The 116,376-nt window shown below is 47.5% G+C and overlaps 28 protein-coding genes across 55 annotated transcripts; 17 read left to right on the top strand and 11 right to left on the bottom strand.

The window, feature by feature from the left end:
• Positions 1 to 7,266: 7,266 nt before the first annotated feature.
• LOC111080854 lies at positions 7,267 to 7,751 on the bottom strand. Its single transcript, XM_022376699.2, has 2 exons — positions 7,641 to 7,751; positions 7,267 to 7,579 (listed from the first exon to the last, which is right to left on the bottom strand). Exons 1-2 carry the CDS (start codon positions 7,708 to 7,710, stop codon positions 7,428 to 7,430), a joined length of 222 nt encoding a protein of 73 aa, XP_022232391.2. The 5' UTR covers positions 7,711 to 7,751; the 3' UTR covers positions 7,267 to 7,427.
• Positions 7,752 to 8,905: 1,154 nt separating this feature from the next.
• On the bottom strand, positions 8,906 to 9,429 carry LOC111078599 (bomanin Bicipital 1). The gene is made up of 2 exons (XM_022373384.2): positions 9,320 to 9,429; positions 8,906 to 9,258 (listed from the first exon to the last, which is right to left on the bottom strand). Exons 1-2 carry the CDS (start codon positions 9,375 to 9,377, stop codon positions 8,981 to 8,983), a joined length of 336 nt encoding a protein of 111 aa, XP_022229076.1. The 5' UTR covers positions 9,378 to 9,429; the 3' UTR covers positions 8,906 to 8,980.
• A 97-nt stretch (positions 9,430 to 9,526) lies between these two features.
• LOC111080856 lies at positions 9,527 to 10,189 on the bottom strand. The gene is made up of 2 exons (XM_022376700.2): positions 10,079 to 10,189; positions 9,527 to 10,011 (listed from the first exon to the last, which is right to left on the bottom strand). Exons 1-2 carry the CDS (start codon positions 10,134 to 10,136, stop codon positions 9,620 to 9,622), a joined length of 450 nt encoding a protein of 149 aa, XP_022232392.1. The 5' UTR covers positions 10,137 to 10,189; the 3' UTR covers positions 9,527 to 9,619.
• Positions 10,190 to 10,663: 474 nt separating this feature from the next.
• On the top strand, positions 10,664 to 11,123 carry LOC111080858 (bomanin Short 2). Its single transcript, XM_022376702.2, has 2 exons — positions 10,664 to 10,798; positions 10,865 to 11,123. Exons 1-2 carry the CDS (start codon positions 10,741 to 10,743, stop codon positions 10,942 to 10,944), a joined length of 138 nt encoding a protein of 45 aa, XP_022232394.1. The 5' UTR covers positions 10,664 to 10,740; the 3' UTR covers positions 10,945 to 11,123.
• A 2,547-nt stretch (positions 11,124 to 13,670) lies between these two features.
• LOC111080852 (bomanin Short 3-like) lies at positions 13,671 to 14,072 on the top strand. Its single transcript, XM_022376697.2, has 2 exons — positions 13,671 to 13,798; positions 13,862 to 14,072. The coding sequence occupies exons 1-2, from the start codon at positions 13,744 to 13,746 to the stop codon at positions 13,927 to 13,929; spliced, it is 123 nt and encodes a 40-aa protein (XP_022232389.1). The 5' UTR covers positions 13,671 to 13,743; the 3' UTR covers positions 13,930 to 14,072.
• A 912-nt stretch (positions 14,073 to 14,984) lies between these two features.
• Positions 14,985 to 15,369, top strand: LOC111080859 (bomanin-836). The gene is made up of 2 exons (XM_022376704.1): positions 14,985 to 15,096; positions 15,160 to 15,369. The coding sequence occupies exons 1-2, from the start codon at positions 15,033 to 15,035 to the stop codon at positions 15,321 to 15,323; spliced, it is 228 nt and encodes a 75-aa protein (XP_022232396.1). The 5' UTR covers positions 14,985 to 15,032; the 3' UTR covers positions 15,324 to 15,369.
• An 831-nt stretch (positions 15,370 to 16,200) lies between these two features.
• Positions 16,201 to 16,551, top strand: LOC111078604 (bomanin-065-like). Its single transcript, XM_022373412.1, has 2 exons — positions 16,201 to 16,311; positions 16,397 to 16,551. Exons 1-2 carry the CDS (start codon positions 16,260 to 16,262, stop codon positions 16,465 to 16,467), a joined length of 123 nt encoding a protein of 40 aa, XP_022229104.1. The 5' UTR covers positions 16,201 to 16,259; the 3' UTR covers positions 16,468 to 16,551.
• Positions 16,548 to 16,857, bottom strand: LOC111080860 (bomanin-068). The gene is made up of 2 exons (XM_022376705.2): positions 16,750 to 16,857; positions 16,548 to 16,684 (listed from the first exon to the last, which is right to left on the bottom strand). Exons 1-2 carry the CDS (start codon positions 16,799 to 16,801, stop codon positions 16,614 to 16,616), a joined length of 123 nt encoding a protein of 40 aa, XP_022232397.1. The 5' UTR covers positions 16,802 to 16,857; the 3' UTR covers positions 16,548 to 16,613.
• A 4,049-nt stretch (positions 16,858 to 20,906) lies between these two features.
• LOC111080851 (chitinase-like protein Idgf5) lies at positions 20,907 to 22,551 on the top strand. The gene is made up of 3 exons (XM_022376696.2): positions 20,907 to 21,089; positions 21,184 to 21,744; positions 21,805 to 22,551. Exons 1-3 carry the CDS (start codon positions 20,963 to 20,965, stop codon positions 22,446 to 22,448), a joined length of 1,332 nt encoding a protein of 443 aa, XP_022232388.1. The 5' UTR covers positions 20,907 to 20,962; the 3' UTR covers positions 22,449 to 22,551.
• Positions 22,552 to 24,705: 2,154 nt separating this feature from the next.
• On the bottom strand, positions 24,706 to 25,616 carry LOC111080853 (glutathione S-transferase 1). Its single transcript, XM_022376698.2, has one exon. The coding sequence runs from the start codon at positions 25,519 to 25,521 to the stop codon at positions 24,799 to 24,801; it is 723 nt and encodes a 240-aa protein (XP_022232390.2). The 5' UTR covers positions 25,522 to 25,616; the 3' UTR covers positions 24,706 to 24,798.
• Positions 25,617 to 26,580: 964 nt separating this feature from the next.
• LOC111078621 (glutathione S-transferase 1-like) lies at positions 26,581 to 27,338 on the top strand. The gene has a single exon (XM_022373431.2). The coding sequence runs from the start codon at positions 26,634 to 26,636 to the stop codon at positions 27,300 to 27,302; it is 669 nt and encodes a 222-aa protein (XP_022229123.2). The 5' UTR covers positions 26,581 to 26,633; the 3' UTR covers positions 27,303 to 27,338.
• A 1,549-nt stretch (positions 27,339 to 28,887) lies between these two features.
• On the top strand, positions 28,888 to 29,645 carry LOC111078620 (glutathione S-transferase 1). Its single transcript, XM_022373429.2, has one exon. It carries the CDS (start codon positions 28,934 to 28,936, stop codon positions 29,594 to 29,596), a length of 663 nt encoding a protein of 220 aa, XP_022229121.2. The 5' UTR covers positions 28,888 to 28,933; the 3' UTR covers positions 29,597 to 29,645.
• A 748-nt stretch (positions 29,646 to 30,393) lies between these two features.
• On the top strand, positions 30,394 to 31,157 carry LOC111078622 (glutathione S-transferase 1). Its single transcript, XM_022373432.2, has one exon. The coding sequence runs from the start codon at positions 30,421 to 30,423 to the stop codon at positions 31,084 to 31,086; it is 666 nt and encodes a 221-aa protein (XP_022229124.1). The 5' UTR covers positions 30,394 to 30,420; the 3' UTR covers positions 31,087 to 31,157.
• A 106-nt stretch (positions 31,158 to 31,263) lies between these two features.
• Positions 31,264 to 32,012, top strand: LOC111078623 (glutathione S-transferase 1-like). The gene has a single exon (XM_022373433.2). It carries the CDS (start codon positions 31,297 to 31,299, stop codon positions 31,957 to 31,959), a length of 663 nt encoding a protein of 220 aa, XP_022229125.1. The 5' UTR covers positions 31,264 to 31,296; the 3' UTR covers positions 31,960 to 32,012.
• Positions 32,013 to 32,657: 645 nt separating this feature from the next.
• LOC111078616 (glutathione S-transferase 1-like) lies at positions 32,658 to 33,433 on the top strand. The gene has a single exon (XM_022373426.2). It carries the CDS (start codon positions 32,697 to 32,699, stop codon positions 33,363 to 33,365), a length of 669 nt encoding a protein of 222 aa, XP_022229118.1. The 5' UTR covers positions 32,658 to 32,696; the 3' UTR covers positions 33,366 to 33,433.
• Positions 33,434 to 34,208: 775 nt separating this feature from the next.
• LOC111078618 (glutathione S-transferase 1) lies at positions 34,209 to 35,318 on the top strand. Its single transcript, XM_022373427.2, has one exon. It carries the CDS (start codon positions 34,260 to 34,262, stop codon positions 34,923 to 34,925), a length of 666 nt encoding a protein of 221 aa, XP_022229119.2. The 5' UTR covers positions 34,209 to 34,259; the 3' UTR covers positions 34,926 to 35,318.
• On the bottom strand, positions 35,013 to 36,396 carry LOC111078615 (protein immune deficiency). Its single transcript, XM_022373425.2, has 2 exons — positions 35,626 to 36,396; positions 35,013 to 35,560 (listed from the first exon to the last, which is right to left on the bottom strand). The coding sequence occupies exons 1-2, from the start codon at positions 36,277 to 36,279 to the stop codon at positions 35,399 to 35,401; spliced, it is 816 nt and encodes a 271-aa protein (XP_022229117.1). The 5' UTR covers positions 36,280 to 36,396; the 3' UTR covers positions 35,013 to 35,398.
• Positions 36,397 to 36,682: 286 nt separating this feature from the next.
• Positions 36,683 to 45,309, top strand: LOC111078600 (vigilin). 2 transcript variants are annotated; one of them, XM_022373386.2, is made up of 6 exons: positions 36,683 to 36,760; positions 37,971 to 38,043; positions 39,683 to 39,773; positions 39,838 to 40,094; positions 40,185 to 43,421; positions 43,504 to 45,309. In XM_022373386.2, the coding sequence occupies exons 3-6, from the start codon at positions 39,734 to 39,736 to the stop codon at positions 43,915 to 43,917; spliced, it is 3,948 nt and encodes a 1,315-aa protein (XP_022229078.2). In that variant the 5' UTR covers positions 36,683 to 36,760; positions 37,971 to 38,043; positions 39,683 to 39,733; the 3' UTR covers positions 43,918 to 45,309. The 2 variants fall into 2 exon arrangements, with proteins under 2 accessions (XP_022229078.2, XP_022229079.2); XM_022373387.2 differs by lacking the exon at positions 36,683 to 36,760 and having other exon boundaries at positions 37,968 to 38,043.
• A 627-nt stretch (positions 45,310 to 45,936) lies between these two features.
• LOC111078603 (tumor protein D52) lies at positions 45,937 to 50,253 on the top strand. 15 transcript variants are annotated; one of them, XM_022373398.2, is made up of 8 exons: positions 45,937 to 46,055; positions 47,544 to 47,546; positions 47,995 to 48,033; positions 48,148 to 48,272; positions 48,333 to 48,493; positions 48,620 to 48,679; positions 48,899 to 49,103; positions 49,386 to 49,973. In XM_022373398.2, exons 1-8 carry the CDS (start codon positions 46,046 to 46,048, stop codon positions 49,491 to 49,493), a joined length of 711 nt encoding a protein of 236 aa, XP_022229090.2. In that variant the 5' UTR covers positions 45,937 to 46,045; the 3' UTR covers positions 49,494 to 49,973. The 15 variants fall into 15 exon arrangements, with proteins under 15 accessions (XP_022229090.2, XP_022229099.2, XP_022229093.2 ...); XM_022373407.2 differs by lacking the exon at positions 48,620 to 48,679 and having other exon boundaries at positions 48,899 to 49,061; XM_022373401.2 differs by lacking the exon at positions 47,995 to 48,033 and having other exon boundaries at positions 45,938 to 46,055.
• A 101-nt stretch (positions 50,254 to 50,354) lies between these two features.
• LOC111078601 (GPI ethanolamine phosphate transferase 3) lies at positions 50,355 to 54,348 on the top strand. The gene is made up of 6 exons (XM_022373388.2): positions 50,355 to 50,792; positions 50,860 to 51,503; positions 51,575 to 51,758; positions 51,838 to 53,446; positions 53,525 to 53,985; positions 54,052 to 54,348. The coding sequence occupies exons 1-6, from the start codon at positions 50,646 to 50,648 to the stop codon at positions 54,250 to 54,252; spliced, it is 3,246 nt and encodes a 1,081-aa protein (XP_022229080.2). The 5' UTR covers positions 50,355 to 50,645; the 3' UTR covers positions 54,253 to 54,348.
• LOC111078602 (TRPL translocation defect protein 14) lies at positions 54,344 to 63,448 on the bottom strand. Of its 6 annotated transcripts, none has more exons than XM_022373391.2 (12): positions 63,119 to 63,443; positions 62,575 to 63,007; positions 61,467 to 61,534; positions 61,182 to 61,219; positions 60,733 to 60,770; positions 59,690 to 59,821; positions 56,605 to 56,733; positions 56,397 to 56,533; positions 55,925 to 56,138; positions 55,532 to 55,862; positions 55,279 to 55,463; positions 54,344 to 54,995 (listed from the first exon to the last, which is right to left on the bottom strand). In XM_022373391.2, the coding sequence occupies exons 2-12, from the start codon at positions 62,834 to 62,836 to the stop codon at positions 54,940 to 54,942; spliced, it is 1,590 nt and encodes a 529-aa protein (XP_022229083.1). In that variant the 5' UTR covers positions 62,837 to 63,007; positions 63,119 to 63,443; the 3' UTR covers positions 54,344 to 54,939. The 6 variants fall into 6 exon arrangements, with proteins under 6 accessions (XP_022229083.1, XP_022229085.1, XP_022229081.1 ...); XM_022373389.2 differs by lacking the exon at positions 54,344 to 54,995 and having other exon boundaries at positions 55,006 to 55,463; positions 63,119 to 63,151; positions 63,226 to 63,444; XM_022373393.2 differs by lacking the exon at positions 59,690 to 59,821 and having other exon boundaries at positions 63,119 to 63,442.
• Positions 63,449 to 65,185: 1,737 nt separating this feature from the next.
• On the top strand, positions 65,186 to 69,322 carry LOC111078624 (kelch domain-containing protein 10 homolog). Its single transcript, XM_041594289.1, has 3 exons — positions 65,186 to 66,353; positions 67,498 to 68,055; positions 68,126 to 69,322. Exons 1-3 carry the CDS (start codon positions 65,550 to 65,552, stop codon positions 68,552 to 68,554), a joined length of 1,791 nt encoding a protein of 596 aa, XP_041450223.1. The 5' UTR covers positions 65,186 to 65,549; the 3' UTR covers positions 68,555 to 69,322.
• A 2,475-nt stretch (positions 69,323 to 71,797) lies between these two features.
• LOC111078608 (pre-mRNA-processing factor 19) lies at positions 71,798 to 75,694 on the top strand. Its single transcript, XM_022373415.2, has 3 exons — positions 71,798 to 71,928; positions 71,998 to 73,351; positions 75,401 to 75,694. Exons 1-3 carry the CDS (start codon positions 71,910 to 71,912, stop codon positions 75,543 to 75,545), a joined length of 1,518 nt encoding a protein of 505 aa, XP_022229107.1. The 5' UTR covers positions 71,798 to 71,909; the 3' UTR covers positions 75,546 to 75,694.
• Positions 73,405 to 75,634, bottom strand: LOC111078609. The gene is made up of 7 exons (XM_022373417.2): positions 75,227 to 75,634; positions 75,090 to 75,166; positions 74,920 to 75,029; positions 74,216 to 74,849; positions 74,009 to 74,142; positions 73,700 to 73,940; positions 73,405 to 73,633 (listed from the first exon to the last, which is right to left on the bottom strand). Exons 1-7 carry the CDS (start codon positions 75,264 to 75,266, stop codon positions 73,436 to 73,438), a joined length of 1,434 nt encoding a protein of 477 aa, XP_022229109.2. The 5' UTR covers positions 75,267 to 75,634; the 3' UTR covers positions 73,405 to 73,435.
• Positions 75,695 to 76,375, bottom strand: LOC111078611 (ragulator complex protein LAMTOR2 homolog). Its single transcript, XM_022373420.2, has 3 exons — positions 76,224 to 76,375; positions 75,978 to 76,164; positions 75,695 to 75,911 (listed from the first exon to the last, which is right to left on the bottom strand). Exons 1-3 carry the CDS (start codon positions 76,289 to 76,291, stop codon positions 75,789 to 75,791), a joined length of 378 nt encoding a protein of 125 aa, XP_022229112.1. The 5' UTR covers positions 76,292 to 76,375; the 3' UTR covers positions 75,695 to 75,788.
• A 91-nt stretch (positions 76,376 to 76,466) lies between these two features.
• LOC111078610 (mitochondrial ribonuclease P protein 1 homolog) lies at positions 76,467 to 78,140 on the top strand. The gene is made up of 2 exons (XM_022373419.2): positions 76,467 to 76,548; positions 76,617 to 78,140. Exon 2 carries the CDS (start codon positions 76,767 to 76,769, stop codon positions 78,111 to 78,113), a length of 1,347 nt encoding a protein of 448 aa, XP_022229111.2. The 5' UTR covers positions 76,467 to 76,548; positions 76,617 to 76,766; the 3' UTR covers positions 78,114 to 78,140.
• On the bottom strand, positions 78,110 to 79,790 carry LOC111078606 (dynein assembly factor 3, axonemal homolog). Its single transcript, XM_022373414.2, has one exon. The coding sequence runs from the start codon at positions 79,682 to 79,684 to the stop codon at positions 78,134 to 78,136; it is 1,551 nt and encodes a 516-aa protein (XP_022229106.2). The 5' UTR covers positions 79,685 to 79,790; the 3' UTR covers positions 78,110 to 78,133.
• A 1,952-nt stretch (positions 79,791 to 81,742) lies between these two features.
• On the bottom strand, positions 81,743 to 115,949 carry LOC111078619. 8 transcript variants are annotated; one of them, XR_005968087.1, is made up of 20 exons: positions 115,816 to 115,949; positions 114,604 to 114,763; positions 103,281 to 103,884; positions 102,903 to 103,210; positions 102,659 to 102,834; positions 102,455 to 102,599; positions 102,222 to 102,387; positions 97,515 to 98,424; positions 96,959 to 97,431; positions 94,797 to 95,244; positions 94,580 to 94,709; positions 94,283 to 94,394; positions 92,257 to 92,439; positions 90,007 to 90,102; positions 88,847 to 89,930; positions 88,544 to 88,786; positions 88,163 to 88,479; positions 87,798 to 87,876; positions 83,232 to 84,086; positions 81,743 to 82,881 (listed from the first exon to the last, which is right to left on the bottom strand). XR_005968087.1 is itself a non-coding variant. In XM_041594276.1 (19 exons), the coding sequence occupies exons 3-19, from the start codon at positions 103,473 to 103,475 to the stop codon at positions 82,841 to 82,843; spliced, it is 5,106 nt and encodes a 1,701-aa protein (XP_041450210.1). In that variant the 5' UTR covers positions 103,476 to 103,884; positions 114,604 to 114,763; positions 115,816 to 115,949; the 3' UTR covers positions 81,743 to 82,840. The 8 variants fall into 8 exon arrangements, 6 of the variants coding, with proteins under 6 accessions (XP_041450210.1, XP_041450211.1, XP_041450208.1 ...); XR_005968088.1 differs by having other exon boundaries at positions 83,232 to 83,552; XM_041594276.1 differs by lacking the exon at positions 83,232 to 84,086.
• Positions 115,950 to 116,376: the final 427 nt, after the last annotated feature.

Below are 116,376 nucleotides of genomic sequence, written 5' to 3'. Positions count from 1 at the left end.
CTCATGAAATGTTTCACATCGATTGAGCTGTCGGCCCAAGAGGGGGCAGACAGGCACTCAAAATTATGTAATTATGTGCGTTAAAAAGTGTGCAAATAAATAGAATACGAATGTAAATAATGCTATTATTATTTTATGCGCTATTTAAGCAATACGAAGCCTGGGGCGGACCAGAGACCCAAGGACCCAACATGAATAATAAACGGGATATTCGACGACTAGCAAATGGACAAATATTTTTGTGCCAACATATTGTCAGAAAAGTCTGCAGCCCAGACCAGTCCATTCCATCCCCGGAACGGCACGGCTTATGGAGCCGGGCTGGTCATTCGTACTGATCGAAAATGGGTAAAATGAAAATGAAAAGCGTTTCCCCCAGTTGTCAGATCCGTTGGCTGCGATTTTGACAGTTCCCACATCCATTTCCCCGCTCAGCCTCCGCCACGCTTGTTGCAAAATATGATTTCATTGTGCTCAAATTGAATTAAATTTTGGGAGTGTGACGTAGGAGGGAGGTGCAGAACCCAGGACCCAGGACCGAGAGCCCAAACCAAACCAAACACCCGAAACCCACCAGGCCCCGAGAGTCGCAGCTGCCGTGCGACTGTCTCTCCTGCTGTCTCTGTCTGCTCTTGTGCTGTTTTCCTTTCGGTAGCTTTCGGAACGGAAGCGGATATTTTCAACGCGCCATTGTTATTTTTTGAGTGCGGGAAATTGTTCGTCTCATCTCGCATCCCCCCCGGCTCCATGCCGAACGAAAGCAAACGAAGCGAGGGAGCGAACCAAACGTCGCCCTTTTTGCTGGCGCTACTCTCTCCCTGCCCCACTGCCACTCTCACTCTACCCAATGTGTTTGTACGTGTCTGCTTGTGTGTGTGTGTGTGTGTGAGACTCTCATCCGCTTCATGCTTATCATTGTGTTGGGCTTCATCGTCCTTCTGCTTCTCCGCCTCCCCCCTCACACCCTCTTGTCGACAGCTTTGTTTGTGTTGTAAATATAATTTTACGACTCTGCCTCTGTCAGACTCGACTCCGGCTCACTGCTGGTGCTGCTGCTGCTGCTGCTCTGTCAGTCATTGCGTCAGTCTGTCGCTTGTTCGTCCTTTGGGCGGGCTCCTCACTTCCACACTCCCCCCACCCCACTCAGCTACCCAGTCTCCTTTTCCCGTTTGCCCTTCATCAACTGTCGCTGCTTTTTGTCTGTCGCTTTTTCTCCCCCACTTAACATTTTATTAAGCGAAAATGCTTGTGCCGTAAAATGTGCGCTTACATGTTGCCGCCCACGCTTCCAGTCCCTTTCTCCACCATTTCTTTCCGCACGCACCCTTCGAGCAGCACCCTCACCCTCACTCCCACTCCCACTCCCAGTCACCCTTAACCATACCCTTGGGCTGCTCTGCCGCAGTCCTCGTCGTCATTTTCATTTCCTGTGGTCGTATTTATGCTTTTTATTTGAATTGATTTTATTTCGCTGCCTTTTCCGTGTGGCGTGAGCCCGCTTATCCTTGTGCTTGTATCTCTATCTGTGTATCTTCGTCTGTGTGTGTGTGGGTGGGTGTGTGTGCGTTACGTAGTTAATACGTTGATTTCATTTTCATTTTTATGGTCCCCTTGGCCACTTTAATGTTAATGTTAATGTTATGATGATGATGAGGATGTTTAAAACTGAACCCAACTACGAATTACACTCACTGCTGTCACATTTACAAATGCAGCAGTGTGGGTATGTACCTACATTATTTATTCGCAGTTCATCTAATTACATATGATGAGATGGAAATTCTATGTGCTTTGGGTACTTTTTGAATGAAATTCCCCAAGTGCAAAAAATATCAGAATCAGAGTAGAGCAAGTAAAAGCATAAGTCAAAGCACAGCTACAATCCTTTGTACTAGTAAATTATCACCAAGGCATACTCTTATATATGAATTGATTTGAGGAGTCTTTGGTGGAAGTGTGGGGATGTTGCTGGGTGTGCTGGATCATAATGAATTTCCAGGCAATTGATTTTGTCAACAGCACTTAGTTGCTGGGTGGTGGGTAACTAATAATCAAATAATCATAATTATTAGTGATTCTTCTTGGGTTAGTTGGGCACTCACTGGCTGAGAGGGACTCCAGCGGGATTCCATCAGAGATTTGATCCCATGTCTTGGACTTACGCCCAAAATAGTAGCTAACACAGAGGGGGATATTGGAAGCAGTGAGTCCTGCTCATTCTAGGCCCAATTACAATAGCCGAGTTTGCTAACAAGCTGGCTAACTTCTCCTTTAACGGCCAGCAGCAGCTGAAGGCTGACGGCAGCGCGTTAATGGCCTGGCATACGCATGAGACCAACAATTACATGGCACAAAACAGACCGCAAAACGGTGGCAGGGGCAGGAATCTGGAACTTGCCACATCATGACGGGCTTACGGCCAGCAGAGCGACGCTAATTTTGATGGCAACAGAGCAGCAGGAGCAGGTACTGGGCCAGGGGCAGGGGATGATGGCACCACTTAATGTACACAGGAACAGGGATCGAGGGGAACAGCTACCGATTGACGTCGGTGATGTCTGCGTGACACACGACGAACGACTCAAGGACTCGGCAGTGAGGGGTTCCCTGTCCTGCATCTGTGCCTCCACAAATATCCCCTTCAGAAACTATCAAAGTTAGCGGCACTTGAGCGGGAAAAGTTTTTGCCAGTTTTGCATTGTTTTATAATCAACTTGCACATAATTTATATGCACAAGAGTTGCTCCACAGCCCACCGTCTCTGCCATCCTCCCATCTGCCCCCTTCCAGTCTATTTATCTGATAAAAGGGAGCCGCAATGAGCAGAGGTTAACCGAGACACACACACACACACACACACATTGAGAGCTAAAACTAATCTCAACATATTATCTTTCTAGCATTCAGAGTCTGTCTGTGCTGTGCGCTGCGCTGCCTACATTGGGGGTTTTCTTTTCCTTTTGCCAGAGAGAAAGTTTCGAGTGTGGATGGCGGGCGGAGCTGCTGCCTGGACTGTGTGCGGAAAGTTGATGCGATTATGATTTTCAATTTCCAGCAGTCAACGCCGAGAAGCGAGAATGGACATGAGAGGGACCACATAAAGTCCTGCAGCTCCAGGGATAGGGGGGGAAGAGACGGCTCCGGACAGGCCAGGACAGAACAGGACGGAACGGAATGGGACAGAGCAAACACAACCGCAGGGGGCAGAAGCTATAGCGAATATGATAGATGGAGACGAGGAAGGACGAGAGGAGAAACCAACGTCGTCTGCTTGCGGCGCTCAACAATAAATTGAGTTTTGCGAGTCCAAGTCCAAGTCCGAATCCGCGTCCGAGTCCGAGTCAAGCCGATGCTGAAGCTGAAGCTGCCGAAAGGCGGCAGCTGTTCCACTCCCAAACAGTGCCAAACAGTAGCAGCAAATCCCCAGCACAGTTATAACATTTATCGTTTGCAAACTGCCAGCAGCAGAGCAGCATCAGGAGTTCGTTCAGGGCGAAAAGAGAACGAAACCAGAGAGTGTCGAGCGGGTGAGGGCAAGCAACCGAACTACGTGGCATCGACGAGGCACAGTGGTTGAGGGAGTGATTGGCGGATTCTAGGTGGAAGCTAATTGAACTTGTCCAGAGACTCAACGGCCTGATTTGCACAGTCGCTGGCGATGATATTTGGCTATGTGCCGTACCTTCAATTTGCACTATTAATATCACACGTATCAGTAGCAGATACTTTAAATAATTTCGGACTTTTACCTGGAGTAACTACCGATCTTATGAATGGAATTAAGACCAGTTATGAGTCTGCATTCTACCTAGCATTTCACCATATTTTGTTGCATAATATTTCCGATTTCCGGACTTTCTGTATTCTGTCGTGGCGTGGTCCACTCTGGTCCAGGTCCACACTGAGCCTTGAGTCCTTTCAAAACTTTGGTGCAGAAATAAAAACTGACAACAAATATAAATAAAAACACTTTTTTTCCCATATTTGATTTGATTTATACACAAAAAATGTTCACATTTTGTGCATGTGTGTGTTTGGGCCCAATTTCCACACTCCGCGGACTGACTGGTCCAAGCCGGGTCCGGGTCCGAGTCTGGCTGTGGCTCTGGCTCTGGGATCCGTATCCTCGTTTGCCTCGTTTATTTTTCATTCCTGTTCAAATTATATTGTTGACCATCAACAACGGGCCGCTGTCCCTCCTGACCGCGTCCCACCTCCGGGAACAGGGCCTCGCTTTGGTTGTATCGTGTGTAGCCTTTAGTCGTTGATTTTTTCCCAGTTTGTTTGACTGACAGCAACACCAGCAACATACCATCAACATACCAGCAGTTCCAGCCCAGTTTCCAGCCTTTGTGGTTCCCCAGCCCGACCCGGCCAGAGCCCTTGTCTCCCTGCGTGTGCAGCCCCGCGGCGGCATCAACATTAACGCGCTTCGCTGCCGCTCACCCCATAATCCTTTCAATTTTTAAACCATTTTTTATTTCAACCTTTTTGTGTCGGACTGCTTGTCCCCGCCACGCCTGTCCCCGCCTGTCCCCACTGCAGTGGGGAGACCTTTTCATGGAGTCGTTCCTCGACCCTTGGCGCAAATATTTATGAAATAAATACGTTCGCATTCCGTGTGCTCTTTTGATTGACGCCCGTTGACGCTGTCCGACGACCCTGAGGAGGCAGAGCCATCCTAAATCACCCTGAAGCTCAGCTCACCCAGTCACCGGGCATCGTCTAACGACAATGACATGTTTATCCAGGCGGCATACCAAGCCGATCATTTACACCTCTGGATCCCCATTCGCAATTCCATCAATTACAGCATTTAATCAACTCGTTTCGCCAGACTCGGCAGGCAGACCCTGTCCCAGTCTCAGTCCCAGTCCCAGTCCTCGGCCAGCACAGGCCCCCATCGCCTGGGCCTGTCGATGCCCAATACAGGGAGACACACTGCGAGAAACAGTCTGATGAAGAATGTTAATTAATCTACTAATCTACTAATAACAGACTAATACAACAGCTAACCCTCCCTCAACAAACACTTTTTATTCGTCGGATCCACTTTGTTCGTGCTCATCCATCCATACTTAATCGCATTTTCTCCGAGTGCAGCAGCAGCATAATCGAACGATGTTGCGGCAGATGCAGATGAGAGGCAGGGGCAGAGGCAGCTGGTAAGGTAATTACGTAAATGAAATCAGAATCGAGGTAAGCTGCATAATGCAGCCGGAGGATGACGGAGGGGGGCCAGGAAAATTGAATGACCAGTTGATCTGGGTGGAGGTTGATGTGGTTGTGAGGGTGGAGGGATGGGGATGGGGATGAATGCTGTGGGTTGCGTGTGGCCCGAGGGTGTGGCTTGCCAATTGTTTTCGGGCCCCCTCTGCTGAGCTCTGTAGTGTTGGCCACTGGCCGGCACACGATGTGGCTGCATATGGCTGCTCTTGGCTGCCAGTGCGAGTGTGATGGAAGATTGAATATTTCGGGTTTGGCTAAATTTGATTGTATACTCGGCTCACAGTCATCTCTCCCAAGAGAAGTTATATGCCCATCGGGCATAATTGCAATGACAATTCCAGCACTGGGGAGGAATGAACATACATACATACATACACACGTATGTACATGGAACGACCCAGTTCCTATGTTCATTTCTCATCCCCCAGTCAGTTCTTTGGCATTAAAGCTGTGCCGTGGACCGTTGTGCACTGCAAGTTGTGTCCTGTAGTTGGTCTCCTTGAACTAAGGGAGACGCCAAGGCAAACAGTTCAAGATGAAAATAAAAAGCGGAAAAGCGGAAAAACAGAAAACGAAAACAAATTGCAAGCCACTTTTACTCCTCGGAGGACACCGCTCAGTGAGGAGGTGGGGGGCTGGGCTGAATGATGCGATTGAAATGAAATCATTGAAACGCCGACGGAAGAGGCTAACTACTGCTCCTCCCCTTGCTGTGCAACTGTGCGTATGCGCAATGTGACGACAGAAGACGAAACGAAATGAATTTAATTATGAAAAAACGCTTCGCCCTCGATTGAGTACTTACAAAAAATCCAATAAATCATTCGACATCCCAAAGTGGAATTAATCAAATTGCTGCCAGAAGTTTCCCCACTCGTTTGTGAATCGAAAGACAAACAATGAGGAATGAACAAAAGATGGAGCAGAGTCGCCGATGACAAATCTATCAAGTGTCTGCAATGATAATTTTTTCCCTGCTTTATTTGCTGAATCCCTTTCCACCTGAATCGCGTTCTCTCCAATCTCCAATCTCAACCCCAACACAATTTCCGCTGCTTGCAGGATAGAAAGAAATCAAAGGCGAGACACGCTGGAAGGGGGTGGCTGCCTAGGGCGGCCTTTCAATCCATAAAAAAAATCGTTTGCCGGCTACAACTGTCGGGCGAATAAAAATCAAATTTAAAACGTTAAGAAACTCGTCCTTCGACCCGGCTCCGGCTATGGCTACGGGTCTGGGGCTGGGTCTGGGTCTTGGTCTGGCACTGGCACTGGCTCAGTCGTAGTCAAAGACAAGAACAAACGACAGGAAGAGAACAGTGAGCAGGGAACAAAGGGGAAGGAACGGAAGGATCGGGGTTGTTTTTGGGGGGACCTGCCAGGCTTGGGGGTGCGCTCGCACACAACTAAATGTCGCAATTTTACGAGTCAATATAAAGGTGCCTGGGGAGTCATTTACAGGCGCACAGCGGTTTGCCTTTCGTTGGGTTTTCCTTGGTAATAAAATTGTTCGCAAAGGAAAAGGGACGTGGCACGTGGAACGGGGAACGGAGAAGCCAACGGTTTTCCGCATACGCTGCCGAAAGGAAAATGAAAAACACGTGGACGGATAGGGGCTGGGTGAGGTGCGGGGAGGGACGTGAAGGCATGTCCTGGATAAAGCCAAATATGATGGCAATTTTTATGCGTTTTGCTGAAATATTCTACCTATGAGGCATAAACTGGAGCTGGAACATAACCCCGCTCTGGCCCAGAATGATTTACGAGCAAAGCTTGAGTTTTATGACAAATTTACGAGAGCATTTGGGTTTGTCCAATACTATATTATTAATATTGAACAGTGAGCCCACTCTCAAGTGAACAACCTCCCATCGGCAGAGGTACAGGGTACAGGGAGCACAGGGATGTGCCACCAACAACAGTCGAGTGCACTTGTTGGCTACAGATGTCAAATATCGGTTGAAAACCCGCTCTTAGGGTCGCTATTTTGCCCTATTGAGATAGTAGACTAACAGACAAGCAAACAAACAAACAAACAGATTCACATAAATATAAACAATATATTCACTTATCACAAGTCTTACACACAGAGTGCTGAAGATTCAGCCATTCTCCATTACTAATTATATATTAACAATATTCAAAATATGGCAAGACACTCACTAAAGTACACTCTTATATGTATAGGTGCATAGGTAAAGTTATCCTTTGTAGGTAGTTCTGGTCCTGCTCCTCAGTTTTATTGATAATTGTGCCGTGTTTTTGGTGGCTCGGGCCGTACAGCCATTGCAGTTGCCGTGGACAATGATGTCGCCATTCTTGATGGTTATTTTGGGTATCTTTAAGGTAGAGCCTGCAAAGGTTCAACGATTATCAGAAGACTTTCCAATAAATTAACAACTAGTAGAACTTACGTGCATCGCCGCCATTGACCAGAAGGCAGAGCAGCACCAGCATGCAGACCAAGAACGGCATAAGCTTCATTGCGACGTGAAATAAGACGCTAGACTGACGGACACTTTGCCCTGACTGACCATTTTATACAGCTCACAGATATTCGCGTTCGCATGGGTGAGTATCGCAAGATCAGAAAAAAACCTGAGTTTATATAAATCAGTGGATTTTCCCCCCGAGACATACTGGTAGAATAGGTGAAACCCCCTCTGACTTGATAACCTATCCAGTAAAGATGCGGAGACACATACTTGCGTACGCTACGCAGCTTTTAAGCTCTTCTTTAGAGCTTTCGCAAAATTATTTACATTTGTGGATGGATGCTGAACAATTCCAGCATTACCCAAAGTAGAATAACGATAGTAGGGCTACTTACAATACTATTATTAAAATAAAGATATACTCTAACGAGAAGGAACGTGTGAGTCGCTTCTGGGACGCGACTCTACTTATACTATACCGTACTCATTCAGTATATAAATTTTTGAGCTTATTATTTATGTAGAATTTTGAAATATATTTCACATGTTCCATTTATGTTGTATCTATTATCTAAATCTACAATGTATATTCTACATCTCAAATTAAGAGTCTACATCTTCTCCGCTAGGGGGCGCTCGCGCACTGCATAGTAGAGTTGGGTTGCTCATGAGTGAGTGAACAAAAAAGAGCTGTTCATTTCACTAAGTGAACTAAACATATTCACTAAATTTTTGTTCAGTTACACTTGTTATTCAGTTGTTTATTTGTTCAGTGGTTCACTCACATCTTCAGTTTTTCCCTGTTCAAGATTAGTCTGCGATACACAAGACATAAGAAACTTCAGGCGTATGCTCTAGATCTAGGACTCTATGAGTACTAGTCTAGGACTCCCACAATATCACGTGGGATGTCGAGGGATGCGATGAAAGGCATCCACAATTATAGCATCAGACAAGGTCTGAGGTCGTGGTTAATTTTGGTTCGCTCCGAGTTTAGTTTCTGTATATATTTATACCCGTACTCAAAAAAGTGTTAAGGGGTATATTAGATTTGTGGTAAAGGTGGATGTGTGTAACGCAGAGAGAGAACGTTTCCGACCCCATACAGTATATATATTCTTGATCATCAATCAATAGCCGAGTCGAGTCTGTCTGTCCGTCTGTCCGTACCACTACTAAACATTCTAGTTGAGCGATACTAAATGTGTATCCTGATATTTTCCCGAAAAAAACAAATCAAACAATTATATTGGACTTTGCCTTGGGGCCGTTCGTTTATTGTATTTCATATCAGTCGTGGACACATCGATAGAGCAAACTCAGTCCCCGCCCCCGCTGATGCTGCATCCGACACAGTCATCGTTGTGGAGATAGGTGTCACCAGGAACACGGCCACTGTAGCCCTCGGGATAGCGAGTGGCGTCACCTTCAACTCTGGGTCCAGGCCCACCCACAGGACCATAGGCATCGGGGGAGTTTATGTAGACGGAGCCCTGGCCTGGTTTGCCCGACCTGTAGGCCTTGCCGTCGACAACTACAGTCTCGGCGACGGGGGGGCTGCAGTCCCGGCAGCTTCCATTGATGACCACAGTTCCGGCTGAGATGAGCGACAAAGGGATGTCAAGAGGATAGGAAAGGAACGCCGCTCGTCTGCTTACCTGAAACCAGGCACACCAGGACAGCGGCAATAGCAAAGGCGAGGCTCAGATGCATCATTGTGGAGCTGTGTACAAGCGGGATCTACTCGGGGAACGCCAAAGCATATCGCTTTTAAGCATTCTCAATGGCTTTCAGTCGAGGCCCCGCACAGGCATGGGGGAATGAGCCCCCACAAACCAGTTCGATTTACAGACAATTAGTTTGAATGGGTTTTCCACGAAGCGCACAGCTGTCTAGCCTTTATTTAATTATTCAGATCAACTTTTTTGTAGCCATCCCCCTCCCCCTTCCGCAACGGTTCAGCCGCGAATGTTGCAACCGACGCAGTCATTGTTGCGCACAAGGGTTCCTGGATAGCCCCGAGAATCGATGGTAGTCACTCGGCCGTCTCCTGTCCACCCTCCGCCGCTGGCTCCGCCAAGATTGATGTACTGGCCACGCGGCTCCCACTGACGTCTGTGGCGTCTTCCTATGTGCTGAGATCCACCAGCTGTCTGGTGCAATGACCAGTCCCCAGCCGAATCGTCCTCATCTGACACTGGTTGACGGCCCCCTGAAGCTGCCTTTGGCTTGGGCTTGGCCGTCGTCTGGCGTCCATGTCCCCGGGTGGGGCTTGCAGGCTTGCGGGTGGTTGTTGTCGTGCGGTCGTGGTTACAGTCTTTGCACTCGCCCTTGATGGTCACCTTGCCAGCTGCAGAATGGAAGAGATTAGACGCGTCTAGTCGGGGGAGTAGTCACAGCTCCGAACGGACACTGACCTTGGACAAAGGCCAACGTGGCCAAGAGCAGAACAGCCAAGAGCGTTAAGTACTTCATAATGCGCGTGTGCACTGGGCTAGAGCACTGCCCACCCTGCCAGACACGTTTCTTTTATACCCCAATCCCGAACTATCTGTTCATCTTTCAATAATAAATGCATATACATATATAATACAAAGTAAATACATATGCAATGTGAGTATATATTTTATAGAACTGGAATACGTACATACTCGTACGTTCTAGACAAAGCTGATCTCTATTGACTTTTGCTCATTGAGATAAGAAATTTTCAATCCAAAATCCAGTATGTACGAGCATGGGTTCTAGGTATTTGAAATCCGAATACTTGCCGCGCTTACAATATATATTTTCACTGTCGCTCTTGGCTGTGGAAAAACCAGAATCGAATACGCAAAAATAATAGTATTATCATCGGCTTTAGCTGTGTTGCGCTGTGTTTTCCCAAGCGGGTCTCTGTCTGGGGTTATCTGAATGGCCACTGCACCTGAACCGAGTCGAGTCGAGTGGGGCGCACTCGACCCGACGCTAAGCTGACTATATAAGATCGCAGCCGACTGTGAGACAGCATCAGTTGAAGCCAACCAATTCAGCACTAGCCCAGAGCAGATCCAGAAACAGAACCAAAACCACACTCAACATGAAATTCTTCTCAGTCGTCACCGTCTTTGTGCTCGGTCTGCTCGCCCTGGCCAATGGTGAGTTAAGCGCATTTTACTGGCTCTGACGTCTACTATACTATAATGTTTCTCCCCTCTGCCCAGCTGTTCCCCTGTCGCCCGATCCCGGCAATGTGGTCATCAACGGTGACTGCAAGTACTGCAATGTCCATGGAGGAAAGTAGGCACGCCCCGTCCTTGCCCGAAGATCGACCGAAGGCCATAGATCCATAACATACCTCAAACTTAATGCACCATATTTATGCTACCACTTTCTTTAAATGAAGCCTAGAACTTAGAACCAACACAACAGCAAAACAAACAAACAAAACCAACAAATACAAATATATGTGAAACCAAAACAGAACCCATGCCCACATTTCTCGTTCAAAGTTATTTTAAAGATGCGAAATGCAAATGCAACTGCAGTTCTGTTGTGACTGGAATGATTAATCGGATTATGCAAGCGCTGAGGGTACGAGGGAAATAATTTATTTAATTTCCTTTCGCTTCGTTTCGTGTCGGCACATTGCGCATACGCATAGTTGCCACAGCAATGGGTGGTACAGGAGACGGAGTGTGGTGGTGGTGGGTGCGGTAGCGGAGCACCGTATGGACAATGTACATACATACTTATATATTTCAATTATTTCGCTTGTTTCGTATTCTTCTGCATCTGCATACTCCATCCATCCCATACCCTGTGATGTTGACCTCAAACTTGCAACGCAGAGAAAGGAGTATCTCCACGTTCTTAAAGTACAGTAAAGAAGATGACTGTTCACTTTAGTATATGCAAAGTTTATTGTGGTGTGTATTATGCGATACAGCGGCGAAGACGAGAGCACAACGAGTCAATTCTCGTCAGTTAGCATGATTCAAGAAGGGATCAGATTAAAAACGGGTGGAACGCTCTTGTCCTGAAATAGTTCTCTCTCCCTCTCTTTGAAATAGATTTACGTAACATATCCAAATCAACTTGAGCAAAAAAGTACAAGAAAGTTTGTATCTTGATGGATCAAGATAACTGATTTGCTTTATATTTCTAAAATTGTGGCAAGGAGGCAAGGATTCCGTCTGAGCAAAACCAGTCTCGACCTTTGGGACACTACACTACCTGGTAATCATTTTCATTTCATACATACACACAGACATATGTATGGTAAAGGCAGATGCTACTGATCTCAGTATAGTGAGTCATATTTTTTGACAATACTCAGTTTTCGTGCTGATAGCTAAACAAATATCAGCATTGGTGGAGGTGCTGGGAGCATAACAAAGAAAATGTAAAAATAAATACTTAAAACTTATTATAAGAGTTGAGGGGTTGTATTTGTGGTAAAATTCCATGTGCGTAACGAAGAGAAGGAAACGTTTCCAACCCTAGATATCAGAGACTATAAGAGCTAGAGAAACCAAATTTTGTTACCAGACTCATGTGATATCACACTGCTACAAGTGCCGCCACAAAGAACGAAAATCTGTGGCAGCCACAACTTTTAAGATACAATACAACTAAATACTCAACTATCGTAGAGAATTACCATATCTATCAGAATGCCTACTCTGAATCAGATAGGATCATAATTATAGCCAGAAAGAAGAAATTATTTTTAAGTTGCTTCCCCCACCTCCTCCAGCAAGAGACCCGCTTTTCATTCTCTTTCTCGCTCGCACACTCTGCCTCGTTATGTATGCGAGCGCCCGTTAGCGGAGAAGATGTAGGATCTACATACATTTTATATGTATAATATACATTGTAGATGTAGATAACAGATGTAGCAAAAGGATGTAAAATGTTGTAAAATTCTACATAAATCATAAGCTCAAAAATGTATATACTGACTGAGTGCGGGTATAAAAGTAGAGTCGCGTCCACAGAAGCGACTCACACGTTCCTTCTCGTTTTTATTATGATTATAATTATGATGATTGGGTGTAAATTTTGTCAAAAAATATTAATGTTTCGTTGTCATTGTAATTTGTGAACTGCGTAATAAATTTGTGGATGTTAACGAAACCTTTTTTAAGCCTAATCAACACCGGACAAATAATTTAATCTACAAAAAATTAATTTGAACGCGCTACTTTACATGCAATGTTTGCTTTTGCATCTGATTGCAATGAATAATGTGAAAATTCGTATATTTTTTTGTTCCTTATGCCAGTGAAGGCTTTTAAAATAAATAAACTTAAATTTTATCTTTATTTTTGGTGATTTACTTTATTAACTTAAAGCTGATTTTTTTATATGAAGGATGAAATTTAGTTCTTTCGCTGACCGTTACCTAAGACCTCTAGCTTTCAAAAGGTATGAGCCAAAAACAAAACTGTGTACACAACCACACCCTTTCCCTGCATGTATAATTATCCAATCTTTCTTCCTGCACTTCGTCTGTCCTCTTTCCACCTTATAACCAATATTCTCTCCCTCTCTCATTTTCCCCTATTGCGATATTCTTTAAAAACCAACCTGAAATTGGAATATTCAGAGGTGTTTTGTTTGCTTAGTGATTTGTTTTGCTAACTCAGAACACTTACAAGTTTTTTAATTCATCGGAATTTAACAAGTCTTTTTACTGGGAAATACCTCAGTGAGGCGCCAAGTGGAATAAAATCAGAATCAGGTTTGCAATCTCAGCTGAGCTCAGCTCAGCACGTGAATCGAATCTAGCCCCGGCCTATCGCCTCTGCCCGCACTTGTTTACGCTCAATTTCATTGAGAACGTCGCACTGCACTTGGGAATTTGTGTTTGTCTGAGTCGGGGTGGCTCTGGGCAATTCCCGCTTGGAACTGATGCATTGGATTGGAACCTTTTCGTCGAACCCGTCGCTGCGACAGCCCCTGATAAGAGCGATTGGCGTAGGTACCCGTTCCAGCACTGGGGGTATAAAAGCATTGCTGTAAGTTGCATTCGGCATCAGTTGCCTGCCTGCACCCAATCCTTTCGAGTCAACGCCGAACACTCCAAATCCAATCCACAATGAAATTCCTTTCGCTTGCCTTTGTCCTGGGCCTGATGGCGGCTTTGGCTAACGGTGAGTAGAAACAAAAAATTTATAAAATTGTATTTCGATTAAATCAAATGTTTATATTTACAGCCACGCCACTGAACCCCGGAAATGTCATCATCAACGGCGACTGCCGCGTGTGCAATGTGAGGTCTTGAGGAGGTCGCAGACGGAGCATAGGAAGATGGTTCGCTGCAATCGGCTACAATGAGCACAACACACCGCCAGATAATATAATGTCAAATATTCTTAAGCCTTAAACTGAATTCTAATCGAATATAAAAACAATCTAAAACTGAAATTACACTTTTCTATTTTATTGGTTTGAGGAGAATATTTTTGGTGGTTTTTAGATAATTTTAAATTTACAGATCTGTAATTGCTACAAATGAAATATACATATAACACTAATTTACTCGATTACTTAATCAGTTTTTTAAGAGTGCCAGGATACATTCGATTAGTTTCGATTTAGGGAACAGCAAGATGAATCGACGGCAGAAATGCTTCACGCCTCAGAATATCCATAGGAAGCAGAGGAATCTCGGAGGTTAACTACTCTTATTAGACATACAGTTGTATATGCTTCCCTGACCATTGAGCAATTAGTACCGACAGAAAAATTAAAGGTTAATTCTCGTATTTATTAACGATTTCCAATTTAAATTTATTTATGCAGAATTTTTATAACCGTACTCAAAAAGAGTTAAGGGGTATATTAGATTTGTTGCTTGGTTGCTCACTCTGTTGCTTGCTAAATGGTACATGGATAATCTACATGTTAGATGTAGAATATATGTATAATATACATTGTAGATGTAGATAACAGATGTAGCAAAAGAATGTAAAATGTTGTAAAATTCTACATAAATCATAAGCTAAAAAATGTATATAATGACTGAGTACGGGTATAACAGTAGAGTCGCGTCCCCAGAAGCGACTCACACGTTCCTTCTCGTTATAATTTGTTTCAATTTCAATTAATTAAAGTAATATTTTAATACAAAATTGGGTGGGGTTTGTACATATAGGTTGAGTACAGGGTATCTCTTAATCGGAAATGTAGTCGTTAGCTAGGGGACATTTTGATCAACTAGCAATCTTTCTTTATATAAATATGTGCGTATATACATATATATACGTACATACATAAGCTTATACGTATATGTAAATATAGATCAATACTATAGTCAGCTTCAATATAAAAGAACAACGCAATCGCCCGTTTGAAAACAGATTCCGTTCAATCCCCGAACCGAGCATGAAATCGATTGGACTCGCCTCAGCCGTGCTGCTTCTCTGCTGCCTTCTGGCTGTGGTCAACGGTAATTGATATTGCAATGTGATTTCTAGTGGGTTACATCTTTACTTTCTGTGTCTAATTGCAGCCACTCCGGGCAAGGTGTACATTAATGGGAAGTGCATTGATTGCAATCGACCAGATGGCGATGAGTCTATCGTTATTCCCGAGGAAACCAGGGCGGGGGCAGTGTCGTTCGCCCTAACTTCTGGAGCCATGCTGTTTGGAGTTCTATATCATCTTTTGAGCTAGTTTTATGTGTAGTAAAATGAATAAAAATTAAAATAATTGACTGGTAGATAAATGTGTGTACCTTGTATTAGCGGAAATATTAAAAAATTCATAAATATATCAAATGTATTATCTCTTGGAAGCTATATAGTATGTGTATATGTTTTTTGGGAAAAAACACAGTCGCAAGGGGAATACGCTAGGAATCAATCGACAATCGTTCACTGATAAACAAGGCAAGACCCCCAGAATTAAAAAATTCTGAAATTACAATTCGCATTGAATATGAAATTTATATATGGCCAGCAAAGTTACAAATGGTGATAATAAAAGCTAATAAACTTGTGAAAGAACCAAAATAAAAAAAGTGACGTTGTTTTTTAATTATACGGACAGATGTACGACAGGCAGATAGATATAGAACAGTAAGTACATTTATATACCTTTGGTTGAACGAGTGCGAGGTATTAAAATGGATTCTTCTCCATTTAAAAGTCGGTTCCAATAATTGTTATTAGTTTTCTACGCGCTGAATACTCGTAAGTATGCAAAAATCCCTGTCAGAAGTTCGTTGAATTTCACCTTAGCACTGTTAATGTAGTTCCAGATATGCGAATAAAATCAGACAACTGCAATAGAGTAATCCTCTTGCTAGGTTTTATTTTGCATCACTCGATCAGTCGCGGCTGCAGCTGTTCTGTCAAGCCGTGCGACGTACAGCGGCTTATCTACTGGGAAAGTTCAGTCAATTGGGTATTTCCCATTCCATTTGACCGTCAGACGAGTATAGTACATAAAAATATGTGCTATATGTACTATATGTATGTGTCGTGAGCGCATCAGATTTATACTGACTTCACGGGCAATTTCTGTGCTTTCATTGCCATTGCCTATAAAAGCAACCAAACCAGCCGAAGCTCTCACAGTTGAGACTAGAGTATTGCTCTTAATATTAATATGAAGTGGATGTCTATGGTCTTCGTTTTGGGTCTGTTGGCTTTGGCCAGTGGTGAGTTGACAGAGAAGTGAACTTTAAGGACAATCCAATTTGGCCTGAGCAATCCTTAACATGAAGTTCTATTCTATTTCCACAGCATCCCCGCTGACGCCGGGAAACGTTATAATAAACGGAGATTGCCGTAATTGCAATGTGCATGGGGGCTAATGTGGAGATGATGATGATAATGATGTGTGATGCAGTGGATGGAATGGCCAAGCGAATAGCTAAATAAACTGCACCAGAAATTAATTTCATTCGTTTTATTTCATTTTTGCATATTTTGAAAGCTTTTATTCCCGCTGATTCAGGACTTAGTCGCCTCGTATATTGCAAACTTTGCAGTCCCCGTTGATGATCACGTTGCCAGGACTCAGGGGGTTGGCTAGACATGGAAGAAATCCTCACTTAGTGGACTTGACGGTACTCAGTATATAGTCTCCAACTCACCACTAGCCAGGGCCAAAAGACCCAGAACGAAGGCAGTCGACAGCCACTTCATGTTGTAAATGATTCGGGTACTTGGCAGCAACTAATCTGACGATCGCCGAGAACAGGTCTCTTTTATAACCTCATCTGGCGCTACCGATCAACAGTAAATTGCGCATTTTTCGATTTATGTGCATACTCGTAGCTAGTGCAATCTACGTACATATATATGTATGTAAATATGTATGTATGTATATATAGCAACGCGTTCAGATTTGTTTGATTTCCATGAAATGTATCTGAGGCCATTGCGTCGTGATTTGATTCGGATTATATTTTTTATATTACAATATACATTGGCGTTGAGCTCGGAATGATCTATGGAACATATGGCAAATAAATACGTATGCACTTGCTACACGGTGCAGCAAGTAATTATTATAATTTGAACAGAATCATGGAGGTGATAGCCACAGAACTGCAGATGTTGAAAATTAAGTTGAATTTCGGTTTATTTCCCTGCAATATTGAAAATATTTAAAATTTACATTTATCGAAGACTTAGTATTTTAAGCATTGATCAGACTTAATATTAATACTCTAAAATTTTGGTTCAAAAGCAATATCCATATGCCAATAATAAACTGGATTTTAAGCTAAAAAATATTAAACAGTTTTGATTTTAGGAATATTAGCATATATATGTATATGTGTACAGATATTGTGTGTATTAACTGAAATAGGAATATTTTAGTACTCATTAAGGAGCAGGAAACAGCGAAGCTCTAAGCTCCCAAAGCTGCGTAAAACCGAAGCTCAAAGTGGTGTTTCCCCTTTCAAAATAAACATTAACTATTTACGAAAGTTTAGTTCGTTAAACTTTCCAAACTCCTGGGAGGACTCTCTCTCTCTGAGAGCTCAAATTAAACTGGTTTAATGCTGTCTGTGTGAGGGCTGGGTCTGTGGTATGGCATGTGCCTGTGCCTCCGCAGAAGGTACTCGTAAATGAACGTGTCTGCGGTCGAATTAACTTTTCCCGCAAAAGTTCCTTCCTGTCCGTGTGAGTTGGCTCACATTGTTGGCAATTAAGCGAATGATTCACAAAAAGGGAAGACAGCCACGAGGCCGAAGCATCTGATACTCTTGCAGATCTCTATCTACCCGTTATATAGAATACCTAGCTTTCCGATGTTAGTTCGCAAAATCAATTCAATTGCATTAAATCGCCCAGCCAAGGGCTCCCTGCTGAATGCGTTTCGAGTGGTGTTTTGGTGAGTTTAGGGGAGACTGCCAGAGTGGGGAATAGGGAAGCTTTTGGGAGACACAGGAAGGGATTAACTCTCGCATCCAACTCCCAGCTACGCGGGATTATCGAGCTGTGCGTTTGTGTGTTGTTTCCTTGGCCACATTTGTGAGCGTAAAAGGCATAACGGTTAAATGAATCCCACACCGCTCCAGATGCATGTGACTGTCTGTCCACGTGCACGAGCATTATTTGTATGTTTGTATGGACGTACGTTGACACGTGTGCGTTAACAATTTAATTACGTTGCGGTGTGGCAGCACTGGGACAGCTGCCACATGGCACTCGGCAAAGTTGATCACCCGTCAAGAGGGTTTTCAGGTATTAAAGCTGCTCTGGGGCAACATTTAAAGCCTAAGCCATTAGGTGAAGCTTCCCAAAGTACGCACCATACACATGCGTTCATACATATACATACGTACGTATGTATGTACATATGTGGGGACGTGCCCCTTACGTACATTTCCAGTCAGACTCAAGCGGTGTGCAATTAAACCTTACAGCTTATTTGGTAAAACTATCCGGAGTGTGCCCACTTAAAGAGAAGCGTTGAGCGAAAGCTAAAGTCACGAATAGAGAATATTTATATATGTGCTGTATTGGTGGTTTTCTTAGGCGTTTTACGTTTTATGGTTTTACTCTGTTTGCTGTAGTTGATACCTTTGCCGGTCTGTCAATACATCTAACACTGTTCCACTATTCCCCTTGCAGTATTTATAAATTTTAGAAAATGGAAAAAAGGTAAATTATTACAATAATTCGGGTTTTTATGCTTTATTCTGTTCCAAACGTCTATCAAATAATCAAGAGCGTACCATTTATTTCTCGAGGAGGATATGTGTGATGGGAGTCATTATTTATATATATTAATTTCATGGAAATATTTGTGTTAAATTAGAAGTCTTCTGCAATTTTTGTAAACTTCTTCAAGACGTATTCTTTTTATTTTTAATTTCGATCTTCTCCTATACTATGCAAAGTGCTCACAGAGCTCATATGAAGATAAACTTAAATGAAATTACCGCTATCAATTTATAACGTTTAAAGAAATATGTACATATGTCCATGGTAGCACGTCCATAACATTACAGCACACTTGTGAGGCTCAATAGGTCCACTTTAACCTTCTCTGTACAATATGCCCCTTTGATTCCATACAGCCTGGCAAACAAAAATAATACTTAAACTTATTTTGCATGTTCTGGCTTTAATTTGTTTTTATATTTGGTTTTCTTGCTAAGGATATGGGTATGAAATAGCTTTGGGCAATCCTGCCCATTGAACTTGGCCCCTGCTTCCAATGTATTTGGTATTCCAGCATACATTTTATCCATTGGACAGTGCCATGAAGGCTTCGCTCAGCGAGTCTGGGTTTAGTCACGGGAGAGCCACCGTTTCCAACGCCAGGCTGAAAGTCTAGCTATACAGCTGGGCCCCATGGGCTCAGCCTAGGCCCGCTTTTCATTAATGCCAACCGGCTACCATACGACCACAGGCCATTCCACCATTGCTTCCAACAGCGGAGGGACGGGCTGGCCTTGGGCCTCGTCCATCTGGGGTGACCCCAAGGTGGTGTTTTTCTTTTAGTTGCTTGGGTTTCTTGGGAGTGACAAACTAGTTTTGTCCCACTTAGTTTTTGTTGGGGGGAGGCTCACAAAATATGGAGCGTAATGGGGTGTTGTTTTATGCTTAGCCCAGGTTCCTTGTGTGGCGTTGAACCATGTAGTGCGACATAACTGAATATTTGCGTATACCCCTTAAATTATGTCTCAAAAGTGTTCCGGGCTCGGTGGGTTGGTTTTCTTGCAGTGCTATAATGCTTTTGGTTTATAAGCTGCCCTCTCAAACTGATTAGTTGCAAAGATTTGATTTGGCCTCCAAAGCAATAGCTGACCGACCAGAGAGTGCACACCTGTTCCAGCCAGCTGACACCAGCTAAAAGGGAGGGGTTTCTGCTAGTTCTCCCTCGAAAGACCAGAGCTTACCACACACAGGGCTTATTTATGCCACCATTGCTAATCAACAGCGGAGGGACGGGCCATGGACACTCACTCGTCCATGTCTGAGTGGTGACCCCAAGGTGGTGTTGTGTTCTGTTTATGTATGTTGCTCTGGCTACGTCATGGGGAGTGAACAAATCGTCATGTTGTTGCTGTAGTTCTGAACATTAAAGTTTATGTATTTAAGCGTTACGAGCTCGAACAAATATTATTGGAGCCGTTAAATCGGAAGTGTTGTGTTGTGCTGAGCCCATTGCCTTGTGTTGGCGTTGAACCATGGAGGCGACATATCTGATTTGCGTACCCCCTTAAAGTATGCTCTCAAAAGCGCGTTGCTCTCGGATTACTAGTGTTCGAAAGTGTTCGAATAATGTTGAAAGAAACAAATGTGCTCTATAATATTAGCTATATACATACTTGTAGAGTAGATATTATTCTTTATTTCATCGCGTTTTTGGTCTTATCGATTCTTCAAAATTACCCATTAAGGAACTTACAAAATTTCATGGTTTAAGGAGGCGGAAGGAGCGTGTGAAAATCGGGTGAAGATTTGTTTCTGTATTCAGAAGACTTTTACAGTCTATGAGATCTGTCTCTATCGATTCTATTGGTGCTCATCAAGAATATATAAAAATATGTACTTTGTGTGGAAGGAAAAGCCTTCTCGCTGCTTTAAAAATGTATTGTCTATTGTTGGTTCCATCAATTTCATTCCTCGTTACGAGCAGCTGGAAACCAATAAAATCAATTCGAACGATTCTCGGCGAAAATCAAAATCCGGAACACTACCCAGGTACAGCCCCTTATCAGATCAGGTCTGTCGCAGCTTTCCAGCTCTGACGGGGGTTCATCAAAACAAACCGCAGTCCCTGAACAGTTCGCAATAGATCTTCACGCTGAACGGGACGGGACAGAGGCTTGAAAGATCGTCATGCTGCCCCATTGTGTCTTCTACGGAGCGTTGCTGCTGGGCTGCTTTCTGAGCCTGTTGCACGACAGCGTGGCCGAGGTGGGGAAGCTGGTTTGCTTCTACGATGCGGCAAGCTTTGTGCGGGAAGGTGAGTGGGAAGGGGAGGGAACTTCTAATCTTTGCGTGCCAAACAGATCAGAGGCTATCTGTCGCTCCACCTCCGTCTGCTCTTATTCTGGCAGGTCCCTCACAATTGTCGCTCGCTGAACTGGAGCCTGCACTCAGTTTCTGCAACTTTCTGGTCTACGGCTATGCAGGCATCGATGCGGAGAGCCACAAGATCAAGAGTCTCAACCCGGAGCTGAGCTACAATCGCCAGCATTACCGCCAAATAACTGCCCTGCGCCAAAAGTATCCCCACGTTCGGTTCCTCCTCTCGGTGGGTGGAAATCGGGATCTAAGCGCCGAGGGCGTGGCAGACAGCAGCAAGTACTTGAGCTTGCTGGAGCAGCCGGAGCATCGGAGCAGCTTCAGGGCGAGCGTGGAGGCCGAGCTCAGCAACTATGGCTTCGATGGCCTGGACCTGGCCTGGCAGTTCCCCATGAACCGGCCCAAGCTGCAGCAGGGGGTGCTGAAGCGGGCGTGGAGTGCGGTCCGGGGCTGGTTCAGTGCGGCTTCGGTGGACAGCAAAGCGGCGGAGCACAGGGAGCAGTTTGCCACTCTGGTCAGGGAGTTGCGAATCGACTTGCAGCGCAGTGGCAAGCTCTTGACCCTCAGCATGCTGCCCCACGTCGATGCAGAGCGTGAGTACTGAGAGCTTCCTCTGGATCCACTTCCATTGAATTCCATTCCTCCACTCACAGTTTTCATCGACGTTCCCTCGGTGCTCGCGCACGTGGACTTTGTGAACCTGGGAACCTATGACTTCCACACACCGGAACGGGATCCCAAGATCGGCGATCTGCCCGCGCCGCTGTACGCCATGTACGACCGCGATCCCACCCACAACGTGCAGCACCAGGTGCAGTACTGGCTAAACCAGACATCCGGCTCGAATGCGGGCCAACTGCACATCGGCGTCACTAGCTACGGGCGCTCCTGGAACATGACCAGGAACTCCGGCATCACTGGCTATCCGCCCATACCCGCGGCGGAGGGAGCGGCTCCAGCTGGCAAGCAAATCGGAATGCCCGGTTTACTCAGCTGGCCGGAGATCTGTGAGCTGCTCCAGCAGCAGCCCCAGGACAAGGAGGCTCCACAGCTGCGCAAGGTGGGAGATCCAACGAAGCGGTTCGGCATCTATGCCTACCGCTCGGCAGATGAAAATGGCCAAAATGGCTTGTGGGTGGGCTACGAAGATCCCACAACGGCGGCCATCAAGGCAGGCTTTGCCCAGGCTCAAGGACTTGGCGGAGTGGCCTTCCACGACGTGTCCCTCGATGACTTTCGCGGTCAGTGTGCGGGCGAGAAGTATCCGATTCTCAGGAGCATAAAATATCGACTGTAGGTTGTAGACTTGAGAAATCCGTAGCTCGCACTCCGGCATTCATTCGTTTCATTTCGATTGCATCTTTTTGATTATTTTGTGAGTAATAAAAACAATATAAAAGAAAAAGAATAAAGCTCATACTATAAGCCGCTACTCGTTGAGTGTCATTTCAATTCTGGTGGATATATTTAAGGGGAAGGATTCCATTCGCATTCCCGATACCTCCAGCTTAAGTTGCGGGACTTCGACTGGGATAAGGTCGAGTTGTGGCATTTTAAGGGTTTTTTATACCCGTACTCAAAAAAGAGTTAAGGGGTATATTAGATTTGTGGTAAAGGTGGATGTGGGGGTGCGCAGGGAAGGAAACGTTTCCGACCCCATAAAGTATATATATTCTTGATCAGCATCAATAGACGAGTCGATATAGCCATGTCTGTCTGTCCGTCTGTCTGTCTGTCTGTCTGTCCGTCCGTCTGTCTGTCCGTCTCGATGAGCGCCTAGATCTCAGAGACTATAAGAGCTATGGCAACCAAATTTGGTTTCCAGACTCATGTGATATCACATGCTACAAGTGTATTTCAAAATTTCGCCCCGCCCCCTTCCGCACCCACAAAGGGTGAAAATCTGTGGCAGGCACATTTTTAAAGATACGATAAAACTAAAAATGCATTATCGTAGAGAATGACCATATCTACCAGACTGCCGAATCAGATCGGATCATAATTATAGCCAGAATGAAGAAATTAATTTTCAGTTACTTCCTCTGCCCCCTCCTGCCAACGACCCGCTACTCATTCTCTTTCTCGCTCGCACACTCTGCCGCGTTCAGTGCGCGAGCAACCCCTAGCGGAGGAGATGTAGAATCTAAATGGTACATGTATAATCTACATGTTAGATGTAGAATATACATAATATATGTAGATAACAGATGTAGCAAAAATATGTAAAATGTACTGACTGAGTACGGGTATAAGTAGAGTCGCGTCTTTAGAAGCGACTCACACGTTCCTTCTCGTTTTGGTTCTGTTTTCCTCAGATGTTAAGCTACGCAAATCGCAACATTGATGTGCCTTCTTCTGACCACACTTAGAGTGGAATGGGCAGGCAAGGATACGAACCGAACCAACAAAAAGAAGGCCGTAAAAACGCGGAAAGTAAACGCAAAAAGCTTCCCGCCCCGAAAGTGAAGTGGCGGGTGAAGCGTAAAGCAAAGCAAAAATCTCGAATGCCTTGGAAAAGGGGCGGGTGGGGTGGTGGCAGGGCTCTCACGGAAGGGCATGAGCTCGGTCACGGGCAGGGGAAGCGCACGGCCAAAGTAAAAGTTGAAATTAAACCAATTAGTTTCCCGCCACCATCCTCGGCGACGTCGTAGCTGCAATGAGGCGCATAAAACCAGGCGGTATAAGGAGCCACGCAGTAGGTACTCCCCAAGTCCTAGATATGTGCGGACGGAATGGATGTCACGAGCGTTAGTACTGGCACTTATCGTAGTACGAGACATGCGATAAGTACATTAAATTGGTTGAGTTGGAAAATAAATAATTTTTATCAGAATAGAATTTTATTCGTAAGCTGTGATTACTGAATCCTTGTAGGTTCTCGATTGACGAGAAGGAGCGGTGCCAAGGGATCTTGATGCTAAAATTAGTTTTAATTCCCCGAATCGTTTGATTTTCAGACGTGATCTGTTTAAGTAGAAAATTATTATTTACAGCGATTTTACTCCTTGTACTTATCCGGAGTACTTCTCCGGTATTGGGTACATATGTATGTATGGTATGTATGGGGTCCGTGAGCTGCGTGAGTGTGCGAACACAATGCAGGACATTCGCATCGCTAGCTCGGTGCCTGGGAGGTTGCTTGCCTACACCAGGCAGGTAGACGGCGCTGGGCTGCTGATTTTTAAGAGTATTTTAAACGACGGAGCAGTCTATGGAGTAGCTGGGGGCTGGAGTGTAGATAAGAGGCGCAACGAGGGGCTGCCGAGGCGAGGCGGACTCGGCGGATGGCGCCGTCATAAATTAATTATGATTTAACAACTTCAGCATGCACGACACGGCAGGGAAAAGTTTGCGCTTTTCATCCGTGCCCGTACCGTACCGTACCCCAACTCCCTTGCTTCCGTCCGTCCGTCCGTCCGTCTGTCCTTCTTCTCTGTATTTTGTGTCGCTTTGTAGGGGGAAAATTTTGTAATTTTAATGAGCGCAAAAAAGTTTCAAAGTTTTCGACTGTGTTGCCATTGGAACTGCATTTGACAAGGGGCACTGGAAAGGGAGGCAGTAAAGTGGACAGGCGAACTTTATTCGGACTCATGTACAGGTAGGCACAAAGTGTATCAACAATGAGGAGAGCAGTCACTTGCGAGTGGCTACTGCTTGCCGGCTCCGCCCTTGATGTCCTCGAAGGCCTTCTGCCAGAGCTTGTCGAACTGCTTGGGCAGCTTGGCGCGGACCCGTTCCGCGAGCAGGCGGGCGCCACGCAGGTTGTCCTCTTCGTAGTGGGGCAGGGCGGAGAGGCGGGCCAGCCAGGCGGACAGCTTGGGGTACTTGGCGCCGTCCACGGGACAGTAGCTCAGGTGGAGCGTGCTCAGCGTGGCCACCACACTGAAGTCGGCGATTGTCAATTGGCCGCCGGCCAGATAGGGATTCTCGCCGAGAAACTGCTCCAGAAGGGCGTACGCGTCATGGAGATCAGCTATCCTGTCCTTGGGCACTTCGGTGGCGTTCTCCTTGAAAAGGGCCCGCTGCAGCGGCTTGAAGCAGCCGTGGAAGAGCACACCGGTCTCAAAGTGCAGACGCTGATCCACCACCGCCCGCTGCAGCGGTTCCTTGGGGTAGAAGGCATCGTCCTGGGCATACTTGTTCACCAGATAGCCAATGATGGCATGGGAGTCCCAGATGCAGGCCTCGCCATCCTCCAGCATGGGCACCGTGTGCTGCGGGTTCTTGCGCAGCAGTTCCGGCTCCAAGTGCTCCCCGGCCTGCATGTCCAGTCGCCGGAACTCGTGCTCCAGCTGCAGTGCGCGCAGCGTGAGAAGGACAGCCCGCACCGGTGGACTCGTCTCCGTGCCATAGAGGATCAGATGAACCATTTGGGAGAAAATGGGGCTTGCTTGGCAGATTGAGATTCTGAACAGACACTGAGCAACCAACAACGGGCGGAATCAGGGCGGCCACGACCACAGCCAGTGATTAAAATGATTTTAAACTACAGACTAGATAAGATTAGATACCAAGGAAAGAATTTGATACTTATCGCAAAGACGTCATAATGCTGCAAGTTTAAGTTTTGCCTGATTGTTTATTAATGCCACAGATAAGTCGGACCGCGACTAATGCCTCCCTCCCACCGCCACCCGACCCTACTCGACGGCTACCACAATATTTGCTCACCTTTCCACATGATTTATGTGCCCATAATAGGCACAGTGTGCCACAGTTGTACGCCGAACGATGTACTCTCGTACGGGGTGGAACATATAGTAAAATAATTAGTTTTAAGAACTTATTAGTCGGGTAGGGTAGGGACATATTTTTATTTTAATTTTTTTGGATACGTTTGTTTTCTGGTCAAAATAGTTTGCATCGAAAGAGTAGTTAAAAGTCTACAAGAAATATATGAATTGGCGAAAGACAGTCAGAAAGTAGCTTGGATGAAAAGCTTAAGAAGCTTTCAAAGTTGCAAACGAACTTTTCAGCGTTTAAAGCCTATTTAGGCTTTTTCGAACTTTTAAGCTCCGCTGCCTTTAATATGCATACAAACATACATACAAATGTATGTACATACAAACCACATGATTGTGTTAGTGCAAGGCATAGAGAAATGGGAGCTTAGTCAGAGGAGAACAAACAAATAGAAAAATCGAATTATATCATTTTAAACTGATTCTGCAGAATCAGGGGACACATTGTTCATATGTACCTGCCTATGTACATACATATTTTTACATACATTGGAAACAAATCATAACTCTGAAGAAATTGATTTGCTGGGGGAGGGGGACTGCTCTGATATTTGCCAGTATAAACAAATTCGTTATGGCTGCTGAGTAAGAGCTTTATTCATTTTGCCGTGTTTCTGCTCTCTGTTCTCTGTTTAGCTCTGATCGGAGCTTTTCGTAGATACGAGACGCTGGAACAGAGCGTACACAGCGAAAGTCAGATCATTCGCAATTGAAACGTTTGATTCAGTGGTCGCTGCACAATGTCGAATAAATTAGTTCTCTATGGCATAGATATGAGCCCATGTGTGCGGGCTGTCCAGCTAACACTGAAGGCACTGGAGCTGCCGTACGAGTATAAGGAGGTGGACCTGCAGAGCGGGGAACATCTCAGCGAGGAGTTCCTGAAGAAGAACCCCCAGCACACGGTGCCAGTGCTGGATGACGACGGAACCATTATCTGGGACTCGCATGCCATAGTCAGCTACCTAGTGGACAAATATGCAAAGTCTGATGAGCTCTACCCAAAGGACCTGGCCAAGCGGGCCGCCATCAACCAACGTCTGTTCTTCGACGCCAGTGTCCTCTTTCCCTCCCTGGCCAATGTGAGTGGGCCATTCTGGGTGAACGGAGTGAAGGAGGTGCCGCAGGAGAAGCTCGACACCATCCACAGAGGTCTGAAGCTGCTGGAAACCTTCCTGGGCAGCAGCAATTTTCTCGTGGGCGACACGCTGACAGTCGCCGACCTTTGCTGCGGGCCCACAGTGACTTCACTGCCCGCCGCCGTGGATATCGATCCTCTGGAGTATCCCAAGGTGACTGCCTGGCTGGAGCGCCTCAACAAGGTTGCCTACTTTGAGCAGATCAACAAAGCCCCAGCAAAGAACTACTGCGACTTTCTCCGCAGCCAGTGGACCAAGCTGGGGGCCTAAGTATATGCAAACACAAATAAAGTCCAACCGAAACCATTTGTTTATTTAATATACGTATGAATAGGGGCTTACTCAATTGTTTGTTCATTGAAATTAATTTGGCAACGCTTTTCTGGCGGATGCAAAGCTGTTCCCGAAGCCACACAACGCCCTACCTAGTGTCAGTCGCATTTGGCTCTTGAATTCTCGTGTGCCCGGATCGAATAATGGCGAATATTGTACTGTAAGGTATTTAGCCTGGGGCTTGCCCTTCGAGTGCACATTGGGACAGAAAAATGTTGGCATAAATTCAAAAAATTAAGTTAGAGCTATGATTCTAGTGATATATATCAAAACTGAGATAAATTTTGAACCGTTCCGACCTCTTGATATATATATTCTTGATCAGCATCAATAGCCGAGTCGATATAGCCATGTCCGTCTGTCCGTCTCGATGAGCGCCTGGATCTCAGAGCCTATAAGAGGTAGAGAAACCAAATTTGGTTTCCAGACTCATGTGATATCACATGCTACAAGTGTATTTCAAAATTTCGCCCCGCCCCATTCCGCACCCACAAAGGGTGAAAATCTGTGGCAGGCACCATTTTGAAGTTACGATAAATCTAAAAACGCAGTATCGTAGAGAATGCCCATATATACCAGATTGTAGAATCTGAATTAGATCGGATCATAATTATAGCCAGAATGAAGAAATAAATTTTATGTTGGTTCTTCCGCCCCCTCCAGACAGAGACCCGCTACTCGTTCTCTTTCTCGCTCGCACACTCTGCCGCGTTCAGTGCGCGAGCAACCCCTCACGGAGGAGATGTAGAAACTAAATGGTACATGCGTAATCTACATGTTAGATGTAAAATATACATTGTAGATGTAGATAACAGATGTAGCAAACAAATTTAAAATATTTTTTTTTTAATTCTAAAATTCTAAAAAATTATAAGCTCAAAAATGTATATATTGACTGAGTACGGGTATAAGTAGAGTCGCGTCCCCAGAAGCGACTCAAAAGTTCCTTCTCGTTTTTAAATATATCTGGCGTAAGTGCTCCATTCAAAGTATGGTAAAGCGAGCTCAGTTCCCGTCGTTGAAACTCGTTGACTACTTGCCCACCTATACGGAGGATAACTTACGTGACGAGAACAAGTACATTGGCTCGCTGAAAGGATCCTTGACCACCCTGTAAAAGCTGTAAATCAATTAAAAATGAAATTTCGTTTCTTTTAAAATATTGATAAGATTCTACGGTCGGGGGGAATACAGCCGATTATTTAACTTAGTCCAAATCTATCAAAAATAAACATGAGATATGAACTAAAACAAAAACCTGATTGTGTGTTTATTTATGTTCTCGTGCCTTCCATTCGCTGAGCGTCGAATCGAAACCGCAGATTAATCACAAACAAAATGTAGAAAGAGCTTTTGTACTCAACAATATGTCATCATAAAAGAGGGAATTTCAACATGAAAGAGCACATTCCACTCCCCACTCGACTCGACTCGACTCCACTCCCATATAAAGTGCAGAGTCAGCATAGCATTGCAAAGCTCTCTTCTCTCTTCTCTTTCGAGACTATATAAAGGGAAAAGTGCTGGACGAATGAACAACAGTCTCTTATTCAACTCCAAGCAGCAATATGGGAAAACTAACTCTTTACGGCATCGATGGCAGTCCCCCAGTGCGCTCTGTGCTGCTCACCCTGAACGCCTTGGGGCTACCCTTCGAGTACAAGGTGATCAATCTGTTTGGTGGCGAACATCTGAAGCCGGAATTCCTCAAGATGAACCCCCTGCACACCGTCCCCACACTGGACGACGATGGCTTCTACTTGTACGACAGTCACGCCATCAATGCCTACCTCGTGGCCAAGTACGGCAAGGAGGACTCTCTCTACCCCAAGGATCTGCAGCAGCGGGCGATCGTGGATCAGCGTCTGCACTACGACTCCAGTGTAATTGGCAGCACCGCCAGGGCAATCACGTTTCCCCTGATTAGGGAAAACCAAACTGAAATCCCCCAAGCCAAAATCGATGCCCTTGCGGGCGTCTACGAGACGCTGAACCTGTTCCTGAAGAGCTCCGATTACTTGGCTGGAAATAGCCTGACGATTGCCGACTTCAGCGTCATCGCTATCCTGTCAGGCAGTCAGATTTTCCTCGAAGTGGATGCCAGAAAATTCCCCAATCTGGCAGGCTGGCTTCAGCGCATCAAAAAATTGCCCTACTACGAGGAGGCCAACGGATCGAAGGTGTCTCAGTTCATAGAGTTCATCAAGAGCAAGAACTTTACAATTGTCTGAGACCATAGTAATATTTGAATATTTTAACTGCACTTAATAAATTTATACATTATAAAAAGTTATTGCCCTTCACCAGCAAAGGGTGGGATTGCCATCGAACAAACAAATGACTAAAAAATATCAAAATATTGCTGTAAGAGTAAAGAGAAAAAGCTTTTCCAGACTTTAAAGATGCCGAGTCATTAAAGCTCGCCTAGGTCATGAATGAGTCAGTATTTAAATTTAATATTTTGCTGTTTCTCTTTGGGAAGAACTTCTAAATGAACACAACACCGCGACTCACTCTTAAGTTGAGAGCATTTAGCTTCTCTATAAAGCTCCAAGAAACTCTGATACACCTCTCTGTGGTATCTTGCCCTGAGATCTGGTGAACAGCTCGAGCTGGAGGTAATCAATAACATCCCCACAACGTGGATGGCCACCAATTAAAACATATTTATAGAATATCAATGTCTGTCTAGCTTTAATCGCAAGCCGAAGAGGCGCATATCAGAGCTGACCCACTATGGGGTCGTGGTGCGTGGACATTCTGAGGACGACCTGATTGGCATGCAGTGTTTTCCCACACCAGTTGTTGGTTGGTCATGCATTTTTAATCGCAGCTAATTAAGGAACAAATCCAATTTGTTGACAACAACTTTTCCATGCCAACTGACTGGGGTGGAGTGGGTGCAACGGATGCCATGGGTGGCCCGCATGGGTGGCGTGACACGCTGGGCAGAACCTATCAAATATTCATCAGCTGGATGACAGTTCCCACGCCCTGGGGCAGTATATAAGTGATTTTGGACGGGATCTGCCAATCAGTTATCAGCCGTTCGACCATGGGCAAGATTTCGCTGTACGGCTTGGACGCCAGTCCCCCAACACGGGCTTGCCTGCTCACACTGAAGGCCTTGGAGCTGCCCTTTGAGTATGTTTACGTGAATTTGCTTACGAAAGATAACTTCGCCGAGGACTACCTGAAGAAGAATCCCCAGCACACGGTGCCCATGCTGCAGGACGACGATGCCTACCTATGGGACTCGCATGCCATCATGGCCTACCTGGTGGGAAAGTACGCGGAGACCGACGAACTCTACCCCAAGGATCTGCTGCAGCGGGCTGTTGTCGACCAACGAATGCACTTCGAGTCGGGGGTCATCTTCGAGGCTGCCCTGCGTCGCCTCACCAGGCCGGTGCTCTTCTTGGGCGGCAACACCCTGCCGCAGGCCAATGTGGACTACATCAACGAGGTTTACGACTTCCTGGAAACGTTTCTGGAGAACGACTTCGTGGCCGGGGATATCATGACTATTGCCGACTTTAGCATTGTGTCGAGCATCAGCTCGCTCGGCGTCTACCTGGAGCTTGATCCGGCGAAGTATCCCAAGATAGCCGCCTGGCTGGAGCGCCTCAAGGAGCTACCCTACTACGAGGAGGCTAACGGCAGTGGAGCGACCCAGTTCATGCAGCTTATGAAGTCCAAGAACTTCACAGTCGTGCCCTAGAATGAAGTTCGGCGAACCCCAAGCCCGCACAGAGAGCACGCAGTAAGAGTTAAACCCGTAGTTCGAGCACTCCAAAGAGCACCAGAGAACACTTCCTCAGTGCACAAAGCTTTGCAGTACTCATCGAAGCTCTCTCTCCACTCAACAAACTCAGCAAGCGGGGGAATAAGTAGAAAGTGCAACCATTAGCTCCGTTCACTTCGAGGCAGAATGGGAAGGCTGATACTCTATGGCATCGATGCCAGCGCCCCAGTGCGCTCTGTGCTGCTCACCCTGAATGCCCTGGGACTGCCCTTCGAGTACAAAGTGGTCAATCTGATGGCCAAGGAGCAGCTTAAGCCGGAATTCCTCAAGATGAACCCCCTGCACACCGTCCCCACACTGGACGACGATGGCTTCTACTTGTACGACAGTCACGCCATCAATGCCTACCTCGTGGCCAAGTACGGCAAGGAGGACTCTCTCTACCCCAAGGATCTGCAGCAGCGGGCGATCGTGGATCAGCGTCTGCACTACGACTCCAGCGTTGTGGGTCGAACCCTGCGCGCCATAACCTTCCCACTGTTTCGTCTGAACGAGACCCAAATACCCAAGGCCAGGATCGATGCCCTTGAGGACGTGTACACCACTCTGGAGACGTTCCTGACTATCAACGAATACATCGCCGGGAAGCATCTGACTATTGCCGATTTTCACATCATCGCCATCCTGTCCACGATTGAGATATTCCTGCTGGTCGATGCTGCCAAGTATCCAAAGCTGTCCGCCTGGATGCAGCGCATTACCCAACTGCCCTACTACGCCGAAGGCAACGGCAAACGACTGGAGCAGTGTGCGGCCTTTTTCAAGAGCAAGAACTTTACAATTGTCTAAGCCTGTGGTAGCAAAGATTCCTCAATAAATATATTCGCCCAATCCCTCCCCCATATCTAATGGTACTCCGTAGATTTGTATCTGTTAAATACTGATGTATTATGTGCATACGTGTGTACATACATATATAGCAAGTGAAGAGTGCATGGGGTGATAGTCAACGTGGAATTCGCACACCAAATGCACAGCTTTCTAGCCAGAAGGTAATTAAAAACCCAACTGCAGTTTTGCACTCGCCATAAAGTTTCCAATGGATTGCAATTCCATACCTTTTCTGTAACCGGGGGAGAGTCTCCATCGGGTTCAATGTTTGTTCAGACTTACTTCAGAATCGCGGCACAAACAACTGATAATTGCTTATCGCTCTGCTGGTGTTCGATTCGGCTCTTCTTTGGTTTATTTGTAATATTGTGTTCCACTCTCTTTATCTGCTCTTAATTGTGGCATTCTCTTCGGCCACAGATACTCTCTTCTCATAGATACTCGTCGTGTCGTGAGGTGCCTTCACTGTTTGTTTGCATGTATTTGCAAATATTTAATTGCACTTTGACCTCACCTCAGCTATTGTATGCCCTAGAAAAATGGACAGGCGAACTTCCCAATTTCACAATTCTAGGCACTCTTGTGGGTGCGAATTTCTCATCATCTCAGTTGTTTCTCTTCCATAAAGTCTGTATAAAACGGTTGGTTTCCAGCTGTCCGCTGATCATTAGCGAGCCCAGCCCCCCAACGACAATATGGTTAAGTTAACACTGTACGGAGTGGATGCCAGTCCACCAGTGAGAGCTGTGAAGCTGACGCTGGCGGCCTTGAACCTGCCCTACGATTATGTGAATGTCAATCTCGCCGGAAAGGAACAGCTTTCGCCCGAGTATGTGAAGAAGAATCCACAGCACACGGTGCCCACTTTGGAGGAGGACGGCCACTTCATTTGGGACTCGCACGCAATCAATGCTTACCTGGTGTCCAAATATGGCGATAGTGACCGTTTGTACCCCAAGGATCTGCTGCAACGGGCCGTGGTCGATCAGCGTCTACATTTCGAGAGCGGAGTGGTCTTTGCCGATGGCCTGAGGAGCATCACGAAGTCTCTGTTGTTCTTTAATCAGAAAGTATTTCCCAAAGAGCGCTATCAGGCCATTGTCGAGATCTATGACTTTGTGGAGACTTTCCTCAAGGACCAGGACTACATCGCCGGGAATCAGCTGACCATCGCGGACTTTAGCATTGTGTCAAGCATCACCTCGCTGGTGGCCTTTGTGGAGCTCGATCACGCCAAATATGTGAGAACCAGTGCCTGGATCAAGCGGCTGGAACAGCTCCCCTACTACCAGGAAGCCAATGCCAAAGGTGCCCAGGATTTCTTGTCCATTATCAAGCCGACAAACTTGAGCTTCTCGTCCTAATCCATCTCTAAATTGATGTACATATATGCTTCCATATGGAGAGCCCCAATAAATTCCATCAAAAATAATTTAAAAGAAATTATATTGTACGAGTCTCGTATTATCAGACTCCCACTGTACTCAGGCCGAACCATAGATAATGGAAAAAGAGAGAATATTTAAGAGATCTAGAAGCAACTCTCAACCAATTACGAGTAATACATAATTATTGTTCTGTCAACTGCTCCCTTAACAAGTGAACAAAATATAAGTTCCATGTTAGTTGTTTCTGGGCAACCGATTTCCAACGAATCGATAAATACGAATGCTTATCAAGGCGATAAGGGCGAACCAAACAGTTTGAGCGAATCAAGTTTGGAAACAAATAATTCCAAGTTGTGATGTTTTTACCCAGTAGCCGTAGTTTCCAAGGGTATACTATTACAAGCATATGTAACAGAACGGAAGGTAGGGTAGCGTTGTCGATCACATAAAATGTAAAAGTATTCATCAGCATTCATCAGCATTAGCGGAGAGAGAATTGATTAATTCACTTCTATAAATCTGAGCAGCGAATATCTGTTTTATAATCGGAGTACTCGACTGTAGTACGTGTAAATATGTAGGCACGTTCGAGTATGTATCATTATATAAGTATATATAATCTAACGGGTAAAATAAAGCAATCTGGATTACGTAAACTAAATTCACACGAGGCAGGTAGGACGACGACGACTGCCACTGCATCTATGACAAACAATTCAGCCTGAAAAGCTGTTTTGCTAAATTAATTGGAATAATACATACATATGTACATATGTACATAAGCTCGATTGGAGAGCGCTTTGCAAGGTGAGATACTTGGTTTAGTTTCAAATCGACCGTCGCAGCTTGTACACGACACGGCTGGAAATTATGGGAAAACTAGTGCTGTACGGCTTGGACCCGAGTCCACCTGTGAGGGCCTGCAAACTGACGCTGGATGCACTGCAGCTTCAGTACGAATACAAGCTGGTTAATCTACTTGCTGGCGAGCACAAGACCAAGGAGTTTAAGCTGAAGAATCCCCAGCACACGGTGCCCATGCTGGAGGATGATGGAAAATGTATTTGGGAGAGCCACGCCATCTGCGCCTATCTGGTGCGGAAGTACGCCAAGGACGATGTCCTGTACCCCAAGGACTTCTTCAAGCGCGCCGTTGTGGATCAACGCATGCACTTTGAATCTGCTGTACTTTTCCAAAACTGCATCAGGAATATAGCCCTTCCGCTGTTCTACCGCGATGAGACGGAAGTTCCTCGATCCAAGATCGACGCCATCTACGAAGCCTACGACTTTTTGGAGGCCTTCATTGGCGCCGAGCTGTACCTGTGTGGAGCCGGCATAACCATAGCAGATTTTAGTGTGGTATCGTCTGTGTCCAGCTTGGTGGGCCTGGCACCCATCGATCCGAAGCGCTATCCAGGACTTAGCGCTTGGTTAGGCCGAATGGCCGGACGAGACAACTACCGGTCTATCAACGGCAACGGCGCACAGATGTTGATTGACATGTTTAATGCTAAAATCACAAAGATCGTGTGACCTTCAGAGCTGAAAGCTTATCTGCCAAGGTTAAACATGCGACGAGGCACTCACTTAATTATACAATAAATAAGAACGGTTAGTGAATATCGCAGCAATATTCTAAATCCAATTTATGGTGCATACTCGTACATATGTTTGTGGTTATGTGGGCCCTTTTACGACAAAGATATCACATCTTAAAGATAAAGACAAACTGGTTTAGAAATGATTTAGGACAAAGTTCTATGTACTTATTCGAAGGTTTGGATTATTTAAACAATTATTGCACAAGTAGTTGGAGGCCAATAGAGGGCCCTCTCTCGTTTCATGTGGACTGCTGCAGAGAGGAGGCCTTATTGAACATCTTAAAAATGTCAGTAAATAAAGCATTTGAATATTGGCTCTCTCCCAGCTGTTTGGTCGTTGAAAAAGTGCATCGAATAGATCATTTTTGTTTGATGGGGGGAGTGGACTTGGCGTGAGCTATCCAGCTAGCTGTTCTTCTTGCGTTTCTCCAATGCCTTCCAGACCAGTTTCAAGCGCTGCACGCAGTCGCGATGCTGTGACTCCCAAAGCAGTGTCGTGAGTCGTCCGACGGTGGCTACGCCGCTCTCAGAGCTACGTACCCACTGGAGCAGAAGTTGGTAAATCACCTAGAGAACAAAAAAAACCAGAGCGTCGTCAATGACTGGAATTCGCACAGTTTTGGATGTCTCACCTCTTTGATATTGCCGTGCATTTGATGATCAATTATGGCCTGGTCGATCTGGCCCTCGGAATGTCCCAAGTCCCGCATCACCTGCTTCCATCCCTCGCCTAAATGGGTAGCCACTGCGTCCAGCAGCCGCTGATCCGGCTCATCCTGAGACTGCATCATGGCCACAATGCTGACTGTCTTGCGCGTAACATTGGACCGTTTACCATCTGGTGAGACGGCCACCTCGTCTGTTGTGCTTAAACTACTCTTTCGCGAGCTACTGGCACTTAGATTTTGGTTAAAGTTGTACACGGAGCCAAAGTGTAGATTGCTTGCATTTGAGAAGTTCATAACCACCTGTTGCTGTGCGCTGTGTACGTTCATGGTGTTATTCGTGTTGACTGCGCTGAGTTCCCCGCCGGCCCCAGGAATGTTCGCGGACTGCACAACATCCATTGAGTTGTAGTTTGGGTCGGACAGCTCCCGCAGGACCGATTCCGTCAGATCGGCTGAGGCTGTCGGGGTGCTGATAGACAAGGCTCCACTATTGTTGTTATCTGCCTCGCTATCACTGACAGGCGCTGCATCTGCTTCCAGTCGCCCCTCAGGCTGCATGCTTTGTGCCTCCTTGCTACCGCCAAATATGTTGGGCAGCAAGTTCTTAAGCTTTGGCATGTTGCGTCTGTTGTGTTTGCTTTATCGCCAAATGAATGAATAGATAAACTTCCGGAAATTCCACAGATTTGGGGGTGTTTTACCCTTTGTGTTTGGTAGTTAGAGGTGGCAGGCACACAACTATCAGGCTATCGACTATCGAAACTCGCTTTCGTCGTCCCTGGTAAATTGTACTTCCATATGGTACAAGGTGAATACACCTTGTTATTTATTACCAATTAAATATAGCTGAAAACAGTATAACGATGTACCAGATCATACAACGAAACGTACGATGTCCTAGCAGAATTTATAGCGAGATCTACAGCTCTGGGAGCTCTCAGCTTCGACTGGGTGTCCACCTAACGATAAGTGATTACCGATCAACTATCGATAGTCGCATTGTCGACTGTTGGTTTTCTGCGTTCCCGATAGGCTACAGAATGGCATGTTGGCCATCACTATTTGCCACGTTCGCTTCACTCTTCTCTTTTTTTACTTGGTCGGTAATTCCGTGGTCCGGGCGTGTTGCATTTCTAATAGAAAGTCTGGGCGATAGATCTGTGGCCAAAACCCCCAATAACACACAAAATTAGAGTGCAATCTAATGTGCATCTTGAATTGCATAAGTTACAACAAGAAAGTGCATAAATTTACAGTTATGAAGGGCTTGATGGAGCAGGCGGCGGCGGTGACAGCAGCGAAAATTTAGGCCGCGCCGCTCCGCAACACCTTTTTCTTTCACGACTTGGCAACGTGGAGGAGAGGAGGAGTCTGGGCTGCATTTAAATTGGGCGCTTGCCGCTCGCGTTTTCCGTGCCGTGCGGAATTCTTTAAGAGAAAAATTGCTGCAAAAAACAACGTGTTTTTCAATGCTTGATAATGGCCTGGTCGCAGCAACTGGCACGGGCGGCGCTCGCACTCGCGCTCACTCACACAAAAGCACACACCACACCAGCCAGCCAGCAGTCGCAGCGCTGACGATGGTGATGGTGATGGCGACGGCGACGGCGACGGTGGTGGCGGTGACGGAAACGGAGACAGCGTTGTCGTCCACGCACACAGAGTACAAAGCATACATAGTATGAACATATGCATATGTATGCCTGCCTGTACATAGGTACATCTATGTATAATCTGTCCGATTGGAGAGCGCGCGTGCTGTTCCTTGGTGAATGGCACGATTTGAAGCTTTCCGAAATTCGTATTCTTTCCGTTTTGAGTTTGAAGTCAGCACAAAAGTTCAATGGAACCCATTCCATTCCCAATACATCTCAGCGCAGCCTCGCAGCGCCCAGCCCAGCCCCGCCCCACCCAGCCAGATGGTGTATTTTGGGGAGAGGAGTGGGTGGAAGGCTGTAGCTGAAACCTTTCACCTGATTTCGGCTTGTCCGAGCCATACGGCGCCTGCTTCCGCCCACGCGTTCGCCTACGCCTACGCCATTGTGTGCTCCACTTTTGCGCCGACAACAACAATTGTCCAATAAGTGGCCCGCATATTACCCCCAACCCCAACCCCGAACCCCCGCATAACACACAAATCTGTGCACTTTCTTCCTTCCGCCTCTCGCAGCGAAGCGCAACAGACTCTCGATAGAACATGAAACACATGCTCACCCGAGCTCCGTGTAGAGCTTTCAACGCATCCGGCAAATGATGGCGATATGCATCTGCTAATTACTCTGTTCTTTTGATTGTATGTCTTCCAGCAGACACGCCAAGTTATCAAACTGGATTTTGTCAAAGGAGACTAACTAGGCCGGATTTTTTGGATTTTACAGTACAGTAAGTTGAACAACCTTAGCTCCATAACTCCCTCCCTCCCTGAAAACAAAAACCAAAACAACAACAAAAATACAGATCGAAATACCATCGGATTTTATATTAATTTGCATAATTTACCATTTCACATACCACAGTAAATTGTATCTGTGTGTGTGTGTGTGTGTGTGTGGACCAGCTCTTCTGTGGCCAAGAATGCCGAACCAGAAATTAACGGTTGTTCCGTGCTCCAAAAACTGACTACGTCAAGGGTTTTTCAGCACCATCTCCTCCCCAGCCCCAGCGCCAGCCGCATCCCCTCCGCCAAGCGAACGCCGGACCCAGGCCTTGGATGGAAATCACCCAACAAAAGTTCGATATGTGCATACCAATTTTTAAAGCTGAACTTTAGCAGCGCACCGCACTGTGCTTTGTCTTCATTTGTCGACGTCAGCGTCGCTGCAGGCGTTACATGCCTCTGCACATACATAAAAACAAATATACATACAAGTGTATGTGCATACGTATGTATTCGCTTTACCTGTGCCTTGCCTTCTTCTCGAACGGCAACGGCACCAGCAACAGCAGCAGCAGCAGCAATGCTGCTAGAAAGGTGCCAAGGCACCAATACAGACGCGGAGAGCGACACAAAAATGTGCGCATACACTGTCGATCCGATCGCTTGCTTTGTTGTATGTAGTTGCCGGCTATCATCCGGTTTTATATGGCACTGGCCTGGCACTCACTGGCCCCACACTCCCGCTCCGTTGAGTTACTTCGTCAAGCTCTCTTTCTTGCTCTTGCTCTTGCTCTTGCGCTCTCTCCCTCGCTGGTTTCTTCTTTTGACACATTTTTCGAGCACACACAGACATGCATGCGCCACACTACACACGTGTGTGAGTGTGTGTGAGGGGAGCGATAGTGGCAGCCCCACATCTTTGTTGTTCTTCTGGGCGAGAGGAGGAGAATGTAGGCTACGAAACTCGTTGGGCATTGGCTTAGAAAACAGCTCTGTCGAACAAGTGCACGGTCTGGGTCTGCTCCTCGATCTCTCTGGCTTCGGCTTTCAACGGTGGTCCGATCCCAACCTTTCACCCAAGCGGAAAAGCGACTGATAGCAACTTTATTTCTAGATATCTACTGGCGATCGGTAGCACAGGTTGTTCTTATCAGCCATAGTTATCACTGGCTTCCTTTTCACTTTTGCCTGCGTGGCCTGCCTGCCGCTTGGCCGGTCCGTCCAGTTATCGCCAGCGAAACAGAGCCCCCGCGTATATTACTCTTTTACTTTACCATTACGTGGCTCTTGGCAGAGCGCTAAAACCGAATACTGTGCTGCTAGATTTGGTTTATCAACAGCCGGGAACGAACGGGAACCAACCCTCCCCTACTTCGGAAACACTAAACGTTTCCTTATCGGCGACCCACATGCGGGTCGGCGTCGGTCGGCACTTATCAACGAAAGTAATTGAGATTTTGAATCAAGGGGAGAACCAGAGGGGCAGCTGCAAACCAAATCTGAGCAGACCGTCTAAGAATCAGTGTCCTCCGAAATGTAGACTGATTGCGGTGCGATAGATTCCCAGAATAATCCCAACAAAAGCACTTCATTAGCCATTATCTTGAAATGAAAAAAATATTAACAGATTTTCTCTGCTTCCAGTGTTACTGTAACGACTTGGAACGAAAAAGGACTCTTCTCTTTTTTTAAGTAATGCAAGCAGCAGCAGCAGCAGTGATGGAGGAATCCAACGGTAAGGCCAGGGATAGCCCCCCACCAATGGCGAACCCAATGGCTAACCTCTGAACCAATTGCAGCAACCAGCATTGAGCAACAACCGATCGCCCTCATCAACGGCCAAGAGCAGGTGTCCAACGAGCAGCAACCATCCTCGCCCACTTCGGTGGCAACGCCCACCAGCACCAACAGCGGAGGCACTGGCACTGGAAATGCCACGCCCGCCTTTAGCTACGACGACCTATTCCCGGCCCTGCCGGCCAATACTTCGGCGCCACCGCTGTCCGGCCCCTCCAGCTCGTCGCTAGCCCGAGTGACAAGCTCGCAGAAGACGCAGGTAAGTGAATGGATCTCCTGTCGAGGGGATCAGGATTCTGTCGAGAGTCGAGAGCAGATTGACATTTGTCGCATTTGACATTTGACACAGGTGCTGCACGTGCCCTGCGATGAGCGAAAGTCGACGGAGTCCGAGAGATTTGGCGAGGGCGAATCGAAGCGGATTTGCCAGCAAATCACCAAGGAGACCGGCGCCCAGATTGAGATCGTCAGCGGCAAGAACCAGTCGCTCACCTTCCTAATTAAGGGCAAGCAGAGCGAGCTGTTGGACGCCCGGCGCAAGATTCTGATGAGTTTCTCAACGCAGGCCAGCCGCCAGGTGACCGTGCCCCGTGAGCACTACCGCGTGATCCTGGGCAAGGGTGGCCAGCGGCTGCGGGATCTGGAGCGCCTCACCTCGACGCGCATCAATATCCCGAGCCAAGGCGACGAGAGCGAGTTCATCACCATTGCCGGCACGAAGGAGGGCATCGAGAAGGCGGAGCAGGAGATCCGCCAGCTGTCTGCGGAGCAGTACAAGAAGTCGTCGGACCGCACCACGATTCCTAAGATCTACCATCCGTTCATTGTGGGCCCCTACAGCGAGAACTTGAACAAGCTGCAGGAGGAGACGGGCGCCAAGATCAACGTTCCGCCTCAGCAGGTGCAAAAGGACGAGATCATCATCTCGGGCGAGAAGGATGCCGTCGCCGCGGCCAAGGCAAAGGTCGAAGCCATCTACAAGGAGATGGAGAAGAAGTGCTCCACGGTGAGCGTCGAGGTGGCCAAGGCACAGCATCGCTATGTGATCGGTCCCAAGGGCTCAACCATTGCCGAGATCCTGCAACTCACCGGAGTCTCCGTCGAGATGCCGCCGAACGACTCCTCCCTGGAGACGATCACGCTGCGCGGCCCCCAGGTCGCCCTCGGCAATGCCCTCACTGTTGTCTACCAGAAGGCCAACTCGGTCAAGTCTGTGGAAATCAATGCGCCGCACTGGATCCACAAGTACGTGATCGGCCGCAAGGGAGCCAACATGAAGCAGCTGGAGGAGGACTGCCCCAACGTGAACGTGAACTGTCTCGAGGACAAGATCAAGCTCGAAGGCGACCCAGAGAACGTGGACAAGGCTATCTCCTACTTGACCGAGATTATACGCAACTACGAGGAGAACTTCACCTTCGAGGTGATGACGGTAAACCCCTCGTACTACAAGCATATTATCGGCAAGGCCGGATCGAATGTCAACCGGCTCAAGGACGAGCTGAAGGTGAATATCAACATCGAGGAGCGCGAGGGCCAGAACAACATCCGCATCGAGGGGCCCAAGGAGGGCGTGCGGCTGGCGCAGCTTGAATTACAAGAAAAAATCGACAAACTGGAAAATGAAAAGTCAAAGGATGTGATCATCGATCGGCGCCTGCACCGCTCCATCATTGGGGCCAAGGGCGAGAAGATTCGCGAGGTGAAGGACCGCTATCGCCAGGTGACCATCACGATACCCACGCCCCAGGAGAACACGGACATTGTGAAGCTGCGGGGCCCCAAGGAGGATGTGGACAAGTGCCACAAGGATCTCATGAAGTTGGTTAAGGAAATCCAGGAGTCGTCGCACATCATCGAAGTGCCCATCTTCAAGCAGTTCCACAAGTTCGTCATCGGCAAGGGCGGCGCCAACATCAAGAAGATTCGTGACGAGACCCAAACGAAAATCGACCTGCCCGCTGAGGGGGACACCAACGAGGTGATAGTCATCACTGGCAAGAAGGAGAACGTCCTGGAGGCCAAGGAGCGCATCCAGAAGATCCAGAACGAGCTCTCCGACATTGTCAGCGAGGAGGTGCAGATCCCGCCCAAGTACTACAACTCCATCATCGGCACCGGCGGCAAGCTCATCTCCTCCATCATGGAGGAGTGCGGCGGAGTGTCCATTAAGTTTCCCAACAGCGACTCCAAGAGCGACAAGGTCACCATTCGCGGGCCCAAGGACGACGTGGAGAAGGCCAAGGGACAGCTGCTGGAACTTGCCAACGAACGGCAGCTGGCATCCTTCACCGCCGAGGTGCGGGCCAAGCAGCAGCACCACAAGTTCTTGATCGGCAAGAATGGCGCTTCCATTCGCAAGATCCGCGATGCCACGGGCGCACGCATCATCTTCCCGTCGAACGAGGACACGGACAAGGAGGTGATCACCATCATTGGCAAGGAGGATAGTGTGAAGAAGGCCAAGGAGCAGCTGGAGGCGATCATCAAGGAGTGCGACGAGGTCACTGAGGGCGAGGTGGCCGTCGATCCCAAGCACCACAAGCACTTTGTGGCCAAGCGGGGACTCATCCTGCATCGCATAGCGGAGGAAAACGGAGGTGTGATGATCTCCTTCCCCCGCGCCGGCACCAACTCAGACAAGGTGACGCTGAAGGGGGCCAAGGACTGCATCGAGGCGGCCAAGCAGCGGATCGAGGAGATCGTGGCCGACCTCGAGGCTCAGACCACCATTGAGGTGGTCATCCCGCAGCGCCAGCATCGCACGATTATGGGTGCACGCGGCTTCAAGGTGCAGCAGGTGACATCCGAGTTTGATGTTCAAATAAAGTTCCCCGATCGAGATGCCACCGAGCCCGTGGAGGGTCTCACCAATGGCGGAGTGAATGGAGAGGGCGAGGGCCAGGACGGCGAGGCAGGCGAGTCGAGCGCTGTGGATGGAGCAGAGCCGGTGCGGCAGTGTGATGTCATCCGCATCACCGGCCGCATAGACAAGTGCGAGGCCGCAAAGCAGGCGCTGCTCGACCTCATTCCCATCGAGGAAGAGCTGAGTGTTCCTTTCGACCTGCACCGCACCATCATTGGGCCACGCGGCGCCAATGTCCGGCAGTTTATGTCCAAGCACGATGTGCATGTCGAGCTGCCGCCCAGCGAACTCAAGTCGGACATCATCAAGGTCTCGGGCACGCCGGCCCATGTGGCTGAGGCCAAGGAGGCGCTGGAAAAGATGATCGAGGATTTCGAGGCTGATCGGGCCGATCGCGAGCTGCGCTCGTTCGTCCTGCAGCTGGACGTGGACCAGGAGTATCACTCAAAGCTCATTGGTCGCCATGGTGCCGTCATCAACAAGCTGCGTGCTGACCACGACGTCAACATCTCGCTCCCCAAGCGGGACGATCCCAATCAACGCATCATTTCCATCACCGGCTACCAGGCCAAGGCGGAGGCAGCTCGCGATGCCATTCTGGAAATCGTCGGGGATCTCCAGACCCTTTACCGCGAGGTTATCGAAATCGACACGCGCGTCCACTCGCACATCATCGGCCAGCGCGGACGCACTATTCGCAAGATCATTGAAGATTACAAGGTGAGTGTAGGGGCCATCAATGGGAGACCATTAGAAATACCCTAGAAGTACCGTTACCATTCTTACCATATTTGACCTTCAGGTGGATATCAAATTCCCCTCCTCCGACGATGCTCAAAACAATCCCAATGCCGTGACCATCATTGGCAAGGAGGAAGATGTGGAGAACGCCAAGGATGTGCTCCTCAGCATGGCCGAGGACTACGAGCGCGACTACTTGGAGAACTTGCCGCCCTCGCCCCAGCCGCAGACAGTGGGAGCATTCCTCACTGGTGCCGGGGGCAACGCGGCTTCGGGTGCTGGCGGTGGTGGTGGTGGTGGTGCCAACGAGAACGGATTCATCATGAAGGATGCGCCGTGGGAGAAGCAAAAGCAACAAGCCAAGAATCTAACTGCGCCCAACACTCAGTCGCAGGAGGATTTCCCGCACTTTGCTGCGGGCGGGGCTCCAGTCGCGACCACGCCCATCACATCCGTGTGGGGCCCCAAGAACTAACTGGTTCGGGGCAAGCGCGTCCCCAGCAGCAGAAGCAATACTACCCGTTGTGGTGCGTCGGGGACTGGAACTGGAGCGGGCGGAGAGGAGAGGAGAGCAGCGGAACAGCAGAAGTCGTGCGGGCGTCTGGTCTGGTCTGGTCTCGTCTCGTCTCGTTAGTCGAAAACTAGTGTCAAAACGGTATAGGTTGTCTCCTAGGAGCTTTTCTACAACGCAATTTGTGCAGGTTAATTGAAGAAAACAAATGACAAAACAGGAAACTATTTTTGTATAATTTGATACAGAATCATAACACAAGCCCGACCACACACACACACACAAGAACACACACACTCACCCACAATCATAAAATTGCATTTATACAACATAGAATACAAAAATACAAAAAACAGACAGACAGACAGATAGACAAACATCCGACTCAGGCGCCCAAGGTTCTGTTGCCCCATAACCTGCAATGTGTGTTTCGGGGGGCCCCGGCCACTATATGCATATATGTAACACTTAATTGCCACTTTCTTTTATGTAACCATTTTGTTTCATTTTCAACACATAATATTCTATTTAGTTCAAGCCCTAAAGTAAGCAGAAAGCTCAGCAAATGATTTGATTTGTTAATTCAATTGAAAGTGACTAAGCACGGTCAAGAACGAAAATAATTGTAAGCATAAAATGTTAATTATTTACACTCGCCGCTCCTTTTTTGTCTCTTTTCTACATTCTATCTCGTAATTGTTCTGATAATACAATACACAACTCTCGCCTTCCCCCTTCTTTTTTAAAATCGTTGCTTCCCATTTTCTGCAAGCCCGAACTAGTTGTTATATTTTTGTTCGAAAGAGGATGATTTGAACGTTGATTGATTGATTATATTGTAAAAACGTTTTTTACGTTTAGGGCCGGAGTGGAAGTGGGACGAACGACAAACGACGAATAGCTTGAACAACAAAAATATACACTTATTAATTAAATTTACTCTACATATTTTCCACTCGCCTCCCTCCTGCTCCTGCTCCTGGTTCTCCTGTTCCCATAACTCGGCGTTAATGCCTGATACGAACACGAAAAGAACACACAAAACCCCACTCACATTTCAAAATGAATACCAACATTTTAATTTTGTGCAATCTTCTTGATTTATATTAAATTGTTTTCGACCTATGTATGTTTCCCACTTAAATAACTTATGCGAAGCGTGTGCGGTGTGTCCGCGAGAGGAGCACTTTTTAATACCTTGTATCGAGTGTCGGCTGTTTTCTCGACATATGTATACACCCCGTGCATTATTTGACAGTTGAAACACAAAGTATGAGAAAAATTCTAATTTTTTACTTGCTATTCAATAAAACAAAAAACCATATAAAACCAATAAAAAATGTAAACAATCATGTATTTTTAAATCTTTCTTTTCCTTAGTTTTGTTCGTTTCATTCTTTGCTATTTTCTTTTCCGTTTATTTTGGAAAAAAAAACAACACCAAGAAGAACAGACCTGATATTAGAATCCTAAGAATCTAACGTAGAAATAACGTATAAATGTATATATTTTCCTATATTAACGGACGAAAATCAAATGAATCAGAGGAATCGAATGAAATGAATGCAAATGGCCCAGACATTTAGCTGAAAGGCAAAGAACACGATTTTCCAAGCAGTTATTTGTCATTTGAAATAAACAGTTTTAAAAGTTGAGTTGAATTTTTCTATTACATTTCCTTTCTGGAAACAGTTTCGACTAGTGATAAAACTTTTGGAGTATCGATGGCAAACTACAATACATCGACTAGGACATCGATAGTTCTAGTAGATATTTCTAGAAAAAAGAAGTTGTTTTCAACTAAGAATTGATCGCTTACGGTATTTTATAGACTTTTATGGCTATTTCGACGTAATGGTATATTTAATCAATCAACATATGGATATATCCTTATGTTTATCTCTTGGTAGATCTATGAGAAGAATTAACAAACAGTATCGGTATATTTTGAAAATGAGAAGTATATTTCAGTATATTCCTGAAGTCATCGATAACGACCCACGGTCACACTGATTAAGCGTCAAGTGCTTAAAGTTTTTAATAAAAAAGGCTCAAATTAAGAAAACAGGATTAACAAACAGTCATCGCAGCAATGGAGGATCGTAAGTGTGCCACTTTGTTCTCAAACTTTTATCAGTAAGATGCCGTTGCACATTTTTGGTGTGGTGTGGTTCTTGGCTCTTGGTTCTTCTGATTGGGACACCATTGTTTGGGCCACCGCCGCCAATTAGTCGGCGACTTTGACAAAAGTATAGAACTATGATTGAGCCCATTGGAAATTCATGAGTTGGGGCAAACAGGCCTTGGATTTGGCTGTGGCTGTAGCTGAAACTGCCAGGGGCTCCAAGGAAATGCAGGATGAGTCATGTTTCTGTTGGCCTGCAGCGCTGTCACTTGGAGAAAGACTTTCCAGCAGCGACACGCGGAACAGAACTCGTGGGAGTCGTTCCAAATGCCAAAAGAAGAGACGCCGGCGTGTAAACATTTTATTGTATACGTGGCAATGAAATGGGAAATATTCTGTCGTTCCGGAAAAATCAGCGTAGCGTGTGGCAATGGGAGTGGGCGTCGGAGTGGGGGCAGGCGTCGAAAGGTCGGAACTAATTGCAGAAACGCCTCCTCGGATATATTTATATCGTGCTTGCTGGCAGCGGGGCCACTAATCAAGCTGGAGTCTGTTTCAATATTGAACCCCTCGATAATTGACCCATCGCTGCTGCCACTTGTTGATCGATTCAAGCAACAGCACCACTCTGGATGATTGGAACAGAGAGGGGTGGGGGTGTGTAGAGGTTGTGCTGTGGCAACAAACCAGACCTAGCCTCTGCGTGTGTGTATGTGTTGGTGGCAGTGGTTTGTGGCTGCTGTTGCTGTTGTTCCCACTTAGCTTTGTACTCTTTTTCTGCGGCTAGTCTTTCGTGCCGACACGAAACACCACAAGCAGACAAAGCCAGGCCTGGCCTGGCTCCGATGCTACCAATTGTTGATTCGAGCTCAAGAGCTCCGTCTCAGCTCAGTCAATGTTTTGCTGCAGAAGAGTGCGGAACAGCCAGCATAATCCAAAACTAGTTCAATCGCGCGCTGGTCGGGTCGGGGAAAACACCAGAAAACGCTAGCCAGCGTGTATTTATGAGGAGTGGGGCTCAAGATAACTGAAACCTCAGCAGAGAACACAACTGGACGGAGGAAAGCAATAAGAAAATGTGCTTGACGCTTACTTTTGAAATGTGATACACGACACGACACGACTAAATGCTTTGCTTCATCGTGCCACCACTGCCACGTTCGAGATAGAGAAAGTGCTTGTAGGAGATGAAACAGACCACCGCCGATACCGCAGAATGAGCGAGTCCGAGCCCGTTAGCTTGGAGTTCATTGAGGACCCCTACCTGCCGCACCTCGATGAGCTCACCACAACGCCCTCGCTCGATCCGGACCAGGACTCTGCGCTTGGAGCGGACTCGGACTGGTACGAGGAGCCCGAAACCGAGGCCGAAGTATATTTGCGCAACCTCACCCTCGATCAAATCTTTTACGACGTGGACTCGGACTACGCCAACACCCTGGAGCTGCAGGCAGTGGAGACGGAGTTTGTAGGCCCCAAGCTGGCCAATCAAGTGCCCTCGTCATCGATTGCGAAGCGCTTTCGCCTGAGGTTCTTCGCCAGGCGTACAATGCGAGACGTTAAGGTCACGTTCATAGACTTCTCGAAACCGTATCTGGCCAAGATATCGAATAGCGATAACTACAAGCGGTTTCTCAGCATCGGTCAAAGCGGCAGAGGTAATGGGGCGTTTGGCTGGGGCGGGGCTTGGTCTCGGGGGTCTTTGTCTTGCTTCTTTCGCACACTGCCGCCCAACCTATTCCTTCTCTCCCAAACAATCCCGAACCGTGACTAACCTGACTAACTTTTCTGCCTCTCTTCCCCGCTTGCCTTTCACCTGGACAGTTTGTGAGTATAAACTATCCAAAAACGAACTAATCAAACAGAAACTCATGCCTTTCACAATGTATATAAACGAACCAAAATTCGATGCACAGCCTATGACAAAGTCTTTGAGGAGGTGGCTTTCAAAGGAGGTACATAAACACTTCTCGCAGACTACACTTCTATTTGCACATGCCCAGTCAGATCGGAAGCTTAGGTTGATCTCTGAATATTCAAAATAATTAATTCGTTGTGTTCATGAACAGATAACAGCGCCAACCTTTCGGATCCAGCCTCTCCAGCAGCTTCTGTGGCTTCAGCAGAAATTGCCGCCGAGTTTGCTGCGCTCACCACGGAGGAAAAGGAGCAACGACGCGCCGAATGGAGTCAGGTAAAAGGAGAGAGGTGAAGCTGAGGCAGGAGTGTACTTAATACTGATTCCCCATTGCAGGAACTGGCCCGTGTGGAGGAGGAGATCAACACGCTTCGAACTGTTTTGGCCTCGAAGACTCGTCATGCCTCTGATCTCAAACGCAAGCTGGGCATCACCGTCTGGAAGGAGCTCACAGAGGACATGAATCAGGGCGTGAAGAACATCAAAGAGAGCACTGTGTAAGTCTAAGAAGGGAAGAGGACGACAAGAGCCGCCAATTAACCTAAACCGATTTAAAAATTTTAATTTTTAACATTGCTTTTGTTTCGGTACCATGCTAAATGCCAAAACATGTATTTATTTAGTTACCAATCGGTGGAGCAAAGCGTGGGCACTTTTACTAAAGCCGTACACGAGGCACCTCTGTAAGTAATTGTGTTAAAGCCTAAGGCCGACTCGCTTCCGGCTGTGTGGAGTCCCCCACTAACGATGTGTTTCATGCTTCCTTTAACACAATAACATCTCACTCGCCTGTTTGTAACTAAACCCACTCAATTTGTGACTCTGCCTGTAACCGTAATGATATCTGTAATGACTGATCAGTGATCACCCTCTCCACTTCCTTTCTGTTTACTCGTATTCAGGTACCAGCGCACCGAATCGGTGCTGAAGACTACGGGCGAGAAGACCGCTTCGGTGTTCGGGAGCATTACCAGTGGCATTACGTCGAAATTGTCACAAATGAAAAACTCCGAGTCGATGCGTTCTATCGAAGCTTCAGTTGGCTCTGCCTATGAGAACGTTAAAGTAAGCTATGAACACAACAATTTTATGTGCCAACCTCATGCGGTAACTACTATTTTTATATATCTGTCTTTATACATCTCTCATACTCTTTACGCAATCGAATTGGCTCCCTTTCCACACTAACCTAACACTGTTTCGAGGAGTTTTGCATGTCTCTTCTACACGATACGAGTACAGCAGCTCATAGTCACTCACAAACTAAACTTTTACACACTTGGATTGGGACTTCTTCGGGTTGATTTTGCTTGCTTATACAAACATCTCTTTGAGGATTTGCTGCTACATCTTGTTACTACAACTGCTCGGTTTTCTGTTCTCTTGTAGACCAAGGTGACATCCCGCTCGGGGTCGGTTTCCAGTTTCCCAGACGCTATGGATGAGAACAACACATCCTCGGGACTGAACTCACCCACAGACTCACTTACCAAATAGATTCCATGGGAACACCAACAACAAACAGCACGCGTTACAAAATAATAATGGAGAGAAAATATGCTAAAACACACACCATCCACCAACCACTTATCTAACAATTGCGATTGCGATATATTGTGTCTGCGCCTGAATATAACCAGAATTTAACTATTTCTTTCATGTGTGTGTGTGTAGTTCTAGCGCCAAACTGTTTGGCCTGGAAGAGTATACCTACTATTAATATGCATATTTATATCTGTGTGACACTATTGAACTGCATAAATGCTTTCAACTTTAACCGAGTGGAGGAGAACTTGCTGCATTCATATACATACATATACTATACTACCTACCAGAATAAGTGTATGTGTAAAAGACCCAACTAACCCCTTGCATTGAGGATTCGAGGTGAACCTCTTCATTCCCATATTTTCGATTACTCAGTAAACTTTAACAGAAAAACCCTTTAGAAGAAAAAAATATATATATACACATGTATATTTTTGTTTTACATTTTTATTTATTCTCTAGGCTTTTGCTTCCGTGGTTAGGTGGCGAATCGCGTAAGAAGCTAATTAAAATTCGAATAATTATCAGGTCAGAGCTTGAACGCAAAGTAATGAAATAAAACTCGATTGGTAACATTAAGAGAGAACACACACCGTAATGTAAGACACACATGTACGTCTTATTTGTTGCTACTGCTGGTCTAAGATTTGCTATATGTGTATGAAATCTTTAAATAAAAGCAAAATTGTTTGCCCCCATACAAAGCAAACGCCTAAACATTTCTTTCATTTCAAAAACCCCGCCAACTAGTGTGCTGTGATGGCAGCTCTGCCTCATCAGGGCTGCATTATGTCATCAGCTGTTTCGTTGGACAGGGTGGAACGACTCTGAAAAGTTTTTCAGCCAGTTCGGCAGAAAATGACGAATTTTGAATGAAAACAATAACCAAAGAATACGCGTCGTGATGCATAGAACTTGAGTACGGATCGGCTACGTGCGGCTTCAAATTAAAGTGCAATTAATTACATAGTTTAATAGAGTGGAAACTGGTCCCGTCCCCGAAACAGGCCAGGGCATTGTTCTAAATGCCGATTAGCTTCTCTGTACATACATACACATGTACATGCTTAGTCTAGTTAGTCAAATCACTGCGGCGGAAAGATGAACGTCATCTACTTGTTCGTGCTCGTTTGGCTGGCCCTTTTGATATGCAGTGGAGTGTTGTTGTTCTCTCGTGGGTTTCTTCTTGCCCGCGTCTCCAAAACGGAAACTAGTACTTGCCGTCGCCTCTCCACGAACCACAATGATGTGAGTCTTTACGGTTAATCTTTAAATTTCATCCACTCAGACGAGTCTAATGTCGTGTCATTTGCAGGAGTATGTGCTCACGCCCGAGGTTGTGAACGAAATCTTTAAGGATGTCAATGCCTCGTCCAACTTGTGTCTTCCACAAAAGTCAAAAGTCATTATCCTAGTCGTTGATGCGCTTAAATATGAATTTGGCCTTTATAAAAGTAACATCACCGAACCGTTGCCTTATGAGAATAAACTGAGTGCCCTGCAGGAGCTCCTGGACCGCAGTCCGGACCAGTCGCGGCTTATGCGCTTTAAGGCGGACCCACCCACCACCACCCTGCAGCGGCTGAAGGGTCTCACAACCGGCAGCCTGCCCACGTTCATAGATATTGGATCGAACTTTGCGTCGCCCGAGATCAACGAGGACAATGTAATCGATCAGATAGTGAAAAGCGATCTGCCGCTGGTGTTCTTGGGCGACAGTACCTGGACGGATTTGTACCCGCGCCGTTTTAAGCGCGCCTACTCATATCCCAGCTTCGATATATTCGACCTGGATAGCGTTGACAATCAAATAATGAAACACTTGCCCAAGGAGTTGGCTAGCGACGATTGGCAAGTGCTAATTGCCCATTTTCTGGGCGTGGATCATTGCGGACACAAGCACGGACCTCTGCACGAGGAGATGGCTCGCAAGCTAACCGAAATAAATCAGATCATAGGGTAAATACTGAGGACACCATATTCCGGATGGCCGAATAGACGCAAAAGTATCGTTTATATTGCATTTACAGCTCCGTGGTAAATGGCATGGACAACGATACCACGTTGTTGGTGATGGGCGACCATGGCATGACAGCATCCGGGGATCACGGCGGCGACACTGATGACGAAACGAATGCTCTGCTGTTTGCCTACTCCAAGCAGAGCAAGTTCTTTGGCAGCGATTCGGGCTCTGATAGCGAAACACTGCAGCAGGTGAGATAAGACAAGCGCAGACGTGGAGGTAATCTGGCACACGTCACAATGATATGTTAACTGTCCAACTGTGTTCCAGATTGATCTGGTTCCTACACTCGCGGCCATACTGGGCGTGCCCATTCCGTACTCCAACTTGGGGCTGATTAATTTCAACATCGTTCCCGATGTGCCTGTGCCGCACTTGAGCAAGTTCCAAACCCTTCTGCTGCACGCCTGGCAGAACGCTCAGCAAATCTATCGCTACTTCTTCAAGTATGCCATGGAGAACAAACGAACTTTCGACGTTCACGAAATGGACAAGCTGGAAACGGAGTTCATACTGCTCACCCACCGAGTCCAAACCATTTACAATGAGGTCGCCTACAAGTCCTTTGTGCGGGACCTGAACGCCAATTTGCGTGATGTTCTGAGCACATGCCGTGAGATCTGGGTCAAGTTTGAACCGACGCAGATGTCCCAGGGCCTTCTCTTCTGCTTCCTGCCCTTATTCTTTGCATTTCTCCTGATCAATAACTCCCGCCCAGCAGACTTCGCGAAGATGTTCAAGCCCAAGGGAATTTTCTACACGTACCTGCTCAATCTCGCCGCGGGCGTCTTTGGATATCGCTATTACAAGAATTTCTCCTTTAAGTCAGAAGAACACGGCGTGATCTTCTTCACAGCCATCACCAGTACCGTCATATTGGCGTTCTACACCCTGCAGCATTGGACCAACATTGCCAGCAACTGGGCGAATGTCAGACGCTTTGGTCACATGCCCACGCGACTGCTGCTCTTTTCCACCATGGCCGTGTTTTTCTCCAATAGCTTCGTCATTCAGGAGGCGAAGATTTTGTCCTATCTCCTGGGGGCCGTTATTCTTCTGCTATCCTACGAGCTCCTACAGCTCAGTGCCCGCTTCGATTTCAAGAACAAGTTCAAGGCATCCCAGTTCTTGCGCTCTACCGCTCTGAGGCTGATCCTGGCCAGCATATTGGCCATTTGCTTTATACGCTTTGCGTACACGCTTTTCCGCTGTCGCGAGGAGCAGGGCAACTGCACGGACTTTGCCACCAGCAATACCTCGGGATTCTCAATCAAAAAGCCCGGTACGGGAAAAACCTACATACTGGCGGTCGTTATAATTGTGATCTACACGACGCTCACGCGATTGTATCTTCGCTCCTGCGGCAATCTGACGGGGAACTCGCCGAACGTGCTGCTGGCCCGGTATGGACCGACGGTGGCCTCCATTTGCGCTGGCGGCCACGTGCTGCTTGCCAACAGCTCCATCAAGAACATACAACGCACTCACATCGATGCCATGGCCTTGGTGATCTATGGTCTGTTCCTGTTGCAAATCATCGTTCTAAGCTGGGCGCCACTGATGACCTTCGTGCTGCCACCCCGCAACCCCAACATTGTTACCGTCAACGGAAACGGCAGCATTGTACCAGAGATATTCAAAAAAATGAAGCGCATGTATGAGGGCGACGATGCCGAGCGACGCTCCGAAATACCCATTGTCTATGGCCTGGCCACCGTCTACTCCTCCATCACCATTACCTTTGGCGTATTCTTGGCCATGATGATGATTGTTCTGCTGGAGCCGCGTGCCGCCATCGGTCTGGTGGTGTGTGTGGCAGTTGGCGCCATTCTGCTCAGTGTGCAGGGCATCCTACGGTATCGGACTGCCACCAGCTTTGGTGAGTGATTATTTCAGGAAACTTCATTGATTGGATGGGTGGGTCGGTCCCTAAAGCAGTCAATTTTCTTTCTTTCAGAGAGCTGTGTGCAGCCGACGTTTACAGCTTTGGTGGGCTGGTTCCTGCTGGCCCACTTCTGTTTCTTTGCCACCTCGCATCAAACAACGCTGTCGCAGATCGATTGGCGAGCCGCCTTTGTGGGACGCACCAGTGGCATTGGCCAGTCGAACATAGTCTCCGGTGCCTTGGTCATCCTGAACACCTTCTGTGGGCCAATTTTCTTCTTCTGCATGTATGCCCTGTTGAGCACGGGGACCTTTTCGCTCTTCGCGCTTTTCCCAAGTCTCATTCGGAGCTGCAGTAACAGCGGTCGCAGTGGCAGCAAAACTGATGCAGCCGTTGCCATGTCCGATATTGCCAATGAGGCGGTGGGCTTCGATATGACTCGAGGCGAGCTGACTTTGTACGAGTACGAGGATGTCTTTCTCGGCGCCGGCTTCAAGCTGGCCACCCAATTCTTTATGCTGCAGGGTATCAAGGTTGGATCAGATTCTCGTTCTATGAAATGTGGCACTTAATTAAATCTATTCTCTCTCTTCTCTTAGATTTTCTGCGCTATGCTGGCCTGCACCATACATTGCCGGCACCTAATGGTCTGGAAAATCTTTGCCCCGCGATTTATCTACGAGGCCCTGGCCACCTTTGTCAGCCTGCCGGCCCTCATTGTAGGATATGTGCTGCTCCTGCGAATCAATCGCGCAGTGGACACTCTTATAAAGCGCATCAACAAGGCCAAGACGCAATAGGTTCCGCCGCTTTTCGCGTAGCCATTTAATTCTCCCAAATACAATTATTTATTTAGATTGTAATAAACCGATATTAAGGACAACAAAGAGCTTTTGGTGGTCTTGTATGTGTATTTGTAATCGTATTTACTATGTTCTTAAAGCTAAATTTAAAATTATCGTTTCACATTCTCCAAAAGACACAAAAAGTTTAAAATTTATCGCGCATCCACGGATATACGTACAGCGTTTGTAGTAGTTTGTAGTTAGTTATGGCTTACAAAATTAGCACGAGCAAACTTGACAAGAAAATTAAGTACAATTTGTGGTGGTTGGTTTACCACCGATTTGGGTGAAACTGAAAACGAACGTATAAACTATAGACTCGACGACACATACTACGCCTCTGGCTTACAGTTTCTCTTCCTCGGGCTAAGTACGCAAATAAGTAACATTGTGTGTGTTGCTTGCTTATAGAGCATCACCAGCTGACCCTGCCAGGCGATTGAATGCTTCATCTCTGTGGAGAATCCGCGTGAATGCTCTAATCTTTTCGACCTTGCTCGCTCTATCGTGTGAATCACACGTCAGCTCTCTTTGTACATTTTGTTGCCAGGTAGGTCATAGTTGTTGTGGTTGTTGTTTGCTTCTGTCGTGTAATATGCATGTGCAAAAGAGATTCAGGGAGGAACAGGGCAATTTTGAAGTCTACTGGCCATTGAGTACCAACGGCGTGTTAGTGACTCCGTTAGCGGCGCCCTTGGCTACAAAATCAAAAGAAGAAACACAGTCAGGCCGAAATCAAAATCAAAAAAAAAAGCGAACAGTAAATGAAGGGTTCATCAGAAAGACAAAGATGGGCATGCAAGGACTTGTGGCACGACGGTATGTACATTAGTTGGTTATCAAGCATTTGGTTCTGTATTCTTTGGCTGAGCATGATGTTGATAGCGATTGCGATGGCGACAGCTCCTTAGTCGCTGGTTTCGTCGTAGGGATGATACTGCTTCTGCTTCTCTTGTTGCAGTTGTTGCTCTTGCTGCTTACCATGCGTCGCCGTGCGGCAGAACTTCTTGGTGGTGCTCCAGTCCTCCTTCAGTGACAGATTGAACATGGAATAGTCCGGATCGCCGGTAACCTCCTTCACGATGTTCAAGAACTTGGGCATGCAGTTTTTCAGCGCGTCACCAGTGAGCGAAGAATACGTTTCCAGCAGCACCAATCCCTTGCAGCTAAAATTGGGCAAATATATAAGCAACGGATGGGCCGGGGACAGGCAACCTGGATATGTGGCACGTACCGTGGATGTCCGGGCTCCTTGTAAATGTCCAGCTGGAAATATTGGTTGTTGATCAAGAAGCAGCGACGCTTCTTGTAGATGGTGAAGTGAGCATCGTCACGCTGCGCCAGCAGGTTCATGTAGTCGCGATGCGTTAGCTGTGTCTTCACCTCGATGCGAGCCTGGCCATGCACATTGGGTCGCCGCTGCGTATGGATGTAGCTCCAGTGATTCTTCTGTCCGCGCTTGCGCAGGCGTGCCTGCACCTTGGGTCCGCCGGACTGCAGATAATGATGCACCACGTCGAAGTCCTGAAAGGGCGGAAACTCGCTGTCGGGCGGTAGCATGGCGACTGCAATGAAGAACACGCAGTTAGAGAAGATCCCGTGTGGATGTGTAAATCTCATGACATACCCAAATATTTAAGCTTGCGCGATGTGGCCTGCAGACGATCACCGATGTCGATGCCTACCTTCTGGCACACGGACTCGATCAGGCGATTCATCTTGGCCTCGAAGTTGGTGGAGTTGTCGATCACGTCGAAGTAGGGATGTCCCACCCAAGCAGCCGCTGACTTGTAGTCCAGTTCCCGCGCCAGATCAACGCCCTCCGAACGGCAGGCGTGGTCCTGCAACAAATACATTGATCAAAAAATTAGCTTGTGCCCCAACTAATTTCAGACTACTCAAGCCCCAGCCCTTAGCCCCAACTAGAAAGCCTCTGGCGATAGTTATACGCGATAGGTATCATATGTTTAGCCATTAATCTGTTGGGTACCTGATAATGGCGCTTTCTGTTCTACCGTGGTTTTGGGCGTTTGTTTTGGCAAACAAAAGAATTGGTCAAGTGAAAACAGTTCCGCTGGAACCGACCGCTGGTTACTCACCTCCGTAGAGTAGAAGTCCTCGGCCCCGTTGGCGGCCGACACCAAGTGCAAGATTTGGTTGTAGCGGTTGTCGCGCATCTCAACGGGGTTCCACTTGTTGCCCGCCATCATTTTCTCCCACTTGTCCTTCGATATATCTGACGAAATGGGAGGGGAAGCCAAATGTTAATCATCGGCTCCGTGTGTGGTTTCGATTTTATTCACTTACATGCACTTGCGTCCATGACACCGCGATCGCATATAATCAGGCAGTTGCGGGTGCTCGAGTTGCCAAGCTCGAAGTAAGTGTTCTCGATCTGCACCATGGTGCGTATCAGATTCTCCTGAAATTTATAGGCTACAAGGGGGAGGGAAGTTTTACTGCTTGTGCATTGGTCGGTCGTTGGACTCTCGACTCATTTGCAATCGAAGTCGAAACAAATGGAAATCAAACACGAGTAAATACAATTGCAAGCAAATTCGAATAGAAGTTGAGAGACACACGCTGGCTGGGTATCGAATTATGAACAGAAAACTTATTTGATTGGCGCTGATGCTGATTCGATTAAGATGACAATGCTTGATGGACGATGGCCAGTATCCAGTAACTCAAAAAGTTTGTTGACTTTATTTACATTTGTCGGTCGATTTGAAGATGCATGAAACGCTGTTGGGGGGCTTGAATCGATGAAAATAGTGAGCACACTGCAAAACGAAGCCAACCATCGATCCACAATCATCTTTGTGATTTAGATATCTGATATCTTGTTTGTGGAGTAAAGTAGAGTTTTCTGTCACCCAAATTGGCTCGAGTCGAAATATCTCCAACGAATTATGGAATTGCTGGACTAAGATCTTGATTGATGAAAAAGAAATGTATTAAAATGCAATCTCCTATTGATATTGCTAGTAATCCCTTCCCTAATTATAACGATTGCCGAGAGTGACCCTGTGACCCTGATGCTTGTGGGGTATCAGCGAGATAGAGACTGGGAGCCAGTCGAAGCCTCCAAGTGATAAGCACAGCAGAGTCTGTCCTCGACTAAAAACAGTTGCAGTGCGGGGCACAACGACACCTGTTGCGGGGTCACGTGACGTTCCGCGAAAATGCACCGCTTGCCGAGTTATGTTGTTGCTGCGCTCGTAATAGTTGCGCCGCTGCTGCCGCGACAGTAGCATTGAACTTGACTCGGCGCATCGAGTGGCAGGTGAAATTGATCGATTGGGTGTGGTGTGGGACGCCTGCCCGTCCACAGTGTTTTGTTTTGCTTTCTTTTTCCCTGTCCGACTTCTAATTCAATTAGCGATGTGCATATAAGAGGAAAATAACGAAAATACATTAAAATAGTATTTAGCTGGTTGGTTGGTAGGTTGATTGTACACGTATGTACATACACATGTACATATGTAGTATGAATGTTTGTGCGTATTTTTACTCGTAATTTTGACAAAAGGTATGGCGCATCAGGAAATACTATACATCTGTATGATGTATCTGAATGCTATTAGTGTGTATATGTATGTATGTATGTATGTATGTCTGTATTTATTTATGGGAGTGTGTGGAAGCGTGTGTGGGTGTGCCCCGCCAACGTTTAATGAATCCGGAGCAGATATGTACGATATATGTATGTATGTAAATGTATGCAGATGAAGTTCTCGCCGGCACATTTTTAATTACATAATTAGTCTGGCTAATTTGCATAGTTTCAGAGCACAGATTTGACTAATGAAGAAGTTGGATAGGTACGTAAAATCAGAGAATAATAAAGGGCCGGTCAAGGCAAGGGGCAGGGGAAAAACTGAGCAAAACAAAATCATTGAGCAATCAATTCGGGAAATCAATTGACGAGCAGCATGGAGCGATAACGAGTTCAAACGGGAACTTTTTGGCAAGCATCAGAGCGCCAGTGTCCACAGACATACATATGTACTTGTGTATGTATGATATCAGCCTCTATATAAAGCACGCGGCACCAACAACAAGTGACGCTCGGCTGCGAAAAGTGAGCGAGGCAGCGGATGACGGGATCGCGTCAGAAAGCACGTGATGCGACAGAACACTTAAACTGTTTTCGTCTATAATGCACGTATTTAATTAGCCAGTCAATCATACATACATACATGTGTATATACCAGATATACAAATGTTCATAAATAAGTTAAGCCAAAAATGAAATCGAAAAATGTATTTCTTCTGGGAAAATGCCCATGTGGCCATGGCTGACTGGCTGGCCAAATATCGCCACACGAGGGTGTGTCTATACATATTTATGTACATAGTATACATATATACCGATTATAAAGGAAAGACAAAAGTCAATTTCAGTGAATGCTGCTAACAAGGGTTCAGCATTATCCGTCACAGTGAAAGTGAGATGGGAAATACTTGTGGGAAATCCCAATTTCCATTACTGCAGCTGGGGGGATGCAGTCCCAGCTGAAGAGTTCCAGCTATAAAAATAGGCACCAGCACACAGAATTTGGTCAGCAGTTGTGACACTACGACACATCGACTCAGTCGATAAACCCTAGAGATAATTATTGTGGTTTTTTCTAGATTCCAGCTGCCTGCAGTACTTCTTTGTGGAGATTATTCACAACTTTTATAATTGCTTGACTTCTAAAATAAATTATATTGTTACATGTTTCGAGCGTATACTGTTCACATACATATGTACATACATATGTATATCAACATGTGCGGCTAAATTTAAATGCCCCATTTAAATGTGCAGAAATCGTAGAAGCTGGCAAATGGCAGAGGCTCGGCGTGAAATAATATTATTGTGCAGAAATATATGTTTGTTAGATACGCGTATAGAGTGGCACATGGCGTGGGTGGCATAATGATTACAGCTTGTTAGACAGCTGCTGGACAGAGGTGTTAGGAGACCGCACAGAGAGACACACACCGTAAATCAAAGAACTGAAGCCAGAAATAAATGAAAATATATGTATGTATGCAAGTAAGACCAGTAAGTACGTGTATGAAGAATAATGTTTGCATTAGCCAAAATTCATATTCTGTCAACTCATTCGGGACGGACACGCACAGCGGACAGAGATCTGTTCAAGTCTTTGCTGTCGCCAGGAGATAAAGCAGCTCAAGCATACATACATATGTACATATGTACATATATGTATATTGGTACACAAACAAAGGCACAGGCACAGGAACAGGAACAGATTGGATGGACAGCGATAAGGAGGATCTGAACTCCGTTGAACAAAAGACACAAAGCGGGTCGGTTGCTTTAGAGATCAGCGCAAGAAGATTCGATCAGAGGGCCAGCTGATCGGCTCTCACTCACCTTCGCTGCCATTGGGCTTGGAGGCAGCCTTGGCCAAGCAACGCGGACAGGATGCGGTTAGGTCGATGAGACTGTGCTCCGGCGCGGCAAATGGCAGATCTTTGTAAACGAACGTGGTTGGCGTGGGCGGGTCTGCGTGGGTGGTACGCATGTGAGTGGGTGGGGTGGTTTGTTTTTGGGTGAGTGTGTACTAGCATCCATACGCATGTTAGATAGGCCCTAGCTGGACTCTCTACTGGCTACTCATGGCCCCCACCCATGGGTTCAAATATGGTAAGGAATTATGGCAAATCAACCTTCATGTGACCACCCCAGGCAGGCTTTCCATATCTTATCTTGGTACTGTTTTTGGCAATTTAGATACTCGCATTCTTGGGGCACCGGCACGGGGGGTGGGGCCTCCGCCTCCCACCAATTGCAAACTCGTTAAGAACGCAATTGACAAATTGGTCTCGAAATAAAAAGGAATAAGTTGCCAGCGGAATGGAAATTGTCATCAGTCACGCAATTCTCAAGTCAGTTGTCGGAGACAGCTCATCAGGATATCGGGGAAATACTCGGGAAATTCTTGGGCACAAAGGAATTACGTAAGCTTCATCATTGAGACGTGACTTTCATGGCGGCCGCCTTGCTATATATTCGGATATATGTACATACATATACGCAAAAAGATACGAGTATATGCATGTGTGTGTATGTATGTACATATGTAGATATACATACTATCTACCTATAGTATGTGGCATCGTTGGTCGCTGTCGCAGTTGCCTGATTTTAAAAATACATCTAGCATATATAGTACGTATAGTACAGCGCTTTCAAAGGTCTTTTTCTCTTTGTGTGGGTCCCGTCCCGCAAGTAAATATTTTGATTTATTTTAGCTTTCGAGAAACTGCGCTGAAACTGTCGACCTTGACAGTGCACGGCCGAGGAGGAGGACAAGGATGAAGAACTGGAAGATCGGACCCACGAGTGTTAGGAATATGCTTGCAAGTGTGAAACTCCTTTCCTACTCCTTTGTTCGTTGCAAGGCCTCTACTTACCTTCTTTCTCGGTCAGATCAGAGAACTTGACGCCGCCACTAGATATGCAGGAGAGGTGGAGAAACAGAGAGAGAGAGAGAGAGAGAGAAACAAAGAAGGCATTAGCATATTTACATTGGTGGTGGTGCAGGTGGTGATTAAGGTTGCGTCTACTAGGTAAGAGTTTCGAATATGATAGAGATACGACTGTTCAGTCGGAGTATGCAGGATTACGAACTCGACCCGTATCGGTATCGGTGTCGGTATACGTATACATATGTGTCCTCAAATTCTCGGCTGGGCGACCCAGCCTGGAGGCAAGCAAAGCTACTCGGAGCCAAGCTGAGGGTGCAGCTTCCCCAGTTGGTCTCTTTCGCTTTGATTGGCTCTTTTCAACGTTTTAATGTTTGAATCATTCATAGTTTGAGTGGTTGTGTGTGTGAGTGGAGAGAGAGAGAGAGAGCATTTACCTGAGTAACACAGTGGCCGTTTCAGGCACGCGGAACACCTGAAAATATTTAACATGCTCATTGCTTTGTTTCGAGTTTGCGGGGCAATAGGATGGTACGAAAGAATGAGATATAGAGAGTTTTCTTAAGGCGTTCTTTCTTAGTCTGCTGCTGCCCTGCTGCCCCTCTGATTGACCCACCAGGAGTGGGCACTACTTACAGCCGTAACAGCCCGTGGCCACAAAACAAAGCTCAAAAAACGCTAACATAACACTAAGTGCCCCCCGAATACCCCACAACACTCACCTTCCATCCCAGGTTCTCAAAGAACGTGCACAGACGGGACTGGCCCGTTGTCTTGCCGCCACAGGGACCTGAAAGCGTTTAAATGATTATTCAGATGGCAAAGAAATATTGATTCGACCGACCGACCGACTTTGAACAAATATCTCGATTGAGACCCAAATTCCAATTAGAAACGAGAACCAGTGAACAAACAGTTGCTGCTTAGCTGCTGCGGCGGAGAACCGCTCTAATTGTTCCTCAATTGTGCACTTCGCTGGAATGGGGACTGACATTGACTGCAATTACAGAGCTGCACATGCCCCATGGTCATTGCACCGCAGTCTGGTCTCTGGTGCCTGGTCCGTGCATCGATCAGGAATTGATCGGCCGGAAACATTACGGGCAGGCCCCAATGAAAAATAGCCCTCGGCGGGGACTTACGGGGGATTAGTCAATGAAGTGGAATGGAACGGGCGGGCCCTCGTACCCCTGACTCTGAATCAGAGCCTGCCTGAATGGGGCCTGTCGTTTATCAGCTTCTTCCTCAGCCTGTCGCCAAATTACGATTAGTGTGGTGCGGCAGAGGAAGTCAATACCGCCAAATGCGATAATAGACGAGGACAAATATATGTGTATACGAATATTTTTGTGTCTGCTCGCGCAACAGGCAAATAGAAGATAGGCCGCCTCTTCAATACGTCAATACCGTGTGTGTTCTAGCTAATCACAGTCATAACTTCGGCCAAATTAAATGATTAGACCACGCGCGCCCAAGCAACATCATATGAGCGGGGAATAAACAGGTTTGTGCCGCTCTTTTACATTCAAATGTAAATGATGTGCGACTTTAAAATAAAGCCGGTAGCGGCTACCTACTGTGACTGTGGCAGTGGCAGTGGCGATGGGAGCCAAGCATTATCAAACGACCAACGCCGCCAATTGAGGGGAAGCTGCGCGCAGGACAAGCTACCCCTCCACGCAGGCCTGCGACCTTGACATAAATCGGAAACAAATTGCACCTGGGGGTTTGGCAGGAGAGGAGACCAGGCGAATAGACACTTGTAACAGATACAGAAAACGCACACAGCCGAAGAGAAGCACTTTTTCAGTTTACTGGAAGAAAACTCACCGCCAGTTAAAACGATTTTGTACACACGCTTCTCCTTGCTCGACACGGAGCCCATTTTGTTCAGCTTCAGGCTCGGCTTTGGGGACGTGGATTTTTGGCTCTCCACGAGCTCCTGCTGCTCCTGTCCATTCCTGGCTGCCATCGCTGCTGCTGCTGCTGGTGCTAGTGCTGTCGTTGCCAGCAGAGACTGTTGCCCGTTGCTGACTGTCGCTATCGTGGCGAGGGCGGCAGGTGCCATTAGCTGGTCGGCTGCTGTTGCCATCTCGTCTCGTCGGTCCCTGTCAACTCTCGGCGTGGCAGGCGCAACAGCGGTCGTTAGGCTCTCCGTCAGTGTCGGTTTCGTTGTCTGATATACGTGGAAACTCTTCTACGCCGCAAACGGAGCAAATGCACGTGCCTTTTTAAGGTTATGAAGGGTCGTGGCCTACTAAATCTGTGCAATTTATAAAAACATTCAAATGTAATTGGCGACGTCCCCTTTTTCGGCGTTGAGTTATTCATTGGAATTTCAAGAGGTTAGATGGAATAAAGCAACTATTATTACCACGGATTGGGGTTGAAAACTATGACACGCGCGCTGCAATTTTAAACATGCGTGGAGTAAAGTATTGGTTGGACTCGGTCATTCCTTCAGATTGCGCGGGACCTCACCGAAATGCGACGATTCGACTCTTATGATACACCAAACGACCTCGGGGCCAACGTCAGGCGCAATGCTTCGTGCCACATCCGAGTTTATCGCTATCAAAGTCTATTCGATTTATAGTTGATCAGCATTTTGTTATTGAGTTGACACCGCATCCGAATATTACACAAGCGTAAAAAACAATATGAGAAAATGTGTGTCGACGGCGGTCTTTATGGGGACTCTATTTAATATTATATCGATATGTCGAAGAACCCAATGTTTTTTTATATTTATACGATAGTATCGGTATGATATTTCGCCGATGTATACTAGAGGTGGCGAAACATCGATGTTCGCGGACATCAATGTTTTGAATTAAAATTAAAAATAGAAACACATGGTGTATATCTACAATTCGCTTCGAATTTTACGCTTCTAAAAATCTTTATCAGCTGATGACTTAAAGTCAAGAGATAAAATTTAAAAATTTAATGAAAAGTTTTTTTACGAGCTTTCTGTTCTTATTTTCTTGCCCTTTGTGCAAAAAATATGTCGAGAAATTATAACTTTTCAGATATTAGAACCAGCCCAGGAACAAAGTGGTTCTTATATCCGAACTTCGACTGTATTAAAATTGAATATAATAAATTTAACATGGTTTAACTTCCTAAAGCTATGTGGGTCACAATATATATTCAAATTATTAATATGTTTTTACCCACATACCTTTTGAGATATTCGCCATGGAACATCAATGTTTCCAAAAATTTAAAAAACATCTCATTTTAAACTATAAGCATAGTACTCAGACGCGCGAAGTTTTCCGACGATCGAATCAGGGATGATATTCGTATGGAAGCCCCCATTTTATACCCGTACTCAAAAAGAGTTAAGGGGTTTATTATATTTGTGCTAAAAATGGATGTGTGTAACGCAGAGAAGGAAACGTATCCAACCCCATAAAGTATATATGTATGTTCTTGATCAGCATTAATAGCCGAGTCCATATAGCCATGTGTGTCTGTCCGTCCGTCTTGATGAGCGCCTAGATCTCAGAGACTAGAAGGTTGCGGGCCCAACTGCCAAATGGGAACAAAGCAAACGAAAAAGGGTTGTACATTTGGTAGCTGATCTCGATTCCAATTCCCAATTGCAACCTTCATTTTTTTTTTCATTTTTTAGGTTTGGTTAACGAATTTTAGCTCCAAAGTTTATTAAAGTCCCATATCTATCAGAAAAAGTCGGTTTTGGTCCTTGAGGAAAAAAAAGTAGGATCTTGTCGAGTAGTGTTATTTAACCAGAACTGCGTAAAATTGTTTAAGCTTCATAATATTTGTGCGCAAAATGCCCGTTGTTCGACAATGGGCCAAGCATTGTTCAGTTCAGTTGTTCCCTGTTCAAGATTACTCTGCGAGACAAAATTACTTTGCAGATCTTACACTTGGCCTTTTGGTCGTCCAAATGCTCAAAATTATCCCAAATCGAACTAAAACTGCGTTTTAGATACAAATTCTGTTCACTTGCTTAACGGTTAAATTTTGTTGGAACAAGGGGCTCACTGGCTCACGGCAACACTGTTTCTATGACTGTGTGGCAACTTTTCTTACAGCGTCGCGTTTTTGCTTTGAATTTCCAAATTTTAATACAAAACATTAAGTATGTCTCTTAAACGCAAATTAAGTTCGACCATCCTCTCATGACAAGTGCGAGCATAATTAAGACAGAGCGCGGTCTGCTCTGGCTGTGCTACCAAAATCTCTGTGCTATCTCTCTCTTCGCAGCCAAGTTGAGCAAATACAGATCAACTACCAAACTTTAGAGACGGCAAAAGTGCAGTCCTATGTGGAAAAGATTACACAAAAAAAAGGCTAATTTAATCTAAATTCATTTCAGGAATCCCCAGACTACACAGTCGATAGTTGCAAAACTATTTCTACCATCGATTCTATCGATAGTAATATTGATGGTTTACTCTTTTTAAAGCGTAGTTTTCCATGCGCGGAAATTTATTTAATGTAGTCCTAATCAATCTGCAATACAAAATATAATAAAAAATTCGTGTCGTAATAACTTAAACGTACATTTTCCACACAGCACATATGATGTGCCCACTGATGTGTGTGAGTGCGAGTGAGTGAGAGCGTGGAATGTCAAAATGACAGCAACAAAGCAAGCAGTATAGCAAAACCAGCTGTGCGAGGTCGTGGCCCCCTCCCGAAAACAACAATATCCAAATTTGTAAAAATTAGACAATATTTTACGTTCCGTTCTGAAGAAACCCCAAATAAAAACAAAAATTGTGCGGGCCAAAATTGTCTATTATATAATTCAGTTAATTAAGCGTGGTATGCACATGCTACAACCAGCCAGACTCAAGTGCATCACTATATCGACACTGCGTCATACCTGGAGATATTTTCTGTTCGTAGCCAAGCTGCTGCACTACATCTACACGAAAGTCAGTCATCCCCTGCGGCTGCCAACGAATTGGGAGCACAACAACAATATCATGGATCAGGAAATGCCAGAAGACCAAGACATGCCAGAGGAGGGAGGCCATCGGGAGAATATGATCGAAGAGCAACAGGATGACCATATGAATTTGCTGGCACGCTTTCAGGCCGTAGGAGCTATGGAGCCAGACAGTGACATGGATGACGAGGACGACGATGATGTGGATGTGGACTATGGCGATTCGGACTCGGAGCTTGAGGAAATGTACTCAGATGAGTCGAGCAGCTCAAGTGACGAGGAGCAGGACTCAAAAGATATTTCGAAAAGCACCCTCAGCGTGTGCCTATTCCCCGATAAACAGCAGCAGCAGCCAAAGACACTGCGCCAGTACAGCTTCCAGCCACTGCGGCTGGTGAAGTGCGCCTACAAGGACAAGCATTTCGCTGGAGGTTTCCCGCTTGCCCGCAGTGGCCACCGCATCATCGCCTCAAACTCGCATCTGTACTCTCTGGGCGGCTACAATCCGCGGAGCGCTGTCAATGCAGCTCGGCGCGGACGCTGCCTCCTCTTCCAGGAGCTCTGGAGCTACAACTTTGCCACGAATCTCTGGAGGCTGGAGCTGAATGCAGAGAACGCCAGCAACTTGCCTGTGGAGCTGGCCTCCAACGCATTGACCATTCACAATAACGTGTTGATTGTGAGTATTTGTCGAGAGGGGAGGTGTAAGACAAAAATAGATAAATGTCTCTCTGATCTTCTCTGTGTGGGTGTGTGTATGGGAGATTGAAAATGTGCGTGTGTGTGTGAATAGGAAAGCGAAACTGTTAGAGAAACCCCCAGACCCGCAATGTCCGCCCCGTTCCGTGAATTGCAATGAAAACTTGTTTTTCCTAGCAAACGGGCAGAGCCCTATGCAGTCCATCCAATAACGGGCCTCAGCAGATCTCGCAGATCTAACGAAAGTATTTCTGGGTTAAAGAGAGCTCTGCTCTCCGTGCAATACGGATGAATGCCTGGGCCAATGCCACGCCCTGCCCTGCCCTGCCCTCGATGCTCTTCCGCCTCTCCGCTTTGTTTATGCATTCTAAACACTCGAAATGTCAGCCCAAACAAACGGGAATCGCCCGATTCCGAGCGCCAACAACTGCCCCCATGGCCATTGCCGTTGCCACTGCAGCAGTCTCAATGTCTGTCTCTCTCTCCCTCTCTGTCCGCCTCGGTCTCGGCCTATGTGTCTGTCTCCGTCCCTGTCTGTGCGCATGCCATGCGAGTCCAACCCTCTTTCTGTTGTTTTGCTTTCCATTTTAGTTACTACGCAGTTGTTGTTTATGCTGCGGCATGCAACAACTTGTTTTCCAGCTTTTCCCTCCTCCCGAACTCGCGATGAAAAACAAAATCGCTTCCCTGCCCATGCCCGCCACATCCTCCCTCTAATCGCAGCTGAGAGCGCGCGCGCTTTTGTGGGGGACTACTGTGACTGACTGCCTTTGGCATTTTATGCTGGCTCTTGGCTGCAAATGCCCTTTTCCTATACTGTGCACTCCTCAATTAGCAGTAATTTGATGACGAATCATGACCGATACACACAAAATATAATGGAGACGAATGTGTCCGCTTATCTGGGGCGACGCCGCAGAGGCTCAGGCCTCTATTCGGTTCCCTCCCGAGCAGATAAGCAGTGGCTGTCATTGGCTTTGTGGGCTCAATATCTTCTAATTTAATGCATCGCCAGCAATTTCAGGGGCGTGCAAATGCACACACATCACCCACTACTCGCTTCCTAGGTACGAAATGGAGATAAATACATATGTTTCAATTGATCGTTCTATTGCTCTTTGCAGTCTCATGGAGGTACTGGCTATCCATTCGGGGAGTCCTGCTCGAACGATTGCTATGTGTATCGAACGGCTAGTGTTGGGGCGACGCCTGCCGTCGAGCGCCTAAAGGTCACTGGGGATCTGCCAACGGCCCAATACGGTCCAGGTATTGTGATCCACAAGAATTATCTGTACACAATCGGGGGAACGACTGGCTTCGACTATACCTGCGACGTCTACCGCTTGGACCTGCACACAGGAGTGTGGGAGAATGTGTACATTAGTCGGCCGGAGATGCGCGAAGATCCCGAGGGCCGCTACCGTCACGAGGTGATCTACGATGGAAAGCACGTGTTTGTGCTTGGCGGCGGCACTTCACACTCTGTCTACGATCTGCAGCGCATTCCGGCGTACAACTTGGATGCTAACTGCTGGGACTACTTTGACACTTTCCCAGATAGACGGATCGTCGATCTGGCGCAGAACAATAAAGGCTATCCAAAGCCACGCAAGTGCTTCTCGTGTGTGCAACACCAGTCCACCAACGGAGACATCGAAGCCTTCATAACGGGTGGCTTACAGGTGCGTTCAGGGCTTACTGCTTGAAATATATAATATTCATATTTTGCCAACTTTTCACCCCCATGCTTAGGGTGACTTTTCGACATACTTCTCGGACATTTGGAAGCTGAATATGCGCACCAAACAGTGGTTCCTCATTGAGACAAGTCTGCCACGACCCTTGTACTTCCATTCGGCCGCACATTCGGACAACGGCTGCATGTACGTGTTCGGGGGCATCGAGTACAATGACAAGGAGATGCGGCGACGCAACGGCCTCTACAAGATGTGGATGACCGTGCCAAAGCTGAGCGAAATGTGCTGGGATGCCATCACCTACTACAACGATAATCTCGACATCTACGATACCAAGGCGCTTCTGAAGGCTGGCATACCCAAGACATTCACGGATCGCCTGCCGGCGCAAACGAGGAAGAAGACCGAGAAGATCGAACCAGATCCATCCATGCTTATATCTCTTTACTCCCACCCGAAGCGTGCTCGCTCCACAACGCAGTAGGTTCTTGAGACTAAATCAAAAACCTTCTCCCCCCCCCTTCCAAACAGAAAAAAAAAACAAATTTAATAACGAGGAATGGATGACCCTTTGGTGCCGTGCCACCTGGCCTCTTATATACCAACAAAACTTTGCGTTACTATTGTTTAAAGGTTTTGTTTTGATATTGAGCGCGCGCTGTGATCGAATACGAAGGACATTTATAGTTGTACACATGCATACATCATACATTTGTATGTATTTTGATATTTCGTAGACTCGAAAGAAAAGGGCGGGCGGACATGTTTAGCATGTAAATAGGATTGTAATTAAGTTAGCTAGCTGAACAACAATCTGAACAACAACTCCATATAATATACTACAAGCAATTCTAAACACCAGCTTAACAGATCGGATCGTTACAGTACCGCCAGCAGCGCACTCCCCACCACCACCCCCAGCCACACCCACATCCTCAAAAATATATCGAGTGTATTTCTCGACTATGTAATTTCTCTTCACCCGCACAGAGACTTGGCACCCAAAAGAAATTAGTTTTGAAGGCTACACCAAACAATGTCATATAGAGGAGGTCTGCATACATGCACCTCCGATGTATTTTTGTCCAAGTGTACATAATATTTAGCAGTAGTAATATTTAAATAACTTAAGAGAATCCATCAAAACAATATTGCGATATAATGTACCAATGCAAGCATCAGTTTGCTCGGATAATCTTACCCAAGACTAAATTTGGTTGAATCTAAGTTAATAAATACATTTTTAATGCAACACCACCCATCCTTAACATACTAGAATTGTAGCATTCGCATTCTACTCCACCAAAGCCATTAATCATCACGATATTGCGTAGTTGACCCACTTTCTAGTTTCCACGAAATCTCTTAGGGTGCATTCCCTAATGGGATGGGATAGAATGGGTTTGGGGGATTCTCAGAGTCATGCGCAAATGCACCCAAAAAGTAAAGGTATGTTGAAAACTCGGTGGTTGGAAAAACTGTTGCTGACCCCGTCGCAGAACCTGAATGCATAGAACAAAGAGATTTATGCAGTTTTGCTGCGTAATAAGTCCGTGACCCAGTTTATCCATGACGTCATAAGTGAGACGTCCATGACGAAATACGGAAATGTTACGGAGCACGAAGATATGAATTGAATATCAATTAATCTTATATAAGAGTCATATATTTCGATGGGTATTCGTAAAATATGTATTAATAAAAAATTAATCCTTATTAGCTGCCAGTGTGACGACATTGTCATACTTATTATACCTCGCTTTGCGCTATAAGGTATCCTGACGGTTATTTCTAGAAACAATATTAAAAAGAATAGCCATGCTTTGCTTTTGTAAATTTAAATCAAATTCTCAGTTGGCGGCAAAGAGTAGCCACGCCATGCTTATGCTTTTATTTTATTTTTTCCTTTTCTTATTTTATAAGCAATTAATTTAAAAGTAGTGCTTTGTCTTGTAGGATATTTATTTATCTATCTGATAAAATTATGTAATCAGTATTGAGAGTCCTAGCTAGCTAGTAATATTAAATTGAATATTAAAATCGAGGAATATCAACGCATCTGTCAGTATATTTACGGTATATATTGATAATGATATGGTATATGTCGGTATATATATATTTAGCGCACAAAAAATACCGAAATTGTTAGCTCTTTCAAATCGTGGTGGTTTTTTAAAACTTGCTCTCTTTTTCGAGGTGAAGAGAGCGCTTTCGTGGTGGCTTTCCCCTCTATTTCGTGGTGTGAGCCGCATGTTTCATACGGGAACCGTAGCAACACTCTCATAGTTTGAATACACTACTACATTTTTTTCAAGTCACACTTTTCGAATATTAATGACATTTTTTAAAAATTATGGCATGGCGAGGGGGGGGCGGCGGGGGGTTGGGGTTGGCGGGGGGGCAGTTAGGTTTGGTTAACGAAATTAGAAAGTGTTATTTATTGATGATAGGCCGTCTGGCCAAGTAGGCCCACAAAAAAAAAAAAAAAAAAATTTTTTTTTTTCAGTTTGTTGGGGTTGTTTGGATCTGGCCAATATCCAAATAGCCGCTCCCGATCAAAAAGTTACAATGGATTTTTTTGGCTTTGCCCAGAAAACCACCCCAATGTTGCAGAAAATTTCGAACGATTTAATTGGCTGAAAGTTGAAAACGCCAAATGGGCCTTGTTTTGTAACGGATTTTATATCGAGTAGTTTTGGGTACAAAAAGAAAATATTTATTATTGATGATAGGCCGTCTGGCTAATGGACAATTTGGGTTGGTTTATATGGCCAAATGAATGTGGCGGACTCTCAAGATAATTATAAATATACGATTCTCATGAAATAGGCACCAATTTTGTGCAACTTTAACACGAAATGAGCAACAAATCTGAATACCTTGGGAAAATGGATATTATGGACTTGAAATATTGTTTGTAATTTCAGGCTCCAATTAATGCAGAAACTATTCAGTCTATTTTCTAATGATATTAACGAAATTTTGCAGTTCACGGGTACCAATAATAGCTATCAGAACCGGGATAAATGTATTTATAAACCACAAAACATATGCATTAATAGGTAAAAAACATGTCAATCTAGGATCAAATCATTATTAATGTTTCAATGGAGCTTGGAACAACAAATTTAACATCAATTAAAGGAAATAAGGTATACAAAAGTCCATACGCATAGAATAAACTTGGTTAACCAGCAACAATGACGCCACATTTAGTCAACATTTACGTTTTATGCTTTGGCCGTTTTTGTTTGAACCTTTTTATGTAAACAATGCAGTAAAAAGAACTTCTGAAAACTAGCCAATCTAGTAGAAAGTTAATGTATCTATCGGATAAAATGATTTTTTTGGGCTGAGACGGCTAACCAACTCGTAATATTAAACTGAATATCAAACACATGGAATACGATTTCAATCAATAAAATAGATCGTTATCCCATTGTCGACCAGGGGGGCATTTAATATATCCACGAAATTATGTAATTTTAACATATTTTACGCATTACAGGTGAAAGATGTCGGTGGTAATTTTTGTTTTGTAAGTAAAGAGGAGGATGGAGCTACAAGGAGGCTTTACAAACAGTATTATTTTCCGCGGTTTAACAAAGGGTGCTCAACTTTATAAATAGAAGGGTGTTAAGTGGGTTAAGTCTCGTTTGATCGCCGGATTGCCCTGGTTTTTTTATGGTATGGTATTTAAATGGCATTTATTGGTATTTAATGGTATTTATTTTTTGGCCGGATTTGCCGGACAATTTTTGCGCTTGATTTGGAAAAACGTGTAAAAAACGTATATAGCAAAAAAGAAGCCGCTAAACAGCATATAAACACGCATAGCAATGGCTTTGGTTTGCGCACGTAAGTAACTGTACATTTCTAAAGCGACTTTGAGTGGAAACTCACTTTTTCCGTCGTCCGTCCCCCCAGTGACAAACGAAGTCCCCGAGACGCCCGTCGTGTCTCCACTCTCTGGAGCCGTCTTCGAGAAGCGGGTGATTGAAAAGTATTTATTGGAGAATGGCTGCGATCCCATTAGCGGCAAGGAGTTGAAGGCGGAGGATTTAATTGAGCTGAAAACGCCTGCGTTGGTTAAACCCAAGCCGCCCAGTGCCACCAGCATACCGGCTACTCTGAAAACAATGCAGGACGAGTGGGACGCCCTAATGATCCACTCGTTCACACAGCGCCAACAGCTGCAGACAACGCGTCAAGAGTTGTCCCATGCCCTGTACCAACATGACGCCGCCTGCCGCGTAATTGCACGTCTGAACAAGGAAGTGGCCGCTGCTCGGGAGGCTCTGGCCACGCTGAAGCCCCAGGCCGGTGTTATGAATGCACCGACGACGATTCCACAGCCGGCACTGGCCTCTGAAGCTGGCGGGGCCGCAGCACACCCTATGGAGCAGGCTGGCATGAATGCAGAGGTGATACAGAAGCTTCAGGACAAGGCCACAGTGCTCACGCAGGAGCGCAAGAAGCGTGGACGCACTGTGCCTGAGGATCTGGTCTCGCCAGATCAGGTGAAGAGCTTCCTAACGGTGGCCTCCCACCCTGGCCTGCATTCGGCTTCGGTGCCCGGAATCCTGGCCCTCGACATCAATAGTGCCGACCACAGCAAGATCCTGACCGGCGGCAATGACAAGAACGCGACCGTCTTCAACAAGGACACCGAGCAGGTTGTGGCCATCCTCAAGGGGCACACCAAGAAGATCACCAAAGTAATCTACCATCCCAACGAGGACACAGTCATCACCGGCTCCCCCGACATGAATATTCGCATCTGGCACGTTCCCACATCCCAGACGCAGCTACTCCTGCGCTGCCATGACGGACCGGTGACCGGACTCTCGCTACACCCCACTGGCGACTACTTGCTCTCCACATCGTCTGACAAGCACTGGGCCTTCTCGGACATACGCACTGGACGGCTGCTCACAAAGGTTATCGACACGGCCGAGGTTGGCCTGACGACGGCCCAGTTCCATCCTGACGGCTTGATTTTCGGTACGGGCACTGTCGATTCTCAAGTCAAGATCTGGGATCTGAAGGAGCAGAGCAATGTGGCGAACTTCCCCGGCCACACTGGTCCCATTTCGGCCATATCCTTCTCGGAGAACGGCTACTACTTGGCCACCGCAGCGGACGACGCTTGTGTCAAGCTGTGGGATTTGCGCAAGTTGAAGAACTTTAAAACAATCCAACTGGACGATGGCTACGAGGTCAAGGATCTGTGCTTCGACCAGAGCGGCACCTATCTGGCCATTGCCGGAACCGATGTCAGGTGAGTCTTCGTTTCTGTATACCTAACTAATAAGAATAAGTCTGATTCGGGTTTATAGATATTTGCATATTGAAATTGATTGAATTAGAGCTTGTTCTTGGGTCGCTGCTGCAGCTGCAAGCGATGATGCTTCTTAAAGTGCTCCATCCAGTTGTGTAGTCGATTCTGCTTGACCAGTGCCCGTCTCGACATTTCCTTCTCCGAAACCATGCGGCGTCGGACCTGCTGCTCCAAGCTGCGGAGCTTAGTCGGCTCAATGCGGTCCAGCTGGGAGAGTAGCTCCTGTTCCAAGACATCGTTAGACAATGTTAGACATCGTAGGCTTAGGTTGAGGATGATTTGACTTACCATAACATAGGATTGGATCTTCTCCACCTTGGCCAGGGTCGTGTCCTGTTCATCCTCGTACGTTGACTTGGCGGCTGCCAGAGGGGCCTGCATGTCTTCCATTGTGCGCCATTGCTTCGACGACTTATGTGCGGGCTTCGGCGGCTGCATCGACTCCTCCTTCTTTTGTTCAGGCTGCACTTTGTTCTGTATGTGCTTAAGGATTACAGGCACAATGCTGTTGAGCTTTATGTTCAGCTTGCTGGGAGGGAGGAGAATACATTAAATATATTTGAACTGATCTCCGAGACTGCCCGCAGCGCAACTCACTCCTTGCAGTAGCTTTGCTCGTAGTCGCTCAACAACTCGGTGGCACGATGCTGGAGACCAGCCACACGACGTTGCAGGAACTCAGGGTCCTTTAGAAAAACGTTTGCCGTCACCTTGCGCTCGAATGTTTTTCGCTGGAACCCCGATAATTGTAAAGAATATGGTGCAAGAAGACACCTAAAAGAATGCAAACGGGATTCCACTCACGGCTTTGTCGTGGAGTATGCCCACGATGTGATTGAGCAGGGCCAGCTGGGTGAAGCGTCGGTTGTAGTTGGAGACCTTTAGGCGGTTCCTTTCGTAGCCCCGAATCCAAATGTCCGCATCCAAGTGATTGCGCTTGGCGAGGTAAGGTCTGACCACTTTCTCCATGTAGTTCTGCACTTGTTGCACCTGTTCGAGGCCGGCTGGATGTCGCTCGCTAATCTCCATGCAGACGATCTCCTTGGGCATGGTCAGCCTGTCCCTGTCCGGACCCTCCTCTGCCTGCTCATCCACCGTGTCATCGAAGTAGCTGATTAGCTTGAGCAGGTACTGGAAGCGGCCGTAGACTTCCTGCACCTCCATTAGGACACGCTGATGCTCGAGCTTCACCTCGTTAAGTTCGTCGGCAACCTTGTTCTCCTTTAGCATCTTCAGCTTCTGTTGGGCCTCCAACATTTTCTTAAACTCTTCCGCCTCCATTTTCTTGAGCGAATCTTCAGCGAACTTGTGAAAGTCGTCCGACTTCTCGTACAGCCTGTCCTGGTGCTCCTTCTCGCGTTTCCTGTCCAGGAACATCTCCTGCGTGGCATAGTACATGAAGCGGTTGCGCGTGATATCGCGCAGCAGTAAAATGTCTCTAAAGGAATGAACAAGTATTCGATGGCTGCTCGCTTTTTCCCAGCTCCCCCTCCCTCCCATTCACTCACGTTTTCATGCGGAACTTTTTGGCCAATCGCTGCGAACTGGCGTCGGTTATGTAGTCTGGATCGATGGTGGTCACCACGCATGGAGCCCGGGGATTGCCGATTTCGCCGCGCTGTAATGTAACCAAAACGTTAATGCCACTGACTTTCGCAACGTGGTTGTCTGTCCCTACCGCATTGAAGTCATCAATTGACAGATTGATGGGCTTGGGGGCTTCTGGCTCCTTGTGGGTCGGGGGGCGTATGAAATCTGTCCAAGCAAAGCATTTGAATTACACCCTAGCTATCGCTCCCAATACTTCACTGTTACCTTCATATTTGCGATAAACTTTTCTTTTAAATTTTTTCATTTCATTTCATCCGTACCGTCCCGAGCCGTTCTGTTTTTATCTGTGAAACTAGTTTACTTTGTTTTCGGTTGCCATGGCACAGTACTGCCATCGGCTATGGCTACAATATTGATGACATCCGCTTTTCTTTCCAGGGTTTACCTATGCAAGCAGTGGCAGGATCTGAAGATATTCAACGACCACACGGCCCTGGCAACCGGCGTCCGCTTCGGAAAGCATGCACAGTATCTTGCATCCACCAGCATGGACCGCACACTGAAGTTGTATGCCATCGAATAAGCCTGCAGCTGGGGTTGCTGCGACCCAGACGAGCAGATTAGCAACTAAGTCCTAAAGTTCTTTCCAATGTACGAGCATCTAAGCTCTTTTGTGTGTACTTAAAGAACTATTTCAGAAAAATAAACCTGACCCTTCTATCCGAAAGAATACGTGTATTGGCATGTTTAATTACCGACAGTTAGTGTATAAACTTAGAACATATATTCAACGAGACTCCCTCGACTCGGCATGGTCCCGCCTTCCTCACGAGGCCGAAATCATCTTTAGTGGCCGCTCCAAATAGGCGGCCATGGACATGGCCTTTTGCTTGAGTAGTCCCAATCCAACGTGGCTCCTGGCATATAGGCACAGCAGCACACTAGCCACCTGCAAGCAAAGTGATTGAGCTATAGAAGGTCTGAGCACAGAATGTGATTTGTTGGAAACGCTTGCCTGTGTTATGGCCACATGACCGGTCTCGCAATCAATCAGCACAAAGGTCAATCGGTCTTCGCGGAATGCATTCCGTCCATGTTTCTCATAGGCCGCCCAAATATTGCTGGCAATGGCGGCAGTAATGCGAGCATCCTTATCGCCGTAGCCCGAGTAGGCCAAGAGAGCACCCTCCTGGCTGAGCAGACTGTAAGTGCAGACACTGATTACTTTTGACTGCCTTTCAATGATTCGATGATATCTTACAGGGTGTTTTCCACGCCCCCGGTATTCGCCTGGCTGAGAACTTGTGTGAGAGCCTTGGGTTTCAGCATTTTGTGTAGTTTTTTATAATATAAAAGGAAAAAAAACAAAGAAACTGCAATGGCGATCAGCTGTTGTTGGCCGTCCCCTACACGTCACACACCTTGCCACTTTCCTATGCACCTCGTTGTGCTAATACACCGATGTAGAAATTATGTAGAAATTCCATGTATAGGCCCAGTTCCAGTTCCGTTCCGTTTATCGATCCAGTTCAACCAACTTTATTAGTTTTTACTTTTTCCTTATTTTAAAACACAATGCAATACAAGTGAGTGCTTAAAATTAGCCAATCTTTTAGAAATTTGGTTAGTTAATGGGATAAAATTATATTTTCAGTGCACGGATTCCTAGCTAGCTGGTCATACTAAACCGAATATCAAAACCGAGGAATATCATTTCCGACCAGTTCAACTGACACAACTCGACGACGACTAATACAGCTGTTCGAAATTATAAAACAATTTCTGCAAATATTTGGACCGAAAAATGCTGAAAACACTACGGCCATGGAGATTGGCGAGTCACATGCTCAAGGGATGTGCGGTGCCTGCCAGGAGAGCGTCGGATTCATTCAAAACCTTCGGCGGCGAAAATGCGTTTGCCGGCAGTGAAGGGACCCCCAAGAAGTTTGCGAATCCCTTTGCACAGTCCAGTCCAGCGACGAGCGATGGGCCAGCGGAAACCGAGGAGGATCGTGGGAAGAGGAGAAAGGTGCTGCAGCTGGAGGCTGATATTGCGCATCAGGAGGGACGTCGCGTGCCCGCTTTGGACTTTTTCCAGGACCATCACTGGGACCACGTGCTGTCGTTGCCCACAAAATCCGCACGCATTAAATACTACGCCTTTCTGTGGCAGATAAATATGAAAAAGGAGGCGGAGCAGCGAAAGAAAGCACAGCGAGCCGAAGGCACAGAGCGCCGGATCGCCGAGATGCGGAAGGAGCGGGAGGAGAACACCCACATAATCTACGGCCTGGCCCACACCTCGATGTTCCTGCGCATCTACGACACAACGATCAACCACTGGCAAAACAACAGGCTGACGCGGGCAATGCAGTTTGCCCCCAAGATGGTGCTGGACTGCTCCTATGACACGCACATGAACAATCGGGAGGCCTCCTACGCGGCCAAGCAGCTCATGCTGTGCTTCGCCGAGAACCGCCTCAACGACGAGCCCTTCGATCTGCACTACTGCAACGCCCAGTTGGAGGGAAGGTGCATGCAGAGCCTGCAGCGCTACATCCCGACCATGCTCAATCCGGAGTTTCCAATGAATGTGCACAAGCAATGCTTCACTGAGCTTTTTGACAAGCGGAGTCTGGTCTATCTGACGCCGCACTGCCGCGAGGATCTGGTCACATACAACCCGGACGACATATACATAGTTGGCGCCATGGTGGATACGATGAACAACGAGCCCCTGTCGCTGGCCAAGGCGAAGCGGTTGGGTCTGCGCATGGCGCGCCTGCCACTGGACCGATATCTGCAGTGGGGATCTGGTTCCGGAAAATCCCTCACCCTCAACCAAATGATCAACATCATGCTGGACCTGAAGAAAACCGGCAATTGGGACTCTGCGTTGCAGCATGTGCCGCGCAGAAAGGTCGTCGACATGGACACCCAGCGAAGGGCAGAGGATAGTCGAAAGGCTCTTGGGACGCGGGCCAGAAAGCTCAACGTGCGTATCGATCATCTGCTCGACTTCGAGGAGGAGCGCAGGCATACCACGGCCTTTGCCACACCCCCCCAGGTACTGCGTCAACGCAAAGAGGGCATGGAGTTTCAACTGGACACATGGGCAGCGGGAAAGAAGAAAGAGAAAAGGGAGAACTGAATAAACAAAATTTATTGAAATTAAACAAGTTCAGTCATGTTGCTCTCAAGGACCTCTTCTGGCTGGTAGGTCTGACCTGTCTCACTCTTGGATACAGCGTCAGAATCAGCCTCGGCCTCAGCCTTAGGATCATCGTCCTCGTCCTTGTCCTCGTGTGTGTCTGCTGCCTCAGTTTTCTTGTACTTCAGCAGCATATGCTGTGCATTGATGGCCTGGTAATTGATAACACCCTTGAGGCCAGCCTCCTTCATTAGATCCTTGGCCTTGGCCTCGTAGCTCTGCACATTATCCCTGCGCTCCACCGTCATCAGCTTCGTCTCCAAAAGGAACAGGGCCTCGGCACGCAGGCACTGGAAGAACTCTTTGCTCAGGAAGGAGAAGTAGTTGTAGGCAACGAAGGCAATGTCAAAGGTGTTGGTCCAGCGTGCCGCTCCCTGTTGCAGCTGCACCATCTCCATGGGCGACAAATAGTGCACGGTCACATCGGGCACCTGAATCCAGGGTCGATCGTAGCTCACTTGGCCCTCGGCATCGCACTCGTTGTGGGTGAGTAGCGGCGTCATGAGCAACTGAACCGATCCGTAGCGGCGCGATCGAGTGGAATCGTGCTCATAGACGGTATGGGTCTGCAGCTCGTGGAACAGCTCGAGCAGATTGCGCTCGGTCACGTCTGTGGCCCGATAGTCGTTGTCGCCGTGCACGGAGTTGTGCATACGCTCCTCGGCGCTCCGCAGCCCAAAGCCGCAGAAGGGGCCCGTTTGGATGTCGCCCACGTAGCCGCGGTGCAGATAGGTGCGTCCGTTGCGCACCAGCCCCGCAGCGAATGTCTTGTTTGGCTTGCACTGTTCGTACTCGGGGAAAACGAAGGCCACCCCGCACTCCCGCCAGTAGCGGTACTCCTGCGAGCAGATCTGCTGGCCCTCGCGCTCCTTCAGGGTCATGCTCAGGTCCCAGTCGAAGGCGCCGTTGCGGTGGTCGTAGCGAGTGCCCAGCAGGGCACGCGATCGCTGCTCCCAGTAGGTGGCAATGTTGTACTGGTGCCATGGCTGGGGCTGCCAGAAGCTGAAGGCCATCTCGAGGCCGTCGCGCTCCTTGTACTTTAGCCCATCCAAACTGAGCATGGGCGCCAGGCGTCGAAGCTCCTCCTCGTCGGTGACCATTTTGAGCAGTGTGCGAGCCTTGGCTGCCATGTAGTGGTGGGAGCTCGGCCGCATCAACGAGTTCCCGTAGATGTCCATGAAAAGGTGCGCCTTGTAGCCCAAGCTGAAGGACTCTGGCGCCTCCAGGGCCACACCCAGAAGCAGCATATTGCGGGCCGCTATCTCGGCACACCCGTCCAGCACGTATATGTTCAGCTTGGGCTTGTTTTTGTATGTGTAGCGTTTGGCCAGTGTCTTGATTATATGGCGCGGATCGGCTCCGCCGCAGATCAAAATGTTGAGAGCCCCGGAAGGAGCTGCTCCGTCCCCGCATCCCCCCTCCTGCTGATCGGACAGCGGCTCATTCTTGATCTTGAACGCGTTCACATACTCCGCGTATAAGTCGACCGCTGAGCTGAGACCCCAAAACATCTTCACGGGAATTCGATTTATATTGTATATTCGGGATTGGCCTGGTTGCCTTCGGGCTACCTCTATTCTGTTTCAATCTGTTTATTATATTTGACTTGACTATTGACTTCGGTTGCTGGGACTACTTGTGTGCGTTGTCCTGGCAACGCCTTGCCTTGTCCGTTTAATTCAGCTTCTGTGCACGCGGCGTGTCTCTGGTGCCCTCGTTTATTTCCATCCGTTGCGCGGATTAGGGAGATGCCGTAGTAATAGCGGAAATTGCTTTTCGATATCACTTGGCTGCAGCGCACTGCGGAAAAACTCTTTTCCGTTGGCGCCAAGGGGAGGATTTGCAGTTGGCACTGGCAGTTGGCGTGGAGTAGGTGCAGAGAAAAATCCATTATTCAGGGATGGTTGTTTGCTTTCAGATGATTGGCATTCGGTGCAGAAGCGAGTCTAGCGGGAACAGCAATCGGATTCATAATTGTCGCATTTCCAACGGGGAAGAAGAGCATGAAGAAAATCTATAGGATGTTTTACACCACAACGAGCTTACTGAAAATGCATCTAAAAGTTCGCAGTGCATATAACTAATATTTCCCGGAACCGGACTGTCAGTTAAATTGTTCATTCTGCCAGGATTGATTGAGCAATTTGTAGGAAAGAAAAGATAACAAACACAATTTGGTCATTTCTCTTTTTCCTTGTAACTTTCTAAACGAAGAGAAATAAATTTCTGAAAGGAGAAGCAGCATAGGCTGTGCATGTATCGTATGTATTTTTGGTGGACTTTATTCGAAGATAAAATCGTTTGGTAGACGGAAACATTACAAGTGCGGCCAAGTGGCACACTTAATCCAGAGACTTTTCCTTGCATTGCAAAGTTTATTCAGTTTTAGCTGTCTTTCTGTGCAACTTTCACTTGACAATGTCTGAAAGTTCGTAATACATGGTAAGTCGTTGCCATAAAGTTTCCTGTCGGTACGGAATGCCTTTCAAATGCTCTTCTGTAGCTCACGGCGCGCGCTGCGTATGCGTGATTTTCATGAAGATGTGCCAAAGTGAAAGCTTAAACGGTAATGGGGAGGCGAAATACACATTAGAAGCGTTTTGTGTTGCAATTATTCGCAGCCGAAGCAGTCAAGATGAGCTGGCAGGAGCATTGCTCGGCCCCAGGTGATGTTCGAGCTTTTCCCAAATTAAATTAAAAAAAGTTTCGGTATTCATTTGTCGGTGGTTCAGAGAGAACATTAGAAGTTGGGGTGCTCCTTCGCATCGCTGTTCCCAATGGATGATATCCATTATTGCCTTTTCCAATTTCTCTTTAGGAGGCGAAGGAGCTTGAAAGGAAAAAGGGTTGACCAGGGCTCAACATTTTTTAGCAAGAAAGTCCTTGTGGTAAGGTTCATTAAGTTGCGGCCGTAAATGAGTGAGCAGCAATCGATCAATGGGCGTGTGTGTGTGTTTATTGCTGCCGCATTGTTCAGGGGCACAGAGGAACAACCGGTAACCCATATAAAGACTGAAGGACTCCCGCCGCCCTCCTTGTGCCTCTTGGTTCTTTTGTTCACCCCGCCCCACCTCTTATCAGCAGCATTCATTGTCAATGCTTTCCGCAAACTTTTCTCATTAGACAGTGCAAACAAAATGGCTGCGTCTGCGGTTTATCCTTCTGTGTGTCGCAGCACCACTCTTCCCGCCAGCCCACCCTGTCGCCATGTCTCTGACACATCCCATGCGGAGCTTGCTGATGTGGACGCTTTTGGCTTTTGTTTGACATTCGCTCGGAAAATGGTGTCATAATGGCCGCAAACTGCAAACAAACAATCGGAGCGACGCGACGCGACGCAACGCAACGCAACCCACAGCTGGTACACGGAATGATGGCAAATGATGGGAAGAAAGGAGATGATGGCGGATGAAAGCAGTGCATAATGAAATGAAACAAAGCAAAATTAATCGTTGTCAGTTCGCTGCATGTGCGTGACCAATTAGGTTCCTGAATTCGGAGCCCCCTGATCTCCAGTTCAGCGAAACACCAAAGAATAACCAATAACCCGTGAGACTTGCGTGTTGCTGTTTCGCAGTAAAGTTGAGTAGAGTTTAATTTCGGTTTAATAGACATAGACAGTGTGTACATTGATCCATATAAGTTTACTACATACATACATATATGCGTATATCATATCATATCTATATCCAAGTCCATATCCGTATCCATATCCATATCCAGATGCACAGTTCCTCGGGAGATGCTCGGCTATCGACATCTAGTGGACACTACAACTACACAACACTACACAACGTAGACGTGTTCTTAGTTTAACAAAGTTTCACTTGTGGCATGCATAGAAATATCTGTGTAGAAATATCAATTTTCATGTTGAGATTTTGGTTTCCTTAGTTTTGGGGTTTTCGTTCTAGGCCAGAACCTCTGATTGTCAGAAAGTTATTGAAGTTATCCAAGGGAGGTGCGAGCCCTACCTTACCTACCAAAGTGCTGTTCGAGCGGGGGCAGAGGGCACTCTACATACATTTTACTCAGCTCGGGTACTCGTACTGTGGAGCCCATTTAAGCAGGCGACGTACTGCCACGGCTGGGACTTAAGTGGGAGCTTATTATAGACATTTTATGATTTTTGCATTAGTGCTTCCTCGCCCGTGCGTCTTAGGTTTTCCTTTTAAGCATAGTTACGCTTTTAGCCCCTCAGAGAGTTTGTATTTGCATTTCTCAGTTAAAGAGATTCTACGCTATTCCTAAGTGGTACGTACATACATTGGCTTTATATGCATGTACGTATGTATAATTATGTAGGTAAGTTGGAATGTGTGCTGGAGCAATTAGCTCTCAGTGTGAGTAGTACATAAAACATTCTAAGTACAACAATAAAAGGTCCAAATTGGCTCACTTAATGCTATAATTCCTACAAAGTCTGAGACGGTGGTTTATCTGATTTAATATTTCGTCTACACACACAAATGGTTGTGGGGGTGGGGTCGTTAGGGGATGGTATCCCGCAGCCATAGCTGTCGGTTAATTGTGGCGCTAGGTTACGTTACGGTTACGGTTACGGTTACGTTACGTTACGTTACGGTTACGGTTACGCACTTATTGCTTGCAATTCTGGAAATAAATGTATCTTAAATGCTAAAGTGTAATTGCAGCCGTTTCAGGCCTTATCCTTTGTGGTATCCTCCTCCTCCTGAAGCGAAGTGATCTGAATAAAGGGACAACAACAAGAGCGGAGTTTTGTTAGACGATTGTTTTGATCGCTGGCGTGTCCATTATTTACTCTAATGACATGCCTAACACTGAAATACTGGTTTAGGGTTCTACGTTCGGTTATGTTCAACTCTAGTGAAAAATCTCAAATAAATATTACGAGTAATTGCACGAGACATTAAGGAAGTTCAGCTGGAACCACTCCTACCTGGTTCCAGCAGCCACTCCTTTCCAAATTAATAGAAGGTGGATAAGCTCTAGCTGCCAAGGGGTGCAAGTACTTTCAAATACATATGTATGTACATATGTATCTGTGCCTCTTTAGCCGGTTGGTTGTCTACTTACTTGATTGGATCCAGCTGGAGGTGCAGTCTGCTTAGTGCAAGTCAACTCTGTGTCATTATTTGGTTAATAATATTATTGTTATAGCTCTATTAAACGATTTGGTTTCGGTACGAGTATTTCTTGCATGTAGAATTCTCAAAAGTGGTTTCAGCATTTGCGTGAGGTACGAGTCTGTTCGAAAGTTATGTGGTACATACATACATATACATACATATGTACATATGTATGTATGTAAGTATCTCCTAAGCACGAGTATTTCTTATACTTTACTTATACTGGGACAATAGGTTTGTTTCCCCTAAAAGAAATCGTCGAAGTCGTCTAAAAACAGAAAACAAAATCACAAAATATTCTACACACTTGCCGAATTTGTCGAATTGGGTTCGTCAATTTGGACAGTGCCGTGCCGTTCTGTGGTGGGTTCTACTACTCTACTATAAGTAGGGAGGGAGTGCTCTATTCATTCATTTGGTTCAGTGAGATCTCATGCCAATCGAGAGGGGGGATATTTCTGCTATTTAAATATTGTAGATCCTATATCTATGCGTATGCGTATGCGTATGTGTATGTGTATGTGATGTGATGTGTGCGTTCTCCTTGCAAACATTCCGTGAGCTGAGTAAACAACGTTTTCTATAGATTTAGGTTTTTGTAATATTTATCGACGTAGTACATATGTATTATCTAGCTGTTGGGTTAGCTGTTGGGTTGGCTGTTGGGTGCCGTGGTGCCGTGCCGTGCCATTTGATGCTCTGCTATTGCGGACTGCGGTCACAGTTTGTTGGATGGTTGGTTGGTTGGTTGTCTATGGGGGCAGTGAGCTGCGGGAACTGGTTTTCGAACTGTGGGCGTTGGCTGTTGGTGGTGTTTCGTTGTTGGTTCATTTTGGAGTTGTGGTTTGGTCGGGTTGGTTGTTGGTTGTTGGAATGGAAAATGGGGAACTTCATTTTCATTTTCGTTAAAAGCGGAACCTTGTCCAAACAACGGTGTGTGTGTGTGTGTGCGTGTGTATGTCTGGCAACTTGACAACAACTTTAATTCAACGAGTATTCAAAATATATTCAAGTGTATACAACAGATACATGGTATACGAGTATATATATATAGAGAAGAGCTATACATATACATATATATATACACATCGAGATTCGAGATGGTTCGAGAAGATTGGGAGGTAGTAAAAATATATACGAGTATGTATAAGTAGAACGAGTACGAATATTAACAAATCAAGTAACAAGTCACATTCAGATGTTCGAGATGGATACAATGTTCGCATAGTATGGTACAGAGAGAGGTTCAAGTTGCGTTCTGGCTTTGGGATGGGTCGTCTGGAGTGTGGAGAGTGGAGAGTGGAGAGAGCAAAACATGCCTGAGGAGAATTGAATTGATGAACTTAAAGTAGAGCTGGGAGAACGCATTTTCAGCTGCTTACCTCACTGGCCTGAGTCTGATTCTGAGTCTGAGCCTGAGCCTGGGCATGGTTTACTTCTGAAAGAGCTGCCAGATCAGGCCCTGCCCCTGCCCATACCTCGATTGACTCGCTTCCATTCGGTTTGATGGATTTTAATTCGCTTAAATCGGGCGATTCAATTCATTACCCATTACCCAGCCAGGCTTTACTTTATCGAGTTAATCGGGTTGCAGTTTCATTGATTGCAATTTCATGCCTCGCCAACTGGGAAATGAGCGCGCCCAGTGGTCAGGTCGGGTCGGGTCGGATTGGGGGAGAGAGCATTATTGAGCATTATTACACATGATGATGACGGCAGTAGTGAAACCCCTCTGCAGTCGAATAAATAATTCTGTTGGTGAGTCCGTTGCCATTTCACGAGGAAAATCGAATTATTAACTTTTCCGTATTCCTCCGATAGCACTACCCGACACCAATTTTACGCCTTGTACCAAAACAAGTTTTTTTTTAAAAATGCTTAATGACATTTTTTTTTTTTTTTAAGATATTTTAAAATATGGTATTTTTTTAAAGCTTTTTTGAGAGGTAGTGCTTCTTTTTGTCACATAACTAAAGTATTTTACATTTGGTTGTAATCAGCAACGTTCCAAACGAAGGGTTGGTCAACCAATTTTAGCTCAGCAGTTTCTTCATAAACTTGTATAATTTTTTGAATTACATAAACTTTAAACAACGCGCCCATACAAAAAAATATAAAGACACAGGATATACTTTTACTTAGTTATTAAAATAAAATTGAAAAAAACGAGAAGGAACATTTTTTTGCTTCATCAGTCATCTACATCTAACATGTTTATTATACATCTACAATGTAGATTCTGCATGTTCTCTGCGATAGGTCGCGCACTGCATAGGGCAGAGTGTGTGCGAGCGAGAAAGAGAATGAGTAGCATCAGCAGCGCTGGAGGAGGTGAGGGAAGCAACAGTAAATTAATTAATTTACTCTGATCTCCCATCTGACCCAGATTCGGCAATCTGGTAGATATGGTCATTCTCTCCGATACAGTCTCTATAGTCTCTGAGATCTAGGCGACAAACAAGACGGACGGACGGACAGACAGACATACAGATATAGACTAGGCTATTGATGCTGATCAAGACTATATATACTTTATTGGGTCGGAAAGGTTTCCTTCTCTGCGTTACACACATCCCCTTTTACCACAAATATAATAGTTACCCCTGAACTCTTTTTGAGTACGGGTATAAGAAAACATCCCAAAAACCATTAGTTTTGCATTTGAAAGCTTAATACTCCCCAGACGGTAAGCTGAAACCACAAATAGCTTAGTTACAATTTAAAGCTGAATTTATGGGCTTTATATGGCATGTAAGATAAGTTATGTGAAAAAGGGCTACCTCTGAAGAAAGCAATACAAAAAATAAATAAAAAATCTTTAAAAAAAAGATCTGCCATTGAAAAAAAATCATAGTTCTTTAAAAAATGTAAGGCCCTAAGTCCGTCAGAAAAAGTTGGTTTGGTTCGAAGCATAAATAAAAAGGTAAATTTTTTCGAGTAGTTTAATGCAAGCCAAGCAAAAGGAAATCAAACACCCAGTGTCTGGCATCCTTGAGCCTGTGATGCAGGTGATATATTGCCTTCTAGTCCTCATGACACAATACCTTAGGAAATGGCTTTTGAATCCTCTTGCTGAAATAATATTGCTACAGATTATATATGTATATGTACTTGGGAACCCCAAGTTTCAATGCTGCCCCATTCTAATCGAATCAAAGTAATGCTTTGGGGGTGCGAGGCTTTATTCCCTACTTACCACCGGACTGGTTATTTCCGCATGGCTTCGAATCGATTTAAGCTATTCCCAAATCTTTCCCGACTGTACCTGAATCATTTGTGTAAGTATATCCCTGTTGGATGGATAAGCAATGTTCTCTGAACATATCCGAATTTGACCAGAAACAAAGGGAGTGCCTAAGGTTGTCCCATCTTCACTGATGTCTCATGGAGTGAATGGAGTGGGCTTTGGGTGTAGTTCCACCTTCTTCGCTGAGTGTACTCACCTGGCGTCTGTGGGGTCTGCTGCTCATTGTGCTATTGATAGTTGGGGATAATAATTGAACGAGCACGCAAAATAAAACCAAATAAATTGTTGCAACTTTTATTAAAATAAATAGGTTCAACTTGACTAGTCGAGAGCATCTACGCATGGCCGGAACTACATACACAATATAGAGAGTTGAATAGGAGTGCAGGAGTGAGAACAAAAGTCGTGTGGTGCAGTGTACTCGATAGCTAGCTAAGTGGTTGTGTGGCTGTGGAGGAGAGTTCGTCGGGTGGTGGGGCTGGCTGGTGGTGTTGCTGGTGGTGGTATGACAGTATCATTGGACCACACACTCGCTGCAAGTGGCTGTTGGCTCTTGTGGGTTTGAATTCGAATTTGAATTGGAATTGGCCTGGGAGTCGCGATGGGGGACCCTCCGTTCGGATGGGGATTTGTGGCGCAGGAGGTGCCAGCGACGGTGGAGGTGGCCGCCACATGAGGTAGACGACTTCTTGGCCAAGGGAACCTCGAGGTCGTCCGCCTCGATGTGACCGAATGAGGCGCGACTATACTGCGGATGCAGGACCAGATCGGTGCGCAGGCGCTGCACATTGCGGCTGTCACAGTTCTCCACCACGATGATGGGCGTGGGACGGACCGGGCGGACAGGGCGGTCCGGCGGGTTCAGGCGGATGTGGGGCTGGACGGATATGCAGTTCCTGTGGCGCTGGCCGCGCATCAGGTGTGACTTCAGGCTGGGCCAGTGGAAGAACTGGCGCAGAGTGATCAGCCGAGGGGACTCTGCCGGCGACGGGGTCGGGTGTAGCAGATCTCTAACCAGATCGGGCGCCACACGGTGCAAGGTCATAGGGCTCTCGGGGCTCTGTTCGGAGGTGGGGGTGGGGCTGTGTTCTGTCCGCGTTCTGGTCGCGTTCAGCTGGTGGCTGCTGTGGGTCTGTGGGGGGGTGCTCACATAGAACTTGGTTCTGGGCACGCGCAGACTGTTCGTCTTCCATGCATCGTGCAGGGAGCGGATGCCAGGCAAGCGTGCAAGGAGGTGGATGTGGTCGTAGGAGGCTGACAACATACCTGCGCGCTCGTCCTGGTACTCGTCGTCGTCCGACGACTCGAGTCGGTCCTCCACCAGCGAAGTCTGCCTCGACAGACCCTGTGGCAGGTCGAATTGCAGATTGCAGATGGCAGATTTCAGATTGCACATTTCAGATTTCAGATTTCAGATTGATGTGTAAGCAAACAGAGACGAGAAGCGAAATGATAAGAAAGAAAAGGAAGAGAAAAACCAAAAACCAAATCGTGAGCGCCTTCTACTGCCATGGAAACGAATACAAAAGCGAACAGTGGCTAAGATCGGACCGGACCAGACCGGACCAGATCTGGTTATGGCCGTGCAGGTCCTGCAGGATGCAGGATGCCTCTACGGAGCATCGACTTACCGCATTGTGGCGGCGACGGGGCGGAGATCGCTTGTTCCACAGCGCCTCCAGCTGGTCAAAGTGCTGCGACTGGGCCAGAGCCGCCTGCTCGGGGCCGAGGTTGGCCTGGGAGGCTCCCGTCTTGTTCTCGGCGATCTTGGAGATCTCCTCCATGCTGGCAGAGACGCTGAAGCGGCGCTTCAGGCGCTCATCGACCTGGGCCATCATGACCGACGAGGTCAGGTGGCCGTACTTCTTCTGCCAGGTGTACGTGTCCAGGGAGACCTCTTTCTTCAGCAGCCGCTTCATCTGGCGCTTGGGGCCCTGCGGGCGGAGATCTGGAAGCGAAAGGAAGGCGATTGGAATTACAGGGCCCGCTCAAAGGGACAGACGGAGACAGACCATCCACATCCTTGGTGGGTCCCGAGTACGTGGGCAGCTTCACATACTGCGCCGGGGTGTTGTGCAGACAGATAACCGGCAGATTGTAGCTGTCCACCAGCTGCACCAGGACCCGCGACACCTCCAGGCTGATGTCGAAGTGGGTGAAGGGCACGTGCATCTGCAGCGAGGTGAGGGCCAGGCCACGCTTCGTCTCCCACACGATCAAGGTCTTGTCATCGCTGCCCGACACAGCCGTGGAACCTGAGAGCGGATTAGACATGGGGATTAGAGGGAGAGGGAACGGGAGTGACTGGGACTCACCATCGGCCGACACCTTCACTCCAATGACAGGACCCAAGTGGCCGGCCAGCGTGTGAACCTCCTCGCCTGTGAGCAGGTCCCACAGGATGAGGTTCGTGTCCTTGGAGCCGGAGAGGACCTGCGTCTTGTTGGTCACCGAGACGGACACACAGGTCACAGCGTCGCTGTGGCCCACCAGCACCTGGCTGAGCTTGCCGCCCGTGGACTGCCACACCTTCAGCGACATGTCCCGAGAGCCGGTGATGATGTGCATGCTGTCGGCGCTGATCTCGAAGCAGGTGATCTCGTCCGAGTGCGAGACCGAGTACTTCTCGTCCTCCTGGGTGAGCGACCAGATCTTCAGGGTGTTGTCCCCGTTGCTGGAGGCGGCGAAGCGCATGTTGTTGGTCACCACCAGGCTCTTGTACGGCCCCTGGATGGTCTGCAGCAGGTTGCCCGAGTCGGCCATCCACACGAGCAGCAGCGAGTCCCGGTCCGTGGAGATGACCCGCAGCGAGTCCATCAGCACCACCACCTTGACCACTGGCGCCGCATGCCCCTTGAAGGTGTTGATGGTCTCGGTCGCCGCCAGGTTCCAAACCTGCACGAGCCGATCCTCGGAGCCCGTGGTGAGGAACTCTCCGTTGGGCGCGAACTTCAGGCAGTTGACCACGCCCGCGTGCCCCTCCAGGCTGCACTGGTACTCCGGCGTGTTGATCCGCATCAGGTGCACGCTGCGGCCCGAGGCGATGGCCATCTGCTGCGAGTCGCGGGACAGGTCGAAGCACGTGATCGGGGGCAGGGTCGTCGAGGGCGAGCGCTGGGCTTGGGCGTGCCGCTTCAGGCTGCGCTTGCGGCGCGGGTTGCGGGAGTACGGGTTCACGTAGAGCTCCTCGTTGCGGAACGAGTAGAAGGTGATCTTGTTGCCGCCCACCGTGATCAGGAAGTCGTCGTTTTCCATGGCATAGACGGCGGTCACCGGCCCCGGGTTGGGTGGCATCGAGCGCACCAGCTTGCCCGAGTGCATGTCGTAGATCAGGGCCCGCGTATCGTCGCACCCCACCACGCAGCGCTGGCTGTCCTTGCCAATGGAAATGGTCCGTACCTGCAAGGGTGGCGGATCATTTTCGAGCCTTGCCACCAACACCAGCACCGGCACTGACACTGAAACTGACACTCACCTTTGACTTGTGTCCCTTGAGCGTGTGCAGCTCCTTGCCCGTGGCCAGAGTGCGCACATAGAGAGCATTGTCCTCGCAGAGAGCCAGGAGGAACACCTGCGAGCGAGAGGGATAAACATGTGAATGGGAGCTCCAGCAAAGGAATCATCTCGAAAATTATACTTCGGGGCAAACCCAAAGGGGAACTAGTCGGGAGTCCTGCATTCCGCAGGATGATAACGAACCATGCGACTGCATTTACATTTCTGGGATCTGCAGGTGGACTGCTGGGCAGGGGGCAGGGAGGGGCTGGGTCAACGGCTTGCCACAAGGCCATCGGGATGCAAGCCAAAGTGTAAGTGTAAGAAAGTGGAATTTACATTTACTGATTGCCGTTGGCCATGGCCAAGACACCTGGGCCAAGGGGCCACCGTGCCCCAGCGTATTCACCCTTCCTCGTGTTTACCTCACTTTCAGAAGTACACTGAGAACAATCAGATATCCGAAACGGTGCCAATTGGCGAAGCGTGCGACAATAGTCTGTGAGTGATTGAGCTATTAAGGGAAATGGGAGCCAACGGAATGCAAGAAACTTTTTCCGCCTTCGTTTTTTCCTCAGTGCATACATACATATGCAGACGTATGTATGTATGTATGTATGTATGTATATGTAGGCACATCTGTGTGTATGTTTTCGTGGCGGGGTGGAATTACATTTCAATTTATGGGAGGATATTTATTGGCAGCGCCGAATTGCCCCACTAAAGGAGATGATGTCCTTGTTTTCGTGAAACCATTTTTCCGCCTGCTTATGGGCAATTTTCAATGTGTGAAATTTAATTTCGATTGCAGACCGCAAGGATCAGGAACGGAATGCCGACAGGATTGCCACGGAGGAAGTCCGTTGGTGGTTGAGCCGCTCCATCTCTCGCCCTCTAGGTAGCTCCAACTGAAGATTCCAAGGGCAAAGGGAGGCACCAAACCCTCAGCCCCAGCCCCAGCCCCAGTCACAGTCCCAATCTCAGGACACCTTGAATTACAGCTGGTTTCCTGTTGCCTGCCTTCTGTGGACTTATTGGATAAATGGAAGCGCGAATGGGAGACAGTTTTGGCAGAAGGCAGAGGGCAGGAGACAGTGATGGAAATGGGAGCACGCATCAATCGTCACGCGAGAGGAAGAGGGGGCGGGGGCGACACATAGTTGCCATTGACAAAAGACGACGACAAAACGTGACACAATGGCTCGTCCCCTGGATTCACCTCAGTGTCGCCCGCCCCCATTTCGCCCCAGTATCGACCCAGTATCTCGATGTTGTTTTGTTCTGCGTGCCAAATTGCCGCTAAGTATGCAATACTTATTGATGAAGGCAGGCACACGCACTCCATGCCATACCCTCACCCTCACCCTCACCCCTCACTCACACCAGGAGAAGGGTAGGGTAGGGTAGCTTCTGGTCTGGTTTTGTCGAGCTGATTGACAACAAAGGATTTGGCGCGTAATGCGTCCCCAAGCCGAAGTCGCTTATTAGAATCCTGTGTTGTCTGTTCCCCAGCAGCTCCCCACGCTAAAGCTCCCCACAGCAACCGCCCAGAGTCGCTCCGCTTTATCTGCCGTTCCCAAGCGAATCTCACATCCATTTAGCTTGGCTTTAAACTGTGCACATGGACATGGACTCCCCCACACGCTCGCAGAGCCACAGAGATGAGTCGCACACACGAATTCCAGTTCGAAGCAAACCGGAAATGATATTTTTTCTCCATTTCTATTGCCACTCCCCATCGCTCTCAATCGCCCAACCTCCATCACCCTCTGCTTAAGATGCGCTTTTCGCCATTGCTTTTGCTTCTGCTTCTGCTTCACTTGGAAAAGTTTCGCTCAAGTGGAATGTGCTTTAAGCTCCTCGTTTCTGCTGGCTCCCCCTCGTGTTATTTTTATTTCAGCTTGGGAAGAGCACAGAGCTCAGCAAGCGGAGAATCCTTATGGGGGAGAACTTATCAACTTTATTCCTCGTAAGAGTATTTCCATTTAACTTAAAAACAGTCCCGTGCCCACACTAGAACGAGTTTTCGGCAAGGCCTCGCGAATCCATTCCTTATTACCCGCGAACTGAATAGTCATTTATCCATTAGGATATTCTTCCATTCCATTCAGTTACATTGCGGCGAAGGACTTGTCGATCAAACATTGAAAGAGATTTGTGGCCACCGGAAAAGGACCGGACAGGACAGGACAGGAATGGGGAAATATTTATTTATAATAAAGTCACTTACCGAGTTCCATGAGATGTCGATGCGCAGGACGGGACTCATCATTTGCATGGTGTTCAGCAGCGCAAAGTTCTCGAGGTTCCACACGCAGATGGTTCGGTCGTGACTGCCCGAGATCAGGACATCGCACGCTCCGGCCACCAGGATCCCGCTCACCGGTCCGCGGTGGTGGCTGATGCGGTGTTTCTGGAAAAAAACACATAATAAATTAAATAAGGTCATGCAAAGCCGAAGCCGTGGGCAGTGCATTGCAATTTGCTTCAATGGTCTACTAAGCGAACACTCTTTAAATATTAATCAGGGGCAGGAGAAGTTGACTGAGAAGTCTGTGCGTGACACATGCCACATATCCTTTCTGTTCTTGTTCTTTTTCTTGTTCCGTTCTGCCAGTGTTTGTGTCCTTGTGTCACATTTTGTATGCATTAAGTTAATTATCACCTGGCACGCGATGGGGTTCTGTGGGGCAAGGCGGAAGGGCAGGTAGCAAGCGTGCCCGTACACAGGCGAACCGCAGAGAATGCCAAAAGTTTTATAAATTAACCCAAACTTTAAAAACTGCGGCGACATGAAAGGAAGTGTCAGCATGACGCTGCGTATACGTAATATTTTAATTAATTCAATAAGCGCCCGTAATTGCATGCTTGTGCATGTGTGGGTGAGTACTAGACCCACTGCCTCCTCCACCTACACCCTCACCAACTGATGGCCAATTACGTGACTGTGCGGGAGCCAAGTCAGCGAAATTGACTTTAAAAGATGCGATGCCCGGGGCCAACGAAGTGGCAATAAATCCAATTTCTACGAGTACGTACATATGTGTGTCAACAGGACGCCTGAACACCGAAACACCGAAACGAGGACGAGAAGGAGAACAAGGACGTAACACACATCCCATCCCATCCCATCCCCGCACTTGGTATGCAAACATGGGGCATTGTGTGTAATCACAGTTTAATGTCTGCCTCTCGCCTCTGAAATATCAACTTAGTATGACTGATGATGTGGGGGCTGCGCCGTAGAACACTCGACCCCCGGAAGGCTTACGCTACGCTTCATTTGCCGGTCGGGACGCGGAACAGCCGCAAGTGCGTGGCGAGGCTGCCGCTCAAACTCATGTTCAACAAGCAGTGCACACATGTCGTCCAGAATCCGACCCCACAGAAGCCCCCACTCTCCCTGCCTCGCCTTAGGTGTGACCTTGCCTCCTCTGTGGCATGGGGAAGCGTCACTGGCCGGGGGTGAGAGGTCACATTTCGCGTATTTCAATTCCTGTTCCGCGTACACAGAAATTATGCAAATGCATTTGGTCTGTTTGATTTGGTTTGCGGTGCGGTGCGGTTTCGCAATTAGCTTCGGTATGGCCATTTTCCGTTTTCCATTAGCATTCCAACCAAAGGCCAGTAAAATGTACTATAAACAGCAAAAGGAAGCTGCGCTCCTCGTATCGTCCCCATTTGCATTTCGCTTCAACTCAAAGTAAAACTGCCACCTTGGCGTCTGTTCTTCCTTATCTGAATCTATAATATTTCACCAGTATATATCGAGAGCAGGTGTTCAGGAGTGCCTGGTTGCTTGTGCTGCCTGCTTAAGGGCCGACGATTTCAACAGGCATGCGTACATATCGTTCCTAAGGCATATTTTAATGCACGAGTATCAAATATATTAATTCAATCCCGCTTCTGGGTCTAACAAATTTAAAAATGCAGGAATTTAAATCAAGTTGCTGGATACTACACCTCCCTTTGTGAGGATATGAGCAGAGTTGTGTAACAGGAATTGCTCCAATAGAAACATTCAGATGGGCAGGCTTCGAGGGGGAACAATTGCAGCCAACACTCATTGCATCTCACTGACTCGATGCCCTTTCTTTCAACGATGCCTTCACGGCTTTAGTAATTTAATTAACTAATCCAGTTGTCCACAGAGTGGCATGCCACCTACAACCACTGCTACTCACTGTTCAACGGACATCGTGCCATGTCCTGCCCACAGCATTGTACAATATTTCTGTGTGTGTTTGTTTGCTCACCAGTTTGCCGCTGGCCAGGTCTGTGATGGCGATTGTCGCATCCTCGCTGCTGCTGATGATCAGCGTATTATTGACCCCGGCTGCCACGCCCGTTATGGGGGCGGTGTGGGCGCTGAAACGAAAAGGCGGGCAAGAGGGAGAGAGAGAGAGAGAGAGGCGGATGGCAGATGGATAAATTGTGCCTGCAGAGATTTACAAATTACCCAGAGGGTTGGGGGGTAGTGGTGGAGTAGGAGGAGTAGGAGGAGTAGGAGGAGCAGCAGCAGGAGGAGTAGGAGGGAGAGGGAGAGCACTCACTTTATGTGCGCCCGACGGTCGCGCTGCGAGACGTGCCAGACCAGCACGCTGGTGTCCTCGGAGCCGGTGAGTAGCAGCTCCGGTTCGGTTGTCGGGGCCACCAGCAGGCACGTGACTGCCGCAGTGTGTCCTGGGGGGGCGTTATCGCAAATGGAGTCGCATGATTAGCTCGCCTAATGGCAGGACATTACGCGGAACAGGACTCGGCCCGACTCACCCTTGAAGATGTGCTCCAGCGAGTTGCTCATGATGTGCCACTGCTGCACCTCGCCCGAGCTGGTGGCCAGGATGAGGTGCTGCTTCGAGGGCGCCAGGCAGACGGCTCGGATGACGCCCGTGCCCGACACCGTCATGGTGCGAATCTGCGAGGGCAGCGGTGCTGGCAGCCATCCCGTGAGGGGCACCAGCAGCGGCACAGCGTATCCGTCGCACCAGGCGGTGGCCGACCGTACCGTCATGCTCAGCAGCGAGTTGTCGTCGTCGTCGTGCTCGCTGATCGGACGCAGCCAGGAGATCAGCTGGGACCCCAGCTGCATGGGGTCGCGGGTCAGCACGTCGCTGGACTTGCGTATCGTGTAGTAGATCAGCTCGATGTCCCTATCGAGGATATAGCAGCGCACGTGCTCGATCAGGCAGCGCAAATAGCTGATCGAGACCGTTTGTACCTGGATGAAGAGCGGGGGGAAGGCGGAGTAATTTAATTAATTTAATCCGGAATTAATATACATGTAAATATTCGCTCGATTCAGGCATTGATTTTGCTTCAATTTACTTTAAATAAATGTTCCCCTCAGAGCTTTGGCGACAGTTTTAATTGGCTTTAGCAAAGAAGACACTGGCGGCGACTAATCAATCTTCAAAGGCAATAACAAAGGGGCAGGAATCTGATTAAATCTCTTCATCTCTGACGTCCCTTTGAATCCTTTCAAAGTGGGACAACTAAAGCGCCAATTACCTAAAGTTTATGCCACTATCTGTTCTCGAATGCAGCTCACAACAAGGAAAAGAGTTGATTTAATTAAATGTCTGCGTTGTTTGACGCCAGTTACTTTTTCTCGCTCGCTTTTCCTCCATTTTTTCACTATCTTGGGGTACGCTTACTGTGGCCATGGGCAGGCACCGCAATGTTCAGCAATGTAAAGTGTAAACAGTACGGAAATAGAGTAGAGAATGCAAAGCATTTTATGGCAACTGTTTGGGGTGGGGTGGGGGTGGAGTTTGCTTGTAAAAGCCATCAACTATGCCGCCCTCTACTTCTCGTTCTTCTTTCCCTTCTTTTGTGTAGAGTTAAATAAAAGATACCTGTACCAGAGAGTGTATCGGAATTGTGTGTGAGTTTGTGTTGCAAGTATCGATGGGTTCGGTGCTGCCGAGACTGTTATCGGTTCTCGTTAATTACGGCAAATTTGTTTCGCTTTTTATTTGCAACTTTTGTTTTGCACTCATTTGCTCTCAACAAGGAACGGTCGAAACTCATCATGGCAGAGGAGGGATTGGATGGCAAAAACACTTTCAGCAAAATACTTTAATTCGATTCTCTCCCACACACACACACACACAAACACACACACACACGCACGCACGGAGAGTTGCGCAATTTGGATGCAGTGCCTTGCAGATCCGAATAATGAGTTTGTCTGACTGAATAAATGAGTGGCTGCATAAATGAATAAGCCGAAACGAAATAAAATCCGAGAAAAACAAAAAAGAGAGGCAAACTTTTCCTGCCTCTGCCCGGGCTCTTCCCTCTGCCTCTGCCTCTGCCTCTGATTCTGATTCTGATTCTGGCGCACATAAAACGTACAAACGGGAACGGCGGAGAGCTGACAGCTGTACGGGATTTAACCATTTGATTATACATTTTCAGCATGTCCCAAATGGTCGCATGGTCGCTTGGAACTAGCTCTCGGAGGAGACAAATTTAATAAATTACCCGTTTAAATGGGATTATCCCTGTTGGCCTTTAGTGGAGCACACTTTCAGCTATGCAAATACAAATAGAGCAACCCATTTAAAGCCACTCCAACGCTAATTAAAAATACGAATATGTATCATATCTCTCGCAAGTTCGTGTGGAACGATGCTCCTCCATTGCCTTCTTTACGCCTGTCCCAGGCTGGGCGAACAAATGGACTCTGTTCCGTTTTCTGGCCATATTTGGAACATGAAACTACACCCATGCGTACATGCCTCGTACTCAAGTGAGAATTGACAGTTTGACTGCCACATTAGGCAGGCAATTAGGCAGAGCTCCCTGCAGTTGCGGGGCCAGCAGAACAGAGTTGATTGCATTTCTGGTCGGAGATTGCGAAGGGGGACCGTTTCGTTTCCCCAGAACTACATAATTGGGGAGTGGTGGAAACTGAGCCACGAGCTTACCGCCGCCAGCAGGAAATCAAAGTTGCAGACTGCGATTTGCTTGAAGCGAGTCGTGTCGTCGGAGCGCATCAGGTGGTGCCAGCTCTCCTCCACGTGCCGCATGCTGTAGCTCACGTCGGCGGCGATGGGGTTGTAGAAGGTGGAGGTGTCGTCGTTGTGGTGGGTGGACGAGGACTTGCGACCAGCGGAGACGTTGTCCTTCTCGCGCTCCCTGTCCTTGTGCGGCAGATCCCGCTCCCTGAGACTGTCCCTGAGGCTGATCACGGACTTGGTCTCACTCTGCGTGGACTCGTTTTCGAGCGTGCTCTCGTCCTCGTCCTGCGGGAAGAAGAGGTTCGCCAGCTCCATGTGCAGGTTGCGCGTCCTCTGCCAGCCCATGTACCGCCTCTTGGCCACCACGGCGCAGTAGTTGTGGCGCCACTGTATAAGCACCTTGCCGGACATGATCTTGTCGTGCAGCAGCAGGAGTTTGTCTGCAAGAAACCACGAAACCACGAAACCACAAAGGGACATAGACAGATGCCCTTCCGCACTACGAGATGGTCCCACTACTCACCCATTTCCCTGTGGATCTTCTTGAAGGTGGCGAAGCTGAAGTGTCCGCTTCTGGTGTCGATCAGCGACTCGGGATCGTCGGTGGGCATGAGCAGCTCCAGCAGCTCCGTCTCACTCAGCCCGTACTCGGAGCAGGTGATGTAGGCGGCCAGGCTGCCCACCGCCTGCCGGCCGTAGTGCCGCTCCAGGCCGTCGAACTGCTGCTCCACGTAGAGCACGAAGCTGACTTCGGGCACGCACTGCGGGGGTCGCTGCAGCTGCGTGGCGTACTCGCCCAGGTTGAGGTCGAACTGGTACTCCGCCGACTTGAAGCGGTCCCGCTGCATGGGCGTGAACTTGAGCTGCTCGACGGGGGTGGTGGAGCTGCAGATGATCTGTACGTTCCAGGGCAGGGAGGTGGGTAGCCAGGAGAGGGCGGTCACGATGTCGCAGTCCAGGGGGTTCAGCAGGTGCAAGTCGTCGATGAACAGGAAGAGGACGTCGTTGCTCATGTCCTCGACGCGGCGCAGCAGGTTCTGGAACCAGGTGCTGATGTACAGCGGGTCGAAGGAGGCGTCCTTGGGCAGGTAGCCCTCCGGGATGTTGAAGATAATCGAGATCTGCTGACAGATCACGCGCAGCAGCTCCAGGTTGTAGGCGGAGCGCGGCGTGGCCTTGGCGAAGCGGATCACGCGGTGGACCCGCGTCGAGACGAACCAGCTGCCCACCTGCCCGTACAGGGTGCTGATGAGGGCGCTCTTGCCGCTGCCATCCGAGCCGCAAATGAAGTACGGCGCGTGCCGGCTTCCGTTCCTGAAGTTCGCCATCAGATTCTGCCGCAGCTGCGGCGGCACTCGCGACTCAATGAGGGCCGCGCTCTCCACGTGATCCCGCAGGATGCGCAGGTGAGTGGCGTGCTCGTGAAAGATTTCCTGCAACCAAAGAGAGGAAGAGTTCAGGTACTCGTACAGTTCGAACAGTGCGTTTCAGCCGGATAAGTATCAGTTTCCCACCATTGGGCCATGCCCAGGACTCTGCCTGGCTCTTAATTGAATAGATCGAAGGACCGAGTTCCAGCTCGACAAACGAGGCTGATACTCGGCTCGTAGCGTTCACAGCCCTTTGACAGATTGTAATTATTTCGGATTACATGCGAAACGCGTTGTGCGTCCACACACATGCACACATGCAAATAATTTGCATAGATATTTATTTTTAAGCTCTTCAGCCGGTGCCGGCATTGGTCTGTCAGTAATTGGATTTGCAGGCCACATACAGACATACAGACACACACACATCCCCACTCAACACTTCACTCACATCCTTCCGTCCACCAGTCCAATTCATCTCAGGCCAGATGCTGTCTGTGACCGACCCCCTCCTCCCTCCATACAGCTCGTTCATTACTTCCCCCCGAGGCACACACGTTTCGTCTACATATGTACATGTATATGTATATGTCAGGGTATCATCCGCTTCCGTTTGGCCCGGGACCAGACCACGTCACCACATCATCGTCGTCATCTTTATAAGTCTGAATGTGAGTGGCATTCAGCGTGCTTGCCCCGCAACTTTGTTTACCTGCACCTCTGTGTCACCTGCTGAGTGGAAAGGAGAGGAAAGGAACTGGAGCATAGTGGAGTGGCGGGAGGAAGGTGAGGACCTTGTCTGGCCGTGGCATGTTTGCCACTAACAAGTAGTCAACGTGTCCTTGCCAGGATCAGACTCCGGCTCAGTCCTACTCTCCAGCTGAAGCCCCCTCTAGCCCTCCAGCCCCTCCAGCCCCTCCAGCCACCGTCTTGATTGTAAGCAGCTTCTGCTTCGCAAATCTCGTTTGACAGCTTCTGCGTAATGCATTTCTCGAGGGTTGGGCTACTAAATCAATATTGCCAGGCGCCGTCAGAAAAACCCTCGCTGCCCCGCGCCCACTACTCGCTGGCGCTCTCAGGCTTCCACAGCCACAGTTGCTGCTTAATTAGTTGGCATTTGACTTGCTTTAATTTAATTTCATTCGAGTGCCAAAGGTCGCCTCTGCCTTGCCTTTGCCTTTGCCTTTGCCACACGAGAGTTGCTCACACAATGTGGTGCAGCAGCCGCAGCCGCAGGTGCACCCGTGCATGAGGATGGAAGGGTGGCAGGGGCAGGGGCAGGGGCAGGGCACACTTTGCATATTTCTTGGTTGCGGCTACAAATGCCACAACATTTTGTCAGAGTGGTGGGGACGCAGGATATGCCTTTGCCACACTCTTATCCAAGCCAGGGCTGGAGTGGCACTGGTGGTGGGGGGGCTGGGGGGCCGCAGGACCGAGACTGAGTGCAGTTCATGTTGCTGCACCGTTAAGTGCAAACAGGGGGACGACCTGGGCGTGGCAACACTGTGACCAAGTGTAAGTGTGTTAATATGTCAGGAGAGCTGGTGCGAAGGGGCAGGCGATGGCCCTCCGGCCAGGCCATGTCCGCTAATGGCCCAGACCAGTTCAGGTTACGCGTCGTCCTTCGGATGCGACCGAGCTAAAATGTTAAATGCTTTCAACAAAAGCCATCCGGCAGACGGGAGACGGGAGACGGGAGAGTGGGCCAGGCAGGACGCGTCTTATGCAATGAAATGCAACGCAAACAACCGCAACTGCAACGGAAAGCGATCCAAGCGGAGCCGAGTCCTTGAACCTTGAGCCAAACTGTTTCTTCTGCTCTCTGCCATTCGGGCAGCTCGATTGCAATGCCAATGGGTTTTCATTGCAGGAAATCTCTTTCAAACTCAATTTCGACAACTGTCATATGCAAAGCAAACATTCCCAGCCACTTGTCCCTGCCCACCTTCGTGCAAGCACTCCAGACACTCACTCGCAGGATGCTTACCCACGTGCAATGGAATTGAATTTTTGCTCCAAATGCCAAATTGCAATTCGACATATTTTCAGATAGATTTTCCTGATGTTGGAGCGGTGCGGCGCGGATGTGGAGCGGATGAGAAGCGGATGTAGAGGGTATCTTTAACAAGGTTTGATATGAAATTTGTTGAGATCCTCAGAGCAGGCGCCCCCTGCAACTGAACTGGAAACCACTTTGGTGCATTCATTGAGCTCCTCAATTTACTTGATTTAACAGGATTCAGGATGTGTGCCAAGGATGGGAAATAAATGAAAATAAAAGGTCAGTATCTATTTCGCACAGTCCGTCCTCCAATATTGACCCTGGTTCCCTCATGTGTTGGTCCAAAAAAAATCCTGGATTGTTTAACGAAATTATTTTGTTTTCGGTTTTTAAACGTTTTCTAGAGAAACCAGAAAAAAGCGGGGTAAACTTTATTAAGCCCACAATAAAATCTACTCTGGCTTTTTTTTTGCAGTGGTGCTGAATCGGAATAAGCCGGGTATTTATATTTTAGCAAGCCACCGAGAACATTTTCTATTCCTGGCAAGATATTATTCTCAAAGTGCTAAGCGAAATCCATATCCGTATTTTTTATACCCGTACTCAAAAAAGAGTTAAGGGGTATATTAGATTTGTGGTAAATGTGGATGTGTGTAACGTAGAGAAGGAAAATTTTCCGGCCCCATAAAGTATATATATTCTTGATCAGCATCAATAGCCGAGTCGATAGAGCCATGTCTGTCTGTCCGTCTGTCCGTCTGACCGTCTGTCCGTCTGTCCGTCTTGTTTGACGCCTGGATCTCAGAGACTATAAGAGCTAGGGCAACCAAATTTGGTTTCCAGACTCATGTGATATCACACTGCTACAAGTATATTTCAAAATTTTGCCCCGCCCCCTTCCGCCCCCACAAAGGACGAAAATCTGTGGCAGCCACAATTTTAAAGATACGATAAAACTAAAAACGCAGTATAGTAGAGAATGCCCATATCTACCAGACTGCCGAATCTGAATCAGATCGGATCATAATTATAGCCAGAATGACGAAATTAATTTTCAGTTGCTTCCCCTGCCCCCCCCCCGAAACGACAACGCAACCATTTTCCTTCCGCTCGCACACCTGCCGGTTCAGGGGGACCCCAGCGGAGGAGATGTAAAATGAACACGTACAATCTACATGTTAGATGTGAATAGACATTGTATATGTAGATGTAATAGTTGTACGTAATTTTATTTTTTTCCAAATCTACAAAATCATAAGCTGTATTTACTGACTGAGTACGGGTATAGAGAGTCGTGTCCCAGAACGACTCACACGTCCTCCGTGTACTTAAATATGTTATAATTTGTAAGCCTTGGCCTAAGTAGTTCGGGCAGCTAACTGAATGACCGACTGACTGGTGACTGGACGACAGTCGAATGGAGCTTTCAGGGGTAAACGATTTTGTAGTTATCTGATGCGGGTCCTCTCAGTGAATGGGGATATGGGGATAGGGGTGGGTTGCAGCACGTTTATAAATTATTACAGCTCAAAAATAATCCTTTGGAGCCAATTGTTTTACCTTTGTGGAATGATTGTCAATTAATTTTGTCTTTTCCCGCCACTTCTGAGTCGCCGCCGCACCGGCCGACAGGGTAGGGACAGAGCGACGCGCGAGCGGAGAGCCCCCTACAGGTATAATTTTTGTTGATTAAATAAGCGTGCGAAAAACGATGGAGGTGGAGTGCAGGAGGAGGAAGAATGCTGTGAAGTATAAATGTAATTTAACTGGAGGACAAATCGTTTTAGCTCGTCTGTCGTGGCGCAATTAGCAGCTAGCTGCTCCTTCCAGCAACTCCACGTCAGTGGAGACTTACCTGAACAGTCTTTTTCCTCCCCTTGATTACATCGGGATCATTGGTAATGTGCGCCTCGATTAGCAGCCGCAGCTTGTCGGTGACTTTGTTCTTAAACTTGCTGAGATAGGACTCGTGGTCCTCATTGTCCGGGTCGATCATTTCGCATGAGGCACTGCCCGGCACCCTGTTGCATGAGAATAACAATAACAATAACCATAATGAGACAGACCTACCCTCACCCTGACACTTACACTAGGGTGGTGTGATTGTCCGTGGAGAGGTTCATCGTGAGCTCGTCCTTGATCTTGCGCAGCCGGTCATTGGCCTCCACATCCCTCTTGCTGCTCTGTGCTGCCCGTTCCCGAAACACGGCCAAGATCTTCTCGCTGGAGAGCGCTGCGAGAATGGATGGACTGTGCCAGGTGAAGAAATAGAGAAGGTTCTGCAGTGCTCACCCATTGCCTGCTCCACTTCGCGCTCGATCTGCGTGCGCCTCAGCAGCTGGACCCGTTTCAGGAAGTCTGCGGATCGCGCTGATGCCCCAGGTCCTTGGACAAAACCGTGCAGGGCCTGCTCTAGCATCCTCTGCATCTGCTGGGACTCGCTGAGCCAGGCGTCCATGGGTAGTACCCTGAAGGGGTTGGGCAGATGGGGATGGGCTGTTTTGGCTGTTCCCAAGGCGCAGTTCAATTCACTCACCGGTAGTCCTGCTTCAGCTGACGCTGTGCCTTGGAGGAGTCCATCTCATACCACCGGGCTAGAAGAGCCTCCTGTTCGGGCGTTGTCTGACGGTCGGCCAACACCGCGGCATAGATGTCCTCGTCCAGATGCGTGGGCAGCGTCAGGCGTCCGAGCCCGTCGCCGATGAGGGCCAGGAAGAAGACGCTCTTCGTGTGGGCATGACAGGTGTCGATCTCGTGGAGATAGTCCTGTAGCATATAGGGATCCCGCTCCAGTTGGTTGATCTCCAGGGCCCCAGTGCCAAAGTGCATGTCCACGAACTCCAGCTGCGGAATGTGTGAGGCAGTCAGTCAGAGAGTCAGAGATTCCAGAGATTATACTGGAGGCAGGACTCACCTCGATTTGACGGTCATCGTAGAGGCCCTGCAGCTCGGGCCCCACCAGCTCCAGCAGCATGCGGCGCTCCTGGTTGAACTCCTGCTTCAGGCTGGCGACATAGATCTTGATCAGCAGCGGCTTGGGCAGGCGGGTCTGTTTCGAGGTCACACCCTTCAGTGCGTTCAGCACACTCTCATCGATGGGCGCAGCCATTTCTCTTTTGTGGTAGTCCAAAAGTCTTATTTGTTTTTGCTTCTGATTGTGATTGTGATTCTAGATGTAGATGTAGATGCGTGTGTGTGTCTGTGCGTGCGTGCGTGAGGGTGTGCGTGCGTGTCGGTGTTTGCTTGGCCGGTTTATTTAACTTGGCTTAAATCAAGCAGCATCGTCGCCCTCGTCGCGGTTTCACCAGAAGCAATTCGAAGCGGCCCGAGGCCTTGGCACATGTTCGACTTCAGCTTCAGCTTCAGCTCTGTGCCCGTATCTGTATGTGTATCTGTATATGTATCTGTATCTGTATCTCTAGTCTCCTCGACCGCACTCCCCGCAACCGCACTCTGCGCTTGGAGACCGACGGGTCGACGTGGGCATTGCGTGCCAAAAGTTTATCCCTTCGATTCAGCTGCAAATAAAAATTCAAAAGAGCAAAAATTGTATTTATGGTCTTTTGCGGAGGGGGGGGGAAACTTTTTGAATAACCCCGAACATAATAAAAAAAACCATCAAGCTTCAACCCGAACGAGACATGAAAAGTTTCGTCCGCCCTACGATCAGGCGAGGGAGATACACAGAGGGAGACACTCGCACCCTTCACTGCATCCGTAGAAGAAAGAAAGGGGGACGACGGGTGGGCGCCCACGAGTTGGCCAAGTCAGCAAGTGTTAACATTTGACTGGGTTTTCGATTGAAACATTTGGTCCAATCGCTTGGAATGGCAAGCGTACGACTACGAGTACGAGCAGCATTCCACGCCAGACACATTCCACACAGGCATCTTCCATTTCCCATCCGCTTCATGCGAATACATGGCCAGCTACAGGTCCCCCACAGAATACGTGATGTATACGTGATATTCATGAGATAAATTATGGTCGAAGACATTCCGTGGCCCCGTGGGTTCCAAGGAAATTACTTATCAAAATAAACTTCACGGATAAAGCAGTTTAAAGTGGATAAACTCTGCTTTAAGACAAACATACATAAAAGTGCCCACTGGGGCACATCGCATACCTTTCCCCATCCCTGGTCCTGGTCCTGGTCCCGGCCCTAATGAAGACCCCCCGCCTCCTTTTGTCGCCTGTCTCTTGTCTCTTCTCTCTTTTCTGCTTGCCCGCCAAGCAAAATCGATTGCAATTAATTCCGCTTCAATGAGTCGGCTAAATTGCTCGTTAGAAAAACGGCTGCGGACAGGGGACAGGACGTGCGAGTAGTCCTCTCTGCGTTTCCTTTGGTCAGGATGCCATTCCCTGCTGAGGCGCCATCCCTTGATCCCCGACCCGGCAACATCCAACCCAAAGCCAAAGCCAAACGCTGAAAGGTGCCGTGAGTGTCACTTTCCACCGGCCTTCGCCCTCACCCATAACATACATATGTATCTGTCCATGCTGCATAGTTTTTCCTCAACCAATCCAGTTTGATTAGCGCCTTGCCAGCCCGTGCAGCCCGATGCATCGTGGCGAAACGTTGTTTATAATGTGAAAGCCACATACGAGTACACTCGTATTTCCTGAATTCCCCCGCCAGAGTAAACTGTGAGAGCTGAGAGGTAAAGCTTCGCGGCTAGCTGCGATTTTTCGTTTGGCAAAAAGGACAGCAAGGACACTGTGGGCGCCGCTCTCCTTCTGCCTGCTACACACGATTGCCTGTACAGAACAACAATGGACACTTGAGCCCCATCAGCTCCGCGTGCAAATACTTCACTTTGGCACCTGCTCATGCCCAAAAGCTTCTTTAATCGGAAACACGTACGAGTGGGGTGGGGTGCGGTGGGGGCTGTGCATTCATGTTTAGCTGACAATTTAGCTTGTCTGGGAATGATCGTTATTGCCGATTAACCCCATTATTAGTCAATTTCCGACATTGGGGGAACGTTTCGTCAAAACTGTCAACCCACAAAATGTCCCCAAGCATGGGGAGCAGCAAGGGAGCAGAGCCGTAGGTGGGAAATTAATGGCGCTATGCAAACACAATTCCTTCTGGCCGCCTTCGGGTCTGCTCCACCAGTGAGCTCTTGTCAGTGGGCTGTGCTTGGACACTGGACACTGGACACTGGATACGAGAGTCCATGTGGACGACGAATGACTGCCATTAGAGGAGTACGGAAGGGGGGTTTTTGGTGTGGGTCAACTTTTGTTGCATTGGATAGGTCATCCGTATGCTTCCTAATACTAAACAAGCAGCAAACACAGGGCATACGAGCGGGAGGATGCTGTAATGCCTGCCCTCGGATTCTCATGGATGGAGAGGCTTTGTGATTATCATTACAATTCCCCTTTTGAAGTCTTTCGCAGAGAGGAACAACACACACAAAGCTTAGCTTAGCTGCTTAGGAATCCCATTTACTCTGGCCCTTTCTCTCCCATTGCTGTTTCATTTCAGACGAGATTTCTCTACAGTTTATTCTTCAAATTATTACCAAAGTAATTGTTCAATAAGTACAGATTATTCCCCCATATTCCCCCATACTCGTACAATGAGTCAATCTCTGACTGAGTCCGACTTTCAGATGCATTTAAAGACATTTTAATTTAATTTAACCAGAAAATTAAAATCATAGTTTCAACTGTCGTTAAAAGGCGAGTCCAACAGTTGCTCGCAATATAATTTGTTGGCAAAACTCAATAGATAGACAATAATTCGCTTCGCTTTGTGACTTTAAGATAGCCAAATGGCTATAGCCCTGACTCCCTTTGAGAGTCCAATCAAAGGAGTCACGATTACTCCAATTTCCCATTTCACATCCTGGCGGATGGATGGATGGATGGACGGATGGGGTGCGGGCTGCGGGCTGCGAGCTGCCATTCGCCGCAAACTAAAATGAAAATAAAATATTGCTGCTGCCTCGCTCGACGTAAATAAATAACTAAATAAATGATAATAGGCCGAAGGCCGCAACAGGCGGTACCCAAACAGAATCGCAGTCGGGCCCCAGAAGCAGGGCCAGACAGGAGCCAGGTGGGTGGAGGGCGTAGGCAGGCAGGCCCAGCGCTCAGCGCCCAGGGCACAGCAAAAGCCAGAACGGCAGCAGAAGCAGCAAAATCGAGCGATTCAGCCAATTCTCGGGGCCTCGAGCAGACGGAACAGAAGGCACACCACACGGATCGAGTGGGGGTCGGACCTGCACCCGGTGCCGGTGCCGGAGCCGGAGCTGGAGCGTATGGGGAGCATTAATAATGTATGCGATGGCTGGTGCAAGTGTGCGGCTCTGCGTGTCTGTGTGTGCCTATGTTTGTGTGTGTTGGGCTCCGCTTAGCTGCTCATTTTTCGAATAAATATTTAAGGGAAGCACAAACACAAGTACGAGTAGGAACAACAACAGGAGCAATCCAGCCAGCCAGACACAAAATTAGAACAGTCGCAATTCATTTCCAAAGGCCACACAGTCCCTCTCCCTCCGCCAGTCCCAGTCCCTGTCCCTGTCAGTGGCAACTGTTACTCGGCGATTATTTCGTCCATTTGTGGATCACGCAAAACTTTCAGAGTCGGCCGAAAACTTGTCCTGTTTACGCGGTACTGGAAGAGCACGCGGAGACCCCCCTAATCAGCATAGGTGCCGATCAACTGAAAGGCAATATAATCGAGCAATTTATGCCAGTGTGGCCTGTATTATTGTGGCACAGAAAATGCCGGATGTCGTATGCCCTTCGACCGGTCCCCTACGACAAAGGGCAAACAAAAAGAAATGAATGCCTATTTTTTGGGCGCAGCTGGCATGGAATGGAATGGCTCAAGACTCTCATTGAAATAAAAGTTTATGCCGCCATCAGGCCAGACGTGGCTGCGTCTCCTGCCCCCTTGATAAATACAAAATGAGCCGCCATTTGCCGGAAGTTCGCCCGCCCATTCTCACCCCCTAAATCTGTGCGGGACAATTGATTCCCCCCAGCTCTGCCCCCGATGTCCAGCCCCAGTCCCAGTCCCAGCCTCGGCCGGAGCGGGTGTGGGTGCGTGCAAATTGAGCCGTATCAGGTTTTAGCCATAGCCATAGCCATAGCCCACCATGGCCCAAACTTTCGTTCGATTTTGTTTCCTGTAATCAGGTACGTGCTCGGGCACTTAAAGCTGGGAGAAGGCATGGCTGGGCCATGGGCTCTGATTTATGAACGAACCACTCGTGGGTGCCACTCCCAGCCTCCCACTCTCGGACACAGGCACCCAGGAAGCACTTCCAACTGCATTGGATATAGTCCATTTTGAGAGTCTTCAGTGGCGGGGCTCCTGGGCGCGAGTGCGGTACCCCTTCAATCGAGTCCATGACCCTTGAACCAGTTTTGTGCTTTGTGCTTCTGTCCTTAGCTCCGCCTACCTGCATCTCTCTCGCTCTCTCTCTCTCTCTCTCTCTCTCTCTCTCTGTGGGGACACACGATGCTTTTAATTTTCAGTAATGTTCTCTCTGACAATTTTGTGTGCTGCTTACCTGAAGGTCGTTGCCGCATTCCCAACACACAAAAGCAGCTGCTGCCACTCCCCCTTAAGCTTTTACATTTTAGTTATGAAGAGGAGGAGTTGGGCGAGGAGGGGAGGGGAGGGAGGCAGAGACAAAGACAGAGATAGCCAACAGGAGAGAGGAGGACGAGAAGCTGAAGAAATGCAAAAACAATTTCAAGTGTGTCTTTCTTTTTGTGCTCGCCTGTCGTCTATTCTCTGCCTTTGTCTTTGGCTCTGCCTCTGTTTCTGTCTCTTCCTCTTCCTCACCCTCTCCCTCCCCCCTTCTGCATTGCTCTGGAAAGCAAATAAGCTTCCAGAGGCAGCTCACGAAATTCATGCCTGAATACGCGGGGCCCTTGCTAAAATTCGGAGCGGAGGCAGCTTGGCCTAAAACATGGAGAACTTGAGGCAAATGCGGCATAAATCAAAAAACATATAGACAGCAGCAGGAGCAGAAGGCTTCAGCCTTTCTCTAAGCAAACATACACCCTCATATGTATTTACACATACTTACACACACACACACAGACACACAGACAGACATACAGTGGAGCGCATTTCCGGTCGCTTAACAAATTCGATTTCATGGCTTTGTCACGTAAAATGCTCCCCGAATTTCATGTCAATGAATTCGCTTTTTTACGTCTGTCTGCTAACTTATTGTAGATTTAACATTTGGCTTGCCTCCCTTTTCTTTTACCACCCACCCCCTTCGCAGTGTTCCCCCCAGCGCCAACAGCGAACAGCGACAAAAGTTGCCTTCTTACTGGGTCAACAATTTCGATTCTAGTATTTACACATTATTACGGCAGGAATTCCCCCGATCAGGGATGTAGAGTGGATTGTCAGTGCCCTCGTCTGCATTCAACGCTCGGCATTTGGCATTTTGTATTTAATTATTTAAGGATTTGCTTCCCCAGGCTTTGCTTTTGTGCAAAGCTCAGGGAATACACAATGAGGATAATGGGAAACTTGCACGATGTGGCAGGTGGTATGGTAGGTATGAGGTATGGTAGGTGTCCTGTGGGTAGACTCCCGAATATGATTGAATAATATTTGATTAGGGACTGGAATGAATGTCTACTATGTGCATGTGTGCAATGGCATACGATTTGCCAATCGATAAGGAAACCCAAATCTCTGCGAATCAGAGTGCGGGTGTTTGTGTTGGATGCTGGCATCCGATTGGCTCCACAATTGTGTGGAGGAGGCTGTCATCGCGTACCTGTACAACCCGCAGTTATGATAAGCAGCTTTCCAGCTAATGATGCGTGCACGAGTACTCACGAGTTCTATGGGGATCAGAATCAGAAATCATTTCGGTTCCTGCACTTGACTGTGTGCTCCAATTAAAATCCCTTATGACCAGAACGAGAGGGTGCGAGGGAGCAAATTCGAATTGGAAATTGATTTCCCAGAAGCAAAATAATTCCTTCCCTTCGGCCATTCTAAAGTCGCAAATAAGCTGAAAGAACAGAGCCCATATAGGTGTATAGGTGACTCCATTGAGGTCTATCAATTATGGCTGGGTAAGCTGGCACCACTTGCCAGCTCACTCGTGTGGTGCAGTGTACCCATGTCTCGTTTTGAGTGAATTTTGCGCTTTTTCATTAGCAAATGGAACATGAAAACTTTGTTGGCGCCCAGGAAAATGTGTAGCATACTCGTACATAGTTTCCACTTTTCATTTTCACCTAAACTGTTTGTTTATTTAGTCGAGTCAGTCGGGAGAGGTTGTCGGCTGACTGCGAGTAGTTCTTGTTTTCTGTCTCAATAAAATATTAAACACCATGGATAGCTGGCTTGGGGGGTGGATGGAGATTCGAAATATGTACCCTGTAGGGTTATGGGTATGCCCATGGCACCCGTAGTATGCCGTGCACGTCAATCGGTTGCTTCACTCCGCTGCAAACCCAATGGGAGTGCTGTACAACCTTTGCCAGCTCAGCCAGCTTTGCCAGGAGTGGCTGTTGCTGTAGCTCAACTTTTAGCATGGTAAAAGTTGATTACCTCCTTGGTGGCTTTCATCCTTCTGCTCGAGATGCTTTGTTGTGGGATGGAGGCGGGAACTGGGGGCAGATTTGCATGCATAGCACAAAAGTTGACCCAAAAGTCAGACACTGGCCCGGGGCATAGCAATTGCAGCGCTCCCCCGCTGCGGTCTAGATGGTCTGTGCTGCACTGCGGCAAATTGGTTTTACCGAAGGGCCCTCGCAAGGCTCGTGGGGCTCGCTTGGGTGCGTGTCGTTGCATGCAGCATTGAGGGGCATGGCATGGCTGCAGCTGTGTCTGTTTCACGCCAAGTGCCAACATTCATTAAACGGCCATAAACAAGTGGTACAGGGAACAGGACACGCGAACAGCAGGACTCATAACCCACTATACGCTTACAAAAATGGCATGCAACAGTTTTATTTACGAGCTGTCTCCCCTTTAGACTTATACTTTCTCCGGCACGGAGCATGGAATGGACGTTCGACTCCGCAGAATAACAGAAAAGGCGGCCTTTCATTATTTCCATTTATGTGTGTCATAATGGGCCCCTAGAATCCAGTGTCCCCTCATCTTTGGCCCGGAAAATGCGCTCGCATATGCTTTCGCTTTCCTGAGATTTTCATCGGTGGGCAGTATGGCGAATATGGTTGCTCCTCTGCATATACGAAAGCTTACAGAGAAGTTCCGACAGAGTCAATAAGCCACATCCAACGGCCACTGCCTGAATGACTCTCTCTGCCCTGGAGGGGCTTCCTTGGTGCAGACTTTAGAGAGACCCAGATGTCTGCTTTTGATCATTAGGAATGGACAGTTGAGCTTTGCTTTGGATATTAATTAGACGTAAGGCTCTACCGGGCAGTCTAGCTTGTCCCTCAGTCTCTTTCAAAGGTCTCAGCATACTCACATGTCTGTACATATATTATATGTATGCCTGGCTTGGCAGAGTACGGTTTTTACTTGTTCCATCATCCATTGATAGTATCTGGGTGATTGGTGCTCGACTTCCAAGTGTTGCGAGGAATCCTTCCCATGCCAAATGTTTTGTACGGAGCAATTGGTGGCCAGATAATTCGCTCCGACTCTCTGAGCAAGTGTCTCAACAATACGAGTACAAAAAGATGAATAGGATAATGACAAGAATAACGGCCAGCAAAGTGGCAGAAACAAGACAAATAAGAAAAAACAGCCAGCAGAAAGTCACACATTAAGACCAATCTCGTGGTCAAGTCATGCTGAAATGAGCGAAATTCACAGAGAATAATATTACGGTCCACATATGCATGCTGAATTGCCTGACTAACAAACACAGCCTCAACTTATATTCAATATAACTAGCCCAATTCGAATACAAACCAAGTACAGAGGGCAGAGGAATATATAGAACTAATCGCAGTCACAGCCAAGAGCATCCAAAGTTCGTGCTCGGAATTTTGTTTGTTTGGTTTGCATGCACCCGCTTCCAGCTGTGCCCAGCAGACGTTAGCCGGTGGCAAGCCTATTTCACATTTAATTAAAAGTGAGGCACAAACAAACAAACAAACAAACACATTCACGCGAACACTCACACTCACAGACTCGTATGAATGTGAATATGGTACGTACGTTCCACAGGCGCTAAAGTGCGGGGTGTTGGGTTCTGTTTGGGGGGCAGCGCATCGTCTGGCGAATGGTAATAACCAAATTGTGTGCAAATATTTAAAATCTTCCGAATGCCGCATTAATGGGCTTTTATTCTGATGGCGATAAGAGCAGACATCTGATACACATACGCAGACACACACACACACGCGCATAAACACAATCACACACACAACCGCAGAGATAGCACACAGACATGTCAAACAGAGAAGAGCAGCAGAAATTATGGCTAATTCGCGATTGCTTTATGCTAACCAGATGCGGGCGAAAAAAATGAGACATCGTTCTGCCAGCGGAAAATCAGAACACTGCCAGGGCGGACTCTGGAACATCTGTAACGCCCCCCACAGACTCACAGGCTCACAGCCCTGCCCCACTGTTGGCCAGAACGGCGTGGAAATGAAGGCGCGTGACGTGAACATTCCACAGCCCCGCCCACGTGTCCAGCAGGGGGAGCGGAGGATCTACGAATGTGTTTACAGTGGGGCTGTCAGCATTTGTTAATAAATTCTATTTTCAGCACTTCTATCTTTCTCTCTCTGTGTTTGGGGGGAGGAAGAGGAGGGGAGCTATGAAAAATGCGAAGAATGCGTAAAAAGAGTCGGAAAAACAGGAGGATCATGTGTACATGTGTGTCTGTGTGGAGTGGAGGAGAACGCTTCAGTCAGGCCAGACAGAGGCAGGGCCCATTCTGATGTCCCTATCAAGTGGTTTGAGTGCTGATTTATAGCACTTTACCGTCGCTTATCCTGCCAGAGCTCCGCATAAGGGCAGGTGGGCGTGCGCCCAGCACCCCAGCCTAAAGTTTTAAGCGCTCACTTTGCATTTAAAGTGTGGCAGATACGAAAGCACTCCACCCGCACATTACTCATACGCCAGGGTGGGCCAACTCCCGACTCCCAACTCCCAGCACCCAGCACCCCTCGCAGCGAATTAGCGAGTCAAAAACAGACCGCACTTTACCTAATTGAACGAGACTGAGCGAAAAACAACGAATTAGAGAGTCACCAGAGGAATCATTATAATTTTCATGCTTTAAAGTTGAAAATCATTTCAACATTTATTGGGCAGTTTTCACTCTGTAGCTAAGCTTTGCAAATTGGAAAGCTTCCCGAAGAGTCCAGGCTGTTCCCCATTTGGGGGCATCCATCAATAAGATGGAATTTAAGGAATTCATTTACTTAAATTTACAATTTGTCAAAGTAATCGATGCTGAACCGAGTTGGACAAAAACTCAAGTCGAGTTTCTTGGTGATTGAATCCTTGTCGTTGCAGTTCATTTAACTCAAATAAAAACATTGCTCAGCTTTCCTTACGCTCTCAATTTAAATTGTTTCTTATTTTATTTATACTCAAAGAAATTTAAGTGAGAGCAGTAGGAACTCTAAGGTTGAAGTAAATAAATGACTAAATTGTGGCAATTTAAAACTAAATTAGTTTGAATTTTTCGTAATTTACTTAGTTTAGGTGTCCCATAAAAATTATCCGAATAGACATTAATATTTACGGCTTTATTTAGACATATGTATATTCGTTTTAACGTACTTTAAATGTTTACTGGCTGTTATGGATCTGTTTTGCCTTTCAGCTTCCATTTTTCATACCTTTGGCACACTACGGAAACCCACTTGAAATAAGTTTTCCCAAGACTCATTTCCCTCGAGTGTTTACACTAGCATTTGGGAAATCATTCGCTGCCCGTTCACAGAACAAAGAACGAAACGGGTGCAATAAACGATGCCGATGTGAGAATCAAATTAATATATTAATGGGTACATGGAGAACCAGCAGCCGCAGCACTTATATTATGGGCAGTAAAACCGACTTATGGTCAAGTTCAGTCCAGACGTGGCTCCGGCCTTACCCTGCTTTGACCCAGTTTTAGTTTCTTTTGGCGTTTCTACAATGTTGCGGTTTTAATGAATATAACATTTAAGAACCTTTGAAATGGGACTAGAGCGGCACAGTGCATCTAGATGGGTGCTATAAATATACACAATTTCTCAGATTTATTGCGGGGCACAGAGAAAGCAATGATAGATGTAGAGTGTGTCAGAACATGCTGCTAGAGCGAAAGTCTTTTCAAAACGGAACATTTAAAAATGACTTCTTCCGTTTCATTTCACTTCAGCACATCATAATTCTGACAAATTGCAGTTATGTTACGCAGCAAATGGAAGTCGTGTGCACTCGTTGCTCGGGTTGCTCGCCTTGAACTCATATTCTGTGTAGTCTAGTGCGAGTCCTGATTAATTCCATTCCTGATCAACTCCCGATTAATTATTTGCCAATTTACCCTCATCAACTTCATGGTCGGGCTACTAATTAGGACACGCCACGCCCCACATTAGGGCTGAGAACGCCTTGTAGTGCTCCCCGTAGTGCGGGTATATTCAGGGCTTCCCTCTGACATATGCATATTCATATGTACGCTTTTAGGCAACACTCGGGCATTTTCCAGAATCATCAGACATAAAACTCTTCATGGAAATGAACTAAGCGAATCGTAAAAAATAAAAACTGTGCGTGTGTACCCGTACTGGGTAAGCGAGTATATGTATAATTTTTTAATAAGTAATCAACGCTTCTTGAAACATTCTCCCTGTATTTACCTGGTCCGCGGTGCTTGCGTGTGTCGTAAACATTTTTATTGGCCATTTTCAACATGAAAAGCATCGAAAGGATGTGCCCGGACAAGTCAGAATGCGGTTAATGGCGGGTGATACACACAAAAGAGAGAAAAAGGAGCGAGATTGGAGAGGGGAAAATATGAACCATTTTCATTTTCATTTCCATTTACGTATTTTCGTATTTGTTGTTTGTCATGGCCCATTCAATTATCTTGATATTACGCATACGCCGCATGGGCTACGAGTCGATTTGGGTAAAATATTTGCAGAGAGCGACGGGTTGCGGAATGGGAACCATAACCGGCCTCATTTCGAGGGGCCAGCACAGAACTAATTACTAAGAACATTGTACGGGCATCTCCGCTCCGAGTGCGTTTATTGATCTCGGAATGGGTGCGAATGGCTGTGCGGAGTGGCGCTGGAGTACTTACCCGTCAGCAGCTTCCCAGAGGCACTGAGTTCTATCCGTGGTGTATATTTTTGTATGTGTTTCGGATATTTTTTGTCGGATTATCTCACAGTTTGCAATTTGAACAATTTCTTTCACTTTTCATTTGTATTTCGGCTGGCGTTTCGACTCTCTGCGAGTATCTAATAAAAAACAATATGTAGGATGGTCACTGCACGGAAGGGGGTGGTAATGCGGTCGAAGCGGGATTTGGCTGATTGGTGGGGTCGGTCCTGTGGTGCGGTGGAGTGGGAGCTGGAGCGGGAGCGGGGGTGGGAGTCTCTCATTTGCATTTTATGCATATTTTAATTGCTCGCAGATACAGAAATTCAAAACAAAGTACAGGCGAAAAGCCTGAGGCACTCTACCAGCAATACAACAATTCCACCCCTCCCCAAACCGTCGCATGTCCTCAGGTGGAAGCTGTACCAGAACAATGGACAGGACCCTGGGGCTTCTATCCTGCTGTGGTCAATGCACTTGACACAATTTTCGTTTTTCTTTATTTCCCGACGTTCTTTGTTTTCGTTTACGTTTTCATTTAATTGAAAATTAGAACGAAACTGTGGGAACAAGTTTTTCCGACCCGGGGCCTGGGACTTGGCAGGATTTGCGTTTCGCCTACCCTACCCTTCGAGCGACCCCCTCCCTCTGTTCTTTGTTTATTAAACTTCAATTAAACAAGTTTTTTTTCCAATTAAAATTTTGCGCGCTGCAATTTTAAGGGTTCTCACTGGCCCGGCCAACTTTTCTTGCTCTTATTGCTTGGGATCGAGTGTCCGGACGGGACGTGCGACGTGGGTTGCTCCGGGTATGGCAAACTTTATTGGTTTCTGTTGCTCCGTTGGCTGAACGCTCTGGCCGAGGGAACATGAGTGGCCGCATATTGCATCACATCGCTAAGTATTCAACGACACGAGTATCAATCCCACTCATCGGACCTGAGTCGCGACATTGATAGATGCAAAATGGGAAATGCAGTTTCCTTTTTTATTACAGCAAGGAGAGAGCGCGACATAAGTCGGGGAATATCACACCTGCGAGGGCGGGAGGGGGGCTCCAATCACCAAATATAAACAACGACACCGACACGGGAAACCGTGTCCCAAAACCATTACCCCCAACCTCCCATGTGAGTATCTGTGTGTGTGTGTGTGTGTGTGTGGGGGATAGGGGGTGGGCTCCAGTTATTTACACTTTATTTACACTCGGCTACTTCGGGGCCTGGCTACGGCTCACTTGTTCGCGCCCGCCTTCAGAGTTTTCTGGGCTATTGGCCTGCTCGGCTCGCACGGACGTTCTTTCCACCGGTTGGAAGCACAAAACGCTTTGAAGTTCGACGAGGAACTGAACGGCAAAACGGCTCGGCACGCTGGAAAGCTTTCATGGCACAGAAACGAAGTGGAATCGGGACAGGTTGCGAGAGAGGCGCACGGAGAATAACGAGAGCACGAGCTCTGCTCCCCGTGGACTGTTGCTGCTGGAGCAGGAAGTAAAGGGCAGCCAGAACTTGGCTTTTTGTTGCGCCAGAGACACTTGTGGCTCTGCTGGGGGCAGGGTTTCATGTTGCCAGGCTCAGCGGCGGGGCAGGCAAAGGGCACAGGCGACACAGGCACATGCACAGGCACAGGCACTGGGCACATGTTGCTGCGGCTATTAATGCTACGCGCTGTTGCTCCGCAAGTGATTCCGGATCTGGAATATCTGTCGGTAAGTTTGGCACTTTCATGGACTGCCCCGACATTCGGGGGCCATT

The sequence above is a fragment of the Drosophila obscura genome, unplaced genomic scaffold, assembly GCF_018151105.1.
Source record: "Drosophila obscura isolate BZ-5 IFL unplaced genomic scaffold, ASM1815110v1 contig_25, whole genome shotgun sequence".
Classification (NCBI taxonomy): Eukaryota; Metazoa; Arthropoda; class Insecta; order Diptera; family Drosophilidae; genus Drosophila; species Drosophila obscura.
Note: the sequence above shows the minus strand (reverse complement) of the source record. Positions and strands in the feature narration are given on the sequence as shown.

Excerpts from the sequence above, each read along its gene's own strand:
- LOC111078624 (XM_041594289.1), top strand. The coding sequence starts at position 65,550 with ATGCACATGCTACAACCAGCCAGACTCAAGTGCATCACTATATCGACA. Across the intron at positions 66,354-67,497 it reads TTCACAATAACGTGTTGATT|TCTCATGGAGGTACTGGCTA; the intron begins GTGAGTATTTGT and ends TGCTCTTTGCAG. Across the intron at positions 68,056-68,125 it reads TCATAACGGGTGGCTTACAG|GGTGACTTTTCGACATACTT; the intron begins GTGCGTTCAGGG and ends CCCCATGCTTAG.
- LOC111078616 (XM_022373426.2), top strand. The coding sequence starts at position 32,697 with ATGGTTAAGTTAACACTGTACGGAGTGGATGCCAGTCCACCAGTGAGA.
- LOC111078619 (XM_041594274.1), bottom strand. The coding sequence starts at position 103,475 with ATGGCTGCGCCCATCGATGAGAGTGTGCTGAACGCACTGAAGGGTGTG. Across the intron at positions 102,835-102,902 it reads CAGCTGAAGCAGGACTACCG|GGTACTACCCATGGACGCCT; the intron begins GTGAGTGAATTG and ends CAACCCCTTCAG. Across the intron at positions 89,931-90,006 it reads TCAAGGGACACAAGTCAAAG|GTACGGACCATTTCCATTGG; the intron begins GTGAGTGTCAGT and ends CCACCCTTGCAG.
- LOC111078615 (XM_022373425.2), bottom strand. The coding sequence starts at position 36,279 with ATGCCAAAGCTTAAGAACTTGCTGCCCAACATATTTGGCGGTAGCAAG. Across the intron at positions 35,561-35,625 it reads TGCACGGCAATATCAAAGAG|GTGATTTACCAACTTCTGCT; the intron begins GTGAGACATCCA and ends TTTGTTCTCTAG.
- LOC111078600 (XM_022373386.2), top strand. The coding sequence starts at position 39,734 with ATGCAAGCAGCAGCAGCAGCAGTGATGGAGGAATCCAACG. Across the intron at positions 40,095-40,184 it reads CAAGCTCGCAGAAGACGCAG|GTGCTGCACGTGCCCTGCGA; the intron begins GTAAGTGAATGG and ends CATTTGACACAG. Across the intron at positions 43,422-43,503 it reads AGATCATTGAAGATTACAAG|GTGGATATCAAATTCCCCTC; the intron begins GTGAGTGTAGGG and ends TTTGACCTTCAG.
- LOC111078610 (XM_022373419.2), top strand. The coding sequence starts at position 76,767 with ATGCTGAAAACACTACGGCCATGGAGATTGGCGAGTCACATGCTCAAG.
- LOC111078622 (XM_022373432.2), top strand. The coding sequence starts at position 30,421 with ATGGGCAAGATTTCGCTGTACGGCTTGGACGCCAGTCCCCCAACACGG.
- LOC111078601 (XM_022373388.2), top strand. The coding sequence starts at position 50,646 with ATGAACGTCATCTACTTGTTCGTGCTCGTTTGGCTGGCCCTTTTGATA. Across the intron at positions 50,793-50,859 it reads TCTCCACGAACCACAATGAT|GAGTATGTGCTCACGCCCGA; the intron begins GTGAGTCTTTAC and ends TGTCATTTGCAG. Across the intron at positions 53,986-54,051 it reads TTATGCTGCAGGGTATCAAG|ATTTTCTGCGCTATGCTGGC; the intron begins GTTGGATCAGAT and ends CTCTTCTCTTAG.
- LOC111078603 (XM_022373396.2), top strand. The coding sequence starts at position 47,295 with ATGAGCGAGTCCGAGCCCGTTAGCTTGGAGTTCATTGAGGACCCCTAC. Across the intron at positions 47,737-48,147 it reads CATCGGTCAAAGCGGCAGAG|ATAACAGCGCCAACCTTTCG; the intron begins GTAATGGGGCGT and ends GTTCATGAACAG. Across the intron at positions 48,494-48,619 it reads AACATCAAAGAGAGCACTGT|TTACCAATCGGTGGAGCAAA; the intron begins GTAAGTCTAAGA and ends GTATTTATTTAG.
- LOC111078620 (XM_022373429.2), top strand. The coding sequence starts at position 28,934 with ATGGGAAAACTAACTCTTTACGGCATCGATGGCAGTCCCCCAGTGCGC.
- LOC111080852 (XM_022376697.2), top strand. The coding sequence starts at position 13,744 with ATGAAATTCCTTTCGCTTGCCTTTGTCCTGGGCCTGATGGCGGCTTTG. Across the intron at positions 13,799-13,861 it reads GATGGCGGCTTTGGCTAACG|CCACGCCACTGAACCCCGGA; the intron begins GTGAGTAGAAAC and ends TTATATTTACAG.
- LOC111078611 (XM_022373420.2), bottom strand. The coding sequence starts at position 76,291 with ATGCTGAAACCCAAGGCTCTCACACAAGTTCTCAGCCAGGCGAATACC. Across the intron at positions 76,165-76,223 it reads GGGGGCGTGGAAAACACCCT|TCTGCTCAGCCAGGAGGGTG; the intron begins GTAAGATATCAT and ends CTGCACTTACAG. Across the intron at positions 75,912-75,977 it reads GTCATGTGGCCATAACACAG|GTGGCTAGTGTGCTGCTGTG; the intron begins GCAAGCGTTTCC and ends CTTTGCTTGCAG.
- LOC111078621 (XM_022373431.2), top strand. The coding sequence starts at position 26,634 with ATGTCGAATAAATTAGTTCTCTATGGCATAGATATGAGCCCATGTGTG.
- LOC111080851 (XM_022376696.2), top strand. The coding sequence starts at position 20,963 with ATGCTGCCCCATTGTGTCTTCTACGGAGCGTTGCTGCTGGGCTGCTTT. Across the intron at positions 21,090-21,183 it reads GGCAAGCTTTGTGCGGGAAG|GTCCCTCACAATTGTCGCTC; the intron begins GTGAGTGGGAAG and ends TTATTCTGGCAG. Across the intron at positions 21,745-21,804 it reads GCCCCACGTCGATGCAGAGC|TTTTCATCGACGTTCCCTCG; the intron begins GTGAGTACTGAG and ends CTCCACTCACAG.
- LOC111080856 (XM_022376700.2), bottom strand. The coding sequence starts at position 10,136 with ATGAAGTACTTAACGCTCTTGGCTGTTCTGCTCTTGGCCACGTTGGCC. Across the intron at positions 10,012-10,078 it reads CACGTTGGCCTTTGTCCAAG|CTGGCAAGGTGACCATCAAG; the intron begins GTCAGTGTCCGT and ends TCCATTCTGCAG.
- LOC111080854 (XM_022376699.2), bottom strand. The coding sequence starts at position 7,710 with ATGAAGCTTATGCCGTTCTTGGTCTGCATGCTGGTGCTGCTCTGCCTT. Across the intron at positions 7,580-7,640 it reads GGTCAATGGCGGCGATGCAC|GCTCTACCTTAAAGATACCC; the intron begins GTAAGTTCTACT and ends GAACCTTTGCAG.
- LOC111078608 (XM_022373415.2), top strand. Across the intron at positions 73,352-75,400 it reads ATTGCCGGAACCGATGTCAG|GGTTTACCTATGCAAGCAGT; the intron begins GTGAGTCTTCGT and ends TTTTCTTTCCAG.
- LOC111078599 (XM_022373384.2), bottom strand. The coding sequence starts at position 9,377 with ATGATGCATCTGAGCCTCGCCTTTGCTATTGCCGCTGTCCTGGTGTGC. Across the intron at positions 9,259-9,319 it reads CCTGGTGTGCCTGGTTTCAG|CCGGAACTGTGGTCATCAAT; the intron begins GTAAGCAGACGA and ends CGCTCATCTCAG.
- LOC111078604 (XM_022373412.1), top strand. The coding sequence starts at position 16,260 with ATGAAGTGGATGTCTATGGTCTTCGTTTTGGGTCTGTTGGCTTTGGCC. Across the intron at positions 16,312-16,396 it reads TCTGTTGGCTTTGGCCAGTG|CATCCCCGCTGACGCCGGGA; the intron begins GTGAGTTGACAG and ends CTATTTCCACAG.
- LOC111078606 (XM_022373414.2), bottom strand. The coding sequence starts at position 79,684 with ATGTTTTGGGGTCTCAGCTCAGCGGTCGACTTATACGCGGAGTATGTG.
- LOC111078609 (XM_022373417.2), bottom strand. The coding sequence starts at position 75,266 with ATGAAAAAATTTAAAAGAAAAGTTTATCGCAAATATGAAG. Across the intron at positions 75,030-75,089 it reads CAATTGATGACTTCAATGCG|CGCGGCGAAATCGGCAATCC; the intron begins GTAGGGACAGAC and ends GTTACATTACAG. Across the intron at positions 74,143-74,215 it reads GCATACTCCACGACAAAGCC|CGAAAAACATTCGAGCGCAA; the intron begins GTGAGTGGAATC and ends TCGGGGTTCCAG.
- LOC111080860 (XM_022376705.2), bottom strand. The coding sequence starts at position 16,801 with ATGAAGTGGCTGTCGACTGCCTTCGTTCTGGGTCTTTTGGCCCTGGCT. Across the intron at positions 16,685-16,749 it reads TCTTTTGGCCCTGGCTAGTG|CCAACCCCCTGAGTCCTGGC; the intron begins GTGAGTTGGAGA and ends TTCCATGTCTAG.
- LOC111078602 (XM_022373389.2), bottom strand. The coding sequence starts at position 62,836 with ATGGCAACAGCAGCCGACCAGCTAATGGCACCTGCCGCCCTCGCCACG. Across the intron at positions 61,535-62,574 it reads CAAAATCGTTTTAACTGGCG|GTCCCTGTGGCGGCAAGACA; the intron begins GTGAGTTTTCTT and ends AAACGCTTTCAG. Across the intron at positions 56,534-56,604 it reads TGTCATGGACGCAAGTGCAT|ATATATCGAAGGACAAGTGG; the intron begins GTAAGTGAATAA and ends CCATTTCGTCAG.
- LOC111080853 (XM_022376698.2), bottom strand. The coding sequence starts at position 25,521 with ATGGTTCATCTGATCCTCTATGGCACGGAGACGAGTCCACCGGTGCGG.
- LOC111078618 (XM_022373427.2), top strand. The coding sequence starts at position 34,260 with ATGGGAAAACTAGTGCTGTACGGCTTGGACCCGAGTCCACCTGTGAGG.
- LOC111080859 (XM_022376704.1), top strand. The coding sequence starts at position 15,033 with ATGAAATCGATTGGACTCGCCTCAGCCGTGCTGCTTCTCTGCTGCCTT. Across the intron at positions 15,097-15,159 it reads CCTTCTGGCTGTGGTCAACG|CCACTCCGGGCAAGGTGTAC; the intron begins GTAATTGATATT and ends GTCTAATTGCAG.
- LOC111080858 (XM_022376702.2), top strand. The coding sequence starts at position 10,741 with ATGAAATTCTTCTCAGTCGTCACCGTCTTTGTGCTCGGTCTGCTCGCC. Across the intron at positions 10,799-10,864 it reads TCTGCTCGCCCTGGCCAATG|CTGTTCCCCTGTCGCCCGAT; the intron begins GTGAGTTAAGCG and ends CCCTCTGCCCAG.
- LOC111078623 (XM_022373433.2), top strand. The coding sequence starts at position 31,297 with ATGGGAAGGCTGATACTCTATGGCATCGATGCCAGCGCCCCAGTGCGC.